The sequence below is a fragment of the Dipodomys merriami genome, unplaced genomic scaffold (assembly GCF_024711535.1).
Source record: "Dipodomys merriami isolate MVZ:Mamm:240054 unplaced genomic scaffold, mDipMer1.0.p SCAF_33, whole genome shotgun sequence".
Classification (NCBI taxonomy): domain Eukaryota; kingdom Metazoa; phylum Chordata; class Mammalia; order Rodentia; family Heteromyidae; genus Dipodomys; species Dipodomys merriami.
The window spans coordinates 3,852,254-3,996,007 of record NW_027204826.1 but is presented as its reverse complement, the minus strand read 5'-3'; the positions used below and the strand labels follow the sequence as shown (position 1 = coordinate 3,996,007).

Here is a 143,754-nt window from a genome sequence, read left to right as displayed (position 1 = left end):
AAGAGGACTGTGATGGAGACTGTGACAGGGGCTGTGATGGAGACTGATGGGCTGTGATTGGGCTGTGACAGGGACTGTGGAAAGTGACGAGTCTGGGACGGAGGCTGTGATGGGGACTGTGATGGGCTGTGACAGGGGCTGTGACAGGGGCTGTGACAGGGGCTGTGACAGGGGCTGTGAAGAGGACTGTCATGGGACTGTGACAGGGGCTGTGACAGGGGCTGTGACAGGGGCTGTGACAGGGGCTGTGACAGAGGCTGTCATGGGACTGTGACAGAGGCTGTGACAGGGGCTGTGACAGGGACTGTGACAGGGGCTGTGACAGAGGCTGTCATGGGACTGTGACAGGGGCTGTGACAGGGACTGTGACAGGGGCTGTGACAGAGGCTGTCATGGGACTGTGACAGGGGCTGTGACAGGGGCTGTGACAGGGGCTAGGGCTGTGATGGGGCTGTGACAGGGGCTGTGACAGGGGCTGTGACAGGGGCTGTGACAGGGGCTGGGGCTGTGATGGGGCTGGGAGGGCAACTGTATCAGAAGCTGTGTTGGAGACTGTGACAGACACTGTCACAGGAACTGTGGTGAGATGTGACAGAGTCTAGGACAGGGGTTGGGACCGAGGCGTGACAGATAGTGACAGAAGCTGTGTTGGAGACTGTGTCAGACACTGTGACAGGGGCTGTGACAGGGGCTGTCATGAGACTGTGACAGGGGCTGTGACAGGGGCTGTCATGGGACTGTGACAGGGGCTGGGGCTGTGATGGGGCTGTGAGGGCGACTGTATCAGAAGCTGTGTTGGAGACTGTGTCAGACACTGTGACAGGGGCTGTGGAAAGTGGCGAGGCTGGGACGGAGGCTGTGATGGGGGCTGTGACCGGGGCTGTGGTGGAAGGTGAGAGGCTGAGCCGGGGCTGAGACAGAGGCTGCGCGGGGCTTGGGCGGGAATGAGACAGAAGTGTGACTAAATTGGGAACGACAGTCAGAGTTGGGACAACAGCTCCTGGCGCGCAGGCCCACACACCCACGCTGACGGAGCAGTTGGCGGTGGCAGCAGCAACAGCACGCGCAGCCCAGCCATTTGTGGAACTCCGGGGGCCGCAGCCACGCAGGAAGACGGCAGCAGGGACCTTGAGGCTGCTCCTCCAGACGTGGATTCCTGGATGTGCTGACAGGTCCTCACTGCTGGGCTTGGAGCCCCAGGGGCCGTGTTTGAAGCCTTGACCCCAGCCTGGGGCACTGTTGGGAGGCCGCAGAAGCAGGAAGGGGAGGTCTGCTGGGGAAGTGGGCACTGGGAGCCTGCCCACGATGGGGCATCTGGAACTGGTTTCTGTCTTTTTTTCTTCCCTGGCTGCCATGATGATGAGCAGCCTCCTCCCACTGGGCTCCCCATCTTTCCACCAAGATGGACCGTGATAGGGTATGATAGATTGTGAGCTATGATGGATCATGATGGACCACGATGACTGTGATGGACCACGATGACTGTGATGGACTGTGATGGACAACAATGACTGTAATGGACCATGATGATCATGATGGACCACGATGACTGTGATGGACCACGATGACTGTGGTGGACCACAATGACTGTGATGGACCACGATGGACTGTAATGGACAACGATGGACTGTAATGGAGGACAATGACTGTGATGGACCACGATGGACTGTAATGGACCACGATGACTGTGATGGACAATAATGACTGTGATGGACCCTGATGGACTGTGGTGGACCATGATGACTGTGATGGACCACGATGGACTGTGATGGATAACGATGGACTGTGATGGACCACAATGACTGTAATGGACCATGATGGACTGTAATGGACAACGATGGCCTGTGATGGACCACGATGACTGTGATGGACCATGATGACTGTGATGGACCCTGACGGACTGTGGTGGGCCATGATGACTGTGATGGACCATGATGGACTATGATGGCCCTCGATGACTGTGATGGACCACGATGACTGTGATGGATAACGATGGACTGTGATGGACCACGATGACTGTAATGGACCACGATGACTGTGATGGACAACGATGGCCTGTGATGGAGGACAATGACTGTGATGGACCACGATGACTGTGATGACCACAATAGACTGTGACGGACCATGATGACTGTGATGGACCATGATGACTGTGATGGACCATGATGATCATGATGGACCACGATGACTGTGATGGACCATGATGACTGTGATGGACCCTGATGGACTGCGATGGACCATGATGACTGTGATGGACCATGATGGACTGTGATGGACCACGATGAATATGCTGGAGGACAATGACTGTGATGGACCATGATGGATTGTGATGGACCACGATGACTGTGATGGACCACGATGACTGTGATGACCACAATAGACTGTGACTGTGGTGGACCATGATGACTGTGATGGACCATGATGACTGTGATGGACCACGATGACTGTGATGGCCCACGATGACTGTGATGGCCCTCGATGACTGTGATGGACCATGATGACTGTGATGGACCACGATGACTGTGATGGACCCTGATGGACTGTGATGGACCATGATGACTGTGATGGACCATGATGAACCACAGTGGACTTTGAAGGGCCTCAATGGTCTTTGATGGACTGTGTGGACCATGATGGACCACAATGACTGTGATGGACCATGATGACTGTGATGGACCACGATGGACTGTGATGGACCATGATGATTGTGATGGATTTTGATGGACCTCAGCAGCCTTTGATGGACTCTGTGGACCCTGAGGGACCACTATGGATTGTAATGGACCAGAAGGGATCATGCTGGACTGTGATGGACTATGATAGACTGTGGCAGACCATGGTGGACACTGATAGACCCCAGTGACCTTGATGGACTGTGATGGCTTGTGACAGACCACGTCACCACTGGCCCACACGTGGACAGAGACCATGTGTGGATGAAACTATGAGCCCAAACGAGCCTTCCTCCTTTTTCCTTTTCCCTCCTGGAATTTGAACTCAGATCCTCCTGCTTGCTAGGATGGGGAGCTACTAATTGAACCACTCCCCCAGCCCATCTCTTTTTTTATCTAGGTAGAGTCTCATTTTATGCCCAAGCCAGCCTGGATTGTGATCCTTCTCCGTCACAGACTGTCAGGATTCCAACCACAGCCTCTGTCACGATGTCACCTCCTATCACACTCTATCGTGTCACAAGCCCTGTCAAAACTCTCCACAGTTCTTTTTGTCACAGCTTGTCACACGTCTCATACCAGCCTCTGTTACAGTCCTGATCATGTTCCTGTCATAGTCTCTGTCACCTGTCACAGCCTGTCACTGTCTCTGTCAAAGCCGCTTTCCCAGCCTCTCCGGCTTCCCCCTGCCTTCTCTTCCAGCCCCCATGCTCCCAGTGTTCACTCAGTCCCCTCCCTCCCCTTGCTCCAGGGCTGTGGTGGGGACTATGGGAAGGCTCTCGGTGAGAAATGGCATCACTGAACACTTGCACAAACACTAGACTGGCATCCCATCGCCTAGCCCCTGGTCCAGAATAAGCACAGCCCCTGGTAGCCCACCCTGGGAAGCTCAGGGCTTCGCTGTTGGTTGTAGTCAAGGCTTTCTGAGAGGGTCCCAGCAGAACTCTGTGGGAAAGAAGAAACACCTGCTCCCATGAGGGCCAGGTAACACAGAATGCCTGTCCTCCCTCGATGCCCTTCCCGCCCTTCCCAGCTCCTTCGTGCTGGACTTTTTCCTATTGGATTAGAGTTGCACTGGCTAATAAATATCTGTCCTCACCACCTTAACCAGAACCCACCCAGGTGCATCTTTGTCTTCCATCTGTCCATCCACTCCTCCTGCCCCCAGTACACCCCCTTCCCCAGCTTAGATCCTGGGGTCTGCCTTAATTTGTCCATGCCCTCTTCTCTCTGGCTTTGTGAACCTGTGCTTGTCTCCTCTGTCAACCTAGACAGCTCGGGCCTCCCCCCTCCCTCCCTCCCTCCCTCCCTCCCTCCCTCCCTCCCTCCCTCCCTCCCCCCTCTCTCTCCCTTTCCCCCTCCCCTCCCCCCTTTCTTTCCCATTTTCTTTCTCTTTTTCCTTTTGTCTTTTTTTCTCTTTTTTCCTTTTTTTCTTTTTGTGCGTCATGGGGCTTAAACTTTGGGTCTAGGCGCTGTCCCTCAGCTCTTCAGCTCAAGGCTAGAGCTCTACCACTTGAGCCACAGCGCCACTTCTGGTTTTCTGGTGGTTTATTGGAGATAAGAGTTTCATGGACTTTCCTGCCCTGGCTGGCTTTGAACTTCGATCCTCAGATCTTACCCTCCTGAGTAGCTAGGATGACAGGTCTGAGCCACCAGTGCCCGGCTTGTCTTTTTTTTTTTTTCCATACTGGGGTTTGAACCCCCAACCTCGTGTTTGCAGGGTAGGTGCTCTCCAATCTCACCACATCCATGGCTCCTTCTACCTTCGTTATTTTTCAAATAGGACCTTCCAGTTTAGGCTCAGTCGACCAGCACCACAGCCCAGCCCTGTGCATGCCTCCTCCACCCTGGGATTCCAGACATGGGCCAGAACAGAAATTCAAGAAACCACGTCGGGTTTATTGAGGTGGGATAGTGCTAGCTTTCTGCCTCGCTGTTCTCAAACCAAGACCCTTGGGGTAAGCCATCGAGTGCATTTCTCCCTTGAACCCCGCTTCCCTGGCTCCTGGGAACATCATCTTTTGTTTTCTTTCTACATCTGTGGCCAGTCCTTGCTTCCTGACCTGCCTTGTCCCTCTCTACTGGCTTGTCCACATGTGGATCTGGTCCTTGACTGGACGATGCCTCCTCTTCCTCCTCCTCCTCCTCCTCCTCCTCCTCCTCCTCCTCCTCCTCCTCCTCCTCCTCCTCCTCCTCCTCTGTCTCCTCCTCCTCTTTCTCCTCCTCCTCTTTCTCCTCTTCCTCCTTCTCCTCCTCTTCTCTTCCCCTTCCTCCTCTTCTTCCCTCTCCCTCTTTCTCCTCTTCCTTTTTTTTTTTTTTTTTGTCAGTTGTGGGGCCTTAACTCAGGGCCTGGGCGCTGTCCCTCAGCTCTTCAGCTTAAGGCTAACGCTCTACCAGTTGAGCCACAGCACCACTTCTGGCCTTTTCTGCTTATGTGGTGCTGAGGAATCAAACCCAGGGTCTCATGCATGCAAGGCAAGCGCTCTACCACTGAGCCACCTTCCCAGCCCCTCCTCTTCCTTCTTATCCCTCGCCTTCTTTTCTTCCCCCTCCTCACCTTCCTCCTCCCCCTTTCTCTTCTTCCTCCTCCTCCTCTTCCTCTTCTTTTTTCCTCTCCCTTTCTCCAATTCCTCCTGCTCTTCCTTCTCCTCTTTTCCCTTTCCCCTTTCTTCTTCATCTGTATCCTCCTTTCCTTCTTGCTCCTCTTCCTCTTCTTCCCCATTTCTTTCTCCTTCCTTCTTCTCTTCCTCTTCCTCCTTTGTTTCACAGCCACTTAGCCGAGCACCTCACACCGCTCAAGTTCAAACACCACCTCTCCTCCTCCCCAGGAAAACCACCATTCACCCAGTGACTCAAGCCGGAAGCAGGCAGCAGTCCTGGCCCCGCCCACAGCGTCACCGCAGAAGCCCTGCACTGCCTTCTCCAGTGCTCCCACCCCTGCCACACCCCAGGACAACTCCAGATGGCTTCCTGCAAGGGCCTCCCAGCTGGCCTCCCTGCCTCCGGCCTCCCTGCCTCCGGCCCCGCCCCTCAGCCACCGGTCCATCCACCCAGCTGCTGGAGTGGGTTTTCAAACTGTCAATCTGGCCCTATCTGCTTCAGATTCTTCAATGAACTCACGAGCCTTCGGATAGCGCCGAATGCTCCTATACACAAGCTGCTTAGGGCATGAATGCCACTACGTCTGCTAACTTCTCTCCAGCTTGCGCCTCCCTTCCCCGGGCACAGGGAGCCTGCACTTGTCTGTTTCTCTGCTCCTCCTGATGCTGCCAGTGTCAGCCTTAGCCAAGCTGGAAAGATGCAGATGTTACTTGCTGGGATTTATGGTCACAACTCTGTGTGTGTGTGTGTGTGTGTGTGTGTGTGTGTGTGTGTGTGTGTGTGTGTGTGTGTGTGTGTGTTATTAGGGTTTGAACTCAGGGCCTTCTGTAGAGCTGGGGCTCAAGGGGTAGAGCACCAGCCTTGAGTGAAAATGTTCAGAAATAAATATAAATTTAAAGCTGGGGGTTGAGGACTCACGCCTGTCATCCCAGCTACTCAAGAGGCTGAGATCTGAGGATGGTGGTTCAAAGCCAGCCTAGGCAGGAATGCCTGTGAGACTCTTTATCTCCAATGAACCCCCCGGAAAACTAGAAGTAGAGCTGTGGCTCAACGTGGTAGAGTGCTAGGCTTGAGCGTAAAAGCTCAGGGACAGCACCCAGGCCCTGAGTTCAAGCCCCACCACCCACCAAAAACATAAATAAAGTCAGTCTTATTTATAACCCAGTTTGATAAAACAGAGTCATAAATAGAATGAAATGCAGGCATCTGAAATAATGTTGGAAGAAAATATGTCCTGCCACGTGAAAACAGCCAGGGACGTAATATTTGAAAAACTAGTATAAGCAGAGTAACCAGATTTTTGCCATGATTGTGTCCTAGCTCTCTATATGGACAGATTTAAGGCCACATAATATATACCAATTTGCCAGGCGCCAGTGGCTCACACCTGTTATCCTAGCTACTCAGGAGGCTGAGATCTGATGATCGTGGTTCAAAGCCAGCCTGGGCAGGAAAGTCCATGAGACTCTTACCTCCAGTTACCCACCAGAAAGCTGGAAGTGGCGCTGTGGTTCAAGCGGTAGAGCACTCATCTTGAGCTAAAGAACTCAGGAACAGCACCCAGGCCCAGAGTTCAAGTCCTACAACTGACCAATTTAGCAATCGTTAACTCTGAGTGAATGAATTGTGGGTGATTTCTTCTTGTTATTTACCTTTATTTGCCATGCTTTCTCCAAGGTGCTTGCATTTGCTCTTAGGAAGCTCATGTACAAGGTTTCATTTGTTTGCTTGTTTTAAGGATTGCCCAGTTATAAGGGGACCCCAGGTGAGAAAGAATTTCTCTTACAGCCAGTGCCTGAAGTTGAGGGTCCTGACTCCAGCTGTACTGGGCAGGTACAGCTCACAGCTGCACCAACCAAAGGAGAAGCCAACAGGATAACTGGAGCAACACATCCACCCTGGCACGGCTCAGCGGTCACCCCAGACCCACCTAGAAGGAGCTGCCTGCAATTCCCAGCCCAAGCTCTGTAGGCCACCCTCTAGCTGGCCTGTTGGGTCCAGAGAACATTAGTGAAACATTGCTCCTTCCTGACTCCTGCACACTGCTGACCTGAGCTCTCCCATGACCACAAAGCAGAGGTGAGTGAGCAGACCCAGGCCTACCGGCGGTTCAGAGAAGGAGGGCACTGGGAGCCATGGATGCGAGGCTGATGATGGCCAGGGCGGTCTCCCAGGCTCCCATTGTGCGGCTGCTGGATTCGTGCTTCTGCTGCCGGGGGTGCTGAGTTTGTGGCTCTGGTTATCAGGGTGCTGCTGGGTTTTGCAATGCTGCACATGAGCCTGGGGAGAGCAAGGAGAGTGAAGGCCCCACCAGAGACCCTGGGGAGGGGGTGCAGGCGGGAAGGGTGGGGGGGGAGAGCCCAGCTCTTAAGGAAGGCGGGCATCCTTGCTGAGTCCTGTTGTCAAGGAGCCCAGCCCGATGCTCAACTCCCTCACCCAGGCAGCCTGCTAGTGCATCTGTCACAAGGCAGGGAGACAGACTCAGAGACCACCTTTGGGATGTTACAGAGCCCAGAGAAGCAGAGTTGGTGTTCCTTCTAACCGTGTGTCAGGAAGTACTCCACTGGGCCACAGAGGGGAAGCTGAAACCACAGTTCAGACGCCAGGTTCAAACTCTACATCCCTCCACTCACCTCCATGGGCCAAATAAAGACCTGGTGTAGCCTGGCGGTGGTGGCTCACACCTGTCATCCTAGCTACTCAGGAGGTTGAGATCTGAGGATCGAGGTTCAAAGCCAGCCCAGGCAGGAAAGTCCATGAGACTCCAATCTCCAATAAACCCCCAGTGGCGCGGTGGCTCAAGCGGTAGAGTGCTCACCTTGAGCTGAAGAGCGCAGGGACAGCACCCAGGCCCAGAGTTCAAGCCCCATGGTTGACAAAGAGAGAGAGAGAGAGAGAGAGAGAGAGAGAGAGAGAGAGAGAGAGAGAGAGAGAGAGAGACCTGGTGCAGGGCAGAGAAAGGAAATTTATTCCCTGGCAGCCATGGGAAGATAGCACGTAAGTACATCTTCAGTCATCCTGAGGGTTCAGACATGAGCTATAAGTTTTCTTTGTTGTTGTCATTGTTGTTGTTGTTGTTTATAGATTTTAATTTATTATTTTTTAATCTTTTTGAGTCTGTCCTGGGGGCTTGAACTAAGGGCCTGGGCACTGTCCCTGAGCTGCTTTTGCTCCAGGCTAGTGCTCTACCATTTGAGCCACAGCACCACTTCCTGTTTTGTTTTGGTTGTTTTTTTTTTTTTTGGTAATTTATTGGAGATAAAGAGTCTAAGGGATGATCCTGCCCAGGCTGGTTTAGAACCACAATCCTCTCGAGTAGCTAGGATGACAGGCATGAGCCACTGGCATCCAGCCAGCACAAGTTTTTATAGATAGACAACTGGTGGCAGGGGAAAGAGGTATGTATAATGATTAAACAGTCCTGGGTCAAAGTGTGGCCATGTTTGGGCCATATTTCAGTCCTTGTATGGGGAGAGTTATTATTACTGTCATGGTTGCCTAGCAGGCTGTTAGTTCTCAGGAGACTCCGTTGTTCCTTAGGGGGTAGTTTGGGATCTCATGAAGATTTTATTCATCAGTGATGAGTCCCATCCTTTTCCCTGTTCCAAGGTGCTTGCGAAGTGACAGCAGCGAGAACCGGTTAGAGCAGAATCACATACAAAACAGAGGCAGAGCCGGGCGCCAGTGGCTCACACCTGTCATCTTAGCCACTCAGGAGGCTAAGATCTGCGGATCATGGGTTCAAAGCCAGCTGGGGCAGGAAAGTCCATGAGACTCTCAATCGCCAAGGAACCACCAAAAAGCTGAGCCCCAATTCCATCATCAAACCATTAATTAATTAATTAAGAATGGAGGCAAAGGGGCCAGACTGGTCTCCGGCTCTGTAGTTCATTCCTGAACCCAAGTAAAGCGATCAGTGCTTTGGGGTCAAAGCAGCTTCTCAGCACCCCTTCCAATACCCTAGGAGACTCCCCTGGCCGGGCTCTTTGCAGATCCCTGAGCTTTTGATCCCTGAATCTGAGGTTACCACCTGTCTCCCTCCCGCCCTCTCCCATGGGAATCCAGCCAGTCTGCTGGCTAGAGGTTCCTAGGCTCAGCACAGCAGGGGCCTCCTTCTCCTGGAAGCAGCACTTTAGCTACCCAGTGGGAGGGATGAAGCCAGTCAGGTGTGGGAGGACCCACGTGGGGCCCACAGGAAGATTCGAGTCAGCCTCGGTGCCTACCTTCATCTCTCTGAGCGTCTCCCCCAACCCCCAAGACAGCAAGGGAAGCGGGGACTTAGCTCTGACTCATGACAGGCATTCCATAAATACTTGTCGGGTGGACAGGGAGCAAGCGAGTGCATTTGTTAATTAGCTAATTTTGTGGGCACAGAGGGCCTTACATGGCTGCTTGGGGGAGACAGGCTTTTTTTTTTTTAGGCTTGGGGACATATAGATTAAAAATACCCACACGGCCTACCATGGGTAGAAAACAAAGGTTACATTGCCACGGTTTTGGATTGTGAGTCAAAACTTTTATATATTAATCATGATACTTTACAAAGCCTGCTGTTGGTATTAGAGCTTGAATTCTCAAGTCCACTCAAGTCCAGATTTCAAGATAGGAAAGGAAGATCCAGAAAGAGAAAGGGATGCTCAAAGCCACGCTGGGGAATTAAAGCAAATTCTTAGCCCTGCCAAGCCCTGCAACCACCACCACCACCACCACCACCCTCCCCACCCCCCCATCACTACTCCACAGGGCCTCTTGGGACCTTCTTCCCAGAGGGACAGGACATAATCGATGCCCTTTAAAAATAAATATCGGGGGGCTGGGAAGGTGGCTCAGTGGTAGAGCGCTTGCCTTGCAAGCCTGAGGCCCTGGGTTCGATTCCTCAGCACCATATAAGCAAAAAGAAAAAAGCCGGAAGTGGTGCTGTGGCTCAAGTGGTAGAGCGCTAGCCTTGAGCTGAAGAGCTGAGGGACAGCGCCCAGGCCCAGAGTTCAGGCCCCACAACCGGACCCAAAAAAATAAATAAATAAATAAATAAATATCGGTGGCCCGATGGAGTGACTCACACCTGTAATCCTAGCTCCTTGGGAGGCTGAGATGGGGAGGCTTGTGGTTTGAGATGAACCTGGAGAAAAAGTTAGCAAGACCTCATTTCAACCAATAAAAGCTAGACTGGTGGTACACCTATATTCTCAGCTTACCTGGGAAATTTGAATAGGAGGATTGCAATCCAAGCTGGCTCTGTCAGAAAGGCCAGTCCTCATAACAAAAAGAAAAGGGGCTGGAAGCCAGTGCCGGTGCTCACGCCTGCAATCCTAGCTACTCGGGAGGCTGAGATCTGAGGATCGAGATTCAAAGCTAGCCCAGGCAGGAAAGTCCATAAGACTCTTATCTCCAGTGAACCACCAGAAAACTAGAAGTGGTGCTGTGGCTCAAGTGGTAGAGCTGAGGGACAGCGTCCAGGCCCAGAGTTAAAGCCCCATGACCAGCAAAATAAAAAAAACGGGGGGAGGGGGACTGGAGCTGGACACTGGTGGCTCACGCCTGTAATCCTAGCTACTCAGGAGGATGACATCTGAGAATTGAGGTTCTCAAGCCAGCTTGGGCAGGAAGGTCCATGAGACTGATCTCCAATTAACTACTACTACTACTACTAATAATAAGCCAGAAGTAGAGCGGTAGCTCAAGTGGTAGAGTGCTAGTCTTGAGTACAAAAGCTCAGGGACAGCAGGTGTGGCTTGGAAACAGCATACAAAAAGAAAAAAGAGAAAAGTGGCTGGGGGCAGAGCTCAGCTGGTAGAGTGCCTACCTAGCAAGCACAAGGTCCTCAGAGGGAGAGGCAATACCACAGAACTGCTTGCCTGCCTGCCTGCTTGCGTGCTGAATGAATGAATGAATGAATGAACCTTCTAAATGTGGCAAATCCACTACACACCAGCTAGGCGCTGGTGATGTATCGCGAAGTAGGTGTTATCTTGACAGCAAAGGAGACAGACAACCAATCCATCGGGCAGTTCTCATAAGGACCACCCGCCTAGCATTAAGGACCATCTCTGCGCAGCCTTGGGGTGAAGGGTCAGGAGGGAGAGAGCTTGCATGGGTGGCAGTCTTCCAGGCCCTTTGGCCCCATCCCCAGCACTCCAGACTAATCGGCCTCCTACTTGTGTGTGAGTGCCAGACACCAGGCTCTCCCGATAACAGAGACACTCGGAGGGCGAGGGGAGAGATAGGCAGGGCAGGCTGTTCAGCTGGAGGGGGCCCCGTGGAGGGATGAGGCGCCAGATGGATGCCCTGGGGAGCAAGGGCCTGTTGGAGGGGAGAGAGAATGCTGGGAAGATCTGGGCTCCGGGACCTCCCCTCCCCACTTTAGACAGACAGCCATTCTGGAGTGTGTGTGTGTGTGTGTGTGTGTGTGTGTGTGTGTGTGTGTGTGTGTGTGTGTGTGTGTGTGTGTGTGTGTGTGTGTGTGTGTGTGTGTGTGTGTGTGTGTGTGTGTGTGTGTGTGTACTGAGACTTGAACTCAGGGCCTTGTATTATCCTTTCTGTTTTTCCACTCAAAAGCTGGCACTCTACCACTTGAGCCACGGTTTTCTACATCTGGCTTTTTTGGAGGTTCATTGGAGATAAGCATCTCACAGACTTTTGTGCCTAGGCTGGCTTTGAACCTCGATCCTCAGGTCTCAGCCTCCTGAGTTGCTAGGATGACAGATACTTCAGTCTTGGTTTTGCAGCCAACGCTGATCCAGGGAGATTCTGTCTTCCTGTTCTCCAATATTCTCTCTCTGTCTCTGTCTCTGTCTCTGTCTCTGTCTCTGTCTCTGTCTCTCTCTCTCTCTCTCTGCTGACTCCCCCTCGCTGACTACCCACCTTCACCCTTCACCGGTCCACCCCGAGTCACTTCTTCCTTCATTCTGCCTGGAACAGTTTCTGAAACTTTTAGCCTTTTCTGCAGCAGTGTGGGGAAAGGCAGAATCGAGAGAGAATCATCACGATCCTCCTGCTTCTCCCCTGCCTCATCCTAGCACCAGCAAGTCTGGCTAAGGTACTTCTGTTAGGCCGGAGCCTTGCAGGAAGTGGAGGTAGGAGAGGTCCTGGTCAGTCAGATGGAGAAGGCAGAAAGATGTTTCCATCGCCTCCCTTAGCTGGACAAACTGTATAAAATCATCAGCAGAGACACAGCCACATCTCTAGGATTTTATCATTCCTGTGTCTCGGCCTGGAGCAAGCCCTGAGCACATTTTCTACTTCTTGACAAGGCGTTTTTTTAACTGGACTACTAGGGTTCCATGCATGGCTTGGTTTGTGTGTGTGTGTGTGTGTGTGTGTGTGTGTGTGTGTGTGTGTGTGTGTGTGTGTGTGTGTGTATCTCTGATGCCCCTAAAATTGTGTGCAAAACACCCCATGTTTGAGCTGGCCACTGGTAGCTCACGCCTGTAATCCTAAACTACCCAGATGGCTGGGAGGACACAAAGATCATGGTTCGAAGCCACCACAGGCAGCGAAGTCCATGAGACTCTTGTCTCCAATTAATCACCGAAAAGCCAGAAGTGGAGATGTGACTCAAGTGGTGAGGGTGCCAGCCTTGAGTGAATAAAGCTAAGGGACAGCATCCAGGCTCTGAATTGAAGCCCCAGTACCAGTACACACACACACACACACACACACACACACATAATCTCATATCTGCACGTGTGTCCTTATTTCTGGAAGGCCTATGGGGTCCCACTGGATTCCCAAAGGCAACAATGAACCAAAGAGAAGTGCAGATCCCCAGATCCGAGACTTCGGAGGGAGAAACACGTCCTGTCCCCTTCCCAGGAGGCTCCCTCCTCTCTTGTGGGTTTCTTCCACTCCTGTGCCTCTCTGCAGACTGCCTGTCCCCAGAGTCGGCTGGGGCACGCGCCTCTCTGCTCACCTGGACACCGCATCAGGCCTCTATCGACTGTCCTATTTAGGAGCTGCCCAGCTGACTGCAGGAACCAGATCTGCATTTTTCCCCCCTCCAGAGGTGTCCAAGCTTTGAGGAAGGGGGTGGCTGAAGGACCTTGGACTCTCTGGACTCTTTGGAGCATGCGTTCTGGAGTCAAAGAGATGTATGCTTTAACCCTCATCGGTGCCACCTTCATGAAGTCATAAGCTTTCTTAAGACTCTGTTTCCTCATCTAGAGAGTGGGGGTGGGGAAGGCTCCCCTCCCCTCCAGGGCCTGCAGGGAGGCCCAGCAGGTGATGGTTACAAAACACCAGGCACTTGATAAATGGTAGCTGTAATCTAGAACAACCAGATCCCGAAATTTCCTCTGCTGAGTCGCTGGCAGGAGGCTGTCCAGCTCTTCCTTGAGGCGGTCCAGCCCCCATTTGGACAGCTCCGACTGTGAGGAAGTTCTTAACATCACTTAGAGTCCCGTTGAGTGGAAGTGACAGAAATTCAACTCACCGACTCACCAAAGAAGGGGATTTATTGGCCAAAGAAATTGGAAAAGACAGAAATAGAGGTGACCTTAAAGGCTCCAGAGATCCAGGTCATGTTGTTAGGACTTTTCTTTCTTTCTCTCCAACTCTTGGCTCTGTTTGTGAAACAAGGGCAAGGCCACCAACAACTCCCAACTTATATCAACTCCTAATAGTTGTCTAGGGACCTGGAAAAGAAAGCTGTTTTCCTTGCAGCCACACATACATTGTCAGGGAATGTGATTGGCCAGGCATGGGGCACGTGCCCATCCCTGAGCCAATCACTGTGGACAGGTCTGTGGGTGGGCAATTATGATTGGCTAGATCATGTCACATGATCTAAGAGTAAGAAGAGATTGTAGGCTCTGAGTGGCAGCCATATTGGAGCTGTATGGAGTATGCCAGGGGAGATTCTGGTCAGGGTAGAATGCTGTTTATAGATGTCTAGGCAAACACACCCAGTGATTGTTCACATTTCTTCTTTCTTACATTGGATCCAAATCTCGGTGCTTCTGATATCTTCAGGCCTAGAGTTTTCTACTTGCTGATACAGGCCAAGGCTGTTCACCCAACTGAGTCAACCCCAAAGGAATAGGAAGTCATTATGACCTCCCCATCTTCTTTTCTGTGAGCTACCTTCTTCTAGTTCCCGCATCTCTCTAAGTAAAATGGGTTTCCAAACCTTCTCTTTTCTCTACTGTGTAGAAGGCAGAAATGTGGTTGGAAGTTGAAATCTGTCCAGGACTTGAATGCTGATCTGGTCTTTAGCTGCTGGGGAAGCTGACTGGGAAGGAGGGGCAAGGAAGAAGTGGGTGGCAGGAAGGAGGGGGAGAAAGGATAAAGAGGAGGAAGGAAGGAAGACGAGGAGGAAGAGGAGGAGGAGGGGAGGTGGTGGAAGATGGATGGAAGGCAAAGATAGAAAGACAGCTTTGTGTCTGGGAAACATAATTAGAGCTATGAAAGGTCCTTGGACCATCTCTGCAGAAAGAGTTCATAGTCAGGAGTGATTTCCCCCCTGAATGGCCAGAGCAAATGTGTTAGTCTATTTGGGCTACTATAACAAATTACCTTAGACTGGGTGGTTTATAAACAACAGAAGTTTAGGAGGCTGGGAAACCCAAGATCTGGCAGCTGCGCAGTCAGGTTCTGGTGGGAGCCCTCTTTCAAGATTGTAGCTGCGTCCACAGGAGGCAGAAGGTGCAGATGCACTCTCTCGGGCCTCTTTGATCAAGGCCCGTACCCAGTCATACCTACTCATCAACCAGGGCCCCACCACCTTAATTCAAAGGACCAAGGGAAATAGTGGGAGAACACAGGCTTGGGCCTTTGCCAGTTTGCTCTAGTCTGAGAACTAAAGCCTGATAGGTTGCATGCAGGCAACCCAAGATCAGAGCTCGAAGTGCCTGGGGAATGTGTGCCCAGGTGGGGAACAGCCAGTGTAGGGAGACAGAGGCAGGACATGGCCCTGGGGGAAGGCTGAGCCCTGTGTGAACAGACTTCAGGTTTTGTTGTTGCTGTGTTGGTCCCAGGACTTGAACTCAGGGTCTGGGCTCTGTCTTTTAGTATTTTTTTTTCTTTTTTTTTTTTGCTCAAGGCTAGGATTCTACCATTCGAGTCACAGCTCCACCTCTGGCTTTTTGCTTATTAGACATAAGAGCCTCATGGGCCAGGCACCGGTGGCTCACACGCCTGTCATTCTAGCTACTCAGGAGGCTGAGATCTGAAGATCATGGTTCAAAGCCAGCCTGGGCAGGAAAGTCGGTGAGACTCTGATCTCCAATAAACCACTAGAAAACCAGAAGTGCCATTGTGGCTCAAGCGGTAGAGCACTGGCCTTGAGCTGAAGAGCGCAGGGACAGTGCCCAGACCCAGAGTTCAAACCCCATGATCAACAATAACAACAACAAAAAAGTCTCACGGGTCTTTCCTGCCTGGGTTGGCTTTGAATTGAGATCCTCAGATCTCAGCCTCTGAATAGCTAGGATGACAGACGTGAGCCATGGGTCCCAGGCCATGTGGTTCTGAATAGATGAGTTCCCTGCCCCCTCCCCCCTTCCAGGACTATAGACGTGACACTCCCTGCTGGGAAAGTTCATTCTAAGCCAGAAGGAAACGGGCTCCCCAGAGGGGGTGTGAAGGAGATGGCAGTGCACCGTTTTCTTTGCCACTCTCACTCCCTCCCACCCGACGCCCAGTTCCCCAGTACAACTATTCGGCCCCATTCAATGCCACAATGACTCATTTCACAGGAGGCAGATGGAGATGCATCCTTAGCTGTGTTCACAGGGTGGACGCAGCTGGACCAGCTGCGGGATCTCAGGACCCAGCTCTCTCCATCCTAAAATTGGCCTCCTCTGGGATCCTCTTGCAGGCCTGAGGAACCGCCCCCCCTCCATCCCCCAGGGAGCAGCTTTGCAGCCTGGCTGCTCAGCCCAGCCCGCCCCACTGAGCAGGAAAGCTGTCTAGAAGAGAGAGACCGAATTCAGAGGCATCTGCTGGGAGACAAGAGTACTGCTGACCAAGACCCAAAGATGGGTCTCCTGCAGGTTCCTCTCCACCCCCACTCTCCATCTCCCCCACCCCCTCTCTCCTTTCTTCCTTCCCCAATCCAATCCTTGTTGACTCCAAAGGCCTCTGCCTCTCTAGGAAAGCCCAGCAATTTTCATAGTGATTCCCAGAGCGTCGGGAGGAAAGATGTCCTTCCTGGATCTCCTGGCATCTGAGTAAATAACAAATCTCCGAGCTTGCCAACGCTCCATCCAACCTCCCTGGCTCCTGTTTGGGGTACTGGGAGCCAGCCTGGCTCCAAGGATTGGCTTCAGCCCAGGCGCTTGCAAGCCCTGAGCTGAGGCCAGCAGTTCTGGGCCTCAGACACCCCATGTGGCTCTCAGGCTCCTGCCCCCCCTCACCCCCGATTGGCTTTCTCCCCCTGACCCCCCCCAAGTTGTCTGGAACATGCTGATTGTGTCATCCTCCCCCCAAGGGAGGTGGAAATGGATGAAGGATGGACGGGTCAGGTACAGGATTGTGTTTGTACGTGTTTCCATACAAAAGGAGCCAGGTTGGGCGGTGAGGGCCCAGGCTGGCTTTTTTAGAGGAGCTGGGGACGGTTACTATTAATATATCCTGCCCTAAAGAAGGGTTGAATGGTCACCTATGGGCCTCGGGAACATCTGAACAACTCCTCCTCCTCCTCCTCCTCCTTCTTCTTCTTTGGGTCTGGTCGTGGGGCCTGAACTCTGGGCCTGGGTGCTGTCCCTCAGCTCTTTAGCTCAAGGCTAGTGCTCTACCACTTGAGCCACAGCGCCACTTCCGGCTTTTTCTGCTTATGTGTTGCTGAGGAATCGAACCCAGGGCCTCATGCATGCAAGGCAAGCGCTCTACCACTGAGCCACCTTCCCAGCCCTGAACCATTCTTCTCAGAAACCTTTTTTTGGTATTGTGATTGTCAAGGGGAGGACAGAGGGGTTACAGTTACATGAGTCAGGTAACGAGTAGACTTCTTTTTGGACAAAGTCACCCTTCCCTCTCATGCGTGCTCTCTCAGTTTTTCCCTCCTGCCCCATCCACAAGTTTCATTATCACTTTCCACATTGTATCTAGTGAGTACCATTTGTTCCCCCTCTGTCTCTGTGCCCCCCCTCCCAATGACAGATAAACAAATGAACAAAAGAAAAGAAAAAACAACAAAGAAAAACACCTCATTTCTGTTTCCTGGAGTTCATGGCCACATTTTTTTTTAAGTTTTTGCTGGTCCTGGGACTTGAACTCAGGGCCCCGGTGCTGTCCCTGAGCTGTTTCTGCTCAAGGTTAGTGCTCTACCACTTGAGCCTTAGCACCAATTCTGCCTTTTTCTGAATAATTTATCCAAAATGGGAGTCTATGGACTTTCCTGCCTGGCTGGCTTCAAACCATGGTCCTCAGATCTCATTCTCTTGATTATCTACTGAGGTTGGATCATAGGTGCTCAGGACTTTGAACAGATGGCCTGCAGGCTACTGGACTTCATCTTGGCCAGTCCCAGGAATCTGCTCAGGGGGACTTTAAGAACTTAGGCTGAGTTTGGGCGAAGATTGCACCCCTCTGGCTTGTGTCTGCTCCTTTGGCTGTAGAAGACCCTGGGTTCTGCCCCACAAGGAGAGGTGGCAAGCCCCACTGGAAAAGATGAGTCTCCTCTGAGTCCCTTCCACAGGAGAGGGTGTGGACAGCTTGGGGCAAAAACTTATCTGAAGCTGGGCACCAGTAGCTCATGCCTATAATCCCAACTGTTCAGGAGGCCAAGATCTGAGAGGATTGTGGTTCAAAGCTAGCCCAGGCAGGAAAGTCCACGAGACTCGTATCTTCAATTAACTACCAAAAAGCCAGAAGGGGAGGTGTGGCTCAAGTGGAAGAGCTCCAGTCTAGAGTAGAAAAAGCTCAGGGACAGCACCTAGGCCCCAGTACTGGCACAATAAAAAAGGGGGTGAGGAGAGATGGGATGTAGCTCAGTGGCAAAGCGCTTGCTTAGCAAGTGCAACGTCCTGGGTTCGATCCCCAGTACCAAGAAAGAAAAAGACAAAAAAAAATACAGTTAAAAAAGGGGGTGAGAAGGAAGGGGAGAAAAAGAAACTGTCCTCCTGCTCGCTGTGCCAGGACAGTGCCCCTTGGAAGCCTGAGCCAGCCCTGGGCACCTCGCTCCTCCCATACCATTCTGCCAGATGTGAAAGCGCCTCTTCCAAAATGCCCCCCTCCCCGCCCCCAGAATTGGACCCTCAGGCCATTGACATTTAAAGCAACGTTCTCGACCTTTTCAGTAGCTCCATAAAAATCACAAAATAGAACTCTAAATATTACTGCAGACTCGTCTTAGCCAGACCCTGGCACAGACTCATCTTTGCACACTAACTAGAGAATGAGAGAAAAGAACAAGATTGCTAGAAAAAAAAAGAAGAGCCGGGCGCCAGTGGCTCACGCCTGTCATCCTAGCTACTCAAGAGGTTGAGATCTGAGGATCGAAGTTCAAAGCCAGCCTGGGCAGGAACATCCATGAGACTCTTATCTCCAATGAACCACCAGAAAACTGGAAGTGGGGTTGTGGCTCAAGTGGTAGAGCGCTTGCCTTGAGCTGAAGAGCTGAGGGACAGCGCCCGGAGCCCAGAGTTCAAGCCCCATGACCAACAACAACAAAAAAAAAAAAAAAAAAGGAGGAGGACTCTTCTCAAACATCTCCCTTTGGGGAATTTTGTAACAGATTGATAATTTTTTTGGGGGGGGCGTTGGTTGTGGGGCCTGAACTCTGGGCCTGGGCGCTGTCCCTCAGCTCTTCAGCTCAAGGCGAGCGCTCTACCACTTGAGCCACAGCGCCACTTCCTAGACTGATAATTATCTGCACCTTGGCAATCCTTCTCGACTCCCCCTCCGCCCATCACCTCCACCCTGGCCAGCATAATCTCCATTCCCCTCGGCCAAAACTTGCTTTCACTATGTGGTTACACACATGGTGGTTGCGAGCTCTTGAAGGGGGCATGTGTTTTAGGTAATGGCAGGAGACCCTCTTCCCTTCATTCTCCCCATCCCCCACCCATAGGGGACCAGAGAGAATAGATAGAGAAGGAAGGAATGGCGGCTCTGGAGGGAGACACAAGAGGGCACAGAACTTGGGGACAGGTGGTACTGTGGATTGAACCAGAGACTTTGTGCCAGATCTGAGCATCACAGCTGCAAGACAGCCCAGACAGAAAAGTCCATGAGACTCCTAGCTCCAAAAAACTACCCAGAAAAAGCTAGAAGTGGCGCTGTGGCTCAAGTGGTAGAGTGGTGGCCTTGAGCAAAAGAAGCTCAGGGACAGTGCCCAGGCCCTGAGTTCAAGCCCCAAGACTGGCAAGGGAAAAAAAAAACATGGTTTATTAATTTTCTTAGGTATAATAGTGGCAGTATGGTAATTTTGAAAAGCCATCAGCTAATACTGAAGTATTTATGGATGAGATGGAATGATGTCTGGGATTTGCTTTATAATACTGCAGCCAAAAGAAAATTAAAAGCATCTGGGAGATTTATGAGATTAGATTGGCAAGTATTAATATTCATGATCGCCAAAGCTAAGTGGTGAAGGCGTTCAAGTTCATTTTTACTTTTCTCTCTACCTTTTATATATTGGAAGTGTTTTATAATACAAAGTGAAAAGTAATCAAATGAGCCAGGTGCAGTGGCTCACATCTGTAATCCCAGCTACTCGGGAGGCTGAGATCTGGAAACAGCTATTCAAAGCCAGCCTGGGCAAAAAAGTCCATTAGACACTCATCTCCAAATTAACCACCAAAAAGCCACATGTGGAACTATAGTTCAAGTGGTAGATTCCCAGCCTTGAGAAAAAGAAATCTCAGGGACAGGGCTCAGGCCCTGAGGTCAAGCCCTAGTGCTTGCGCGTGCACGCACGCGCGCACACACACACACACACACACACACACACACACACACACACACACACACACACACACACACACACACACAGAGGCATTCTACCTTCCCAGTACTTGAGAACTGTTGAATGAGACCCACACACAAATCAATTCACACAGGCTCGGTAGCAAAGCTGTATGGTACCTTTCTAGGTGCTGGTTAGCAAGATGCTAGGTGAATGGAGGCCTTCACACACGCAGAGAGACCATGGTTTCCCCAACCAGGCCTAGAATGAGAGAGCATCCCCTCCTCCTTCCCTTTGCCTGGGGCCTAGCTGTGCACCCTGGCTGAAGGGTGACAAAGACACACCAAGTCCCAGGGCTCCCCCTCCCCCACCGGCTGTTGCCCCCTCCCCCATCTGCCTTGCTTGCACTTCAGAGACAGAGGCCCATCTGGGCATGCGCTCTGCTTTCCATCTCCCCCACAGCCATCCACTTGCCTGGCAGAATCTATTCTTGCAAAACCATGGGTGATTGGAAAGTTGCGGGTTAGCCCCCTTCCCCCCTTGTCTCCAGCAGAGCCATGGGAAAGCAGGGATCCCCTCTGTTCCCCACTCCATGTCCAGATGCAGACGCTTTTCGACTCTTTTCTCCATGTTATTTTTGTTTTGTTTTGAACTCTGGGCCTGGGTTCTGTGCCTCAGCTCTTTAGCTCAAGGCAAGCACTCTACTACTGAGCCACAGTGCTATTCCTGGCTTTTTCTGCTTATGTGGTGCTGAAGAATCAAACCCAGGACCCCATGCATGCAAAGCAAGCACTCTACCACTGAGCCACCTTCCCAGCCCCTCTCCATGCTATTTTTAAATATATATATCTTTTTTTTGGGGGGGGGTCAGTCATGGGGCTTGAACTCTGGGCTTGGGTACTGTCCCTCAGCTCTTCAGCTCAAGGCTAGCGCTCTACTACTTGAGCCACAGCACCACTTCCAGTTTTCAGGTGGTTAATTGGAGATAAGAGTCTCACCGACTTTCCTGCCTGGGCTGGCTTTGAACCGCAATCCTCAGATCTCAGCCTCCTGAGTAGCTAGGATCACAGATGTGAGCCACCAGTGCCCAGGCAAAAAACAGTATCTTTAAGTAGTTGTACAAAGGGGTTTCAATTCAACTAATTACTGTAAATAATATAATGTATCATTCTCCCCCCATCTTTCCCAACCCCACCCTGCCCCTAAGTTATATGGTTCCATTTTACATCCTGATTTGGTTGTTTTTGCTGGCCCTAGACTTGAACTCAACATCCGGGTACTGTCCCCAGAGCTCAAGGATAGTGCTCTACCACTTAGAGCCACAGCTCCACTTCTGGCTTTTGGTGGTTAACCAGAGATAAGAGTCTCACAGGCTTTCCTACCTGGGCTAGATTTGAACCTTGATCCTTAGATCTCAGCCTCCTGAGTAACTGGGATGACAGACGTGAGCCACCAGCGCCCACCCAGACAAGTGTTCTTTCCACAATACTTTATATTTCTCAGTTCCCAGACCTTAAATAACATAGTAGAGAGGAGAGTTTTCCAGATGGTCTGTACATCATCTCTAGGACGTAGGAGTGAGTGTCCGCCTATCCCCAGAAGCCCAACCTCACTTGATGACCCGAGGTGGTGTGAGGCTGGGACTGGAGTCTCGATCCTGGCCTCCAGTGTCCTCTCAGGGGGCAGCTTATTTCCCTGTTCTGCCTCAGTGGTCCCTCAATAGTCCCCTAGTCTTATAAGTCTGATGAGCTTGGCCTCTGTGAGTCAAGGGGGTCAGAGCTATACAGCCTTGCACACAGGTGGTATATTTCCTACAATCTGCCTCAAGCAATACGGACTGTAACTTACTGGCCACACCCGTAGGGGGCGATGGGTGGGGTAAGATCAGGATGGCTAACACTGAATTTAGGACCTGCTCCTTACCCAGGGCCATCCAAGATCAACACAGGGCCTTTCCCTGTTGCCTGGGGAAAGCTTCTTGAGAGAAGTCATACCAGAACTGAGTCTTTTTTTCTTTTTAATGTTTTTTTTTTAATTGTGAAAATACTGTATAGAGGGGTTCTAATCACATGAGCAAGGTAATGAGTACATTTCTTATCAAGCATTGTTACCTCCTCCTTTGTTTTTCCCCTACCATCCCTTCCCTCCCATCTCCACAACTACATTCCCCACACCCCAGGCCCCCACCCCCCCCACCCTGCCTAAATTGTAAAGTTTGTTTTTTTGATATAGCATCTTGTACATCTCATTGTTGCAATGGGTCCATCTGTATCCGTATTTAAACATTTTTCCCTCCCCCTCCCCAAATTATACCAACATCAAATACAGTGAAAATAGGGGTTATACCGTGGGAGAGGGACATACAAAGCAACAAAAAATCATGTGGTACCTTATAAGTATGTTAGAAACAGTAACAAGAAAGAAAAAAACACTTGTGTCATTATCTTGGGGATCATTTCGCTTAACATCATCTGACCTTTTCTGCTTGTTTCAGATATATACTAGTTATTGAAAATAAGGGAAACCATGGGACCTATGTTTCTTTGGGCCTGGCTTCACTTAATATAATTTTTTCCAAGTCTTTCCATTTCCTAACAAATGGGGCAATGTCATTCTTTCTGATGGAGGCATAGAATTCCATTGTGTATATATACCACATTTTCTTGATCCATTCATTTACTGAGGGGTATCTGGGTTGGTTCCATATCTTAGCTATGGTAAATAATGCTGCAATAAACATAGTTGTGCTGGTAGCTTTAGTATGGTCTTGTTTGTGATCATTCAGGTAAATGCCCAAAAGTGGGATTGCTGGGTCATAGGGGAGCTCTCTGTGGAGTCTTTTGAGGAACCTCCATACTATTTTCCAAAGTGGTTGAACAAGTTTACACTCCCACCAACAATGCAGTAGGGTTCCCTTCTGTCCACATCCCCTCCAGCATCTGTTGTTATTAGTGTTCTTGCAATCCAAAAATACCAAATTTCAAACTCTACAACAAAGCCATAGTAATCAAAACAGCTTGGTACTGGCACAAGAAGAGACCTCAGAACCAATGAATAGAATCCAAAATCCAGAAATGAACCCACAGACCTATAGCCATCTAATCTTTGATAAAGGAGCTAAAAAAAATAGAATGGAAAAAAGACAGCCTCTTCAGTAAATGGTGCTGGCAAAATTGGTTAATCACTTGTAGAAAACTAAAGCTAGATCCTTATATATCACCCTGCACCAGAATCAACTCCAAATGGATCAAAGACCTCGGAGTCAAAGCAGACACTCTGAAAACATTACAGGATGGAATAGGAGACACCCTAGGTCTCCTTGGCGCAGGCCGAAATTTTCTTAATAGAGACCCAGAAGTACAACACATCAAAGAAAGGTTGGACAAATGGGATTGCATGAAATTGCAGAGCTTCTGCATGGCAAAGGACATAGCTAGCAAGATCAATAGAAAGCCCATGGATTGGGAGAAGATCTTCACTAGCCATACAACGGACAAGGGTCTCATATCTAAAATATACCTGGAACTCAAAAAATTAAATCCCCCAACAACAAATCTTCAAAGAAACAACTGCCCAATAAATAAGTGAGCTAAAGACTTACAGAGAAACTTCTCTGAAGAGGAAAGAAGGATGGCCAATAGACACATGAAGAAATGCTCAACCTCCCTAGCCATAAAAGAAATGCAAATCAACACAACATTGAGATACCACCTCACCCCAGTTAGAATGGCTCTAATCCAGAACTGAGTCTTGAGTGACAGACTGGCAAGGGGGAAAAGAACACAGCATAGCCCATTGTGACCGGAAATGATGTGATGAGTGAGCGACACCAGGCCAGTCCCCGTGTGACCTCACTGAGCTGTCACATGGGAGGGTCTCAGGGTAGGGTTGGATCGGGGCGTCTCTGCCCTTCCTGATAGCATCTGGTCCATTGTCCTAAAGCCAGGTGAAGCCTTGGGACTGGGGTGGTCTCCCGTGGCCCATCCGAGGCCTCTGGGAGGCAGAGGCTGTACCTCCCTGGCGGGGCTCGGGCAGAAGCTGGGCTCAGCGGCTTTACAGACCATTCGCCCCTCTGTCAGCACTGTTGTTCTCAGACCATCTGGATTTCAGGTGATACTTCTCCCCAAAGTCCTACTTTGCAAAAAGTTTTTTTTAACTACAGGCAGAACCATTTTGCTTTCCCTGTCCCCGTCTCCAGGCCCTGACCCCTTGTGCAGTCATTTCCCCTGCCCCCACCCACATTTTCAGCAACCACCATAATGAATGTGCAGTCTAATGTGTTTTCCTGGCACTGTGATTATGCTCCAGGTACTGCAGAGCTTTTTACAGTGATTACTGGGAAGAGGCTTGGCGCGTCGGCTGTGTGTGCAGAGTGAGCTGTACCCTGGCCCTTGGATGCCTCGATATTTAAAAAAAGAACCCAAAACCTCTCCGACTGTGTCTGCCTTCATTTGCATTCCAAATTTCCAGGTTAGAGGGCCTCTGCATTGATTGAATAATGGGTTAATGGAATCCTCGCCCTAATTAAATCCAGATTGTCTCTTCGTGAAAGTGCATGCTTGACAGCCTCTAGCTGGACCGTGCTAACTGCATTCTGGGAGTGCCATGGGGCCACCTCGGAGAGGGAACTGTCCTGTCTGGGGGGGGCAGGGGTCCTGGGGAGGCCAGGCGGTTCCACAGATGGCTACACCAGATTCGTGGGAGCGGCCTGCAGCGGCCTGCTCTGTCTTGCCCGCCATTGAGTATGAGTGAATGAGCCGTAGTGTGTTGTCAGACTGATCAACCTAGTTGGGTAGTGTGGATGGGGTTTTGAGAGTTGGAAGGGGGGCAGGGGAGTCGTGTGTATGTGCAATTTGAACTCAGGGCCTGAGAAATGTCTCTGAGCTTCTTTTGCTCAAGGCTAGGGCTCTAACCGCTTGAGCCACAGCTCCACTTCTGGCCTTTTTTTTTTTTTTGGTAGTTAATTAGGAGGTAGAGTCTCATGGACTTTCCTGCCCAGGCTGGCTTTGAACTGCGATCCTCAGATCTCAGCCTCCTGAGTAGCTACAATGATAGGAGTGAGCCACCAGCGCCCAGTTTGGATATAGTTTTAATCCTGTAATTCCAAAGATGGACAAGGATAAATTGAACCTAGAGTTTAAGAAGGCTCTGGACAGCGAGAAGCTGGCTTGAGTGGACCCCATATCTCTCTAATTGTACCCCCACAATATTATAACATGGGGAGTATGGTCTCAACCAACTGCCTTGCTGTCAGCCACAAAGTAAAAAGAACACTTTGAGGATTGGAGGGGTGGCTCAATGATAGAGCACTTTCCTAGCAACACGAAGCCTGGAGTTCGAACCCAAGAACCCCCTCACACCTCTTTCAATCATATTTTTTTTCTTTTTTTTGCATATGCAGTACTGAGGAATCGAACCCAGGGCCTCAGGCATGCAAGGCAAGCACTCTACCACTGAGCCACCTTCCCAGCCCCCTCAATCATATATTTTATTGGACAAAGAGATTCACAGCAAATAAAGACCCACAGCTTAAAGAGAGAGAACCGTTTTTCTCTAACCCATATTTTGTCTTATCTGTGGTGTCTGCTCTTTTGAAATGCTCTCCTAATGCAAATGCTAATCCAAAAATCCTGCTCCATACAGCCATTCCTCTCTACAATGAGTTCTAACTTTTAAGACGTTTTAAAAACTCTTAAGGATTTAAATATTAATCCTTGAGCGCAGAGAAAGGCTCTGTGTTACATTACTATAACAGAACACTTGAAACTAGGTAATATATTTTTGTCCTCTTTCCCCTCCTCCCTTTCCCCCTCCCTTCCTTCCTTTCTCCCTTTCATTCTTTCTTTCCTTTTTCTCTCTTTCTTTCTTTCCCTCTGAGACCAGGTAATTTTTTTTTGGTCGGTCATGGGGCTTGAACTCTGGGCCTGGACACTATCCCTGAGCTTTTATGCTCAAGGCTAGTGCTCTACCACTTAAAGCCACAGCTCCACTTCTGGTTTTTGTTTTTGGTGGTTCATTAGAAATAAGTCTCATAGACGTTCCTGCCTAGGCTGGCTTTGAACCATGATCCTCCTATCTCAGCCTCCTGAGTAGCTAGGATTACAGGCATCATAGTAAATAATTTATAAAGAAAAATGTACAATTCTGGAGGGCCAGTAATCCAAGGGTGATGCCCCCATTTGGTGAGAAGCACTTCATCAGTAGAGAGTATCTTAGAATACTGAGGTGATTCAGACCAGGTGATTCAGATGGCCCAGGGTCATGAGGAATAACAAACTGGCTTTGACAGTTAATCCATCTACCCACAGATTAACCCTGGCATGTAGACAAAACCTCATGGCCTAACTGCCTTTCAAAGCCTCGATCCAAACACCAGCAACAGATGACTTCAGGGATTACAGTCCATTACATGAATTCTGTTAGACCCATTCCAACCAGAACATGATGAGAAAAGAACTCTGGGTGTGTCGACTATAAACACTTACAACATAAAACGTAACAAACATGTCTAGCCATAACAAAGTTGCTGGGTGTGAGTAGCTCATACCTGTAATCCTAGATCTTCTACAGGCACTACTGGAACTACTCTGAGGATTATGGTTCAAAGCCTGCCTGGGCAGGAAATGCTGTGAAACTCTTTATCTCCAGTTCACTTGAGCTATGGCTCAAGAAGTAGAGTACCAGCCTTGAGAAAGAAAAAAAAAAGAGCCAAACAAGAGCACAAGGCCTTGAGCTTTGAGACCTAGTACCAGCATTAAAAAAAAAAAAACCCAAACTATTTTTAAAAACACATACTTAAGCTTATGAGAAAGAAAAATTAATCTTCCATTTTCTACCAGGGGAATTAAAATCAAAGCCACATGAAATTCCACTTCAAACCCAGAAGGATGAATATGAATATATATATATAACCCAAAATATCAAGTGATTAATTTTACATCATCGAGGGTAATACAGCCTCAAACAACCACGGTGGAAAAGTCTGGCACATCCCCAAAAAGTTCAACAGAATTATCTTATGACCCAGTAATTCCACATAAGAGAACCATGTGTGCAAACAAAAACTTGTCTCTGAATGCCCAGGACGGTACTGTGTATCATAGCTAAGTCACTCTTATAGGTCCATTACTAATTGACTGATGGCATCAAGTACTTAAGCTCTCTAGGTTTCGTTGGGTCCATTTCCAAATGCACCAATTCCACCCCATGAGGGAACATACCAATTCCACCGTGAGGCAGACTCTACCAACTCCACGTACCCTGGGAGGTTGCTCTGCCTCTTAGGCTTGTGGCTCAGGGGATGTGTCAGGACCCATCTTCCGGTCAGATCCAGGCCCACAGATCATCTGACAATACCCAGTGATCCTGCACCCTGTCTCTACCCAAGATGACAGGCTGTGACCTGCTACCTGTCTCCGTGCTGCAGAACGCACAGCCTTTCTCCAGGACTAATACTTTGTGCTGACGTTCTGCTGACAGAACTTGGCAAGGAGGCTGCACAGCGACCGGTCTTTCTGGTCCCATTTATGTGACTGCAGGGTCAGCAGCCTGCCCGGACCTTCTGGAGAGTTTGCTCGAGCTCTAGACTCAACTCAAAACCTTGCCAGGTGCTGGTGGCTCAAGCCTGTAATCCTAGCTAGTCAGGAGGCTGAGATCTGAGGATCAAGGCAGCTAGCCCAGGGTTGGGAAATCTCTGTGATTCTTATCTCCAATTAACCAACAACAACAACAACAAAAACAGAAATAGAGTTGTGGCTAAAGTGGTAGAGTGCTAGACTTGAGCAAAAAGCTAAAGGATGGTGCTCAGGCCCTGATTTCATGCCTCAGTACCGGGGCACATGTATGTGTGCACATGGTCACACACACACACATACACACACACACACACATGCACATGCACACATGCATGCATGCACTTATTCACAAAAGCTGGTAATGGTGGTGTACTACTCAGGTTGCAGAAACAGGATATTAATTTCAGAACAGCTTGGGCAAATGTACAAGAACTTATGTGCAAAAAAATAAATAAATAACGATAATTAAAAGTAAAAAGGAGCTAGGCGGTGCCGATGGCTCATGCCTGTAATCCTAGTACTCAGGAGGCTGAGATCTGAGGATTGCGGTTCAAAGCCAGCCTGAACAGGAAAGTCCATGAGACTCTTATCTCCAATAAACCACCAGAAAACTGGAAGTTGGCGCTGTGGCTCAAGTGGTAGAGCGCTAGCCTTGAGCTGAAGAGCTGAGAGACAGCGCCCATGCCCAGAGTTCAAGTCCCACGACTGACAAAAAAGTAAAAGGACCAGGAGCATGGCTCAAGTGCTAGATCCCTTTGCCTAGCATGGGTGTGACCCTGAGTCCCAATCCCAGTTCTGCAAGATAAATAAAACAGTAAAAACTCAGACAACCAAGGGCCTTGCAAACACCCTTCTAGAATGACCAGATCTCTGATCTGTGGAGTTAGGAAGTGGCCACTGGCGTCTCCATCATTTCACCCCCATCTTGGGTTTGAACCATCCACTCATCCACACTGCCCCTGTCTCTATAAATATCACAGGCTGACAGCCACAGGGCTGGCGATGGCTCTTTCTGAGCTGGAATTTCTGACAGCTCAACTTCCACAAGCTGTTCATGAGTTACTTCAAGGGACATTTGGCTGTCAATCATGCACCCCAAGGTGGACGCAGGGGGTTTACCTTGTGCCCCAGGATCATGAGCAGGGAGAGGATAATATTTACTTCTTGGAAATCAGCTCACTGGTTTCTGACCCATAAAAGGAAGCTGAGGAAAGGGATATGATTCTAAACAAGGAGAGGAAACTTCTTACCAAGAATCCGGTCTCATTAAGCTAGCTTGCCGTATCCTTACAAAAACCCTGGCATACCCTGGGGTGCTGGTAGCTCATGCCTGTAATACCAACTACTCAGGAGGCTGAGATCTGAGGAGATCTCGGGTCAAAGCCAACCCAGGCAGGAAAGTCTATGAGACTCTCTTATCTCTAATTAACCACCACCTCCTCCCCCCACCACCACCAAAAAATTGCTGGAAGTGGAGCTGTGGCTTTTGAGCAAAAAGCTAAGGGACAACACCCAAGCCCTGAGTTCAAGCCCCAGTACCAGAAAAAAAAAAATGCAGCACAGAGAAGCAAAATAATGTGCCCGAGTTTGTATAAATAAAAAGATTGAAGCCGGGCGCTGGTGGCTCACGCCTGTAATCCTAGCTACTCAGGAGGCTGAGATCTGAGGATCGCGGTTCAAAGCCAGCCCGGGCAGGAGAAACCGTGAGACTCCTATCTCCAATAAACCACCAGAAAACCGGAAGTGGCGCTGTAGCTCAAGTGGTAGAGCGCTCGCCTTGAGCTGAAGAGCTGAGGGACAGCGCCCAGGCCCAGAGTTCAAGCCCCACGACCGACAAAAAAAATAAAAATAACATAAAATAAAAAGATTGAACTCAGCCTGGCTGAAAATCCAGAAGATTCCCATTTCCAATTAACCAGAATAAAAGCAGGGCTGGAGGCATGGCTTAAGTGATAGAGCATCAGCTGAGCTAGCAAGCCAAGCAGGCAGGAGACCACAAACTCGAATCCTAGTTCCAGGGCTAGGCTCAAACACTGATCCTCCAGACCTCAGCCTCCTGAGTAGCTAGGATGATAGCTGTAAGTCATCCAACACATGGCTGAGTTTTAATTTTTTGGGGGGGGCAGTACTGGGGCTTGAACTCAGGGCCCTGTGCCTACGAGGTAGACACTGTGCCATCTGAACTCAGGTCTGAACCTGGGGCCTGGGGCTGCTAGGCAGGTGCTCTGTGTCAGCACTCACTTGTATTTGTGAAATACTTCAAACCGTTCCTGACACATAACAGGCATGCCTAAATGTTACCTCTTGTGACCTTCCTGATCACCCTGCCCTCCTTTCCCACGCAGAGTGTGTGTAAATACAAGTGTAAGGCTTGTAATCCTAGCTACTCAGGAGTCTGAGATGTGAGGATTTCAGTTCAAAGGCTGCCTGGATAGTAAAGTCTGTGAGACTCTTACCTTGAAGTAATCATCAAAAAGCCAGCAGTAAAGCTGTGACTCAGTGGTGGAGAAACAGGTGAGTGAGAAGACTAAGGGACAGCCCCTAGGCCCTGAGTTCAGTACTGGGGGGCGCGGGGATACACACACCACAAAGGTGCTGTCCAGGGTTCAAAAGGATTTCAAACACTCCAACAAGATCTCTACTTCTCTCTGAATCCTGGCTTCAGCATCCTTCTACTGTAACTAGCTGGCCCAATTTGCATTCTGTAAGTCCAGCCAGTCAGATTGGCTGAATCCAGTTCCCACTGCCTTCTCATTGGTTGAAGCCTTTTCTTTTCTTTTTCTTCTTTTTGACAGTCATGGGGCCCGAACCCTGGGTCTGGGCGCTGTCCCCCAGCTCTTCAGCTCAAGGCTAGTGCTCTACCACTTAAGCCAGTGCCACTTCTGGCTTTTTCTGCTTATGTGGTGCTGAGGAATGGAACCCAGGGCCTCATGAATGCAAAGCAAGCATTCTGTCACTGAGCCACCTTTCCAGCCCCTGGTTGAAGCCTTTTCTAACTAGCTACCTGATAGGACATTGTCAATGAGAATGTCTCTGATCCAATCAGCAGCTACAGATTCAAGAAGACTGTTTTGTGGGTAAGGCAGTTGTCCCTGAAAAGAGGGTGGTGACCATGTTTGTATAATATCTTTAAAATAATATCTTGCATAATATCTTAAAAAAAATTTTTTTGTCAGTCATGGGACTTGAACTCAGGGCCTGGGCAATGTCCCTGAGCTTTTTTTTTGTAGGTCACGGGGCTTGAACTCTGGGCCTGGGTGTTGTCCCTGAGTTCTTTAGCTCAAGGCAAACACTCTACCATTTGAGCCACAGCACCACTTCTGGTTTTCTTAGTGGTTTATTGGAGATAAGAGTCTCATGGACTTTCCTGCCCGGGCTGGCTTTGAACCGCAATCCTCAGATCTCAGCCTCCTGAGTAACTAGGATTACAGGCGTGAGCCACCGGCGCCCGGCCTTTCCTGAGCTTTTTTTACTTGAGGCTAGTGCTGTACCAGGGCTCTACTTCCATTTTTTTGGTGGTAAACTAGAGGTAAAAGTCTCATAGACTTTCTTGCCTGTGCTGGCTTTGAACCTTGATCCTCAGATCTCAGCTTCTTGTGTAGCTAGGATTAAAGGCATGAGTTACCAACACCCAGTTTAGGATAATATCATACAGCCGCCACCTACAAAGGACTCCTTCCAACTTTTTTTTTTTTTTTTTTTTTTTGGTCGGCTGTGGGGCTTGAACTCTGGGCTTGGGCGCTGTCCCTCAGCTCTTCAGCTCAAGGCGAGTGCTCTACCACTTGAGCTACAGCGCCACTTCCGGTTTTCTGGTTGGAGATAGGAGTCTCACGGTCTCTCCTGCCCAGGCTGGCTTTGAACCGCGCTCCTCAGATCTCAGCCTCCTGAGTAGCTAGGATTACAGGCATGAGCCACCAGCACCCAGCTCCTTCCAACTTTTATGCCTTGTAGGTTTATTTACCTGGTGAGTCTCAACTTAAGAATGACTTCTTAGCCGGGATCTGGTGGCTCACGCCTGTAATCCTAGCTACTCAGGAGGCTGAGATCTGAGGATCTCGGTGCAAAGCCAGCCCGGGCAGGAGAGACTGTGAGACTCCTATCTCCAATAAACCACCAGAAAACTGGAAGTGGTGCTGTAGCTCAAGTGGTAGAGCGCTCGCCTTGAGCTGAAGAGCTGAGGGACAGCGCCCAGGCCCAGAGTTCAGACCCCACAACCGACCAAAAAAAAAAAAAAATAGAATGACTTCTTCCTTAGTCTCTCTCCCCCGATTTGAATCAGACACACCTAGATACCCAGGACTGGCTGTAACTTGCCTTGAAGGATTTGTGACATTTCTGCCATCCTCCACTCACTCCAGCTGGAATCACCCCTGGTCTAGCCAGCTCACCTACCACTTTCTCCCTTGCTTCAAGAGCCCCTTGGGTACTGGCATCTCCAGGAACAGCAACCGCACCATCTTGATTTCCTCAGCCAGGTGTTAACTCCTCCGGCTGTGTGGAGTCTGACAAGTGAGCCTTATCTGATTTCCTCGAATTTATCACTTGGACTGAAGTTTCCTTTCCTCGCACATCTGTCTCTGCCTTAGATGGCGTTTGTGGAGGGGCAGAAGGTCTCCATTCGGAACCCAGGATAGGCCTGGAATGGTATCTACACTCCGTACTTGTTTGTCAGATGAATGAATGAATGAAGTGTGAAGAGCTATTCCAAGAAAACCCCTAAACCCTGTAACTTAAGTCTTTGAAATGTAATTTTCTTGTCACGGACCTCCTTTCCCCATTGTGTTTGGTCCGACTGAAGCTATTAATCTCGTTCTATTGTTTCTGCAGTTTTCCTGAGCATCTTCCAACTGACTAATAAAAGTGAGGGAATCCAAAAATACTTGATAGGGCACCGCCTGGAGACAGCCGAGACTTGCTGTAAACTTTCCCAAGTGGTTTTTACATGACTGTGTTGCCCAAATAAAGTCTTAGTATTCACTTGGATGAAATGCAACATTCCTCTACCATCCCTGGCCATTTTTTTTTTTAATGATTTTTCTCTCCTTTTCTGGCTTTTGCATTCCTAGGTCTGAAAAATGAACACTATGCAACATGCCAAGGTATCTCTGTAGAAATCCCCCCCTCTATTAGTACTGGGGCTCAACTTCATCTGTCTCATTCAACTTTTTTTGTTGTTGTTGTTCAAGCCTGGCACTCTACCATTTGAGGCACACCTCCACTTCTGGTTTTCTTGCTGATTTACTGGAGACGAGTCTCTTGGATTTGTATGCCTACCACCTCTCCTGGCTCTGAGCACTGATTCTCAGATCTCAGCCTCCTGAGTAGTAGCTAGGATGACAGGCATGTCCACCAGTACACAGCCAAGGAGCATTTTTAACGGAAAAGAAAAACAACCCAACAGACCTTACTTCTCCATGCTTGTTAGCTTAATAACAGCCCTTCCTCACCTTGGACATGAAATTCCAGACCTAACTACAAAACCAAAATGAAAGACTATGAGGAAGGAAAATAATATCATGTTAAACTTTCACAGAAAAAATAAACATTTCTGGCTGGGGGCTAATGGGTCACACCTGTCATCCTAGCTACTCAGGAGGCTGAGATCTGAGGATCATAGTTCAAAGCCAGCCAGGGCAGGAAAGTCGATGAGACTCTTATCTCCAATTAACCACCAGAAAACTGAAAGTGGAGCTGTGGCTCAAAGTGGTAGAGCACTAGCCATGAGCAAAAAAGCTTAGGGACAGCGCCCAGGCCCTGTGCCAGGCCCTGAGCTTAAGACCCATGACCATCACCACCACCACCACCACTAACAACAACAACAACAAAGGATTTCTGAAATACTGCAGGACACTATAAAGAATCACACTAAAGCATCACCACCAGTAGACTGTCATTCAGATTTGTATCTCCATTACCTTGCTGATCCTCTGGTCCAACAGATCCTTGCTGAATAAATGAACTAATTATTTAAACTGACATGACCACTTTAGGAAAAAAAAATCTCATTCTTCCTCTCCATTTATCATTAGAATGATGCCTTGGGAAAAGGTTTTCGTTGGGTAACATCTTGTGATGCTCTCAGAGCTAAAGCTTTAAAACACATTTTATGATGAAGTAGTTGTACAGAGGTTACATTTCTTTTTTGTCGGTTGTGGGGCCTGAACTCTGAGCCTTGGTGCTGTCCCTCAGCTCTTCAGCTCAAGGCTAGCGCTCTACCACTTGAGCTGCAGGGCCATTTCCGGCATTTTCTGCTTATGTGGTGCTGAGGAATCGAACCCAGGGCTTCATGCATGCAAGGCAAGCGCTCTACCACTGAGCCACCTTCCCAGGCCCCCTGACTTACATTTCTGTAAGTCAGGTTGTGAGCACCATGCATCTTGACCAATGTCACCCGTTCCATGGTTCTCCACAGAGACCTAGAGCTTTTGGTGAGAGAAAATAGTACACATGTTCCTGACAATTTCCCCAAGGTTCCCTTCTGAAACAGACCTCCTAGCCCATGTGGTCCTGACCTCGGGCTGTGGGAAGTGCAGTTACTGTGGCTTCTGGCTGAATCTTGCAAGCTCCCCCAACCACTGAGCTTGGAGCCCCTTTGCTGACTCACTCTCCAGCTGGAAGCCTTTGTCTTTCATGCATCCTCCAAGGTGTAAATTGCAAATCTTACAGCTTCACTCTCCAGAGCAGGTTAAATGACTTCTCCAGGGCCAGGCAGCCAATGATAAAATACATGATGTATCAAATTGGAATAGTGTGTGTGTGTGTGTGTGTGTGTGTGTGTGTGTGTGTGTGTGTGTGCATGGTGTGTGTGTGTGTGTGTGTGTGTGTGTGTGTGCATGCTCCTCTGTGCATGCTCCCTATTTGGCTGCACATTTGTGAGCATCAGGGTCCCCGGAAACACCACAACTACCAGATTTAGTTTTTGAGAGAGAAAAATTTCCCCTTAAGTTGGGCACCAGTGGCTCATGCTTGTAAACCTAGCTATTCAGGAGTTGAGATCTGAGGATCACAGTTTGAAGCCAGCTGGGGCAGACAAATCCAAAAGACTCTTATCTGCCAATTAACCGGCAAAAAGCCAGAAACCAGCAGCTCAAGTGTTGGAGTGCCAGCCTCGAGAGGGAAAAGCTCAGCAAGAGCATGAGGCCCTTAGTTCAAGCCCTAAGGGCACCAAAACAAAACAAAATTTCTAGCTGGACGCCGGTGGCTCACGCCTGTAATCCTAGCTACTCAGGAGACTGAGATCTGAGGATCATGGTTCAAAGCCAGACTGGGCAGAAAAGTCCATGAGACTTTGGTCTCCAATAAACCACTAGAAAACCGGAAGTGGCTTTATGGCTCAAGAGGTAGAGCACTCACCTTGAGCTGAAGAGCGCAGGGACAGCACCCAGGCCCAGAGTTCAAGCCCCACGACTGACAAAAAAAAAATTCTTTTTTAGTGAATACAAGGATGAAAAGGGGATTATTAACCCTTCTCCCATGAAATCCCTTTGCACATTCTAAGAGATGATGGCGACTATTATTATTATTATTATTGTGTCAGTTCTGGGGATTGAACTCAGGGCCTGGCACTGTCCCTGAGCTTGTTTTTGCACAAGGCTAACACTCTATCACTTGAGCCACAGCTTTATTTCCAGCTTTGTTTGAATAGTTTTTTGGAGATAAGAGTCTCACAGACTTTCCTGCCTAGGCTGGCTTCAAACCATGATCCTCAGATCTTAGCCTCTTGAGTAGCTGGGATTACAGGCGTGAACAACAGTCCTTTTTCTTCAGGTTAACATTTACAGCTCTTTCACTGGAGACTCATGATCATAATCCTACAAGCTGAGCCTCCAACCCCATACTTATAATCCTACCTATTTGGGAAGTTGAGAAGATTTGAGATTTGAAGCCAATCCTGGACAGAAAAGCACTGGAGACCCCTCTCAACCCATGGCTGGGCACAGTGGTATACGCTGCATGGGAGGCTGAGATTTGGAAGATTGTGATACCAGTCAAGCCTAGGCAGAAAAGTCTTTGAGATTCTGTCTCCACTGAGGAAGGCTGGATGCCAAAGTGTAGGCCTATGCTCCCAGTAACCCATGAGGAACCTAAAGTAGGCAGATCAAGACTCTGTCCTAAAAATAATCATGGAATCAAGGCTGGAGCTGGGGCTCACACCTTTAATCCTATTTACTCAGGAGGCTGAGACATACAGGAACACAGTTTGAAGTCAGTGAGACTCCATCTCCAGTTAATCAGCAAAAAGCTGGACTGGAGGTGTGGCTTACATGGTAGAGCACCAGCTGTGAGCAAAAGTCAAACAAACAAAAAGCCAAGTAAGAAAAGCTCTGAGGTCAGGCCCTGGTGCCAGCATATATACAAGAAAGTCTGGAGGCCTGCGTGTACACTATCACACTAATCTAGCAAGATCCAGGTTATGGCCAAGAACTCTGTAATAGTCCATCCAGTGCAGAAGGGAGTTCATAGTCTTTCTGTGGAATTGACTCTAGTTCCAATTTCTGATTCTAGATCAGTTTTGTAACAATGTCCCCCCAAATCTGCCAGCTAGCAAACATGTCCCCTAGCTTGTGACTCTTCCATGCATTGGATAAATGAGAGAAGTCAGTGTTAATCTCTCCTTCCACTGTGCTTCTGAACAGCTTCTAGGACATAGACACGTTGGGCCTGTCTGTGTCTCCCTACAGTCCCGAGCGATCTGCAAGAGAGCAGCAGACTTTGCAATTCCAGGAACAGAGTGGAAAGGAGAAACAATTGATGGCTTTCTGGCTGTGTGCGGCCTGCCCCACACGCCTGCCATGATGGGGCCAGCTCTTCTGTCTTCTCTGCTGAAACTGGGCTTTTCTGGAAAGCTCACCGCCACCCATTGGTGTCGATGACAGTGGGCTAATCTTAGGGAGATGAGGGATCGTGACTTGGCAGGTTTTTGGAAGGGATCTGCACATGCGCCAAGCTGCCAGCCCATAATTGCAAGTGTCTTATCACGAGATGCAACCCACATGCATGAGGCCGTAAACAGCGGGTTTTCAGAAAAGGTCAGGTTAAGGACGCACAGGGTTCCACTGCGCAGGTGCCTCGGGGGTTCCGATCCACTGTGTTTCCACGCTCCCGGAGAAGCTCTAACCGCAGACTGACCACAAATCATCCACGGGGTGCGGCTGTGAGGAGGGGCACTAAGGAGAAGCGAGGAATGGAGAGTGTTTGGCATCCAGGGTGTGATTGGGAAGAGGGATTGGTTCTAGCATTCTTTCCCTCAATTGACCTGTCTCAGTGCCCTGGTGTTGCCAAAGATGACCTGATCATTGGTCTGGATTTTCCAGAAAAGAAATTCCTTAAAACATGAAAAACGGACTTCTTTCCAAACATGCTATATTCTGCGGCTTAAGGAAAATCGCTGCACCTTAGACCACCCTGGTAAAATGATTGGAGTCTTCTTCCCTCCCCTGAACCTCAAAACCCGTACTGCTCCCTTCTCCACTCCTTTATTTTTGCCCCCCTTCTGTGATAGTGTTTGCCTGAAAAGCTGGCTCTCTTCTCCAGGTTTATTTCCATTATGATTGAGATGGAAGTTCCCTTGTGCCCAATACATTTCCATTTGGAAAATTAAATGAACCTCAATCCATATCTCATGGCCCAAAGACAATTAAATGCAAGAAGGATCTTATGTCTAGATGGAAAAGTCAGAACCATGGAGTTTCTAAAAGAAATCTCTAGAGGAATATGGGTATAACTTTACAGTAGTCAATGCTAGCAGGATACAAAACCACTAAAAAAAAAAAAAAAAGAATAAAAGAAAAGAAAAGAAACACCTAGAAAACTAACAAGGGTTTATCTATTTTTGTTTAATGTTTGCTCTTTGAAAAACATTACAAAAAATTAAGCCAGGCACTGGTGGCTCACTCCTGTAATCCTAGCAAGTCAGGAGACTAGGATCTGAGGATCCTGGTTCAAACCCAGCCTGAGCAAGAACTTCTGTGAGATTCTTATGTCCAATTAACTAGCAAAAAGCCAGAAGTGGAGGTGTGGCTCAAATGGTAAAGCACCAGCCCTGAACAGCAAAAGCTAAAGAACAGCACCCAGGCCCTAAGTTCAAGCCCCAGTACGGGTCCAAAGAAAAATAAAGTACAGTTGCACTTTAATTAATGCAACAGCTTTGTCTTTAAAACAAAACATATTGGCTGTCAACAATACAGAGTAACTTACTCTGCCTTCTTCCCCCTCCTAGAGTTTAAGCCTCAGGAGAGAAAAAGCTTGGTCTGTTCTTGCATCATGCTGGGTACCCTTGAACATTCAAGTCACATTAGCTAATATTGTGACTTCATCCCCGCCTCCGTGCACTGAGCTGTGGTTTTTATCATCTTCGCCTCTGCAGACGTGATCTCCTCTTGGCAGCCCCCGGAGGCCCCAGAAGCTGGAGCACAGGTGCACCGTCTAGGAAGCAAGCTTGGGGGTGGGAGCCCAGCAGGGCCCTGGTGTCCTTGGGCACTGGCTGCATCCCGCCGCCAGGCGAGCACCATCTGCTCCTGTGAAGGGTGTCTGGCAGCTGCAGCCCGGGGCCTGGAAGGTGAGATCCTCCGAGACCCAATGTCAGTCTCCGGCTCTAGAATGAGCACTCAAAAAATCGTGTTAACTCTGCAAGCAGAAAGTCCCAACGTGCCTGCCATGGTGGGTGGTCACACCAACCCAGTGTTTCCCCACAGATGTTCTTACTTCATTCTGTCTGTGACCTTGTAAGGTGGCTATTTAATAACTTTACAGAGAGGTTGTACGAGTTCCCCAAGGTCACACAGCTGGCAGGGTATAAATGTGAGACTTAAACCAAGTTTTCAGCTATTGACTACTATTCTAAGTGTAGTACTGTTGTGTCATTTGAGGATCTTTCCAAAGCGATTCTTGAACTTTGACCCTTTCGGTAAACATGACTAGACCAATAAAAAGTTAGGTAACAATGCCAGACACTGGTGGCTCATGACTGAAATCCTAGCTATTCAAAAGGCTGAGATCTGAGGATGGTGGTTCAATGCCAGCCGGGACAGGAAAGTCTGTGTGACTCTTATCTCCAATTAATCAGCAAAAAGTCCAAGATGGAGCTGTGGTGCAGGTGGCAGAGTGTCAGCCTTGAGTGATAAAGCTCAGAGACAGCGCCCAGGTCCTGAGTTCAAGCCCCAAAACCAACACACACACACACAGAGTAACAAATTCTTGCCTTAAATGTAATTTATCCCCTCTGCTCTTGAGAAATTGACCATCCCAGACCTTCTCTGGGGGAATGTCACTATAAGATACCCTCATTTTAGTCACCGCAGGAAAACTGAGCAGTCATGGTGTACTACTTTTCCCTCACTCAGCTTAAAAGACTCATCTTAGAAAACATCTTCACATTCTGGTTAGTTCTGTGATCATCCTAGATCAATGTCCCCTCCACAAGGAACTCCACTTTTCTCCATCTTGGAAAACATTCTCATCCTTCATAGGTGTGTGTGTGTGTGTGTGTGTGTGTGTGTGTGTGTGTGTGTGTGTGTGTGTGTGTGTGTGTGTGTGTGTGTGTGTGTGTGTGTGTGTGTGTGTGTGTGTGTGTGTGTGTGTGTGTGTGTGTGTGTGTGTGTGTGTGTGTGTGTGTGTGTGTATGCTGGTCCTGGGGCTTGAACTCAGGGCCTGGGTGCTGTCCTTGAGCTATTATGCTCACGGCTAGCTCTACCATGCTCGTGATTTTTTAGTGGTTCATTGGAGATAAGAATCTCATGGACGCTGGGCACTGGTGGCTCACGCCTGTAATCCTAGCTACTCAGGAGGCTGAGATCTGAGGATCGCAGTTCAAAGCCAGCCGGGGCAGGAGAGACCGTGAGACTCCTATCTCCAATAAACCACCAGAAAACCGGAAGTGGCGCTGTAGCTCAAGTGGTAGAGCGCTCGCCTTGAGCTGAAGAGCTGAGGGACAGCGCCCAGGCCCAGAGTTCAAGCCCCACGACCGACAAAAAAAAAAAAAAAAAAGAATCTCATGGACTTTTCCTGCCCAACTGGCTTTGAACTTTGAAAAATGATCCTCAGAGCCGGGCGCTGGTGGCTCACGCCTGTAATCCTAGCTACTCAGGAGGCTGAGATCTGAGGATCGCGGTTCAAAGCCAGCCCGGGCAGGAGAGACCGTGAGACTCCTATCTCCAATAAACCACCAGAAAACCGGAAGTGGCGCTGTAGCTCAAGTGGTAGAGCGCTCGCCTTGAGCTGAAGAGCTGAGGGACAGCGCTCAGGCCCAGAGTTCAAGCCCCACGACTGACAAAAAAAAAAAAAAAAAAAAAAAAAAGAAAAATGATCCTCAGATTTCAGCCTCGTAAGTAGCTAGGATGACAGGCGTGAGCCACCAGTGGTGGGCTTGTTTTATTCTTTAACCTCACCTGAACTCTCCCAGCACATGGCAGTCACTGAGATACTATGGTTGTATTTGTGTCTTGCTTTGTCTTCTTTATTAAATCTTAGGTCCCAGAGGTTAGATGATTGAAGCCAGTGCCAGACTGGCATAATTGTTTACCCACAGTGGATATTCCCTGCTCTGTAAAGAGAACAAGTGACCACTTTTCTCCACCACTCTTCATGTACTTCATTCTCTTTGGTCTGTGTAGTTGGAAAATTATTTGCATTTTGATTATCTCACATGTGTCTGGTTAACACAGTGGCCCAGATTTGACACCGACTGTATAAATACCTAAATTTTCTTTGCAAATAGAACGGACACACCTGGGGGGGGGGGGAGGAAGACACACTGGGAGCCTGTGGGGGATCAACACTTTTACAGGGCCATTCTCTGACCCTAGACAAAATCAGGACTGGACGTGGGATCTTATGGGACCCTGTCTAGTCCACGCCACTGATTTGTGTCTTTAATTCCCAAGGATGTGGGGAGGATCCACGGAAGGACGGATGTGGGAGTGCTTCGGAGCGTTGCATCGTGGCACCTGAGTTGGATGGACACCCACTTTCCGTGGCCAGCAAGTCCAGGCGCCCCAGCCTTGGTGGCTGGAAGCCTGCAGCTGGATGGGGCCCAGCTCTCATGGCTGGCTGTCTACCCACCTGCTCCCCACACAGGGTGCAAACGCTGAAAATCCCTCCAGGGATACAGGATGGCGTCAGGAAGTACCACACCGCGCAGCCAGTTCCAGAAACTTCTCCAAGTCCAAGCCCCTCTTCATAGGCGAGAGGAGGCCTGCTCATGGCGGAAGTGACTGATGGCGCCCAAGGTCCGGAGAAGCCCGCTCAAGCAGTCCCAGACCTCCCATTGGCTTCTGCAGCCGGGAGGGTGGGCCTTTAAGGTCACCTCGCTTCCTGATTGGCTTGCTGCCCGGCGGGGGGGGGGCTTTCTCCACCGGAAGCGCATGCTCGGGAGGCTGCACATGGCGGCAGGTGCGGGAAAAGTGGCCGACTTGGGACTTCTGGGAGAAGTGGCGCAGTGGCCTCTGCAGCGGTATGGCCGCTTCATGCTCTCAGGGGCCCGAGAGTCGTCCGAGCCTGGGCCCCAAGCTGCCACGGCTCCTTCTCCTACTTGGAAGGTGAGGCCTGAGGGCAGCAATGGCGTCGGGCGCTCCTCAGGGAGGGAGGAGGAGGTGAGGTACAGGGTAGGGAGTGGGAGGAGGGAGGAGGGGAGCAGGGAGGAGGGGAGGGGAGGTGGGGGGGAGGTGGTGGAGGGAGGGGGGAGGCATGGTGGGGTGAGGGAGGGGTGGGAGTGGGGTGAGGGGAGTTGAGGGGTGAGGTAAGGTGGGGTGAGGGGAGGTAGAAGTAGGGGTGAGGGGAGGTGGGAGGAGGAGCCACATTTGGTCTTAGGCCTCCTGGGCACACATGGAAACATTTCCTCCAGCCAACAGGTATCTGTTGAGCGTCATGTGTGTGCAACTTCCCGTGGACTCCTAAATTCATCCTTAGCGCTCTCTTTAGGGATCTTAGTGGCAAGCAAGAAATAACAGGACTCTTATTCTAGTTTTTCATGAGGCTGAAATCAGAGTGTGGTTCAAACCAACCGAAATTCAAAGTCCATGAGACTCTTACTTGAAGTTAGAAGTTGAGTGGGGTGGCTTAAGAGGTAGAGCGCCAGCCTTGAGCAGAAAAGCTCAGGGCCCAGTTCCAGTATTCAAAAGAGAGAGAGAGAGAGAGAGAGAGAGAGAGAGAGAGAGAGAGAGAGAGAGAGGGTCCCACTTGTCCCTGAGCTCTTTTTGCTCAAGGCTAGTGATCTACCACTTTGAGTCACAGCTCCACTTCCAGTTTTCTGGTGGTTTATTGGAGATAAGAGCCTCACAGACTTTCCTGCCCAGGCTGACTTTGAACAGTTATCCTCAGATCTCAGCCTCCTGAGTAGCTAGGATGACAGGCATGAGCCACAAGCGTGCCAGTTTTCATAGGATATATTACTTTGCAGTAACATATCAATCACCTCACACAGTGCCGTAACGAAAATGGCATATGGTGTGTGTTAAATTGTACATGTATACACATATACACATATATGTTTATGTGTTTGGGGGCAGCTGTGCATAGTGGAAGAAAACAAGGAAAGAGATTAAATACTGCAAGTGGAAGACACAATGCATGCAAAGACTATGCACCTGGGAAAACCTAAGTGGAGAAGGGTGAAGGAGAGAAGAGTGGTGATGAAAAAGGAATATTTTAGAACCAAAGGAAGGTTGGTGAGGTGGGGCTGTCTTGGGACGTAGGCAGGTGTCTTGCGTTATTCTGAAAATCAACAAGAAGCCACTGGAGGATTTTTTTAAACCAGGGGCATTTTAATCCTGGAAAGCTCACTCTGTTGAGTGTCGTGGAACTGAGCAGTAGTGGGAAGGATGAGTAGATTCTTAGGTCACTTAGTGTAGGACAGAGATGGTGCTATGGGATGAAGGGAAAATGGGATATGTATTTTGGAGGCCCAAGATGGCGGCCATGGTCATTGATTGGACATGAGAATAGGATCAGCTGGTAGTTGCTTGGGGAGTGGGAAACATTGGAGAAGGGGAAGATCACAAACACATTGGCTTGGGATATAGTGGCTTTAAGACATTTCTGAAGCGTCCCGCGGAGACACTGAGTGGACGGTTGGGCATACTGTTTTTGGACTCGGAAGGCAGATCTGGGCTGGAGGTGTGAGTCAGCAGCTTGAAGGTGACATCTCTAGTCATGGGGTTAGATGAGATTCCAGCACAAGCCCCAAGGTAGTCCAAGGTCTGCAGGGCAGGTAGAGGGGCTGGAATCCCAAGAAGATTGGCAGGGGACAGAGATGGGAAGTTCCCAGCGGATGAAGGAAGGTGTTGGATGTTGCAGCAGGAAGATCTTTCACGGTCTTTGCCAAGAGGTGTTTCCCTCAAGCCAGACAGGTGTGTACTGAAGAATGAGGGATAGAAAAGGAAAATGAAGCAAAGCACTAAGAGGCGGGCTTGTGAATGGGAGTAAAGGTAGGGCATCATGAATTATTTGCCACATTCCAGAAGACTAAAGGGCACTCTAAAGCTTGAAATCAGAGTGTGTGTGTGTGTGTGTGTGTGCATGCGCGCCAGTCCTAGGGCTTGAACTCGGGGTCTGGGCTCTGTCCCTGAGCTTCTTTTTGCTCAAGGCTAGGACTTTCCATTTGTGGCTTTTTCTGAGTCATTTCTTGAAGACAAGAGTCTCACAGCCGAGCACCGGTGGCTCACGCCTGTCATCCTAGCTACTCAAGAGGCTGAGATTTGAGGATCATGGTTCAAAGCCAGCCCGGGCAGGAAGCTCCGTGAAACTTTTATCTCCAATAAACCATCAGAAAACCGGAAGTGGTGCGGAAGCTCAAGTGATAGAGTCTCACAGACTTTACTGCCCCTGTTGGCTTCCAACTGCAATCCTCAGATCTCAGAGTACTGAGTAGCATAAGGCACCAGCACCTGGCTTGTAGGCCCATTTTTAAAAGTACTAAACACTAGTTGTGCACTCTAAGGAACTGTATATCGTGAAAAGTGACTCAGACTGAAACTACAACATGGGAAAGAGTTAAGTTCAAGAGTGATGGATCTGCTGGGCGCCGGGGCTCACGCCTGTAATCCTAGCTCCTCAGGAGGCTGAGATCTGAGGATCACAGTTCAAAGCCAGCCCAGGCAGGAAGGTCTGTGAGACTCTTTTCTCCAATAAACCACCAGAAAACTGGAAGTGGTGCTATGGCTTAAGGACTAGAAAGCTAGCCTTGAGGTGAAGAGCTGAGGGACAGCGCCCAGTCCAGAGTTCAAGCCCCACAGTGGTCCAAAAAAAAAAAAAAAAAGTGATGGATCTGTAACTGGGGCTTGGGAAAAGCTAGAGCTGTTTGAATGCTGGCAGATCTTACTTTAGAGATGGATCCAGAAGATTCCTTAATAACTTCTCTACATCCTCTTCTAGCCCTTTCTCCTAAGGCGTCTGTGTCGGATACATTGGCGCAGACACAGTGCGGTCCCTCATACATGACAGAGGCATATGGATACCTGGCCATTTGGTAGAAGTCAGTTTTTATGACAGTCCCCCATTCCCTTTGCAGAGCTCTTTATAATTGCTTATAAGAAGCAGCACTGTATTCTACAGTTCTCAAATGCTTGGCATAGATCCATGGCCGTGGCGACCAGAGATGAAGTTGGCTTTTGCAGAGCTTTTGAAACAGAACATTTGTACCTTTCTCTGAACCTGTGCTGAGCCATCCTGCCTGCTGTGATCTGTTACAGCCTAGAAATAAGATTTGTTCTATTTTATGGGCACAGTGACTATTGTGCAGTAATATTAATAATAAAAGATGAGCCATCTGAAGAACGATACCCTCTTTAAGTCTTAGGTGAATTTCTTATTTTAAAAATATGTGATACCTGCAGTTTAAAAAATCTGTTAGGGTAAAGTAAGCACACATAAAAAAAATTATGGTGAAGGATAGAGTCATTCTGGTGGCTTCTTTTCCCCCTGAGCAATTTGCAAAATCAACTTTGGATAAGCCTATTTTGAATTTTTTTTTCCTCTGAAATTGTGGAATCTGTTCTCTTGGTTCTGTGTTGTATAACTTGTTTAGTTCTAAAAAAAGGTTTTTATTTGTTTGGTTTTTTTTTTGCCAGACCTGGGGCTTGAACTCAGGGCCTGGGCACTGTTCCTGGGCTTCTTTTGCTCAAGGCTAGCACTCTATCACTTGAGCCAGAGCGCCACTTCCTGCTTTTTCTGTGTATGTGGTGCTGAGGACTTGAACCCAGGGCTTCACGAATGCTAGAGCAAGCACTCTACCACTAAGCCACACTCCCAGCCCAAAGAAAATTTTTATCACAGTGGCCATGTGGGAAGACAGAAATATCAACCGGAAAGGAAAAAATGAGATTCCTTACACTTGAAGTCCTAGTTGAAAGATAAGATTGTCTGAGACATAAAGATTATTGTATAGAATATGTGTGTGCTGACTGATTTACTGTTCTGAATTGTTAACTGTCTGGAGAAAATTTGCCGAGAATTAAAAAAAAAAACAAAACATTTCTTTAAGTAGTTGTATAAAGGAGGTTCAGTTGAACCACAATTTGGACGTAAATTTCTTTGTAACCATCCAAGAAAAAAATCTCTCTCTCTCTCTCTCTCTCTCTCTCTCTCTCTCTCTCTCTCTCTCTCTCTCTCTCTCTCTCTCTCTCTCTCTCTCCCCCCCCCCAGGTGCTGGTGGCTCACGCCTGTAATCCTAGCTACTCAGGAGATCTAGAAATCATGGTTCAAAGCCAGTCCAGGTTATCTCCACCATGAACCACCAAAAATTCAGAAGTGGAGCTTTATTCCAGTGGTTGAGTGCTAGCCTTGAGCAAAAAAAGCTCAGGGACAGCGCCCACAACCTGAGTTCAAACCCCAGGAATGGCACCAAAAAAAGAAAAGAAAAAGAAAGTGAAAGAAAACCAAAAAAAAAAAACCCACAAAAATTTCACAGCTGCTTCTGCTGGTCTACGCATACTTAAAATGCATAGGAATCACGTGGGATTTTTGTTAAAGTGCAAATTCTGGCTCAGAATAGACGCAGCATGGGAGTGTGTGCAGTCCTAACAACCTCCAGCTGATGCCCAGGCTGTTGGCTGGACCACTTGGAGTGACAGGTTTAAGAAACTGAGTCAGGTGGGCATCCGTGCAGTGGAATTCATAATGTGAGTTTTTGGAGTTATAAATTAAGTTGATCAGCTGTGTAATGAATATTCAAGTATTTTATTAATAGGGTTAATATTTAAGCCATCTGCCATCATTGAAGGAAAATGAGCAAATGAAATACAAACTTGAACTTGATTTTTGTTCCTTACATCTGTTGGCCCAGCCTTGCTGAGAAGATTACCATAATAGCAGATCGGTCCATCTTATGTATTTTGGCTGAATATAATTTAGTTGGCTAATTTGAGAATAATTTTGAAAGGTGATGTTAATTGCAGGTTGCTTTTAAATTAAAGTTTTACCATATTTTTCAGGTTCCAAGTGTTTCACAGACATGCCCTAATTGCTTGATCCTGACAACTTTTTAGATTTTTTTTTTAACTTTCCAAGGGGAAAAAAATCATCCTCTAATTTTTATAGGAGGAACCTAAAATAATTGCCCTACTTAGAAATTAAAAAACAGAGTATGAAGCTTGACTTGCAATGAACTTTTAAATGTGGGTTCAACGCAAGCTGTTCTTCGGGTCCTTTTTTCCTTTTGTATCCTCAGTACCAGCCTACTGCCCAAGCACCATGGGCCTTTGAAAATATTTGAGTATGTCGTGTGGAAATGTGTTATTAGGAAAGGATAGCTATCGCTAATTAAATATATATGCTATATATTCACACACACACACATCTGCTGTTGCAGCCATGGGAAGAAAATAAACCCATTTCATGGAAAAGTCCACTGACACTCCAGAGTTTCCCTGGCTTTTCTCCAAACTTGGAGATAGGAAGGAAGAATTCAGACCTGGTTTTCTTTTTCTTTTTTGCCAGTCCTGGGGCTTGAACTCAGGGCCTGGGCACTGCCCCTGAGCTTCTTTTGCTCAAGGTTAACACTCTACCACTTGAGCCACAGTGCCACTTCTGGCCTTTTCTGTGTATGTGGTACTGAGGAATCGAACCCAGGGCTTCATGCATGCTAGGCAAGCACTCTACCACTGAGCCACATTCCCAGCCCAGACCTGGTTTTCTTGTCCCCAGAACTTGGGTGCTTCCTGTGGGCACCAGCATGCAGCCATTGCAAAGGAGAGATTTGGGGATGATCATTGAAAATGATAGAAACACAGTGTCTTTAAAGAGAAATCAAAGATTCTGTTAAAAACCCCAGGGAAACTATTTGTGAAAACAGTAAGAACTTTACACTCCTGATGGGTTTTGACAGAATCATTATTGTGAATTTTACCTCATTGAATACAGGGTATTTTTGGACTCCTGTAGGGATTCTTGAGGGCCTTCCCACCTCCACTGCCCCCCCTTCCCCCCGTCCCCCATATGTTATTTGCAAACAGATCCTTTCAAGTCTTGCTTTTAAACCGTGTCAGGTGAGACTAGAACAACATTTGGTCCAGGATTGATTTTTTTCCCCCTACTTTTGAGGCAAAAATCTTCAGAGAACTCCACCTAATACCCCATAAATTAAAAGATTTTCCAACTCTAGCTGATTCCCCGTCCCGTGTGAGCTCTTTGGATTGCTTCCTTAAATCCTCTCAGGAGGTTTTGCCCAGCCTACCTGCCCCCAGCTCTGACGAGGGCTCAGCAATCGTCTGCATTCCCTGTCCACATAGCCCTCTCCTCTTGTGTTCTGCCCTGCCTGCCTTTGTCACGTCAGCCTGGAAACTGCAGGAAGTAAGTAACCCGGGCAGTGGTAGGACTTGCCTGCGCCCTTTCCTGTCCTTACTCGGGATTTGTGTTGTGCCTCCTGATGCGATGTCTTGAAAACTGTAATCCTCTAGCGGGTTTAGTTCTTCCGTTGTTTCAGGCAGGAGAGTGACTCTGATCCTGCCGCTCTGTTCCACCACTGTTACTAAATAGCTCCTGGGTCTCAGGAGCTGGAGGTGTGAGCTTGCACATCGACTTGGTGTTTGGTTTGGGTTTGGGTTTTGAGACAGGCTGGCCTCAACTTCACCATCCTCCTGCCTCAGCCTCCCAAGGGCTGGGATTACAGGACTACCCTATACCTGCCCTCACTTCTTTTTTCTTTCCTGCCAGGCTCAGGGCTTCAAGCTTGCCCGCTCTCAACTTGCTCGCTTGGCTGGCACTATCCCTTGAGCCAGGCCTCTAGCACAGCTTTGTTTTTGCTGGTTATTTTGGAGGTAGACTCTCTGTCCACATTGTCTTGGAGCTGTCCTCCTCTAGATTTCAGGCTCCTACAGTAAAGTAAGCAAGGATTACAAGGGGAGCCACTGGCACCAGGCTCGGCCTCACCGTCTTAAAATAGGGTTGTGTATGTCCATGTTTCTCTTTATGACAGGTCTGTTCTGAGAAATGCATCACGACACAACTTTTTTAGTTACGCAGACGTTAAGTGTATATATTTGTACAAACTAAGAAAGGCTGCCCTGTCACTGGGCGGTGCATTGGTGACTAAAACGTGTTTCCTCAGCCAGGACTGTGTTAGTGGAGCCAGGTTCCCAGGCCACGGTTGAGCAAACAGTGCTTCATGCTTCCCAGGCCAGACCCAAAGCATCGGTCCCTGGAGAGGCTCTCGCGAGACATCCCCGGGTCTGAAGGAAGGAGAGCGGGGATAGCTGACACGGTGTGTCCTTACACTGTGGCACAGTTTATATTTCCATGGACCTCTTCCCCCAACCCAGACACATGGCCAAGGCTGGGCTAGGTTAAGTGGCCCACCACAGGTTGACACGGGAAGCAGGGAATGAGTTCCAAACCCTGGTCATCTTCAAGCCAGGCGACCTCCAGCTGTGCCCAGTAGGTGAATCTTCAACCGTTATTTCACAGCACTGATACTGGGGCTTGAAGTCAGGGCCTCTGGTTAATGGGAGGTAAGAGTCTCCTAGATTTGCACCTGTGGGGCTGGCTTTGTACCATAATCCTCAGATCTCAGCCTCCTGAGTAGCTAGGATTCCACTGGCTTTCAATCATATCTTTTACGTGGTAGTGACATCTACCAAATGCTCAGATGTCACATACGTGTCGTGTGAGGGGCTGGCCAGGGGTGTGGGCAGGGCTGACCCCGGCCATGGTAGAAGCTTCAGGAGCAGGGCCTGGCATCTGTGGCCCAGTGCTGCAGCAGTGGCTTCTGTGACAGCCGGGGTCCCGTGGTGGTGAGGATGGGTTGGCGTGTAAGCATGAGTTGTCACGGGACGGTCCACGCCCAGATGCAGTATTTTGCTTGGGGCCATGTGGAGCCAGATTGCATGGTGTATGCACTGCAGACTACGCAGGCATTTGAGGGAAAGCCTTCTACGTGACCTTACAACACTTCCATTCCTCTGACAAAAATCGTCACTTGTTCCAAATACCAATTTATAAAGACCCGTTTCTGCCCGGGTGCCATCTCTGCGCTCTGTTCTGTGGAGCACATAGCTTGTCTGCATAACTCGATTTAAGGTGGAATGTATCTGGATAAACTGTGAAGATTTTTTTCCCCAGCTGTAGTGCTTTAAGGAGATTAAGGAAGTCACAGTTTTAAAACGAGCCCATGATAGAATTCATTCATCCTCCCCCCACCCCCATGTGCCAGGCGACGGTGCCAGGCTGTGGAGATGGCCAGGGGCTCCGCTGGGACAGGGCGCCGCATCAGCTCTGACAATGCTAGGGTGTGAGCGTTGCTCAGTCCCGGGAGAGGCCAGCAGGAGGCGCTGCTGCGTAGTCTCGGTGGCTTTGTAGGGTTTATTAGTCTGGGAAATCTTGGGTGATGCTGGGGATTGAACACAGGGCTTTGGGCTTGCTAGGTAGGTGCTCTACCACTTGAGTCACACCACCAACTCTTCTTTCATTTATGCCCGAGCCAGCCCGGACTTGGGTTCTCTTATTTATGCTTCCCACACAGTTGGGATGGCAGGACACAGCCCTATGTTCAGCCTTTGGTTGGTTGAGATGGGGTCTTGAGAACGTTCTGCCTGGGCTGGCCTCCCAGTCTCAGTCTCCTTTTGCTTTTAGTTGGTTTTTGAGATGGGGTCCTGAGCTCACTTTGCCCTGCCTGGGCTGGCCTTGAATCAGGGTCCTCCTGCCTCTGCTTCCCCAGCAGCTGAGATCACAGGCACGTACTTTCACACCTAGGCTCAGACTTTTGAGATAGGATCTCACTAATTTGCCTGAGCAGGCCTCAAATTGTGATCCTCCTGTCTCTGCCTCCCAATTAGCTGAGACTGCAGGAGCTGTAATGGTAGGGGCTGAGATTGCAGGGGTATGGCACCATACCCAGACCAGTCTGAGAAACCTGCAAGGAGAAGCATCCTCAGAGGTGCCTGGATTGATCATTTCAAAGACAAAGAACTTGCTCCTCGGGGGCATGAAAGATGTTTTGCATACAGCGTATTCCGTGTTAACTCCAAGAGCTAGGTTTGAAGACCTGGGTGCTCTTGGGGTCAGTGTTTTTTTGTAGGGCCTTGTGGGAAAGAAGGAATCACACCTCATGCTTTGGTACAAGAGGTCTGTTTTTGTAGATTTTAAAGGGAAAAGAAATTCCCATGTGTGTCTTTGCTCTTAGGAGCGGGGAAGGTCTGTGGCTTTTCACTCTTAGATTGTTTTTATTATTGCTCCTAGCACTCTGCATTTCTGTGGGAAAAGCCAAAAGGCACTGAAAGTTCAGCTGGCTGGATCTCTGTACCGCAGGTTCATGTGATTTTTGTTGTTCCGTCTGCTGTTTTGTTGTGAATTGATGGTTGAATAAATAGAGGTTGATCAAATTCAGTTGTATTTCCCTGAGAGGAGATTACTCTGGGTGGTTTGGTTCCCTATTGGGTATAATCTATTTTTCCCTTTTTGATGTCACAATGCCTACAGGCATTAACTGGGAGTTGCAGAAGGCTGATAGTGTACTTTTATCATTTTTCTTATCCCAGTACCCAACTACTTATGTAAAGATGGGCTCCCTGCATCCACTCTAGTTACCACGTGGTGGGATTGGTGTAGGGGCCGTAGACTAAATGCTTCTCTCCATTTACCACTTCTACAAAATCACTTTACCTGATGGGCACTGGTGGCTGAGATCTGGAGGGTCAAGGTTTGAAGTCAGCCTCGGAAGAACAGTTCTCAAGATCTTATTTCCAAGATAACCAGCAAAAAGTCAGGCTGGAGGCATTGCTCAGGTGGTAGAGTACCAGCCAGCAAACTTGAGGCCCTGAGAGCTGGGAGTTCACACCGCCCCACAAAAGTTCTCTAGAATCTTCAAGAATTGAAGTCGGACAACGTGGATGGATGGATGGATGGATGGATGGGTGGGTGGATGGATGGATGGATGGATGGATGGATGGATGGTGCCAGTCCTGGAGCTTGAACTCAGGGCCTGAGTTCTGTCTCTGAGCTTTTTGGTGGTTAATACGAGATGAGTCTCATGGGCTTCCCTGCCTAGGCTGGCTTCCAACTATGATCTTCACATCTTGGCCTTCTGAGTTGCTAGGATTACAGGCATGAGCCATGAGAGCCTGGCCTGTTTCTGTTTTTAACTGGAAGCCTTCAAGATCATTGGGAAGATCAAGTTCATTGGGAACTCTCTGCTAGGGCTGACCCCATCCTCACATTCCCTGCCCATAGATGGTCCCGAGGTTCAGCGGAGGGCCGGGAGTTAAAGGGACTGGACCGCACCCCCGGCAGGCTACCTTGTGTCTGGAATTCACGATGCCTCGTTGTTGACTTTTCCTCCACCCTGATTATGGCTGGAACCTGACCCCTTTCCATCTTTCTGTGGCTATGGGGTGTTTTCTGTTATTTGCTGAACCAGAGCCTTTCTTTGCCCCACTCTAGCAGGTCTATAACATTTGTTCTCCTGTATCTGCATCTTTGCCACAGGTCTTCTATTGCATTTCTTCTCGGCAGTCTTGTTCTGCAGTTCTAAATATCTCTGCTTGATCTCTCCAACCGTTCATTTGGGGCTCAGCTGTGGTCATATAGTTTTTAAACTAACTGTTGGATTTTTACATTCACAAAGCACACTTTTGGCTCTGAGGCCCTCCTTCAGGGTTATTACAAATAATCATTATTTTGGTTCAGACTATTGATCGCCTTCAACAGTTTTGTTCCTCTAAACCCAGGCTGGGTGGGTTGGTTCTTTTTTTTTTTAAGTGTATATTGTACAAAACAATGGGTTTCATTATTATGTTTTCATACATGCATCCTTCATCACAGTAGCCTGGTGAGTGTGCGTTTGAGTTCTTCTAACTCCTGGCCCTCTTCACCATTGAGCCTTGGTGTCATCCACAGACACTGAATGAGACGGGATCAGCCCTCGGGATTCCCGACGCACCTGATCTTCCTCAGTACACCTTTCAAGGTGTTCAAATTGTGTCCGGTCTGGGAACGTTGATATTATTAAGAGCTTCACTTTTGATTTGTAATAAAGTTTACAACTTAATTTTTTTAAAGTCCAATGAACTATACCTGTTAAAGATCTTAAATTTTTTGAAGTTATACTTGGAAGCGCTGGTGGCTCATACCTGTAATCCTAGCTAATAATCAAGGATTAGCCTTGTGCAAAAGCAGCTCAGGGACAGTGCCCAGGCCTGAGTTCAAGCCCAAGGACGAGTACACACACACACACACACACACACACACACACACACACACACACACACACACACACACACACGGGAGCGGGTGGCTCACGCCTATAATCCTACCTACTCAGGAGGCTGAGATCTGAGGATTGCAGTTCAAAGCCAGCCTGGGCAGAAAAACGTCCCCATGAGCTATCTCCAGTTATCCATTCAAAAAACTGGAAGTGGAGCTGTGGTTCAATTGGTTGAGCACTAGCCTTGAGCACACAGAGGCTCGGGGACAATACGCAAGCCCTGAGTTCAAGCTCAAGTTATATATGTCATTCCAGCCCTGTGAGTGGTCAGCCCACCAGGTCCTCCTCCCCTTTGTTCAAAGACTATATTTAGGACTTGGACCAACAAATGTGTGCATGTCATTGCTGACATGCGTGGTAAGTAGCAGTGGCTGGTTATTGGCGGGTCTCCCTGGAGACAGGACGGCCCTGTGGCTGCTGGGGTGCCCCGCCCACCGCGGCCCCGCCCACCGCCCTGGGCCACGCCTCTGCAGCCCACCTTCGCCCTGGAAGGCAGGGGTGGGGGGTCCAGCGATGGAATGGAACGCCCGGAGTAACCCTTGGCAGCCAGCGGTTGCCCAGCAAACATTTTTCTTTCCCAGCTTATTTGTAAGAGGGTCCGCGTGTCACTGGCGCTTTGTTAACGTGAGCTGCCTCCATGCCCCGCGCATGGTCTCTCTGTTTTTCACCCTTGCGTTGTGGTTATCACCAGTTTGCATCGGTGGAACTGGGGAGAGTTAGCGTCTGGTTCGCCACTGCTGCTGTCATGGGGTACGTCCACCGTGGCGGCTTCACGCACTTAGCTTGCAGGTCTGGGCATCACACTGGTCTGAAGGGGGGGGGGGACGCTAACCTTTATGTACGGGTGGGGCTGCGTTCCTTCTGTAGGCTCTGGGGAGAATCTCCGTCCTGCAGCGGCGTCTGCAGCCAGTAGGCTGCCCACATTGCTGTCCTGACTTCCTCCTCCTCTTATAAGGACCTTGGGATTTTCTGAGCCCACTTAGCTGATCTAGGACAGACTCGTCTCCAGATCCCTGAGCACATCTGCAGAGGCCGTTTGCCATGGAAGAGCATCCATGTGCTCCAGCTGTTGGCTGTGGACATCTCTGGAGGATGCTGTTCTGCCTGCTGACACCTTGATCATCCCAGAACCTCTCTGCTGGTCCCTAGATCCTCTCACATCTCAATGTGCCAATCTGCCATTATATGTATCCCGAAGTTGCTCCTGTTTTTGATGTACTCCAAATTTTGATGTTTCAGAAATTAAGTTCCAGGTTTTTTACTAGTCTATGTAAATGTAATTGCTTTTCCCTTATCAATCTTGCTTATGCAAGCTTCTTAAAATTAATGTATTAGTTCTAGTAAAAATCAGTTAGATTTTTCCACATAATCATAATGTCTGATTAGAGACAGCTTTGCTTCTCCCTTTGCAGTCTTGAGTGCTTTTTATCTCTGGTCTGATTGCAGTGGTTAAGAACCCCAGTAACAACACTGAATAGAAGGGGCAAGAGTGGACACCTTGTTTTTCTTCTGTACGGAGGGAGAAAGCTTTCACTGTGTGAGGTCACGTTAACCGTGGCCGCCTCCATAGAAGCGCCACAGCTCTTCTGCAGTCAGGAATGAAGGCTGGATTTTGCCAGGTGCTTGTTCTAGTTTTTCATAAGTTAAGATGGTACTTTGTGTATGTGTATGCGCATGTGCACGCTCGTATGCATGTTATTGGCTTGAACTCAGAGCCTGGGCACTGTCCCTTAGCTTTTCCCTCAAGGCTGGTGCTCCACACTTGAGCCACACTTCCACCTCTGGTTCTTTGGTAGTTAATTGTAGATAAGAGCTCTTTTCATGGACTTTTCTGCCAGTTTTGAACCACAGTCCTCAGACTTCAGCCTCCTGAGTAGCTAGGATTATGGGCAGACGTGAGCAACTAGCACCGAGATTGCTTCCACTGTTTCTCAAATAGGGTTTCACTTTTTGCCTGGGCCCACCTAGACCACAATCCTCCAATGTAGGCTCGGATGACAGAAGCGCTACCACATCCAGTTATTAGTTGAGACCCCTGGGGGCTTGTGAACTTTATTTTTAACCAGGATAACCTCAAACTGAGATCCTCAGGTTCTCAGCCTCCTGACTAGCGAGGATTACAGATATGCACCACCATGCCTGGCTTCTCTTGTTTGTGAATCTTGTTTCAAAATGTTAGACTTATGCTTTTTGAAAGCCTAGCTGATAGCTCCTATGTGTGTAAGAGGAGACACTTCTCTGTAAGGCAGTGATTACAGGTTCAATAGGAAAGATCAAGATAGAAAGACTAACAAGCACTTGGTTAGTAGGATTGTATTTTCACTAGTACAGAGATGTACTGGTTTGGCTTGCTGTTGTTTTGTTGTTTTGTTTTTAAACCTATTCCTCTCTCCTCCAAGGTTTTTGATTCCAATGAAGAATCTGGGTGCCTCGTTCTCACCATCGTCATATCCGGTCACTTCTTCATTTCCCAAGGAGAGACTCTACTGGTATGTACTTTGATATGCAGGGTTTGCGTGGGTCCTGGGCTTGAACTCAGGGCCTTATGTTCTCACTTGTCTTTTCTGTTCAAGGCTGACGCTCTACCATTTGAGCTATACCTCCACTTTCAGCTTTTTGCTGGTTAATTGGGGATTAGAGTTTCCTGCCCCAGCTGGCTCTGAACTACAGTCCTCAGATCTCAGCCTCTTGAGTAGCTAGGGTTACAGGGATGAGCCACTGGGGCCTGGCTGCTTTTCTTCTTTTTGAATAAGGTCTCATTTTTTTTTTTTTTTGCCCAGACTGGTGTGGACTGTGATCTTTCCATGTCTTCTTCCTGTGTAGCTGGGATGGCAAGCATGTGCCACCATGCCCAGCTTGTTATTTGGAGTCTTGCAAACTTTTACCTGGGCTGGCTTTGAACTTTGATCCTTCCAATCTCCAGTCTCTGAGTAGCTATTAGAGGCATGAGCCATCACATCCAGTGTGATTTTTTTAAAATATATTTTTAGTGTCTTGATAAATAGACCGAGTTTAAATTTTTGAAGTCTATTTTTTCTCTTCTACTTCATACTTTTTGACTGCTGTTTAATAAACTGATGCCTGCTCCAAGATTGCAGAGATAATTTTGTTTCCCTCTCAAAGTTTTATGCAGTTGTAGCATCTATATTTAGACATATGATCTTACTATTTATTGTTTTTATTATTTTGCATAGAATCCTTTCTTCCCTCAATTAAAAGAATCCAGTATTCATAATCATCATATTTAGGGAATGTGATCATAGGTCTTGGGGGATTTGCTTCTTCCGTGTTGTGGGGCAGTTGGGAGCATAGGACTGGGATTGAACTTGGCCTTGGCCTTGATGAGCAGCCTCTCCACCACCTTAAGCTGTGCTCCAAGCCCCTTGGCTTTAGTTTGTTCTTCAGACGAGGTCTGGTGCTTCTGTTTGCATTGTTCTCTGACTTGTGATCTTCCAACCTCTACCTCCCAAGTAGCTGGGATTATAGGCATCTACCACCATACCTGGCTGACATCATTTATTTTAAATATATGGTGAAAGTTAAAGGATTTGGGTTTTCTTTTTTGGCATGTGGGCATTAATTGATCCAGCCCCTTTAGTTGGACGGTTTTCCTCGTTGTATTGATTACCCTGGCTCGTCTATTGCAAGCTCACTGGCTAAGTCTCTGTTGTTTTGTTTTGTTTTGTTTTTGTTTTTGTTTTTTTTGGGGTCCGGTCGTGGGGCCTGAACTCTGGGCCTGGGCGCTGTCCTTCAGCTCTTCAGCTCAAGGCTAGCGCTCTACCACTTGAGCCATAGCGCCACTTCCGGCTTTTTCTTTGTGCTTATGTGGTGCTGAGGAATCGAACCCAGGGCCTCAGGTATGCAAGGCAAGCGCTCTACCACTGAGCCACCTTCCCAGCCCTCTGTTGTTTTTTTTCTGCACTCATTTCTAGCCTCCCTTGAATAGCACTGTCTGGATTATGTTTGCTTGGTTGTAAATTTTGAAATCCATAGCGTAAATTCTGGACTGTTCCCGCCCAGAGTTGTTAGGGCTCTTCCAGGCTGTTTGTGTTTCCACGTAAATGTCAGGATGACAGCTGTTTGTTGTTGAGATCGGGCTGCTCTGAAGTTGTCATCAATTTGGGGCCTAGGCTGCCTGCTGTAGTGTCTTCCATGCTGTGAGCGTTTTACACGCTTTTTCTCTCCCTCCCCTCCACCCCCAGCAAGTCTTGCATGTCCTTAGCTAAATCTGTCCACAGATACTTTTTTTTTTTTTGCTGTTGTAAGGAATTCTGAAATTTGAATATCTAATAGATTCCTCTAATGTGTAGACCCGTGAGGTCAGTATTTTAGAGGTCACTCGGATCTTGTGATCTCACTAAGCTCGTTTCTGTTGCTTGAATGTCAACTCCTTAAGGTTTCTCTGCATAGATGGCCCCTTATCCGTGAGGGAAGTTGACGCTCCTTCCTTCCCAGCTGTGCCAGCGGAGCCCGCCCCCTCCCTCCAGAGCCTCTGGCTGAGACATCCTCTATCTGATGCCTAGCAATGCCCACAGGGGGCATCCCGGCTCGGTCCAGGCTTGGGGAGGAAGCACTCAGTCAGCACCGTTAAGTAAATGCTCGCAGAGATGACGTCTTTGTGGATAGGACGAGATCGAGGAAGTTGCTTCTATTGCTAGGCGTGCGTTCTCCTCTCCCTTTGAGACTGCTTTCAGATGAAAATGGTATGTACTGTAAATGTGTGTATGTGAATGTATGTGCTGTGCATGATGTGTGTGTGTGCACGGTATTCCGGTCACTGGGTGTGTCCTTGAGGGGGTAGTGGGTCACGGGCCTCCTCTTGTCCTCGCACTCTGCTTCCTGACCATAAGAGGCATGGCTTCCTCCTCCAGCACCCGCCCCACCTCGTGTCCTCCCCCCGAGCAGGCCAGGCGCATGCGCAGGGGGAGCCGCACCTCTGGGAGCCAAGTGAGCCTTTCTCTCCCTGAGCTGATGGCGGCCGCACAGCGTGGCCCTTGGCCTGGGCTGGGGACCGAGCAGATACTTGGCCCGTTTTAAACCGGGTCGGGTCGGTGTTGGCTATTGAATGTGAGTTCCTCATTCATTTCACATATTATTAACCTCCTGTCACACTTACGGTTTGCAAATATTTCCTTCCATTGTATGCGCTGTCTTTTCATTTTGTTGATTGTTTCCTTTGCTACGGTTCACTGAGTTTTTAATCAGGACCAGTTCAATTTTTGTTGAATGCTTTTCTGTCTCCAGAGGTTCTTTTTTCTTTTTTAGTTCTGTTTAGTCCTGTTAAAATAAAAATTTTAAATATTCAGTAAGGTTGATTCGGGAAGAATCAACCTTTGTTGTAAAAGTATGAAGTTTAAAAGTAAAAAGACTTTTAAAAGTAGGCGCATGTGTGAGTGTGATAAAAAATACAAATACATGTTTAAAAGATATTTTTCTGCCTACAGCACTTTGTCAGTTTGTATAATTTTTTTTTTTTTTTTTTTTTGGTCCATGGGGCTTGAACTCTGGGCCTGGGCGCTGTCCCTGAGCTCTTCAGCTCAAGGCGAGAGCTCTACCACTTGAGCCACAGCACCACTTCCAGAGTCTCATGGACTTTCCTGCTCGGGCTGGCTTTGAACCATGATCCTCAGATCTCAGCCTCCTGAGTAGCTAGGATGACAGATGTGAGCCACGGGTGCCCAGCTTGTATAATTTCTTCAGAGTATTTTCTGAAATCCATAAAACTCACATCTAGAAGAGCAAGCAATGGCTTCTATGACTTGTCAACGGCAACTTTACGTTGCTATCACAGTCACATGCCCTCTCTCCTCAAGTGCCCTGGGATGGAGTGTATCTTGAGAGTTTTCTAAGAAAAGGTGGGGAGAGGGCCGCTCGCTCACTGTTCAGAGTTTTAGCCCGTTCAGTGTCTGTATGGAATCCAGTTGTTGGCATGGATTAAAATGTGCTAAATTCATTCTGAGTTTTTATGGCGGCTACACCCCCTCTTCACCCCCAGAGTCACTTCTCTCAGGGAAATGGATGGCTAGGACCCAATAAGAGCTCTGTGGGTATCCCGCAGGCCAGGGGGGCTGCAGGCTCTCTGTGTGCTCCTGAGCAGCGTGTGAACTTCATCAGCTCCGCAGGGCTCAGCCTCACCGCGTTCCTGCGCCGTCAGTGCAGGCGGCCTGCGCGGGGCTTACCAGCACCCGCTTCCATGCATTCGTCTGTTGAGTCTCTGCCTATACCTGGGGATACACTGTGGGGAGGCGCAGTGCAGATGCCCCCCGGCCTGCTGTGTCCTTCGTGTCCAGCCCCTGCTCCAGAGTGGCCATGGCTGACATCACGGCCCACCTCCACTCTGTGTGGACATGGCTCCGCTGGCTCTCCTCTTCCACTCTTGGCAGTCTGAATATCCCCCTCCCCCCCACCAATTTGGGGCTTTTTATCTTTTTTTCTAATTGTAGTAAACACATAGAATTGACTATCTTAATCTAAGTTTTGTGACGCAGTCCTGGGGTTTGGACTTAGAGCCTGGGTACTGCCCCTGAGTTGGTTTTTTTGTTTTTGCTCAAGGCTTGAATCACAGCTCCACTTCGGAAGTGTTGGTGGGGAACTGGAGATGAGTCTCACCGACTCTCCTGCCTGAGCTGGCGTTGAATTGTGATCCTCACATGCAGCCTCCTGAGGAGCCAGGATTACAGGCATGAGCACCAGTGCCCGGCCAGCGTTTGTCTTTTGGAGATGGGTTCACTTCACTAAAACGCATCCAGGTTGTGTCCTGTGGGGCTAAGTAACAGTCTATTGTATTTATTTATTTATTTATTTTTATTTTTTTATTTTTTTTGTCGGTCGTGGGGCTTGAACTCTGAGCCTGGGCGCTGTCCCTCAGCTCTTCAGCTCAAGGCTAGCGCTCTACTACTTGAGCTACAGCGCCACTTCCGGTTTTCTGGTGGTTTATTGGAGATAGGAGTCTCACGGTCTCTCCTGCCCGGGCTGGCTTTGAACCTCGATCCTCAGATCTCAGCCTCCTGAGTAGCTAGGATTACAGGCGTGAGCCACCAGTGCCCGGCTGTATTTATATACTATATGTTGTTTGCTCCTGTCAATGGACTGAACATCAGTATATGGGTATCTCTGGAAGTCTGCTGTTTTGGGTCTCTGCCCATAAGTAGAAAGGCTGGATCATATGGTAATTGTATTTTCAATATTTTTTGAGGCACTTCCATATTGTTTTACCCACCATTGTACATTCCTTCGAACAACGTACCAGATTCCAGTCTCCACACATGCTTTCCAGTGCTTGCTCTTTTCCGTCCCCTCTGGGAGAGGGGCTCGTGGCTCAGTGGCGTGTGTGGCGGCTGTGGCAGGGTGCAGCAATTGTGAGGCTTTGATCCCCAGCGCCGCAGCTCCTCCCCTCCCCTCCCCTCCCGCGGTGGACGCAGGATGGGTCCATGTGGCTTTGGTGTGCAGTTTCTACCTGCCATGAGCTGAATGGTGTGAACGCTCCCCCTCGCTGCAGCTCCCCTGTGTGCATGGCCACACAGTGATCCCTGCCACTGCTGAAGCTACATGCGGCCGAGCACCGTGCGCCCTTGCTGCTCTGGCGCGCCGTTCATTCTGCGCGTATCCCAGGCCGCCGGGACCGCTCTGAGCGCTCACGTTCTGTCCCCGCAGCCGTCCTGACTGCATCTCCAGCGCTGTCAAGATGCCCGGATGGGGGCAGTTCCCACACCCCGCCACTCCCGCCGCTCCCGTGGGCTTCAGTGGGTTCTCACCCAGCAGCACTGTCTTCACCTAAGTACAGTTCTGCCTGACACCCGGAGGTCAGGCGCAGGCCCGGCGCATCCTGGGAAGGATGGACGGGCTCCCGGGATGGTTTGGCTTTAGATGCCTTTGTTTTCACACCCCGTGCAAATATTCTTCCAGAAGAACTGTCTGTGTGTTTACCGAAGTGTTACATCCCTATGCATGTGAGCCTTGTAACTGTCACAAACTAACGTTCATCTGGTCCTTAAAATGTCCAATCCACTCGCAACTGTGTGGGGTGGGAGAGGGGGGGACCTCTGACTTGGCCTGTGTTCACTTTTCTTGCTCAGCACTCTACCGCTTGAGCCACACCTCCAGCCTGGCTTTTTGCTGGTTAACTGGGGATGGAGTCTCATGGACTTTTCCGCCTGGGCTGGCTTTGAACTGCAGGTCTCATCTTTCTAGTATTACAAGCGCGAGCCACCACCATCTGGCAGCATAAACTTCTTTTTGGTCAGTCATGGGGCTTCAGCTGAGGGCCTGCCTCTGAGCTTTTGTGCTCGGCTGGAGCTCTACAACTTGAACCAAAGTCTGCTTCCAGCTTTTGGCTGGTTAATTGGAGTCTTACTGTCTTTCCTTCCTGGGTTGGCTTCAAACCGCACTCCTCAGTTCTCAGCCTCCTTAGTAGCTAGGATTACAAACGTGAGCCACCAGCGCCCAGCTTCATTTCGCTTCCTAGAGTAACGGCCAGTCCTCCACTCAGGACCACATTCTTGGTGTTTCCTTCTTGGTGCTTTCTGTCTTGTCACGTTAGCCATTTTGATAGATGTGCAGTGACACGTGTTTGTGGTTCTCATTCGTATTTTATCAACTGCTGATGAGCACACTGTGGCTTGAATATGGTTCGGGTTCTCCAGAACTCACATTGGAACGAATACAGCCCGGAAGTGGCAGTGCTGAGAGGCAGGGCCTCATTTGGGGCCCGGGCGGGGCCTGGTGGGGGGATTAACGTGCGTTGCTACAGGAGAGGTTCTCTAGTTCTTGCGCGTGTCGGCCATTCTTGCTTGTCTGCACACCAGGTTTCTGGTTTCTGTCATGAGTTAACCAGCAGAGTCCCCAACAAAAGCCGCGAGAGCCAGTGTCACGCTCACAGACTTCCCTGCCTTGAGTCCTGGGCCAAAGCAGCCCTCGGCTCTAAGTCACCGTCTTAGCATCTGTTGTGTTCAGACAATATACAGGGAGGACCAAGGCCCTTGCAGCGAGTACTCAGCTCAGCACCTGCTCTCCTGAGCAGCCTGTGAAAACCGACTCATTTTCACCACGCTTTCATGTAGCTTTTACTGCAATTAGGATTTTTTTTTCCTCCCTCTCTTCCTGTTTTTCTTCATTCTTCTACATCATCATCCTTTTTCTACTTAGGAACCGTTGACAGCCAGGTCAGCCAGAAAGGGGGATGAATGACTACAGCATACAACTGGCTGGCGGAAAGAGGTGTCCTTCCCATTTATGCTGAGATTTAGACCTTAGATTTACTTATACTTCCTTGAGCGGCAGGACTGGGTTTGAACTCGGGGTCTTGCACTTGTTAGACAGATGCCGTGAGGCAGCCACACTTGCCATTCTTGCACTGATCAGGGCCTTGATTCCTGTAAGCCTGGACTGTAATCCACCCATTTGGGGCTTCCGTTCTTAATGGGATGCCAGGCATGTGCCACCACAGCCAGCTTCTTCCCACTGCAATGGAATCTCACATTGCAGTGGAACTGCTATCCTCCCAATCTCGGTGTCTTGCATGTATGCGCATGCGCGCGGCTGGGATGGTAGGCGTTCGCCACTGTGCCTTGGTATTGAGGAGGAGCCTCACGTGTGTGCCTGAGCGGGCTGTTTTCCTGATGTCAGCCTCCTGAGAAACCAGGAATCCAGGTAGCTGCTGTTGGGTGGTAGGGTGCAGATGTGTCAGTGTTCTGGGTTGGTAGTAGGACAGTGGGTTCTTCAAGAGGGAGCCTCGTATTTTTCTGTAACCCACCAGTTCCCTCTCTCTGGCCACATTTCTTCGTGGTGGTGTTGCCTGAATTTCCCCTGTTCTCTGCCACCTCCTGCTCAGGGAGTCGGCCACTCATTGACGCCTGGCATCTTCCTCCGAGCAGCTCTGGCCTCCGAACCAGGTCTCACCCAAGTCCTCAGCTCATCGTGGGCCTGGCATTCCTGCCTACTTGTCTACTTGTGCTAGTGTTCTCTTCTGGTCTCTGTCTCAGCATTTTAGCTTGGCTCGATGAAGCCTGGGTTCAAACTGTGTTCTTATCTGGGAATCTAAAACATTTAGATTCGGGCTGGGAAGGTGGCTCAGTGGTAGAGTGCTTGCCTTGCATGCATGAGGACCTGGGTTCGATTCCCCAGCACCACATAAGCAAAAAGAAAAAAAGCCAGAAGTGGTGCTGTGGCTCAAGTGGTAGAGCGCTAGCGTTGAGCTGAAGAGCTGAGGGACAGCGCCCAGGCCCAGAGTTCAGGCCCCACGACCGGACACAAAACAAAACAAACAAAAAACATTTAGATTCCTTTTTTTTTTTTCTATTCCCCCTCCCCTTTTTAACTAAAATCCTCGATTCAAAAAGCACACCTTTGCTCATGGTGAAGTAACCGAGTTCAGTTCTGGGGGCATTTCAAGTCTTCATGGTATCTCTATGAGGTGGTGTCTGCTATCAGTGGGCTGACATTTCTAAATATAAATCAAGAACATTTCTGTGGATGTAAATAATTCACTCAGCTCTCTAACTGGGCAGCTGAATGGTGATCTTTGACCGGAGCCTTCCTACCCTGGGATTCTGTGGGGAAGGAGGTCTGTGTCGTTTCCTGACACGGTAATGGCTCTGATAGGAACTCCGCTTATCAGCCTGCTTTGCTTTTAAAACTATAATTATGCATTTGTTCCATTGCATTTCCATTGTGACCTCTCTGTAATTTCTTGACCTTCTTTCATTAGGACTATCTCTTAGCAGTACTTTTTTTTTTTTTTTTTAAAGAGGCTTCTGTTGTGTATTTAGTAAGAAATGTCTTAGGCATGTGAGCCAGCAGTAGTGACCATTTTCACTTTTCCTTTCTGTCCTCCCTAAGGTGAGTCATGACTTTGGATAATACCCCAGTACTCAAGAAGACAGTAATTTAGACACTTAAAAACCTAAGTGCCTTTTTACCCCACTTTTTTTTTTTTTTCATTTCCTAGCATCGTAGCCTAGCAGATTTGGCAGATTTTGTAGATGGGGTCTTTATTTTTAGCTATCCCATTGTGTTTCCTACAGTGTGATTTGGAAGGGAAAATGCCATTGAAACCGAGTCCTCCACGTGGTCCCTGTCCACAGAAGGGACAGCTTAGTGCTCACTGAGCTCTGCTGAATCATGGATGTCAAATGTCGTATATACCAGTCCTCAAAACATTGTTTGGGGGGCTGGGAAGGTGGCTCAGTGGTAGAGCGCTTGCCTTGCATGCATGAGGCCCTGGGTTCGATTCCTCAGCACCACATAAGCAGAAAAAGCTGGAAGTGGTGCTGTGGCTCAAGTGGTAGAGCGCTAGCCTTGAGCTGAAGAGCTGAGGGGCAGCGCCCAGGCCCAGAGTTCAGGCCCCACAACCAGCAAAACAACAAAAAAACAAAAAGTATTGTTTGGTATCCATCATTTAAAAGCTTCTTATTACTTTTACTATAATGAAGTAACTCTTGGAGATATATATATATATATATATATATATATATATATATATATATATATATATATAATCAGATGGCATGAGGTTACTTACTTCATGGTATTCTGCCAGAATTCGGGATTCTTTCTCTTGTGAAGAGGTATAGCAGCTTAGCACTGGTGACTCATACCTGTCATCCTAGCTACTCATGGGGCTGAGATCTGAGGTTTGCTGTTTGAAGCCAGCCCTGGCAGAAAAAGCCCATGAGACTCTTATCTCCAATAAATACTCGAAAAAGCTCAAGCAGTAGAGCACTAGCCTTGAGCAAAAGTAGTTCAAACCCCAGGGCTGGGAGACGAAAAAAAAAATACTCAGAACAGTGCTCAGGCCTTGAATTCAAGCCCTAGGACCAGCACAACAACAAAAAAGTTATAGAACATAAGGTCTTTTTGAGAATGTGTATTTGGAGTAAGATTCCTTCCTTCCTCCCTCCACCCCCAGAGTATCTAGGTTCAATTAGTTATGTTTTTTTTTAATAGGAAATCTTTATTATTATTATTATTGGAGAAAAGCTGTCATTTGTAAAAAAAATTACTATTATTGAAGGGGAAATGACCAAATTTCACTATTATTGTTTGCACTCTATGCTCCAAGCTTTCAGGTAATGAATACTGGTCCTTCGGTAGGGTTTACTGAGGAAGCACAGTTTAGATACTGGAATCAAGGGAAGTATAGTTCCAAGTGACATGATTCAGATGAGCAGCAGGATTGTCAACTTTTTTTTTGGGGGGGGGGGAAGGGGGACCAGTCCTGGGGCTTGAACTCAGGGCCTGGGCACTATCCCTGAGCTGCTTTTGCTCAAGGCTAGCACTTTACCACTAAGCCACCTTCCCAGCCCAGATTGTAACCTTTTGTGATGAACACCTCAGGCTGCAAAAATAGTATTCAGAATTTCCACTTACCATTCCCCCAGCATGAATGGCATCTAGCATGTGGTAGGAGTCTAAACCAGGAGGTGACACTGGCACCAAACCCTGCCCTGGAACATGTGTGTCTCTAGAGCGAGCTCCCAAACTGTGCTCAGGTGTTAAGCAAATGGATTATTAATGCATGGCAACTGTGGCTGGTTGGCTTCCCCAGCCTTTGTATTTGATGGCCTTGACGTCATCGAGCAGCACTGGCCAGAGGCATTCAGCCCTTCTCAGCCCAGCGGCTAGGAGCCTTGTAAAGTGGCACTTGGTTAAGGCCTGGCTACTACCCTCCTCCATGCGTGATCGCTCCTTCTCCCCTTGTAAGCAACAAGCACCTATGAGGATGACAGCCTGTTTCTCCCTTCTCCATTTCCACTGCTGTTCCTGCCTGCCCTGGCTCCTGCTCTAGAGTTTGCCTAGTGAAGGCTTTTCTATTCCTGTCATTCCTCCTATATGTTTAGTAAGCGTTCTGCCGGCTTTCCACCTGCACAGACGTCGTGCGTCACTGTGGACTCCTGTTTCTTCATTGGGCATCCTCCACCTCTGTTACTTGCTCCTTGGCCCCCGCCTTCAGCACTGTGTTGTCAACGATCCACAGTCTCGGCCCCAAGCAACCACCTCGCTTGGTGCCTGGGGAATGGCACGTGCTCACCTGTATGTGGACGATAACAGTTCAAGTGGCTGTGCAGTCATTCGGTTGCTTGATCGCCTCTGGCAGGCGGAGCAGTCTCTTCTGGAAAGACTTGAGAGTGCATTCTTTAACCGTCTGGCTTCCTTTTCCCCTCTGGCTTCTGGAGGCTGGAGGTGACGAGGACCAGGTGTGTGGAGGCCAGAGCCAGAGGGACACCCAAAGGCCACACAAACAGCGGTGCACGCTCCCACGTTTGCCATGTGCACACGTTTTCTGAACCCCCTAGAAGATTACCCAGTCACTCATCTACTTCTTTTCCTATTAAGTTTTGAAACCTTGGTTTCATATAAACCAAATAGATGACTACCTTAAACATGGCTTCTAAAAGCATTCACTGACTTCCTTCTGCACCTTGAGCAGTTTGGTTCTGGAGACACACAGAACCCTCACACTGGGCTTCATCCTCCAGCCACGGGTGACCCGGTGCCCGGCCTTGACCTGGCTTTTCCTATCAACACAGGACCACTGGCTCCTCCATCCCGTGTGCTATACATTTACAGGATCGATTGAGCACAGACGGGTGATTTTAAGTTGGCTCCTCCCCGTCCTCACTCCCCTCTCCCCCCTGCCACTATCTTTGGGGGATAAAGGTTTTATTTCTTCCACAATAACTGGGCAAAAATAGTAGACTCAGCCGCTAAGTAGGTCAGCCTGCCTGCGCACCGAGGGGCGGCAGGTGCTAATGAGGGTTCCTGACTTCAGCATGGCGAGGGGAGCAGTAGAAATAGCAGTGTCTGCACTCAGATCCCGGGAACCAATAAGAGTTCCTGCCTTGGTCTAACGTAGGTAACTGAGGAAGTAGCTTTCACACCATCGGGGGGGGGGGGGGGGGGGAGGTCTTACATGATTTTTAATGAAGATGGCCAAATAAAGCACAGGACCTGCCGGGAGGAGCGCAGAGTGCGGCTGATGGTTCAGTTACTGGATGGAGGCTGCCAGAGGCTCGCTCACTTGAATGCATGGGAAAACCAGTGGACGAACCAAAGCTATTAAGAGGGTCACTGGTTTCAATGACTGAGGATCCCCCAAAAGGGGTCTGAGACAGAACAAGGAGAGACAGGCTCAGGGCGCGAGCTTAGCCCTGTTCTGTTTGCAGCTCTGTCTTTTTCTTGTTTTTCACTGGCGTGGCCACGGGCCCCGTGTCCTCACGCTGCACTCCCGTGGTGGGGAGACCGCTTTGATTCCTTCCATGAGGGACACGTGCTGTGGAAAGCCGTGTGCAACTCCCGTGGAGCCGGGGGCTGTGTTAACTAGCAGAAGTCACTATTTCCTCATCAGCACGCACCTGACCACGGGATAACTCCATCTTTCACGCTGATTGGCAAAGGGCAGCCGGGTAGTTCTCAGTCATCAAGTATCTGTGGCAGTGGAGTCAGCCACAGGCCCCGCAGCGCCCCCTTCTCTCTTGCCGGGCTCTGGGGCGCTGCCTGCGGCCACCTCCTCTCCCATCCCAGCAGTCACTGTAAAATATGAATCTGCCCATTGGTCCGTGTGTCCGTGCATCCCACGGGGTGAGCCTTTCGACCCACCGCCCCCCTGGGTGCCCCAGGGGCAAAGAAATGTATTGTATGTGCATAATGTGCAATTGTGTGGCATCGCCCAGGGCAAGGTGTGTTTCGCACAAATATTGTCACGTTCCTGCGGTTGATGTGGGGGTGGTGAGGTCAAGGCCACGGAAAGATCCAAAATGCTGGGGTGCATTTACTTATCCTTCGGGTCCCTGTTGTCTTGTGGAAGAGAGCCAGAATCCACTGTCTTGCAAGCGGGCTGACTTGTGATTTCTTCCTGTGGGCCGAGGCCCGGCGTGGCCAGGGCTGTGTGGAGAGCACTGGCGGCCCCCGTGGGTGGAACAGCATTGTCCTGTCGATTTCTCCGGATTTAAGAGCCTCCGCTTGTGCCCTTGGTGGGGCAGGCGTCATTTCAGGGCCTACGTGTGGCGCCTCACCCTCTGCCACCTTGTCATTCAGGGGTCACCAGTGCCGTGTGCAGGCAGCAGCGAGGTGAAGGGGGACTTTCCCTAGTCACATCTTTTCTCACAGGACGTGAAGGTTTTGCTTAAGCAGATTCTACTGTCAAGCCTGTGTGCTGATAGCCGTGCAACCCTCGCCCGTTCCGAGCCTCCTTCCTGCCCCGGCCCCACCTTGACTGTGGAAGCTGTCCTAACGCACGCATGCGCTGTGAAGCAGCTGGCTCTCAGGCCCGGGATGGGGTGAGGCCAGCCTGGCTGTGCATAGTACTCCCTTCCCCCACTGACAGTGGACAGTACCCCCCACCCCCCCACTCCCCCCGCCCCCCGGCCCAGCTCGCTTGTTCTCTTTGTAGATATTTTTGTCTTGATTGATGGTCTCAGAAATGAAAACTATGTCTTAGAAGCGAAAAGTTTTCCTTTTCTGCATTCAGTCTTTTGTCCGGTCTATTTTCTTTTCTTTTCTTTCTTAATGGTCCTGGGGCTTGAACTCTGGGCAGCGCACTGTCAGCTTTATAGCGCTCAGGCACTAGCTCTGCCACTCAAGCCACAGCTCCACTTCCAGCTTTTTGTGGTTAACTAGGGATTAAACCTTGCAGACTTTTATGCCCAGTCTGGCTTTGAACCTTGGTCCTCAGAAATCAGCCTCCTGAGAAGCGAGGATGATAAGCACGGGCCACGGCCCCACCCGTCTGTTTTCCTAATTCTGGATATGAGAACTGGGAACAAGGCTCCGAGGCCCGGCTGTGTCCTGGCTTCCGCTTCTGCTGCGGCTTCCTGTCATCTAAGCCGTACTCAAATAGCAGGTGCTGGCATTATACTTACCTCAGCCAGGATGCTGTGTGCTTATATTTACTACTAAACTCCCAAGTTTACGACGATGCCTGCCGTGCCGACACACATGGTGGAAGCCACTAGAAGCAAGAATGTGGCCAGAAGGGATGGGATCTTTTTAGAATCACATCTGGTCATCTGCGGTGTCCTTGCCACCGATGGGAACCCGGCGGGTTCCACACAATGCGGTTTCACACATCCTGTTTTGTGCCTCAGACCCCAGGGACTAGTCACGCTCGCAAGCTCTGCGAACACCAAGAGCAACACAGGTAAATATCTTGTGTTGGCTCCATTGAATTCTCACTAGTGTGTGTGTGTGTGTGCATGCTGCTCTCAGTATTTGAGCATAGGGCCCACCCTGTAGGGCTCTACCCCTTGAACCATGCCTTCAGCTCCATCTTTCTGCTGATTAACTGGAGATGATGAGAGTCTGTTGTACTTCCCTGCCCAGGCTGGCTTTGAACTGTGCTCCTCCAGATCTCCACTTCCCTAGTACAGCTAGGATTACAGACATGAACTCAAGGCTTCACATTTTTTAGGCAGGTGCTCTCCCACTTGAACCATGCTTTCAGCACAGGAAAGATTTTTAAACCACATGGAAAAGAGCACTGACTGCATAAAAAAATGGAAAACTTGGGTATATCAAGTAAAATTCATAGCCAAATTAAAAATTAACCCTTATCCATCCCCTCCCCCACGGTATAACCCGTTTTCACTGTATAACCCGTTTTCACTGTATTTGATGTTGGTATAATTTGGGGAGGGGAAGGGAAAAAGCAAAATGTTTAAATAGGGATACAGGTTGACCCATTGGGACAATGAGATGTACAAGACACTATGTCAAAAAACAAACTTTACAATGGGGGGGGGAGGGAAGGTAGGTGTAGGGTATAGTTGTGGGAGGTGGGAGGGAAGGGATGGTAGGGGAAAAACAAAGGAGGAGGCAACAATGCTTGTTAAGAAATGTACTCATTACCTCGCTCATGTAACTGTAACCCCTCTGTACAGAATTCTCACAAAAAAAACCTTAAGAAATGAACACCTTTCCAATTTTTGTGTGCGTGTACACGCGCATGCATGCACTGATCCTGGGGCTCAACTCGGCCTGGGTGCTGTCACTGACTTTTTGTGCTCAAGGCTAGAGCTCTACCACTTGAGCCACAGCTCCACTTCGGGCTTTTTTTGGCATTAATTGGAGATACAAGTCTCACAGACTTTCCAGCCAAGCTGGCTTTGAACTGCTATCTTCACATCTCAGCCTCCTGAGTAACTAGGATTATAGGTATGAGCCACTCTGGCATCTAGCCCAAATCAAATTTCAAAACCTTATAGTAAGAACAATTAAGTTAAAATTTCTGCTCAGAGACAATTCTCTAAACTAAGCTTAAAAAAGAAAATCGGGGCTTTGGGCTGGGAATGTGGCTCAGTGGTAGAGCGCTTGCCTTGTATGCATGAGGCCCTGGGTTCGATTCTTCAGCACCACATAAGCAGAAAAAGCCAGAAGTGGCGCTATGGCTCGAGTGGTGAGCACTAGCCTTGAGCTGAAGAGGTGAGGGACAGCGCCCAGGCCCAGAGTTCAGGCCCCGTGACTGGCCAAAACAAAACAAAACAAAAAACTGGGGCTGGGAAGGTGGCTCAGTGGAAGAATGCTTGCCTTGCATGCATGAGGCCCTGGGTTCGATTCCTCAGCACCACATAAGAAAAAAGAAAAAAAAACAGAAGTGGCAGTGGTTCAAGTGGTAGAGCGCTAGCCTTGAGCTGAAGAGCTGAGGGACAGCGCCCAGGCCCAGAGTTCAGTCCCCACGACCGGACCCCTCCCCCCCCAAAAAGAAAGAAAACCGATGACAATATTAAGGCAAAGAGTTCATTTCCTATGTATAAAAATGACTAAAGGGCTGGGAATGTGGCTCAGTAGACAGCTTGCCTGGCATGCACATAAACAGAAAAGGCCAGAGATGGAACTCTGGCTTAAGTGGTAGAGCACTAGCCTTGAGCATAGAGAGACTCAAGGGCAGAGCCCAGGCCCTGAGTTCAAGCCCCAGGACTGACCAAAAAAAAAAAAAAAAGACTAAACTGAAGTAATAATTATAACCCAGCTAAAGAATGGCCACAGGCTATAGAGACTGTCAAAATGATTAAATGTTATACATGTATCTGTATATACACATACATACATATACAAACATACATGTACACACACACACACACACACACACACACACACACACACACACGGAATCTAGAGGTTTCCTAAGAATTTTATTTCAGTGACTGTCCCCAGAGAGGGGAACTGAGTAGAGGACAAGGATGAAAAGAGGAATTAACTCTTGAAAGCAAAGTATTTTGTCACCTTTGGTGTTTATAGACATGTGTGTGTGTGTGTGTGTGTGTGTGTGTGTGTGTGTGTGTGTGTGTGTGTGTGTGTGTGTGTATAGTAAGTGTATATGTAGCGTATACACACTGGCAAGGGCTGCCCTGTGCTGGGACGCGATCCACGGATGAGGCTCGAGGCTTGCCATTGAACTGGCTGCACCTCTTCTGTCCTCCTTGCTTCCGCTGCTAATTTGTCTAATTCCTTCATTTCAGGAAGGATTTTCACTCATTGGCAGCAAGAACTGGCTGAAGATTGTGAGGCGCATGGACTGTCTGTTGTTTGGAACGACAACAAAGGCAAGATGAAGCTAGCGCTGGGCTCAGGCTGACAAGGGGGAGGGGACAGGACAGGGCGAGGCCTCCAGCCCCAGCACGCCTTCACTGGAAGAGTGTTCAATCTCAGGGGTCATCAGAGAAATGGTATTTTGAATTTGGGGGTACAGCCTGAGCGGTAGATGCTTTCTTTAGCCAGTGTCAAGCCCTGGGCTTTATCTCCAGTACGGAAGAACACAAAGAGCTCTGTTCGCTTAGTGTGTCTGTGTGTTGGGGGGAGGGGGGGGGGAATGCTCTCTCCCAGCCAGGAATTTGCATGGGCTCCAGCAAGCGGATTCTAGGTATGGACCCTCAGACTTGGGGGCTGATAGGAAAAAAACCAACTGGATAGAACCTAGATGTTGGTTAGTAGGGGTCAGTTAAATAAGTAGCAAGCTGCATTTCTATTTTCATATACTAACTGTAAAAAAAATTAGGCTACAGAGCAGAAGTGTCGTTTTAAGTATACACAAGGTACGTAACCTATATTACATGTAAGACCTCTAAAATATTTGCACATGTCCCCTGATGTCTTTGTTTACATTTGAAATGGCCTTTTCCCGTTTGTTCAGGGTGGGAGGAGGTAATAATGAGTCAGGTTTATTCTAGAGAGGATCAAACGAAGTAAAACGCAAAAAGCGCCTGTCCTCCTTCATGCCTCACCTTTGCTAGCCTGGCGGACAGAAGGGTGGCCCCAAATCTGTAGCTCTATTCAGGTGGCTTTTCTGTAAATCCACTCATGTAGTCCAGGAGTATGAGATAGAGAAGACACCGGAGTCATGGTGGTCAAGTGTGGACAACCTAGGTCTGCTTGCCTCAGTCATGGGCCTGAACTCTGGGCCTGGGCGCTGTCCCTCAGCTCTTCAGCTCACGGCGAGCACTCTACCACTTGAGCCACAGCACCACTTTCAGCTTTTTCTGCTTATGTGGTACTGAGGAATCAAACCCAGGGCCTTGTGCATACAAGGCAAGTGCTCTACCACTGAGCCACCTTCCCAGCCCCTCAGTGTAGTGAAGGAAGGCTTTCCTACAACTGTTGAGTTGCATCTGGCTCCCGTGTCTGATAGCAGGTGCACCCCACTCTGCTCCCCCGTGAGGATGGAGATGCAATCCTGACCTGCCATGCCAGGCTGGTGAGCACCTGGGCTTCCCCACTTCTGCTGTGTAACTCAGGTCTCCACAGGAAAAGCCTTCCCAAAGGGGAAAGAAAGGGAAACCCTCGCCTTTTCTGGCCCTGCACCATGACAGCACCCTCCCCGCCAAGGGCACGCTTACCAGGAGGCCCTGGAGGAAGTGGCACTGTGGCTCAAGCGGTAGAGCGCTCACCATGAGCTGAAGAGCGCAAGGACAGCGCCCAGGCCCAGAGTTCACGCCCCACAACCAACCAACCAAAAAATAAAAGTATAGAAGGCCCTGGAGGTGGCGCGCCATCAGGATGACCTCTGACCTGTCACCTGTCCCACAGGACAAGAGCCGCATGTTCAGGGTGCAGTTCGCTGGAGAAACCAAGGAGGCGGCCCTGGAGCTGTGCCGCGCCTGCGTGCGGAGCCTGGCCCAATACATCACCGTGGAGGCGCCCGACGGCAGCCCGGAGCCTCGGCCCAGCCCCAGGCCCCAGTGGGCAGGTGGAAGCCGGGAGAAGGACGGTGCAAAGCCTCCGTGGCACAGGGTGAGCACACTTCTCTGAAGTGGAGGCTGGTGGTCGGGGGCAGGGAGGGAGGCCTGGGCTCCTGGCACTCAGTCACTTTCGTGTCTCTCCCAGATGCTGTAGCCAGGGACTCTTCTGACCTGTCACTTGTTCTGAACAGACGTGCAGACACCTAACTTAGAGCCATTTGGTCCTGGCCTATTTCTTGGCAGCTGTGTGAGCTCCTGTAGGCCACAGGGAGCCGCAGGCCACAGCGGCCGGCCCCTGACCATGGCCTGCACGACGGCACCGCGGTGGTGTTGTCCCGTCTGCCTGACCTCAATGGGCAAACTGCATCCGGGCCAACTGGCGGGGACCAGTCAGGAGGGGACGGAGGACAGCAGCCCCAGTGTGGCAGGCGGTGGCCTCCTTCATTTTCTAGTTCCTGTGTTCTTTAGTCTGAACACCGTTGCCTTCTTCGAGGCTGGGATGAGTCCATGTCTATTTCAAGTGCTTGAGTCACTTCCTGGCTCCTGCTTTTTAACTTTTTGTTCAGCCTTGTAATCTTGTTAATTGCAACCTAACCACCAGGTGTTTCTCTGTCTGAGAGAGGCGGGGAGTAGGGATGTTTGTGGACGCTTTCCTATGTAGCCAAGGGCTACAGAACCTCCCCCCCCCCCAGCCTCAGGAGCTGCGGTGACACATGCGTGTGTGACACAGATCTACTCAGCTAAGGAGCACTGGTTCCTCCCGCCCAGCCCCTCCCCACTGACTCGCTACCTCCAGACAGGACGAGCGCGCGTCCACCTCTGGTTCCTGGCTATCGGGTGGGTGGGCCGAGGCAGCCGGAACACAGCCAGGGGCTGCAGGGTAGAGGCGCAGCGTCCTCGCAGCGCCTGACCATGTGGTCTCATTACAGCCCTGCCCGGACCTGGAGCGGGTGCGCACCATAGCTGCCACAAGCATGGCCGAGGAGAGGGTGTCGGTGCCACAGCTCGCTCAGGTACAGTCTGTTTCTGGTGGGGGGTTAGGAAAGCGTGCTCTGAAAATGGTACGACAGTAAGAACCCGTAGTTACTAGAGAAGATGGAGATCAATTTCAGAAATGCAATTTGGGAGCTGTTGCAAAACAAATAGCGGTATGGGTTCTCCATTGGCCTGTGGCTGTGGGACCCGGAGGGACGGACACAGCCCACCGGCGGTGACCCCCCTCCCCCGCATCCTGAGCACCAGGTGCTGGCCACACATTGTGAGAGCTCAACAGTATTAAGGATTTTTTTTTTTTTTTTTTGGTCAGTCGTGGGGCTTGAACTCTGGGCCTGGGCACCATCCCTCAGCTCTTCAGCTCAAGGCGAGCGCTCTACCACTTGAGCCACAGCACTACTTCCAGTTTTCTGGTGGTTTATTGGAGATAAGTGTCTCACAGACTTTCCTGCCTGGGCTGGCTTTGAACTATGACCCTCAGATCTCAGCCTTCTGAGTAACTAGGATGACAGGCAAGAGCCACCAGCACCCAGCTAAGGATGATTTTTATGAGCATGTGGTACAAAAATAAAGATCCTCAAATGGGCAGTCACAGAATGAAGAAGTCAAGAGGTCAGAAGACTTGACTTGGGCTGGAGGCGGAGTGCAGGTCAGGGGTGACCACCCCAACACTAAAGCCGGGTGGGGGTCTTTACCACAGCAGTCAGTGCTATGTTGGCATAGGGAGAGTTTGAGTCCCAAAGAACTCCTCTGCTCATGTCTGCGGTGGTGTGCCAGCCCAGCCAGTTTGCACAGCACACATGAGCCGTGTCCCAGGAGCAGCAGCGTGGGGCTTGGCACCCTTTGCACCCACCTTTCCACATCCTGGCAAGTTGGCATAAACCCTGTCCCAGAAAATGCACACCGCACGTTTTCTTTGAAATAAGGTGAGGTTTTGCCTCTGTCATGAACGCATACAGAGGAGTGGCAGCACCATACTAACTCCCCTTTCCTTCTACTTTAGGCAGAGCCTGAAACGCTCCGGCAAGGTTAGACAGTGCTGTTTCTCCATGTGGGGGGGAGGGGGGAGGGGGAGAACACAGACCCACATCAAGTCCACATGCAGCAGCAGGGCCTGCGTGACAGCACTGTGCACCCTGCCCACCATGCCTCCCTCTTATTGGAACTCTCCCATGGCTAAATGTTTGCAGTGCGCCCCGTTTCATAAGAACTGGATGGCAGATAAGCCAGGGAAGGGGAACGGTGTCAGCAGTGTCCCTGCACGTGTCACAGGTCTCCCAGTGACAGGTGACAAGGCTGCGCCCGTGCAAAGGTACACATCCACAACCCAGCACAGCATCCCATGCCCGGGCACTGACTCAGCGGAATGAAAAGTTAACCAGGGGGTTGGCACACGGCCCGCACCACAGCCGCAGCCAGACCTTGGCGCCACACTGTGGACTGCGCTACAGAAATATTTTCCTGTGTCCAAAGTGCATGTCACCTGCGCAGCTCTGGAACATGGCTTTCAGCTGCCTAGCACGCTGGTGAGAGGCCTCCACCGCCACCCACCCTTACGACACTTCACTGCCAAGAACTAGCCAAGTCTGAAGCGCAATTTCTATGGGCCATGTTGCCGTCACCACCAAAGGAGGAACTACAGGAAGGCATCTGCCCCATCTTGCGATGGTTGCATGATAAGTTTGTAACCATTCTTTTCCCCTTCAGTGCTAGGGATCAATCCAAGGCCTTGTGCATGCTAGATATGCACCCTAAGCCCCACTGTTCTTCCACCCTGGGCTTCCTGTGCCCACACAGCACAGGTACAGTGGGAAAGATGAGCACCCACAGCATGCTATGAGGGACCAAGGTTATTTCACTTTCTTGTGTACTCAGAAAACGGAGAGCCTGCACCAAGCACATCAAAACTCAATCACCAGCGCTGGGGATGTGGCTTAGTGGTAGAGTGTTTGCCTAGCATGCATGAAACCCTGGGTTCGATTCCTCAGTAAAACACACACACACACACACACACACACACACACACACACACACACACACACACACACACACACACACACACACACACAACTAGAATGGGTGCTGTGGTTCAAATGGAAAAGTGCTAACTTTGAGCAAAAGCAGCTCAAGGACAGTGCCCACAGGACTGGCAAAAAAAAAAAAAGGAAATGGGAGAGCCAAAAATGAGGAAAGGAGTAACAAGTTTGACAAGAAATATACTTATTATCTTACTTATGTAACTCTTCTGTACATCACCTTGACAATTAAAAAAGCCGGGAGTGTTGGTGCACTGGACTATAGAATGAGACCCTATCCTGAAAATGGAAAGTGTAAATAGAAAATAGACATACACTGTAAGGCTAAGCTACTGTCTTTTATTTTGGCAGACTCTCCTGGCGTCGGAGGAACTGCTGCTGAGCTGTGAGCCATCGCCATGGTGTGCGGAGGAATTAGGCCCCTTTCTACGCCTGTGCCTCTTGGACCACAACTTTCCTGCCTTTGTGCAAGAAGTGGAAAAAGAGCTCCAAAAGCTGATGGGGCTGAGAAATTAATGTTCCATGTGTGATTAAAGAGTACCCCAGAGACCTTTTATCAATGATTTATTGTTAAAAACGTGAATCCACTTTTTGTACATCATTGCACTTCAACAGTTACACAAGTGCATGCATCTACAATTATATACCGGACCTGACCGGGTTATAAAACCTGCCATCAACCACTTAATCAGTGTGAAAAATACAGTGCCAAACCAAAGAGTCTAACTAGAGTTGCATAGAATCTCACCATGCTGTAACATTTCAAAGTCATTGAAAACAGAAGGTAAATTATAAAAGTTTGCCTTGAATGTACAAGAAGGTTCAACACAGTCAGTGCAAAAGGATTTAAGAATTTACATTTAACAGGAGAAAAAATAGTCACTTAAAAAGCAATCTTCTACATTTATACTGCAACTCGTTCTATCCAGCAAGTGGACTGCTCCAGCTTCTGAAAGTTGTAGGTTAAGCCCTTAGAATGAGAGACTTCAGTTTATATATATGACTCCTCTCTATGGACCAGAACCACAGTTTCCCATCGAACATGACCAGAATGAGATCAGCAGCTTAAATATGAAACAAGCATTTATTTTTGGATTTCTCCCACCCCCAAAAGTATAAATATATATTTATATATATATCTATTTGTATACTGTATATATCTGTAGGTTTTGCTGTACTTTACAAAAATTTACCACTAGATGGCAGCAGTGCGTTTTTTAGAGCTTTGCCTTAAGTAAAAAATGGCGCATGCATGAACTGATCCCCAGAGGACCTTTTCACTTCTATTTAAATATTTGAACAAAGGGGGGATGGGGGGGGGGGAAGCAACATTCACAGCACATCAAGCCCAAAATAGTTTACACCTTCTACACTGAAGCGTTGTTTAAAATGTACCTGGCTAGGTCACCCTTACAGGAGAGGCTATGTAAGGCATGCTTTAGACGGTCGTCGTGCTGCTCACTTGAAAGGGGAGACACCAGAGGTCCAAGCAGACAGTTGAGCAGGTCAGGTTGCCACCAGTGTCAGGAACCTAAAGATCTACAGGGAGATAAGCGTGTGGAGGTTAAAAGGGAACATTTCCCGGCACTCAGTGCTCTTCTCTACCAAGGGCCACTCAAACGGCATGCTCAGGGATGTGGCGTGAAACTCTGATCTCCATGTGCTTAGCAGAGAGCCGGTGCTCTGGTTGCCGTCCTGTCCTTGTTCTGCCCTCAGAGGTAGACAATGCAGCACTGAGACTAAGGTACTAGAAGTAAGGTGCTTATTATGAAACATCATGATAGACTGGAAAATGGCAGGCACTTGGCTTCTTTCTCAGTACTGGCTGCTCTGAAGTGAGCTACAAGGACTTCCTACAACACCAACCACTGGCAGTTTGTTACAAGGTCAACAGCACAATTCGTTTGCAAATCTCTAAAGGAGGCCATACTTACATTATAAGCAGTACTTAATTTGTGTTTCTCTGGCGCAAGTTTTTATCTTTGTGATTGTTGGTAGAGTTGGTTTTCCTTTGAAGGAAAAAATTGCACTGTATGAGTTAAGACGACATTTGAAATGTAACATGGAATATAAGGGTTGTTAAACTAGCCACATCGGAACACATGGAAATACAGGGGCTCTTTCACTTCTGCCATCCCTGGTGTCCTAGGAGACTTGAACACACGGTCCTGTGTGTAACAGTATTCCATAGGGAAGATCTCTCCATGTCTTCAACTAATGGATCCTCTTTGACTCCCAAGGCAGACCACATACAGGCAACTTTCCCTTTGATTTGTGGACTGTACAATTCAATCACTGTGAATGGGAGAATCACTCTGCCAATTACTTCTCAATCACCCACTGGCAGTGCTGTGCCCTCTGGCATTTATTGATAGGTACTGGGTTTGCCTCCTACCTCTAGGAGACTCTGCCAATCTGTGATAAGATTCCACACTTGCAGCTCCATCTCTCATTATTGGAGCTAGTTTGTCCATGCTACAGTCCAAATTTATCAATAAAGCCATGGCATCAACTCAAACACAGACAGTGCAGAACTTTTAACTCTTTTTTTTTTTTTTCCCCTCGGTCATGGGGCCTGAACTCTGGGCCTGGGCTCTTCAGCTCAAGACAAGCGCTATACCACTTGAGCCACAGCGCCACTTTGGGTTTTCTAGTGGTTTATTGGAGAGAAGAGTCTCTTGGATTTTCCTGCCCAGGCTGGCTTTAAACCGTGATCCTCAGATCTCAGCCTCCTGAGTAGCTAGGATTACAGGCATGAGCCACCAGTGCCCAGCTAACTTGTAACCACTTTTAGCGTAACATTCCACTTGTGTGCAGACTGGCCTGGGATCAAATGGTCTTCGGTCAGGTCAAGACACACCCCCTCCCTCCCATTTAAGCTGCAAACACAACAGAATTCAACTGATACTTACATTGGCCCAGCTGGTTCATCATCTACATGGGTTTCATTTTTTTTAATCCATGAGAAGAGAACAAAGGAGAAAATTATTAGAGTGCATAAGGATAAACAACAGAGCAAACTCTAAGTGGCAGACATGGCTGTCAGCACTGACTAAGTAAAGGCCATTCCATCTGGAGGTGCAACAGCCCATGGAGTCACTTCGAAAGTCAAGTCTTAATGACAGGGATGTAGTTTCGATGGTTTTAGTTAACACTTTGAATGCTTGTCATGAAAAACTGCAACTGTAGCGGACAGATAGGCTGCAATGCCAGTCGACTCATCTTGTCCCCAAGTTCCAGTGGTTCACTCTTAAGTAGATGAGAAGACAAACCAACATTTCAGTTGTAAAATCCTGCTGTTAGTTTTCTCGTGGGGAGTGCCTGCAGTTTTGGCTCGGTCCTGCCATGTAACTGGACGTGTGCCTGCGCACGCTTAGCCACGCATCCTCACTTCCCCAAGGGCAACTTTTCTTGCTGTTTTGTCATCTCTCAATCTTTAGGAGATGTTTTTAAGTCTGGAGATAGCTCAACATAACACTAAGTCAGCCAGGGCTAGGTCAGGCCAGCAACCAGCTACGCACAGCAGAAGATGTTCTGTGCCACAGAACAGCGGGTGGGGAGCTGAACAGTAATGTCGTTCTAGAAAAAGACTTCGCGTACAAAGATGGGCTGGCTTACTCTGTGCCCTGGCCCAAACCACTCAAAGCCAGGAGACAGCTTCTGGTTCTGTTTGTTTTATTTTTAAATCAAAACGATTGTATTATCTGAGTTTAGAAGCCTTCTTAAATTGATACTTTATCATTAAAAAGTTTTCTTTCCTGCTTTAACACTAAGGGCAACTTAGTTCCCTGTTAGCAGACACATGAACATAGTGTCATCTTTTTTTAAAAAAAAGAAAGAAAGAAAGAAAATGGAAATAGAAGACCCACAGAAGGGCGGGAACAAGTGCACGTTCTTAGTTTGTCAAGTAGACAGGACAGTCTGATTTCACTGATGGCCTAGAGAAAACCTCGAGCAGGATTCCACAAGGGGCTTGGTGCACATGAAGAAGCCATTATGGAGGCTGCAGGCTCGCAGCATCTGCAGGAGCACACGCTGGGAGGAATGTCTGCGGGAGGGAGACATTGCTCCACCTGTTCCTTCCAGGCAACGAGAGGCAAAGCCACTGCCAGCACACACAGTGACTGGAGCAAAAGGATTTCAAAAAAACAAAACAACAAAAAAAACAAAAACAACTAACCACGTAACCACGTATCGATGACTCATCAGCCAACAGTAGGCTAGCCACACCAGTGTCCACAGGAGTCCACTACCAACAATACACGCTCGGAACAGGAATGGAGAACAACAGACTTGGACTCGAGGACACCCAGGAGAGCCACAGAGACGGCACACGAGCCCTCGCATGGCTCAGACCTTCGCACCCCAACTAGGCCCTCAGCTACTGGCTAGGAGCTGAGAATCAGCACCTTGAGGATTTGGAGAAGACACAGGAGCAAGCAGTATTTTTAGTGCTCTGGCTGTGCACCCCAAAATACAAAATTCCAACACAAGATGGCCAAATCAAGAGTACCAGCAAGTCTACTCCCAACTTGCCAACGAGGGGAGGGAAGAGCACAGAGCGGCTGGTGCCAGTCCTGGAGCCTGACTGTCTGCACAGCCCAGGCACCTTGGGCCACAGGCCATTTTTCTTTGGGAGGGCTGGTCCTCTGGTGTCTTGTCAGAAACATCGCTTGGCAACCTAATAAGCTGGTTACATGCACAAGACTACACACCGCATGGCATGTTCTAGCCATGCCTAGTGGGAGCAGCAGGATTCACACCAGGGCTGGAACCCCAGGGGCCTCCTCCTCTCTCCCCAAATCCACCTTCACACTCAGAGAACCACCACCCACCTCCACCCGCCCCCCACCTGCGCTGTCCACAGCACTATTCCTCGCAGCGCAGACACACGCATGACGTGGCCCCTACTAGGGAAGTCAGGAGAGGGGGAAAGAACAGAACTACAGAAAAGAGGGACAAAAATCAAAGTAAATGCAGATTAAACAGCAAACTGAAATCCAAATTAGTCGTGAAAGTGAATGAAGTAAACTTGAAGTTGTGTTAACATTATGAACTGCATTGTAGACTGAAGCGGATTAAACGAACTCCAAAAGCATGCATTTTGCTCACTTACCACCAAGTTTTAAGGGTGTGATTGCAATTGAAGGGGGAAAAAAAAGAAGTCACAGTAACCGACAAACATCAGCACATCCCAAACCCTCAGGCCCTCAACAGTGAGTGTGCTCTCCACTTGGGGGCTGCACACAGCCACTGGCTAGATGAGAGGAAGAGGGCTGGGGGATGGAAATAAGATGCTTCTGGAATCTTCTGAGGAGTATGACATTCCTGGAGGAGCTGGTGTGCACACCACCCAGTTACCTGCATGTCTGGTTCCCCGCTGAGCGTGGGGCAGCTCTCCTCCCACCCTCTTTCCACCCTCCACACCCACTTTGTGAGACCCATAAATAATAGATTGTTTTAGAGTCAAAAGAACTGGCTCAGGTCAAATTCCTTTGTCACTGCCTTTATATTGCTCAGAAAAAGTTTGCTTCTGCGGAGATTAACTTAAATCTCCTTCCCCCAGTTTCCTAAGCAATGGGATTACAGGCCTGGACCATCACACCCAATTCGAGTTTTAGGTTTTGCCTGATCTAAGCAGCATAGCAAACTTCATCTCCTACATTTTGCACTTTTTCCTTAAGGGAAGAGAGAGAGAGAGAGAGAGAGAGAGAGAGGAGAGAGAGAGAGAGAGAGGAGAGAGAGAGAGAGAGAGAGAGAGAGAGAGAGAGAGAGAGAGAGAGAGAGAGAGAGAGAGAGAGAGAGAGAGAGAGAGAGAGTGTGTGTGTGTGTGTGTGTGTGTGTGTGTGTGTGTGTGTGTGTGTGTGTGTGTGTGTGTGTGTGTGTGTGTGTGTGTGTGTGTGTGTGTGTGTGTGTGTGTGTGTGTGTGTGTGTGTGTGTGCCAGCATGACCTGAATTCAGGGCCTAGACACCATCCCTTAACAAAATTTTTTTTGCTCTAGACTGGTACTCTATCACCTGAGCCACATCTCCACTTCCAGATTTTTGGTAGTAATTGGAAGTAAGAATCTCAGGCTTTCTTGCCTAGGCTGGCTTGGAACCATGATCCTCAAATCTCAGCCTGGGATTTCAGGCGTGAGCCATTGGCACGTAGACATCTTTTTCAAATGTCACATTTCTTTTGCAACAGTCCTATCCTCCTAGAAAGCTTTGTAGGGCACCAAATGCTTTAACCAACTCGGAGGTTGGGGAATGTGACCAGTGCACCAGATGCACTGCTCTGAAGGGACATGCTCGGAAGATGTCCTTCACCAATGACTTACTTTGTAAGAACTGACTGGAAAATAGGGAATCCATGAGGCCAGCACCTCTCCAATCAGTTGTAACATCTGTGAGGTTGTTAAAATGTCCAGTACAACGAATAGCCAGAGACTGAGCAGGTTTGCCCCAACTCCGGGGAAGAGGAACATGCTCACTGTGCTCTGCGTGCTCGGGCTATGTCCAAGCTGAGTAGGGAAAGACTTGACGGGAACATGCTCAAAGCAAAAAAGGCAAAAAAAAACAATGTTCTTATTTTGCTCCTGAATCACTGCAGGTAAAATGGGCGTGTACAAGGCAACTCATTTCATCTGGTCCCCTCCTCAAGAAGATCCAGAAGGAATGTAGGAGACGAGATGGCCTTTGTAAACTGGCCTGGGCACTGCTGGAGATAAATGGATGAGGATGGCCATTCTTAAAGCAGCTAAGCTTTTAAATCTAAAACAATACCTGCTTTTCTAGTATAACATATTCAAGCTAAATTCTGTGTAAGTTCACATTTGTATGGCTTGTACTTTGTTTGGTACCTGGTTCTCAAGCTTTTCTAGTAAAAGGAAAAGCTACCAAGAACTCAGACTGCACAAAATAGGAACACTAAGAGATCAAATTAAAACAAAGTTCAGTGCTGGTAACAAAGTACCTATTTAGCATGGGGAAAAAAAGCAAGTCAGGCCTACAAAAATATTTTCCATTTTCACAAAAGAATAAATGAACACGGAGCCAGAAGATGGTTGCAGGCAAAACATTTTACCTCCAACACTCCAAGTTTGTATCAGACAGAATAGACCTCTCCAGTCATCCTCCTAAAATGTAACACGTATTTTAAAATATAAGCATGTATCTGCATGTAAATTTGAGAAGCAAAGAGGTTGTGCACACAGCATCAATGAGCGGAGAAAAGGCCACAGCTCAGGGAAAGTTCACTGGAGATGAAAAACTACTAACTTCAAAAAAAAAAAAAATGCTTCCAGAAGAAAAAAGGGAGCAGAAACAGGAGGCTTTTGAGAAGAGGTAGACGAAGCAGGGGATTATGGGATGGAAGTGCTGGAGGGTGAAGAAATGAAGAGCGGAGCTTGAACAAACGGGCGGTTAAGGAAGGAGTGGAGAGAAGGCAGGCACCGGCCACCGCTCCAACCACCCACCACTTCAGCTCAGTTCAACGAGAAACAAGACCGGTGGCAAAGAGGTTTTACTCTGCACTTACCCTGCAGACACCTTACTTTGTGTAGCATTCATTCACTGTCTAGAATAGTTTAGCCTAAGCGCTTACTGTCCCTCCAGGACACTCTTCAGAAGACTGACTGGCCACAGACATCTCTCACCTGAGTTCAATAATCAAGGAACGCTGAGAAGAGACATCTTCAGTTACACACCAGCACTGACTATTTCTCAAGTCTAACCTGAGGGGCGTCATGTTTGCTAGAACAGTTACCTCGACAATAAAGCAGCCTGTTTTCCTCTCTTCCCTCTTGGAGGTGAGAAGGGTCAGCACTGGGGCTTGAACTCATTGCCTTGCTCTTGACCTACCACCTGAGTTATGTTTCAGATAGCATCTTTGCCAGGCTGGCCTCATCTCTGCCTCAATAACAGCTCTGAGTGACTTCTTGTCAAGAGGACTGGATCGCAGACACAGTCAGCCATGGTGCCGTCACCATGTGAGCTGCAGCCAGATTCATTTTTAAAACCAGCCCTTGAGGCCCATCTCTGCCTTTCTTGGTCTGACTTTTTGCTTTTCCACCTTTGTAAAGGGCAGACTGAGGAATAGGGTATCTGGCAAAGCGTCTGGAGTTAACTCAAAGCAAGTGTTCTACCACTTGACCCACAATTCCACTTCTAGTTTTCTGCTGGTTAGAAATAGTCTGTTGTACTTTACTGCTTGGGATGGCTTTGAACATGCTCCTCTGATCTCAGCCTTTTGAATAGCTGACATTACAGGTGTGAGCCACTAGTGGTGCCCCACAAAGCTAGAATTCCGAGGTAATGAAGAGGGCCTTTTTAGGAATAAGGCATCTTTATTCCCAAAGAATGAAAGTTGAAAATTTATGAAAAGACAGACAACTTCCTTTATACTCCAGTCTAAATGTCTGCCTTGGTAGTCTTCACATATAGCAGGCAAGAAAAAGATCTGGAGGAAAAAACAGCACTGGGGATACATGAAAACCCCAACAAAGGACTCTCATGGTATAAGCTGGGGGCTTCCCCTACTGTGAGCAAGGAGATGAAGGCCTCTCTGCTTCCAGGGGTGCCCAGGCCATCCGTGCATCCACCCTGTGGAAGGCCCGGAGGGCTTCCCTCCAGAGGTGCCTTCGTACTCACTCGGCAACACACTTCCCTCTTGGTGTGGGAGAGGGGTTTGGGCTGCTGAGAAGGAAGCAGGCCTGTGCTGCAGGCAGAGGTCACACCCGTTCCACTTGGTGAGGCACAGCAGAGTCTGCACTGCACACCAGGGCTTGAACTGTACAGGCCCAGGACAGCCGGTTACCACAAGTAGCCCTCAACCACCCCAGGTGGGTTTGCTCCAAGCTTGGGGCGCATCCTTCTAGTCTAGCCAGTGATAGGGAAGTGGAGCTTTCTTCTGATGAGGTGACAGGTGGGAGGAGAGGGAGCTAGTTAGGAATCTGAAGTAGTGACGGTACAAGTTTCCATGGTAATGTCCCACTAGTCATAAGCACAGGGTTAAGACATCAAAATCTATGCCCCCAAAATTTTCTGATTCCAGGCAACCATGTCCCATAGTGTAAGGCTTCAGCTCTTGCTCTGGTGTTAATAGTTCACCATGGTTCTGCTGCCATGGGAGTGGAGGGGTTAGTACTTAGCTAATGTCTTAAACTGAGAGGTGAACAAACCGCCTTCCACCATGTTTGTTTATGAAGGACAAAAAAGCCCAACCAAGGAACCAACCCATGGACTCAAAGGCCGGCTTGACTGGTGGCTTCCAGAGACAGACTGCCTGGGCTGGGCAGTCACCTATAGGGGCTACACCAGGCAACCATGTGATTAACCAATTAGATACCTTAAATCTGCCTGAAAGGACAGGTGGCCTGCGATGTTGGGGTGGCTTCTAGGCTTGACTTGGATTCTCCTCAAGCTCAATGTGCCTGATGATCTGTATTGAAGGAGGACAGAGCTGAACACAGAAACTGACAGCTACCCATTTGCCACTTGGCTTAAACAAGAGGGTCTGGGGTTTGGAAAACCAAGGTTCGAGCTAATTAAAACTCCCAGTGACTATTCCAAGAAATCTTAAAGATAGAGGATTAAGAATTAGTATTAAAAAATGTCCTTTCCTTATGGGACTGAATCCCAAATCCTTCCTCAGCTCTCCCCCCAGGGAGCAGAGTCATTGGGACCAAGACTGGTCTGCAGGGTGCCCTTACCGTCAGGAACCTCATCCGGCCTCTTCCTCTTCTCATACACAATGATGATCACCACAAGGATGATAATTTCAGCCAGAATTCCCAGAAAAGGCCAGAGTGGGGCCAGGTGGCTCCGTACCCTGAGGATGGTGACAACTGAGGTCGTGCCAATGGAGTTGGTGGCATTACAATGATACTCGCCAGGGTCCTCAGAGATCTGGAGATTAATAATATTCAACTCTGTGTAATTTTCTTTGTTGATGATAAAGACACGTCCAGAGGTATTATGAACGTCCTGTAAGGAGAGTAAGAACACACAAACATCAGAGTAGGTCACCGAGTGCCCAAGGGAACAGTGACCTGTCCTCCTTTCTAGGACACTGGCCAGAATTGGGCCATGCCTTTCCTTCAATACTAACCACCACGAAGAAGCTTCTGATAGGTACAAGCCTCCCCTGCCCATGGTCCTCTAGACTTCAGTTTCCACAGTGAGGAAGGTCTACTGCCTGTGGACCCCTAAAGCCTGACAATCTGATGAACACTACTCAAACAGCAGGTAGGAGACTAACAGGAGGAGGTCACAAGTACAAAGGCCTCTACAAGATGGGGAAACCTCAAGACTACCTGGTCCTCTGAGCCAGGACATTTACCTCACACTTGGTGAGTGCTGGTGAGCCTGCTTAGAAAATTCAAGCATTCACTCTTAGAGCGGGGGAAATTCATAACTGTCTTTCATTGCAGAACCACAGAGCTAAAAGTTATTCAAGCAATCAACAATTATCTGCTAGTATTCACCTAGCATTTCATGTCCTACCAAAGGAAGGTGAGATGGGCAGAGAAGTAGGATACAAAATGCACAAGGCATTTGGCCTCACAAGCGAAGTGACAACCCAAGGCATGACTATGTATGGTTAAGAGCCAGTGGCGGTGCATATGGAGTGCTCTGGGGACATATGGTGAGTGGCCAGTGCAGGGAAGTCAACAGAACTTCAGGTAAGAGCTGACAGCTATGGTGGTAGAGGTAGCTGGAGGGACAGGACTGCAGCAATGCAGGCAGGGACTCTGCGTGCATGCAAAGCATGTATGAGATAGCACAATATGGGTGAAACCAAGAGGACTGTGCTGCTCTCATTTCAGGGGCCATGGAAGGGGAAAACATGAGCCACGTGCCGAGAGCAATACCCACACCACAGAGGAAAAAAGGGTAAGATTATCTTCAAAAATCTTCTGGTCAAAGTAGATAATCATATCTACAGTTCAGTGTGGTACAGAGCTGATTTATGAGGTTCCAGGATTCCTCTTTTAGGGGATGGAAATATTACTGGGTAATTTCACTCTGCTTTGGCAAATACCTGGTCTGGATCCTTCTTCCCGAAAACTGAAGGTGTGTTATGTGAGAAAAACTGTCTTTTAAAAGCTATGCACTTAGATAAAACATTCCTGCTTTGTCCCTTTTTAAGAAAAAGAGGAACATGTTTGGGACAAGGACCCTTTGAAATGTAAGATTTTTGTCTTAAACTGGTTTCTTTCCAAGTAGAATCAAGACACACCTGAAACTGTTAAATAGCCGAGGGTGTGAATGTGTGTATATTGATGTGTGTATGTGTACATATGTATGTGTTCATATTTTATTATTTTTATAATACACTTTTGTTTTTTGGCTTTTTTTTTTTGGTGGGTTGTGGGCCCCTAAGCTCTTTTGCACAAGGTTAGACTTTTAACACTTGAACCACACCTCCACTTCTGACTTTTTAATCTCACTGGAGATAAAAGGCTCACAGACTTTCCTGCCTGGGCTGGCTTTGGACTGTGATCCTCATTAGTTAGGATGACAGAAGTGAGCTACCAGTACCTGGCTTGTGTGAGTATATTTGAGACCACTTGTGTACAGGTAATGTTATTTCAAAAGTCACCTTACACCAATACATTTTACCTTATTCAAATTAGCCAACCACAAGCAGATTATCAATCTGAGTAGAGGAATGGGGCCTGCTGCATTGGCATTAGGGATAAATAGCAGGATGGCCTGCTCTCTGTGTGCTTGCTTTCCACGTTTTTGGCTGCCGGTGCACCCTTCTGCAGAAGTAAATTTTGCCCTGCTGAGACAATTCTTTATTTTTGTCTCTATGGTCTGTGACTCCAGTGGTTCTTGAAGAGCATATTTGTAACACTTATCTTTCAAGGACTTGCCCTAAAATCCCCACTCACCCGGATCCCCCAAGAATGAGCTTCTGAAATCTGGCCATCATTGTTGATTTGGGGGTTGTTATTAACACCTGACACTTTTATTCTCAAGAGCCACAGAGTAAGAATAAAGGATGTGAAAATTTAACAACTGGATATGTGTGACCCTTGGTTTTGCAACGAATTTACTTGTTACTTTGTACACCTTCCTTTTCCAAAGAAGTTGCGTTAGATGATCTGCAGTGTCCTTTCTGATCCTGTGGACTGATAACCAAAGAGGATGAATGCCAAGAGTAATGCCTGTGCAAGGCCTAGGTAGAAAGACACTGACAGACCCTCTCTGACAAATAAGGAATCTGCAGCAGAGAGAAAGAGTCAAAGGCACAACCTAAAACACCATCAAGAAACAGCCCACTGGCTGAAAAAGATGCTCTGTCAGTATTTTCCTATAATATTGTCAGACTGTAAGTGCTTAAGGCTGCTGCTGGGTCTGCTAAGGTTGCTCCAATTCTTTATCAGTATTTTCTGAATAAACTTATAATTGCCCCAGGCCTTTTGTCTCCTCCCTCCCCCTCCCTCTCCTCCAGCTCCAAAAAGGCACTGGCATGCAAAAGAATATTAGCTAAGATTCTAAGATTAGGCTTAGTTCTTTCTGTTTCCACTCTCTTACCAGACAAGACAGCTTTACCAAAGGGTACATGCTAAACAGACTGTCCCTATCCCTAGAGTCATGGGGTAAACCATTCATCACTGTACAAAGAATGACCCAAGTGATGCCAATATCCAAGGGTATGGTTGTGGCAACTGATCTAGATGTCTCAGCTTCCCTGGGAGAAAGTCTAGCAACCACCGAGAGTAGGGCTGCCACCTACTCACCATAAGAATGCCATTTTCCATCTTGCGCCATATCCACTCTGGGTGGGGGTAGCCAACTGACTTGCAATACATCATGGCATCCTGCCCTTCATTCTTGTTCTCACTCCGTTTATGGCCAGTGATGTCAGGAGCAGCTGTAAAAATGTTCAAACAGTTTGTTACCTTGAGAGCCTACTCTGAACAGGATACAAAGGCCCCACCTACTGTGGCTTTGATGAAGAGCAGTTCAGGTCAGCATAGACTAATGGACCAACTTATTCCCCAGTCCCACTGCCAAAGCAAAGACCAAAGTCGTTAGTAATTCATCTATGAGGGTCTACTAAAATGAGTGGTTCTCCAACCTACTGGAAAAAGATACCAGTTCAACTGCCCTAATGAATGCCTTCCTTACAGAACATGCAAACAGAACCTGCTCTTTCTTAAAACACCTGTAACAACGATCACAGAGCATGTCACACCTTCCCTCAAGGAAATGGGAAATGAAGTCCTATTATACAGTACGTGAAACCAATGCATGCTTGGAGAGGCTACTCCACTATTTGAAAACCAAAGCTGTGCAGAAAAGAGCGTTCACAAGAGGAAAGAAAGGAATGAACAGGAATTCATCCAGTATTGCAAATCTTTTATTACCAGTTTAAGACTCTGACTTGAGCCCAGTGCGGTAAACTTGCAATTCCAGCAATGAGGTATAGTCAAGGAGGATCTAGAGTTCAGACCCTGCATTGGGTTCCACTTGACTGGTGAGCAACAATCTTAGTGAACCCGATGATCTTGGGGTATTTCTGCAATGGTCCTGGGGTATTCCTGCACTTGCTAGGGGTTCATGATCTCCCTACTTTTAGGGATAACTTAAGAATAAACAAACAGCACTACATCAATTTCAAGGATCCAAGAAGCCTGATATGGAGCTAATTTTCTCTGACTTTAACTGGGTTTTTTTGGTACATTTTTTATTGTTAAAATACTGTACAGAGGGGTTACAGTTACACGAGCATTTCCTAGTGAGCATTGTTGCCTCCTCCTTTGTTGACTTTAACTTTCTTGTTAACTTTTTTTTTCCACAAACATCTGACCAGTTTACATAACTTAAAAGCAATAAAACTCAAAGAAGGCCAGATTGATAGCCAAGGCAGGAAAGAGCATAGACAGGCTTTGCTTAATCCAAATTCCAGTTTTGCTGGCTCTTTAAAATTCTGTTTTAGTTCTGCTACCTTTACCAAGCAGAGATAACTGCAGTTCCTGCTGACCTCTCAATTCCGAAACAGACCATGTGAATGTTGAGCATCTGTTCTGAGATGCTAGGATCCTCTAGAATTATATTACATCATAAGCGGACCCATGTACCTTTGACTGGCTTGCCTATTTGGAGCTAAAAAGGTACACAATGTGCTTCCTAGGCACAAACAGGTCTTTTACTCAGCTTCAAGAGGCAGGTGGACAAGATTAAGACTCCACACCGTCCTTATCTAAAACCAGTTCCTGCCAAATTGAGAATCACTCTGTGTGAGATGTTTGTTAGACTGGATGTTATAAACAAAAAGTCTCTTTTTCCAGGCAAAATTCTTACCAAGGGCCAGGCTGTTTCCATCTTGTTCTCATCATAGCAAACTATGGTGGGAACATACAGATAATGTCTCTTCTCAGGCTACTGGTCACCTTTCTTCACATTTTCTTCAGTGAAAAACACTACAAGGAGTAAGCTCCATAGCTATGCCCCAACCAAAACACCATCTCAGGGAGACAGAGCAAGGAAAGCTAGCATGTGTCTCTGGTTGTGTCTCAGTCACTGGACAAATACTTGATAACCTCCTACAGGCTAGATGTCAGGAGGGTTGGAAATGCCTTTCTGATAAGGCACATTTTCCAGCAAATAAAGTAGCCAGTCATTCCCGAGTGAGGAAGAACGCTGCAGGAAGACAAGGTCCTGAGGGAGATATAAGCTGGGTAGGTAGAAACAAGCACCACAAGAACTGGAATGGCACACCGGAAAACAAGGAAATGCCAAGAGAAAATAGCCAGGGTCTGGGACCCAAGACTGCAGAGGATTTTGGAGCCACTTGAGTGATCAGAACAGAAAAGAGGCGGGTCACTAAGGGCAGGGTTGTGGGAGTGGAGAAGTGACAAGATAATGAATTGATGAAGCTATAGCACACTTCCTCTAATGGGAGTATCACTTTAGCCAGTGGGTCACCAAAGGGTCTGGTGTTTGTGTCCTGCTAGGTAGGACAGCACAGCCACAGCAAGGGAGGTACATGGGTGCTCAGCACACATAGCAGGTATTTGTTAGGTAGGTCCCAGCCAGGGTGGTGGCTTTTAAATCATCCATAATTTGTTGGATATGTTGCCTTTAAAAAGGAAAAACCTAATTCCCCACTGATTGGGATCTGGATTTACAAGTTCACAAAAGGCCCCCCTCTGACAGACACCCTCCATGAAGAAGCCCTGTGGCAACCCTCAGGCCACAGAAGCCTCGCAGTGCACAGCACCTCCCTGGAAGCGCCTCTGTCAGGCGTGCAGCTGTCTGTCAACTTGACAGAGCTCATTAAAAAAAAAAAAAAAAAACCCTTAGGCCAAGGCATCCTAACTCCAACCCATGACAAGTTTGTGTTCCTTTTTGCAGGGCTGAAGTTGAACTCAGGGCTTCATGTTTATTAAGCAGGCACTCTACTACTTGAGCCTCAACTCTAGCCCTGTGAGCTCAGTTATTTCTGAGGTTGGGGTTTTTGTTTTTTTGGGGGGTGGGTCAAGGGGCTTGAACTCTGGGCCTGGGTGCTGGCTTCAGCTCTTCAGCTCAAGGCTAGATAGAGCTCTACCACTTGAGCCACAGCTCCACTTCCAGCCTTTTTTGTTTATGTGGTGCTGAGGAATTGAACCCAGGACCTCATGCATGCGAGGCAAGCACTCTACCACTGAGCCACCTTCCCAGCCCCTCAGGTGGAATCTTTTAGCCCAGGGGCAGAACTCACACCACAATCCTCCTACCTACTGAAAACTGTATGGCAAACTGTTCAAACGTTCTTACCAAGACCTGATTTAGGACTGACTTACCTATCATTTATTTCCCCGTGTAGTAAAATAAAGATCAGACAGAACACGTTGAATTTCAAACTCAAAGATATCTGGGTTGTTTATCAACTTAAGTTGCTTAACCAACTTAAAGGTGGTCATTTTGTAAAACAGAAACCGCACTTTAATTATATCACGGTCCTGTGAGGGTTAAATGGCATCTGTGGCTCATCAGCCCAAGGTTAAAAGCTCAGGATGATCTAAAATAATCGTTCAGACTGAACCACCAGACAAAGAAGCTCCAGCACTGTTAGTTCCAGAAAACTAAAGAGATGCTAGTTGTGTGCTCCCCTATCTGCTGACAGAAACAAAACTTTGGCTGCAGTTCTAATAAGTCTTCCTGAGTTAGAGTAATAGCCTTCATTTGGTGTTTCAATTTTTTTTTAATTGGTTATAGGGCTTGAACTCTGAGCCTGGGTGCTGCTCCTTAGCTATTTGACTCAAGACAAGTGTTCTATTACTTGAGCCACAGTACCACTTCCAGTTTTCTGGTGGTTTATTGGAGATCAGAGTTGACTTTGAACTGCAATCCTCAGATCTCAGTCTCCTGAGTAGCTAGGATTACAGCATGAGCCACCAGCACCCTAGTGTTTCAATTTATACAGGCTTGTCACTTAATAATGGACTACCTAACTGGGTATTGTTTGTTTGAAAGGTCTGGAGTCTGCCCAAGCCTTCATATGGTGAAGGAGACAGTGGAAAAAGTCCTTGCTTCACTTCTCAGCAAATATCTATATCATGCAATAGGTACTACTGTCCTCAAAATCCCTTTCTTATTGGTGCATACTTATGATCCCAGCACTCAGGAGCCACAGGTAGAGGATGGCAAGCTCCAAGCCAGCCTAGGACCTATCAAAACTGTCTTTATAAAAGTAAATAAGAAAATTTCACTTTTTTGGAAAGCAATTACTGGCTAAAGTGAAAACACATGGTCACCACAGCGCAATTCCAAAATATGGACCCTCCTAATTCCTTTATACATCTCAGGGTAATCTGGTAGTTCTGACATTTCCTGTCCAGTCCCTCCTCCCTCCTTGGCTAGGCTAAGTCCTTCAGTCTCCACAGAGCTGAGCACAAACATCTACTGAAATATTCTGCAAGGTAGGAAAAGCTGCATTGGGAAGAAAACGTTTGAAGGGTAGGTGTTAGGTGTGTGTGTGTTCATATACAAGCACACATAGATATATGCTCTCAATTTCATTGCCCTAAGTGATGAATCAGTTAAATTTTTTTCTTTAGTTTATAGAAATTTATAGAAGTTCTAAATAGCTATTGGTTCACACCTACCATCATAGCTACTCAGAAGGCTGAGATCTGAGGATCACAGTTCAAAGACAGCCCAGGTAGGAAAGTCCATGAGACTATCTCCAATAAACTATTCAGAAAAAGCTAGAAGTGGTGTTGTGGCTCAAGTCATAGAGTACTAGCCTTGAGCAAAAGCAGCTCACAGTATCCAGGCCCTGAGTTCAAACCCCAAGACCAGAAAAAAAAAAAGAAGTTATAAACAAAATTTCAGAAACTCCTTTCAGTGAAGACATCACCAACAGACCCTAAATTCCCCAATCACTTCTCACTTGTTCTCTTTCTAATTTTCTAATTAGAAATACTTTTCTAATCACTGCTACTCTATATTAACTCTAATCCCACCCTGGAGGCACTGAAGGAATGAAGAGCTGGCGTGACAATGGTTCAGGAATTAACACACCCCCTACTCTAAACACAAGGCAATTTTTCCACTCCACCACAACTGGAGGCTAGCTTAGTATATGATCTTGGGCCTATGCATAGCTTTTTAAACTTTTAACACACATAGGAAATGTCACTGTGGCTCAAGTGGTAGAGCACTCACCTTGAATTGAAGAGCTGAGGGACAGCGCCCAGGCTCAGAGTGCAAGCCTCACGGCCAACACACACACACACACACACGCACGCACGCACGCACGCACGCACGCACGCACGCACGCACGCACACACGCACGCACGGACGTGCCAAGTGGTCAGTCTTTACCAGACTTAATTCTCCAACTGAAAGACCAAGATACACAGTAGTAAAAGACCAGAATTCTTTATGAATTTTCTTGAGAGACTAATGCAAATAAATCTGCTCAATGTAAACCATGGAATTATGCTTTAAGGTATCCTGAAACATCTACCTCTTTTAAAGAGCCCACATCTTCCTTTTGGCTGTGGCACAGTAAAAACGTAGCAGTAGTCAGCAATTTCAACATGAACCATTTTTCTGAAAACACTCCTGCCCACAGCCTCATCTCTGCCTCTTCCTAACAATGCCTTTGGGGCTGCACGTACTCCTGCCCCGGACTCCTCAAGGAATCAAGCCAGTGAAAAGCCCATTACTGTTTCCACTCTTGACGTTCTGCTTAGAAATCACTTACTCCAACTCTGAGGAGTATAGTTAGTGGGAACTTGTGATTTTAATTATATAAAAGGTCTGAGGAGGGCCACTAGCTAGACATATCCCCTGTACCCCCATTCATCTTGACCTGCTGCACCCGAACTTTGTGACAAGCACTCAGCCAGGAGTACTGCAGGGCATCATTCTGCAGTGACAGCCACATACAGCTCAACTCACCTGGGCATAGTGAATACCCTTCATCCTTAAGCTAACCTCCTGGACCTTAAAGAGGCCATGGGAAAACTAAATTTGGAAGCCAGAGGCACTGCCCTCCCAACTTAGGAAACTTCACCACATACTACTTTCCTTTCATCCAACATAAATAACAAACTTAACTCCGCTAAGCCTTTCCTGAATTTACATTTCCCAGCCTCAAATGTTTGGAGGATGTCCTAACACCTGTTACACAGGTGCTCTTCCCCAATCTACTGTTCCAGCTTCCAGAGATAACCATATGGACAAGTTTGTGTCCTTCCCAAACAAAATGAGAAACACTAAAAAATAAAAATACACTTACCTCTGCAGTATGACTCAAATTGTAGCCCTGACATTCCTGGTCATTTTACCACAGTAGGAAAAACACTGTCCGGCTCTAGGCTGCTTCTGCCACAGTCACTATGGACACAGAGCTGGTGTTTTTGCACTTTGCAGGGTCTCACCTGCTTCCCATGAATAACATGGAAAAACTACTTTTGTTATTTTATTTTCCCTTCCTGAAGTTCCCAGCACAGCCCTGTCTCACACACCCATTGACTGGCTTTCTAATAAATTCCTAATAGATTCCTGACAGTTTATTTTCACCTTTCCTGTTATAATTTTCCACTTCCTTCTAGCCACTCAAAATATATGTAGAGCTGGCACCAGTGGCTCATGCCTGTGATCCTAGCTACTCAGGAACCTAAGATCTGAGGCTTGAGGTTCAAAGCCAGAGTGGGCAGAGAAAGTCCTGTGAGACTCTTATCTCCAATTAACCACTCAAAAACAGAAAGTGGAGCTGTGCCTCAAAGTGGCAGAGCACTAGCCTTGAGCAAAAAAGCTCAGGGACACACCCACGCCCTGAATTCAAGGCCCAAGCCCCACGACCAACCAAGAAAGAAAAGATGTATGTAACAGTATCTGAAAGGCATAACACTGGGCCATGTAAGATGCTGACATTTAATCCTACTGTACTAATCTATCAAACCTCTGAGGTAAGAGGTATTGACATTTTCATTTTGCAAATACAAAATAGAAGAATAGGGGTTAGTAACTCACCAAAGTCATATGATGAGTAAATGACAGGATCTGATTTAAACTCAGGCATCAGGACTCCTGATTCAGGGGTTCTAACTATAATATTACATTGCTTCTCAAAGAGCATCAACAGCCAGGTGCCAGTGGTTCATGCCTGTAATCCTTCCTAGCTATTGAACAGGCTGAGATCTCAGTATCATTGTTCAAAGCCAGCCCAGACAGCAAAGTCCAGAGACTTTGAACCACCAAAGAGCTAGAAGTGTAGCTGTGGCTCATGTGAAAAGTGGCAGCATTGAGTAAAAATCTAAGGGACAGGTGCTCAGGCCCTAAGTTCAAGCCCCAGGACTGGCACCACCACCCACCAAAAAAAGTGTGAAGATCAGGAGTTCAAAACAAGGTAGGGTCTCAGAAGGAGTGACAGGCTAACCAGAGGCAGCTTCTGCTAGGTTGTACCTTTCACTTCAATGGTGGCATTTGCTTTAGGAGCGCTGACAAAATGATATACACAGTGGTATTCGCCTGAATCCTCCGCTCTTGGCTTGTTGATCCTGCAAAGATGAGAAGAAAAGCAAAGTAAGATAAGTAGGAACAGTCAAAATATACAACCAAAAGGAAATCAAAGAAGTAACCAGGAGCCATGCTTTCCAAATCCTGTTCCTTATTATACCTCGCCTCTTCCTAACTAAAAGCACAAAACTGTATATCCCAAAACATGAATGCCACACATACTCCAGACTGGGTGCTAGAGATACAGAGGTAGAACAGTACATGGTCCCTAACCTATTTACTGCAACTTACTGTAAGGAGAATGAAAAAAAAGGAAGGCCACATGATGTACTATAGTTTTAAATGGGTGAATAGTTGAATTATAGTTCAAATACTGAGGAAGCCATCACTAAAAACTTGCTCACCTGGTGATTCCAGTCAGATAAACAAGGGGGCAATGTCTGTCTGTGATAATATAAAAGCCTTTTATGGGCTTCCCTAAAAAGACTATTATTTCAGTTTATTTTTCCAGTTAATTAAGCCTACTAAATAACAGGACTAGCCATAGTTGTGTGTTTTCTTAAGTGCGGGAGGTAGAGGAATAACTACATTTATCAACTGAGTATTAGCCACAGAGATGCAGCTTTAAAAAAAAAAAAAATCCGTTATCATAAAGCCAGAGGCCTGAATGATCTGGTCTCTGACTACCTCCCCAGTTAGATCTCATGACATTTTCTAGCTCTGCCATGTGCCTTGCAGTTTTCAACGAGCCAAATGTGTTCCTATCTCAGTCTTCACATAAAGTGTTCCTTCATACAGGGGTACAGAACCCTTTTTCTGCTAAGGGCCACTAGGTATTTATAACATGATTCACGGGCCATATAAAATATCAATACAGGCCAGGAACTGGTGGTTCATACCTGCAACCCTAGCTACTCAATCAAGGCTGACATCTGAGGGTTCAAAGCCAGCTCAGGCAGTAAAGTTCATGAGACTCTAATCTCCGATTAAGGACACCCAAAAGCCAAAAGTAGAGCTGTGACTCAAGAACATCAACCTTGAGCAAAAAAACCTCAGGAACATCACTTAGTTCACCTCAGGCTGAATGTCTCCAATTCCTGCTTCACAGCGATGTCTTTCTCATCATTTTCAGCCCACCTAACTCCTTTCATTGGGTATGGGCTTACATCTCACTTCCACCCTCCAATCTAAATTTCTTCCTCTATTATATCCTCTCTCATATTAGCCTGTAATTGCTTAATATCTGACTTCCCAACAGACCAAGTTATATGTAGGTACATATGAACCTAAACACTGGTGCAAAATTCTCCACCTGAATTACAGCAGGGGAATAGACAAACAGTAAATGAACACTACTTCAATGAACAGCTGTGCTCAGACCAAGCTAAGTTGAGTGCAATGCTGTAAGAGGACTGTATGAACACACTAGCACACCCCTCAGCCTCACAGGAGATCCCAGACCTTCCGGCCCAAGGGCTACTACGCACACCCAACTCATACAGGATGCCTGCTGGGTCAACTACAGAAGCAGAACCAACAGCCTCCAGAAATAACTATTTATATACAGGACTGGCCTCATGTTCTTGGTGGTTAAAATATGATTCTTGGTGATAAGATTAAGTTTCTCCTGCAGTTTTTATCTTGACTAATAAAATCTCCTAATCTCATTACTGTCTCAATACAATTATCTATTTTACTGATATTCCTAAAAAGGAGTTTATGCTAAGACCAGATGAGGAGAGGCCCAGCCCCTCTCCAAGGCTGACAGCTTGTGTTCTGAGCAAAATACTCTAATAGGAACAGTTGTCTTCTCAACTCAACACAAATAGTCCATCTTCAACCTATACTACTGTGTACTCCAGAGTTTGAGGAAGGGTCAGGAGCTTTATCTTCAGAGTTTAAGCTGATGCCAGGTTCCTTTGGAAATACTTGAGAAGCAGACTCTCAAGCTTGAGGACAAGCCTTACAGGCTCAACTGTCTTCATATTATTCCTGTGCACTAAAAATCTGGAAGGAGACCAAGCAGTTATTTCTTTCAAAGGATGTGGAATCCCTTTTAAAAAAAAATGTAGTGATGTTGAGCATAACTGGGGAGTTTCAAGTAAGCTGAAGTGAAAAAAAGAACAATGACTACATGTCTATTACTCTCAAAGAACAGAAAAATGCCTTTCATTCACCAAGACTCTGATCAAACCTTGCCAAACTATGCAGACTTACACAACTGAGGCAATACTTCCTTTTATTTTTATTTCTTCTTTTGGCAGTACTGGAGACTAAATCAGGGCCTCATGCAATCTAGGTAATTTTCTGCCACAAAACTAGCTCTCTGGCCCTGTGTTTTCAATTGTCATCGGAAGAAAGCACAGCGGAGAGTGGTACAGTGCAGCTACTGCACAGAATACCTTAGTTACTCAACTTCAGCTATCAGTAAAGTAGCCTAGCCACAGGCTACGTTCAGAAGGCTGTGGGGGCATTTTCCATTTGTTTCAATTCTTTCCAAAACTCAGTCTCTAGAAAGCTGGAAGATCCTGAACTTAGATCTGAAATGCACTAGACACAGTTTTAAAGAGTTAATTCTTTCAGTCTCAACTTCCTTACCAAAAAAAAGTTCTGCAAACCCATGTGGATCCATTAGCCAGAGAGTAATAAGATTTTGCCTGCAAAAAGCCCTCTACTGTTGGTATACCTCTCTTGACTCACTCCAATGCTGTTTCCTTACAATGCCTCAACCAGCTGAGAACAGACTATTCTAAAAAATGAGGTGCCACGTCTCCAGATATTTCAGAAAACAACAAATCTGCCAGGCCCCAGTAGCTCATGTTGAAATCCTACCTACTCAGGAAGCTGAGATCTGAGGATCTTGGTTGGTAGCCAACCTGGGCCACCAGTTTATCTCCAATAAACTACTCAGAAAAAAGTGAGAAGTAGAGCTGTGGCTCAAGTAGCACAGTGTCAGCTTTGAGCCAAAGAAGCTCAGGGGCAGTGGCCTAAGCACTGATGAGGTTCAAGTGCCAGGACTAGCCAAAAAAAAAAAAGCACCAGCCAGGCACTGGTGGCTCACACCTGTAATCCTAGCTACTCAGGAGGCTGAGATCTAAGGATCACAGTTCAAAGCCAGCCCACGAAGGAAAGTCCGTGAGACTCTTATCTCCAATTAACTACCAGAAAACCAGAAGTGGTGCTGTGGCTCAAGTGGTAGAGTGCTTGCCTTGAGCTGAAGAGCTCAGGGACAGTAGTACTCAGGCCCAGAGTTCAAGCCCAACAACTGACAAAAAAAAAAAAAAAGCACATAATCTTTTAGTGCCAGGTAATTCAACTATCTTTGGGGGGGGGGGGCGTTGGTTGTGGGGCCTGAACTCTGGGTCTGGGCACTGTCCCTCAACTATTCAGCTCAAAGCTAGCGCTCTACCACTTGAGCCACTTCTGGTCTTTTCTGCTTATGTGGTACTGAGGAATCCAACCCAGGGCCTCATGTATGCAAGGCAAGCACTCTATCACTGAGCCACCTTCTCAACCTTCTCAATTATCTTTTTTTTTTTAAAGGTGGGAGAGACAAAGTACTGGGACTTGAGCACAAGAGATTCAGGCTTGTTCACAGGTCGGTGCTCTACCACTTGAGCCATCCCTCCAGTCCATTCAAAGGTTATTTGTATGCCATCATCTTCACCTCAGATCAAAGAGTCTTATATCCATAGGTCCTGTGGTTGTGGTAATCTTCTGGAAAGATCACTCAGGGAGACGTCTGCTCAAAGCCAACTTCAATCGCTGAATTAAGGGACTTTAATAATGCAATTGCCCTATGTAGCAGAACCACTCCTTGCTCACTCCTCATATTTTACTCTGATCATAATGAGGGGTAATCGACGACTCTCAACCCTGGCTGGTCATTGGAATCATTTGGGAATCTCTTATGGATCTCTGGGCATTGCCTCAGCTATACTGAATTAAACTACCCAAGAGAGGACCAAATATACTTCACAGTTTAGTAAACAGTTTGGTTCACTGAAATAGAAGAGTTCACATTTTTCTTATGCATTTTTCTGATTAGTAAACAGTTTGGTTTACTGAAATAGAAGAGTTCACATTTTTCTGATGCATTTTTCTTATGTATCAGTCTCAGATTCATCTTTCCAGCACATATTTGTAAATTCCTACTAAGGGTTCTTGAAATTCTTTATAAGAAAAGTCCTTACAGAACCAAGAAAAAGCACAGTATCATAGAGGTCACAGTGTAGTAGATAATTCAGTTCATTTTATTAAAAAGCAGTTCAGGGGCTGGGAAGGTGGCTCAGTGGTAGAGCGCTTGCCTTGCATGCCTGAGGCCCTGGGTTTGATTCCTCAGCACCACATAAGCAAAAAGAAAAGAGCCGGAAGTGGCGCTGTGGCTCAAGTAGAGTGCTAGCCTTGAGCTGAAGAGCTGAGGGACAGTGCCCATGCCCAGAGTTCAGGCCCCACGACCGGACCCAAAAAAAAAAAAAAAAAAAAGGAGTTCAGTGCATCTTTCAAATGACATCCTCAGATTTCTCATTTCAACACATACATATAAGCTCCTAATGTGTACAGACTGTATCAGCACCTTGACCACATTCCTCCCCACATCCCTAGGAGCTGTCAGCCCCTCTCACCTGTATTCCATGTTGCTGGCATTCTTCCGGGTAGTCGTCAGCTCTACCCCATTCTTGGTCCAGTAGCTATAGGTAAGGGTGTGAGAGCTAGAGGTGAGGTTACACTGCAGGGTGATGGGAAAGTTGCTGTCTCGAATGGTGACCTCTTCACTGGTGACAATCCTGGGCTCTGTAAGGAGAGTGCACAATGACAGGGGCCAGAGCTTCCCACGTCTGCAGCCCTGGCCTCAGAGTTGGGGAGGGAGGGAGGGGGAGACTGGAAGAAGAGGGAGGGAAGACAGGACCACATGAGGACTTTCACTTTACCACTTTGGAAGAAGTCAGGAAAGGAAAAACAATGATTATAAGCAAATGACCACTAGCGCAGACACAGCCTGAAGACCAGGTGGCCTAGACGTGAAAAAATGGGAGTATTACAGGTGCTTATACTGGTAACAATCCACTTACGATGAAAATACCACCATTTTATGATATTTATGATATAGAACCACAACCAATTCAGCTTCTATTAGAAAATCAGGCTCCATCTTGAAGTTCTGAAGACAAAGGTAATGTAACTTAACTAATAAACTCCCTATGGAATTACTGGGCCTTAGAACAATGGGTGTAGTTTGAGATGACATATCCATTAAATCTACAGCAATCAGCCAGGGCCATTATTCATGCAGAAGTAACAGATCCTAAAAGCAAACTTCCCATTGGAAGTCTCTTAAGTTTTCTGAATTTTAAAGAGAGAAAATTCTTTAGGAAATTTATTACAAATTATTTGTAGTAATTATTTGGGTTTATCCGAAATTTATTCCAAAACAATCTTTTCAGAAAATATATTCCACTTAAGGACAATATAATTATGGGATCTTAGAATGTTATAGTTGTGATACTCTTAAGACTTTATGGGATTTCTCTTTTTAAGAGAAAGATGAAACAATTTCTACAGGCTGTAATTTGTTGTTATTGTTGCTGTTGTTGGTCATGGGGCTTGAACTCAGTCACTGTTCCTGAGCTCCTTTACTCAAGGCTAGCCCTCTACCACTGTGAGCCACAGTGTCACTTCTTGTTTTCTGGTGGTTAATTGGAGATAAGAGTCTCACAGACTTTCCTGCCCGGGCTGGCTTTGAACCGCGATCCTCAGATCTCAGCCTCCTGAGTAGCTAGGATTACAAGCATGAGCCATTGGTGCCCAGCTGTAATGACTATTAATGGCAAAATCAAAGCTAGAAACACAGCTGACTAAATTCTCTATCCCCTTCCCCCAAATATACCCCAGCTTTCCACACTAAGCGAAGCAAGGTATATGCTTAACTTTCTGGTTCTATCCTAGGGTTGAATAAACCTAGAATCACAATTTTAACTACAAATAATATCCTCTATCAGTCAAATGTTATTAACACATGAAGTAGAAAATTTTAAATCACACTGTATCATCCCTAGATTTGTCTTTAAAGCACTTTGAAATCTTCAGTGCTAACGTTTCTTGTTACTGGTCTTTTGTTGTCATGGTAACTTTTTCCCCAGATTTAGATCCTTTACTTTCAATCAAGCATTTTCAGGCATCCACAGTAAGAGGCACCTGCCCCACCCACCCACCCCCGCCTCACAAACCATGGCTGACTTCCCATTTCCCTATACCTGGCTACTTCCTGTCTGCACTTCCAAGCAGTGCCCCCCTCCATCACTTATTGCTGAAGGGTAGAACTGCCTCCCTGTCTTGTTTGTTGTTCAAGTGGAGGAAGCGGATGGAGAAGTCATGAGACACATGAAAATGTGAAGCTTTAAGGACCTCATAACCAATGTACTATTTCTAACTATAAAGTTAGTATCTGCATAGAAATGTATAGTAAAGGAAATCCTTACGCTTCCTCAATTACCAAACTGGCTCTAACTCATTTCCAGTTCTGGCAAAATGGTAATGGCCATCATCCATTCAGCACTGGTCCTTACTGGTAACATCAAACAGGGTCTCATGTACAGATAATGAAGGCATAGCAGCCACTAAGACAAAAGCAGATGCACGTGAACATGTTAGCGCAGTGGTGTCCCATGGTTTCAAGACACACTGGACAGAAGCCAAGTCCTTGGGCCTTAAGAAGTAGAGCAGAACAGCTGCAGCCCTGCAATGGAAGGCGCACACACACCATCAGCAGAAAGCATCACAATTCCAAGAAAAATCAAAACCAAGCAAAAAACATGAGAAAGATAGAACCAGTACTTCACAGAAGAGATTGAAAAAATATCAAGGCAACATTAAAGCCCAAAAACGCTTTTAGGTTTTCGCTGAATTTTTATTATCCAATTTCATGTTCTGTCCTCTTGGGACTCTCCTTCTGGTTCTTCCTCTCAGATTACATACACTGAGGAAGGGTGAACTCTGAGAGTGAGGCCAAGCGTTTCCAGATGTTTAAACACAAGGAGGCCAAAGTAAATGCTCCTCTTACCTGTGGCAGTGCAAATGACCATTGTAGCTCAGAGGGAGATTAAGAAGTTGAAGGAAGCAACCTGGAAGACTTTCTGCCAAGAACTCTTGGAAGGCAAAAAAGAAAGCACTTTTTCCCTTAACTGGTAAAGATCCAGGAAAGAGTCAACTGGGAGAAGTGGACAGTTTAAAACAGACTTAACTATGACTGCACCACAGGAGGGCTCTAGGGCGGGGCATTACCTCAGACATGGAAGTCAGTGTTGGACTGTGTTCCTAGGCCTCGGTGCCACATCAGTATACTGCACCGGGATGATGGTGGGCTTTTATTTCTATGGCTGAGTGCTGCCTAGTCAAAGTCCAAGAGAGATGAACATTCAGGAGAAGCTCACACATGGTTACCTGCTACCCACTATTTAGAAGCACTGGGTAGGAAACCCTCACCCCGGCCACCACCGTAGAGGATATGATGTTGGCCAGAGAAACACCAAAAGAGCTGGGCACATTTCTCTGCCTGCTTTACATTATTCAAAGAGCTTTAGGATAAGCATTGCCAAGAAGTCATTCTTAAGAGACTTCAACCTCCCCATCAGAAGCAATATATTTGGGGATACCTGAAATCCTAAAACAATACGACCTACAACAGTTGAATTCAGGGTGTTTAAAAAAAAAAAAGCAGCAGCAATATCCTGGCTGACTTGTGTTAGTTGACTGAGAGGGTGGATGGGGAGACTAGCTAGGATTTTATTCACTATATGCAAATACTCCTAACTTGTTTCTAATTAAACTGGGGGAAGGGATGTTATACTCTCAGAATCAATGGAAGCTAACCCTGTCTTTGTTAAAGATAAAGCCATTTTTTCCTAAACCCCAAATGTGGCCTTTCTAGATGAATCAGCTGTTGGAAAGAAAACTATCAAATGCCCAGTCCAGTCCATGCCAATAAACTTCTGAAGACCTCTGTGGCCATTTGGGTATTTCTGCTTTTATAAGGAAAGGTGCAAGGGGCAGGAGAAGGAGGCGTGCAAGGGGAAAATTTGTTAAAAAAAAAAAAAAAGAAAAGAAAAGAAAAAGAAAGAAAAGGAAAAATTGCTGGGTTAATGTTCCCCATTTTCACAGACAAGTTTTCTTTTCCTCTGTACAGAAGCAGGTTCTCTGGCTCAGCAGCACCCACTGCGGCAGCCACTCCTGTCCCTCCCTGAGCGCCCTCTTCCCCTCCCCCCAAGTTTTCTGTGTGGCTACAAAATACACTATTTTGCTATTTTCCATACAAGTATGTAGATTCAGGGCCTACGTATGACCTACTGTGTTACTACCAAATCCAACTTAAAAAAAAATAGTACTTTACTATTTTTATTCTCCCTTCAAACTAGTCAGTTCCTCAAGTTAGAATGGCTAGATGTCTTTCACTGATCCTTAGGTAACTGGAAAAAGCCAGGCTATCCTTCCATTAAACAGAGATTACCCCCTTAATCACAGCCAACTCTAATGAAGCCTGGAAGTCTTCCTGGCCAGGAGCTTTGGTTCTGTAATAGCTTCTTCCTCCTCCTTACTGTACAAGTGCTCTGCCACTTTCCACAAAGAGAAGTGGTCATCAAAGCTGCTCCATTCAGGCGTCTCACGTGTACCTGCTAAAATACATGAGGAGGAAGATTCTGACACAATAGCTCAACTCAGAAGAATACAGGTGGGTGTTTAGTTTCCCCTCTTTTCAAAACACAAAGCAAAAGCCAGTGTGAAATGGCTTCAAAACTATTTCTGAGCTTGCCATCCTTTGGGACAAGGAGTCTGAGCCCAGTCAGTCGTCAACATCAAACTGCCTATGAACAGAAGTCAAGATCTAGAGGGACCTCACCTAGCTCCTAACAGCCACACAGAGGGTCTCAGGCTCTTAATGGCCACACAGAGGAAATCTGAGGCTCCTAACGGCTATACAGAGAACATTAAGCTGCCACTTGCTTCTAAGGGAGGAGACAGAATGGGTAGGCGCAGAGAGGAGTGACTGCAGCACTGAGCACTGTCGCCAGAGAAGCTCATGCCACTGCTAAGGAAAGAAAAGAGCCACTACAGAAACACCAAGCTTACATGCCACCCAGCAGTCAAAACACATCACCACACTGTACCCAGGGCAACATTCCCATCACAGAACAGGACACCAAGTCACAGGAAGGGAAGGGACCAGGCAGACACAAACTTAAAACCATAGAGGTGAAGGCAGCTGCTCAGAGAGCTCCAAACAGATGAACAGAAGAAATAAAAAGTAGTTAGATTGGGGAGATAAACAAAAATAGAAAGGCACCAGAGAAGAAATCAGCAAAAGAATAGCAGGAAACCCACTACACAATTCAAGAGGAGGAAGAAAATTTCCACACCCCTCACATCTGACTGCCTGGTTTTGTGTGAAATGAGCCTTCCCAGCGTTCCCTCCCCACTTCTCCTCAATGCAGATGATTTTGGACAGTCACGGATTTCCTCAAGTTCTCTGTTCCTGAGGAGAAAGACACAAAGAAGGGTTGGGGATAAGGGAGGCAGAGAAGAAAATAAAGTTGCCACAGATGTTTTCATACACTACAACCAGAAGGGTCGTGGGGTTTGAAAAAACAAGACAAAGGGTGGGGTGAGCGATCATACTGGGAAGAGGGAAAGGAAGCAGGGGAGGGGGTCATTGGGCCACCTCTAATGACTACAGTACTACTACTGTAGGGTGCTGGACTCACTCTGAAGGACGCTTATGGTGGCCTGGGCTCGAATCCATGTTATGGAGGGGTTTTGCCTCAAGTCATTCCTCTTGGGGTCGTTGCTGGCCCTGCACTCGTAAGTCCCAGAGTCCTCCAAGGTGAGCCGGGTCACTCTCAGCACACTCACGCCGTTTGACCCGTAGGCGGTGTTTACGGTGACACGGCGCTTCCGAGCACCGTCCCACAGCTGTCTGAAAGACTCTGCCCGGTTGACTTCTGCGTACCACCACTGGATCTCTGGTGTGGGGCTCCCGACCACGTCACAGTACAGCTCAAAGGCGTCCCCCGTGAGCTTAGTTTCTGACATGGGCGACTTGACAAACCCAGCTAGAGGGAGGGGGAGCAGGAATGCAGTGACAGGCCAACCAGAAAAAAAAAGAATCAACAGGTGTTAATAGTGATTTAAAGAAAAGAAAAGAAAAATAAGCAAATGAGTTGCAAAGAACAAAAAAGGATTCATTTCAAAACTATAGAGAGACAGTAATAGCAATTCATACAAGCTTTTAGAAGAAGAACCGCCCTGGAAGCTTATGAAGCAAAGGCAGGCCAATTACAAGCTGGGCAGCCCAGGTGCTGGCCAGGCAGAAGCAAGCCCACTGGAAAGCATTTGAGCAATGGGCCCAGCTGGTAGGAAGGAGAAAGCCTCGGGTCTTAGGGAAAGAGCCTCTTTCCTTAGAGCACAAACCGTTACCTTTCAAACTCAGCCAAGTGATGAAAGATAACCGGAAGTGGCAGTAGGGTTTATATGCCAAGTCAGGGTTTCTTTTGGATGGGTTAGCATGATGTTACAGATGCAGTGTCTTCTGTGAGCCTCAACAAGAAGTATTAACTAATGTACTTGTTCTCTTTGAATTCACATTCCAAATTTCAGCTAAACGGTAGCACGTTTCTCACATGCAGGATTCTACCCTGAATTCAGACTAGACTTTCCCCATCTCCTAGTCATTCCTGGATCTACAGCAAACACAGGGCCCAGGTGTCTGTGATTAAGTAGCCTCCAGCTGAACATAGACCCTCAGGCACAAAACAGGACAGTCTACAATTTACACACAGTGAGGATTACTCTCAGTGCCAGCTTAAGAGCTGAACCAGTAGTAAAAAAAACCCAACACTGCCAATGAGCAGAGCACTATGCCCTCCCGGTAGTTCCACACAACTAGAAAAATCTGAAAAACAGTCCTGAAAACCATCATGCTCCTGACAGGCTCTCTCTACATAAGTTAGTTGTCTGGCTTCTAGAATCTAGCTCAAAAGAATGAGAAATGTACAGATAAATTAAAACTAAATTCTAGGATTCAACCAACATTGTCAGATACTGCCCTAGAACTTTGAACTAACATTGTACCTTCTACTTTCATTAGACAAGGAGGTAATGGCAGAAAGAAAAATATAATCACCATCCAGACTTACTTTGAAAACTTAAGAGTAGGTCATAGGAAAAGAAATCACAGTGTAAGGATACTTTCTACACCCACTCACTTCACCCAAGTGAGGTTTAATATTTTTACCAATTCAGGCAATGTCCTACCATACAGGGCAAGAAGCTAAAGAGGGCATTCTGAGTGACTGGGTGACTTCCATTGGGAGGTATGGCTGGTGAGCAGCAGTATGAGCTCAGGATCTGCCAGTATTAGACCAAGAATACTCCAGAGGAGAAGAATAAAATGGAACTGTTTTCGTAGAGTCTTGAGGCCAAGGATGTATAACAAATTGGAGGTTAAGTGGAACTACTTCTGTTTATACCTACAGCAACACTTACATTTGGAGATTAACTGCACCTGAGCATTGATTTAGGAAAAAGTATATGAGGTACTATAACTCTAGAGGTCAAGACCCTCAAATTCATGCTCACCTTTCAGTTCCTGATTCTTTCAGAATCTGAAGAGTACAGACTAAATGTTCAGCCTTGTTCTAAACTACCTCTTCAGATCCAGAATTCATTCCCTGTAAGGAACTATTTTAACACAGGCCCCAAGCAACCAAACAAATGTCACTCTGACATACTGAAGTTTCAAGACTGCAGACCAGACCCACAGGTCTTGTGTGAAGACCTAAGCCATATTAAAAGTGGTATACCTCAGGAGCAATTTCTCAGTCTCACAAACTGCCACCTCTGCCTATCTTCAAAGACAATGCCAACAAATACCAAGGAAGAGTTTCATACATTTTACTATCAGTGCATCCTTTAGAGAAAACTGCATTATCAGTATATTCCTAGAATAAAAAATATTACTATTTTAATCATATTCTTGACCTTCAAGTGGAAATCACATATGAGCTTATTTTCACATTCTCTTGAACTTGGAGTTCAAGGGAATGTACTTTATTATGCGTGGACTAGTTTGTATTTCTACTTTCTCCTGAATTACACCTTCAAAGCAAGTTTAGACTTGTTGGACCATACTCACATGAATTTGCAAAAACACCCAGACGCAATCCCCAGTATAACCCCAAATATGAAAACCATGCAATTCAAAAGTAGCTGAGAGCTGGGCACCAATGGGTCATGCCTATAATCTTAGCTACTTAGGAGGCTGAAATCTGAGGATCCCGGTTCAAAGCCAGCCTGGGCAGGAAAGTCCGTGAGACTTTTATCTCTAATGAATCACCAGAAAACCCTAAGTGGTGCTTGTGGGGCTCAAATTTTTAGCACACTAACCTTGAGTGAAAAAGCTCAGGGACAGTGCCCAGGCACTAAATTCAAGCCCCACCCCACAACCTACAAAGAAAAAAAAAGGTAGCCAAGAAACCATCTCAATGTAATTTCCACCACAGAAAATCAAGCAAGTTACTCAGCTTGACCATGACACGCAGGCAACCTTCTCTCTGAGGAGGAAATGCTAATGAGTCAATTCAGTTTTCTATCTGTATTGAGGAAACTGGAACTGAATTGATAAATTACAAGATGCATGTGTAAACTTATTTGAAGATTTAAAAAATACCATAAAACGTTGACAATGGACAGACAGCTTTCTCTGAGTCCTCTTCAAAGGACATTATTATGACTACTTATTGGTAGACATTTTCTAGGAGTATGTTCAACATACTAAGCAATGTGCTTATAATAAGCACATATATACTATATATGTGCTCTCTAAAGATAGGTGCCATTATATAATATCCTCTTAAAGATGAGGGAACTTGAGGTCCAAAAATACTACCCAAAATCTAGATGTGTCCAAAGCTAAAGCATGGTATCTGCACTTTCCACAGTTGCAGTCAATATGTTTCCTAAGACTGGAAGAGCTTTTTTTTTTTTGGGGGGGGGGTCAGTCGTGGGGCTTGAACTCTGGGCCTGGGCGCTATCCCTCAGCTCTTCAGCTCTAGGCTAGGGCTCTACCTATTGAGCACAACACCACTTCCAGTTTTCTAGTGGTTAATTAAAGAGTCCCACAGACTTCTTGCCCGGGGTGGCTTTGAACTGTGATCCTCAGATCTCAGCCCCTTGAATAGCTAGGATTACAGGCATGAGCCAACGCCAGGCTGGAAGAGCTTTTGTTTTATCACTTTCTAAAGCAAATGGTAGGAGGAGCAAGGGTGAAGAGAAAACAGAGGGCTTTGAGGAGTGTCCCAGTTCTGACACACTGGGCTGTAAAGAGTAGCTGAGTTCTGACAACAATACTCTGCTCTTGAGAAGGCTGGCTGCAGAGGAAGGAAGGGAGGGAGGGAGGGAGGGAGGGAGGTGGGAGGGAGGGAGGGAAGGGAGGGAAGGGAAAGAGGGAGGGAGGAAGGAAAGGAAGGAAGTTCAAAGACATTAGATGTGTTTTCCTGGTGTTATAGTCAGAAGCCAAATTAATAAAAGGGTAGCACTTCAAAGTTTTATAGAGCTTGGTACAGTGCTCCCACATCTCACTTTACTTACAAAGTTCATAGAGGCAGATACAGACAAGGGTTTATGACTTGCCCAAGATCACCTAGGTTTCTGATTCTCAGCAACAGGACTATAATGTAAGTCTTTAGCTCTTAGTTTAGGTTTTTTTTCCCTCCAATAGATGTACTGTACTAAGGAATATCTTAAGAGGTGAATCCTTATCCATCCAAAAATCAGGGAAAGGAAAGAAGCTGGGGGGACTGGGGAGTGGCCTTCTTTAGACAGTTCTGTGAAATCACAGCCAGGAAAAGTTATTAGCAGCCATCTACTTCATTATCCATCCCACATTAGCTCCAATTCAGGAGAAAAACTAGCTCTCAGAAGCAGCAGGCAGTTGGTAGCTCAGAACTTGACTCACTTCATTATCAAGGGCTTTCAAACAGATCTGTGCTCTCAACACTGATACACCAAACTGCCTGCAGTTGGGAGGACAGCAAACCCATCTATCTCCAGGTCAAGGCTCACCTCATAGTTTCAAAAAGGCCTAAATTTTAAAATAACTCTCCCACCTTACCAAGCCCTCTTCCCAGTATCATCTCGATGTACTGCTTGAATATCTGGGCTCATATGTCAACAAGGCTTAAGTATGAATATTAATGAAATACAGGAGGGAGGACATGTGAAAGACCTGACCAATAATTTACATGGGACCTCATTTTATTCTGAAATTTAGCCTCTGACCTACTGCAGCCCTAAAGCCAGGAAATACTGCAGAAAGCTAAGTGCAAACAGTTCTTGGAAAACTGCAGATGGTGCTTGCCTAAGATAAGCCGAAGGTCGAATTGTCTGAGATTCCAGACAGCCCCACTTAGGAGTGGTGACCAATATCTAACCAGAAAGTCCTGCAGTTCTGCACATACTCCCTTGCACCACCCTTGTGACTTGAACCAATAATTTTAAAGCGCATCAACCCCTTGATCTGATCAATAACCCTTCTAGATTCCTTCCCGCCACTGGTCATGCAAATCATGTTTTAGAGATGTTTTATGATTTTCCCACAGTGTGTGTTGATTTGTCAAGGAATGATATGAGTGCAAAGCCCTAGCCTTCCCCAAAGAATGTATAAAACTGCTGCAAACCCTAGGCTTGGGGCCTCTCAGCATCACCAGTTGTTTGCTGTGTGCGCAGAGGACCAACCTAGCTCACAATAAATACCTCGCTGCTGATTACATCGATCATGGTCTCTGGTGGTCTTTTTGGGGTCCCGAACTCAACCAAGCCCTCTTCCCAGTATCAGCTCCATGCACTGCTTGAATATCTGGGCTCATATGTCAACAAGGCTTAAGCATGAATATTAATGAAATATGGGAGGAAGGACATGGAAGCTGGTGCTGGTGGGGGGGACGGCAAGCACAGCATTAAAAAGGAAGACAGCAAAATTAGTGAAAGTGATTGCTTTAACTGAAAATGGGGGGGGGGGGGCAGAGATGACAGCAGAACTAGCAGCTGGTGAAAAGGAGAGCTCTCCAGCAGGAAAAACTCGATGGGTATATATGGAGCAGAGTGAGAAGGGAACATGGAAAGAGCAAGTTGAGCCGAATCCCAAGAATAACTGCTTTTATGTGTGCCCTAAGGAAGAAAAAAAATAATAAACCTAGCCTAGTTCTATGCAGGAGTTCTCAATGGTCTCCAGGGTACCCATAGAATAGGTAACAAGACTTTTTCTCCACCATCTGCTGACTATGCCCCAGGCCAGGCTTTAAGTCTTGTCTACTTTCATCAGTTTAAGGAAAAAAAATGTTCCCTTCTTCCCTTCTATACCACTAATTTCCTGTGGGTGGCTCGTACTGATCTTTACTTCATGCCTCAGGAGAAAGAGGACAGCCAATCACACAAAAGCACCGCTTTCTCCTCCCTGAATGCCTCACTTAAACATGTGTGCAGCCGGGTGCTGGTGGCTCACGCCTGTCATCCTAGCTACTCAGGAGGCTGAGATCTGAGGATCGCGGTTCAAAGCCAGCCCGGGCAGGAGAGACTGTGAGACTCCTATCTCCAATAAATCACCAGAAAACCGGAAGTGGCGCTGTAGCTCAAGTGGTAGAGCGCTCGCCTTGAGTTGAAGAGCTGAGGGACAGCGCCCAGGCCCAGAGTTCAAGCCCCACGACTGACAAAAAAAAAAAAAAAAAAAAAAAAAAAAACGTGTGCATACGGGGCTGGGAAGGTGGCTCAGTGGTAGAGCGCTTGCTTTGCATGCCCGAGGCCCTGGGTTCGATTCCTCAGCACCACATAAGCAAAAAGAAAAAAGCCGGAAGTGGCACTGTGGCTCAGCCTTGAGCTGAAGAGCTGAGGGACAGCGCCCAGGCCCAGAGTTCAGGCCCCAGGACCGGATCCAAAAGAAAAAAAAAAAAAAAAAAACCATACATTCAAACCATCTACCTCAAAAAGAAAGACTGAGCAAGACCCACTAGTAGCTACACGTGGATGTATGGACTGTGTATTCTGAATCTGAATAATTGCTGTTAAGACTGGTGTTCATATACAGCCTGTCTATCTGCTATAAACAGAACATCTATCACTATTTCTTAAAGCCAAGGCAGGTCTCAAGTCCTTATGCTCTAGTTTCTTGTGTGCTACCCAGGATAAAACACAGGGCTAACACACACATAACCTCATTCTCTGAAGCAGGAAGAAGATATATATAGGTCTGATCTTAGGGACTAGCCTGATCCTCTAGCAATTACCAGACATTTTCCAAATTCAAACCTGCTCTTTCACAGCTACCTCAATTAGGCAGATAAGAAAAAAGTTTGGAAATTAACTTCTACCACAGCCCATTTTTCTGAAATCATGCCATCTGAAATAGATAAAGGTTTCTGAGCTGGGAGCCAGTGGCTCACGCCTATAATCCTAGCTACTCAGGAGGCTGAGATCTGAGGATCGCGGTTCAAAGCCAGCCGGGCAGGAGAGACCGTGAGACTCCTATCTCCAATAAACCACCAGAAAACCGGAAGTGGCACTGTAGCTCAAGTGGTAGAGCGCTCGCCTTGAGCTGAAGAGCTGAGGGACAGCGCCCAGGCCCAGAGTTCAAGCCCCACGACCGACAAAAAAAAAAAAAAAAAGCTAGCCCGGGCAGCAAAGTCCTTTTGAGACTCTTATCTCCAATAAAACCACTAGAAAACCAGAAGTGGTGCTGTGGCTCAAGAGTGCTTGCCTTGAGCTGAAGAGCTGTGGGATAGTGTCCAAGCCCAGAGTTCAACGAACCAAAAAGAAAAGGTTTCTGGTATATTAACTAGACTGCAGTTTTGAAGAAAAGGTAAGCCTATTTAATGATTAAAAGTGGTAAACTCTAAAATCAAATCTCCTGGGTTCATATGAGGCTGTCACAAATTTTTTTTCCCAAGTCCTAGCGCTTGAACTCAGGGTCTGGGCACTATCCCTGAGCCTTCCTCTTTGTACTCAAGGCAACCCTACCACTTGAGCCACAGTGCCACTTCCGGCTTTTTCTGAGTAGATTTTTGGAGGTAAGGTCTCATGAACTTTTCTGCCTGGGCTGGCTTCAAACTGCAATCCTCAGATCTCAGCCTCCTGAGCAGCTAGGATTACAGGCCTGAGCCACTAGTGCCTGGCCAGTGACTATTTGACCTTTGGCAAGTGACCTAACTTCTCTGATCTTCATCTTCCTTATCTGTAAAACAGGGCTAATAACAGTAGCTACCTTGTAGGTTACTATGAGGGTTACATAAAATGACATAGTTTAGCCGGGCGCTGGTGGCTCAAGCCTGTAATCCTAGCTACTCAGAAGGCTGAGATCTGAGGATCATGGTTCAAAGCCAGTCTGGGCAGGAAAGACCTTGAGACTGCTATCTCCAAAAAACCACTAGAAAACCGGAAGTGGCGCTGTGGCTCAAGTGGTAGAGCGCGTTCGCCTTGAGCTGAAGAGCTGAGGACAGTGCCCAGGTCCAGAGTTCAAGCCCCATGACCAACCAAAAAAAAAGACAGTTTAAACCAGGGTTTGGCATATCAGCAGAGCAGGTTACTTTCTGTTATGTCTCCACAGGAAAAATGCTAAACAGGGTTATTTGCAACAGATTTCAGCACTGCTCCCCAACAGGCTAAACTGAACTTTATGTCCAAAATGAACTAGAATCCTAAAATCCAACTCCTTCAAAGAACAAGAAATCAACCTTATCCTTTCAACTAAAATGGGAACCAAAAGAGAAATGTTAGTTGCAAAAAGCAATGAAAAAGAAGGTGCCAGTGGGTCATACCTATAATCCTAACTACTCAGGAGGTTGAGATCTGAGGATCACGGGTCAAGGCCAGCCCAAATAGGAAAACCTGTGAGACTCTTATTCTCCAATTAACCACTCAAAAACCAGAAGTGGAGCTGTATCTCAAAATGGCAGAGCACTAGTCTCTAGCAAAAGAGCTCCAGAGACAGTGCCCAGGCTCTGAGTTCAAGCCCCACCAAACAACACACACACACACACACACACACACACACACACACACTCACGCACGCACACACACACACACATGCACGCAAGCAATGAAAAATAAGGGCATTCTTCATTCCTTCCTATTGTTAGTACACACATATATACACATGCACTCCCTCAAAGACTTTGCAAATGTTTTAGAGTTACAAGCAATTGAGTCTGAAATGTTGTTACTGTGGAAATCCCAGTAAGAATGAAAAGAGGCAATATAAACTCTCCTTAAAAAGAATAGAAAGATGGCTGGGAAGTTGGCTCAGTGGTAGAGCGCTTGCCTTGCATGCCTGAGGCCCTGGGTTTGATTCCTTAGCACCATATAAGAAAAAAGAAAAAAAAAGCCGGAAGTGGCGCTGTGGCTCAAGTGGTAGAGTGCTAGCCTTAAGGTGAAGAGCTGAGGAACAGCACTCAGGCCAAGAGTTCAGGCCCCACAACCGGACCAAAAAAAAAAAAAAACAGAAAGACACTTGGTTAGGCCAAGCTGCAAATTCTTAAGTTTTAGACAAAATGATAGCTACAGGATTTTGCTTCAAGTTACAATAATTTCATTCTAAAAAAAAAAAAAGAGGTGCTTTTTGAGTCAGTATTTCCAAACTTTTTTTTTTTTGGCCGGTCATGGGGCCTGAACTCTGGGTCTGGGTGCTGTCCCTCAGCTCTTCAGCTCAAGGCTAGCGCTCTACCACTGGAGCCACAGCGCCACTTCTGGCTTTTTCTGTGTATGTGGTGCTGAGGAATCGAACCCAGGGCCTCATGCTTGCAAGGTATGCACTCTACCGCTGAGCTACCTTCCCAGCCCAGTATTTCCAAACTTAAGTTTCTTGCCTTTGAGCAGTTTCTTCAAATGTGAATGATACTGTGAAAATTGTGTAACATATACATGTTCATAGTCATACATACATATTACACACACATACATGTAAGGAAAGTTCACTAAACTGAACAGCTCTATGCAGGAAAAATGAGCTAAGCATATATAAATAAGACCAATCAATCTTCAGAAAGATTCAGCTTTGTTGTCAATTACCACTGACAAGCTAAGTGAGATAATCTTCCTAGACCCATGGGTCTAAAAAGTTAATGACAAAAAAAAGACATAAATTACTGAGGGAGAGCTCTGGTCTCTCATTTTAGAAAAATACAAGCATACAATTTAGGAGTGTTCATAAAATCCAGACCTTAAGATCTGATACCCTGGATCCAGAGTGTACCGCTGCTGCGTGAGTAGACACATAAGGACCTCTATAAAACTGAGGGCTCACCTTATAGGTAAATGAGTCAAGATTTATAGCATTTGGATTGAACTCTTCCTTTTCTTCAACCTCAGTTTCCTCATCTGAAAAAATGGGAACAACAATTCCTATCTTAACATTAAGATGAAGTTCACATCAATGGATACAAAAATAACCTTGTAACCTCTGAAGGCTACAATGTGATAACATAAAATGGCAAATTCATGAAAGCATTCTACTACTTTGCAACCTGAAGAATAAACTAATCCTGGGTATTTAGTTGAAATAGTTCAAAAGCAGCTGGAAAAAAATGGGAGACAGGGCTCGGAGACATATGGGTTGGGACGGGGTGGAGGGGGGAAATTAGACTTCTAAAAGGAAATTATGTAGTTTACAACTGTAAATCCTAGCTGCTCAATAGGCTGACATCAGAGGATCCCTATCCAAAGTTAGTCCAGGCAGAAAAGTCCATGAAATTCTTACCTCCAGTGAACCTGAAAAAAGCCAGAAATGGAGCTATGGCTCAAGTGGTAAAGCAGTACTGACAATCACACATCAGCACACACACACAGAAAACCACTGAGCTAAGAACTGCAACATATTTCAAATATAAAGTGACATTAAATAAGATAAAATTACTAGCAATTAAAAATATTTATAATAAATTCTGGCACACAAAAAAAACTAAAGGTCTTATAAACAAGTTTTCCACCCAAATGCCACTGGAAATTAAGATCACAGAACTATATTGGCATTTTCCACCTAATGAAGGTTTTCCCTGCTTGGAATGAGAGAGACTCCCTCAGAAGGCCACTTTCAATACCATGATTCCTTTCAGCAACAGCCAGTAACCACATGCATTCTAGTACCTCCATAGATTTACATAAATGAGAATAGTTCACTCTAATTACTATATCCAAAGATTGGAAATACAAAAATGTATTGTTTATGTATGTATAGTATCACAGCATAGTTACTGTTACTAAAAGCAAAAGCATCACCATAGGTAAATGGTATGTCTACACAGAACAAGCTTTCAAAGTATACACAACCAAGTGTTAATAAGGCTTATACCTAGGAAGTGTCAATCAGAGGGTGAAGGAACAAGTTCAGTAACTTTTCCCTTACAAAAAGTGCAACAGTTTCATGTCAAAATTTTGGCTAAGTTGGGAGCCAGTGGTTCACACCTAATAATCCTTGCTACTGAGGAGGCTGAGATATGAGGATCATGGTTCAAAGCCAGCCTAGGCAGAAAAGATCCATGAGATTCTGATCTCCAATGAACCAACAAGAAGCCAGAAGTAGAGCTGTAGCTTAAGTGGTAGAGTACTAGCCTTGAGCACAAAAACTCAAGGACAGCACCCAAGCCCTGAATTCAAACACTAGGACTGGCGTGCATGCATGTGTGTGTATACACACACAAAAATTGGCTAACCACCACCCAGTGCAAAAAGGGTTTATCCTTCTGTCTGCTGATGACATATCTTCTGTATTTAGCTGCATCACTCTGAAAATTCAACACAGTGAAATCTTAATGACATCCTTATGTATCTAGTTACCTCAAGTTCACTGGTGCATTGAGAGTTTAGCACTTGCTACTATTCTTGAGCTCTTTCACCAGCAAGCAGATAGTATTACAGACTGGTAAGGTGATGCTCTACTGAGACACCACGAAGAACTCTTTCCATTCTGGTCTTAAAGAGATGCAGAAATATACACAATTGTTACTGAAATGCAGGTGCCAAAAACATTTACTTCTGGTAGTTACTGAGCAATGTTATTCCTACAGTAAGAACTCTACTCTACAAAGGGTTTTTCCTCTGCCTTTTCATCCTCCAGCTGTAAGGCAGGGCAATCCCAGCACCACCCACCCGGTAACATTTCAAAGTTAGTGGGTAGAGCTCACTACCTGCCCCAGGGGTGGACAAAAGTTGTAAAATACATCAGTTCACAGCAATCAACATTCACTTCCAGCCGCCTGCCCAAATTCTTTGTATCGTCCTCAGCTCCGCCATGATTAATCCCCTTTGTGACTAGGCCTGGAAGACTGGATAAGCCGTTTCTGAGAAATATGGACATTGTGACTCTGTGGATTAAAGGATTAAATAAATTTGCTAAAATATTCTCCACCATAAAAGACAATCACTAGCCAGGCACTGGCAGCTCATGACTATAATCCTAGCTACTCATGAGGCTGAGATACAGGGACTGTGGTTCAAAGCCAGCCTGGGCAGGAAAGTCTGGGAGACACTATTCTCCAATTAAACACCAGAAAACTGGAAACAGAGCTGTGGTTCAAAGTGGTAGAGGGCTAGTCTTGAGCAAAATGGACTCAGGGACAGCATGGAGTTCAAGCCCCACAACCAACAAAAAAGAAAAGAAAAAAAAAATCACTAAACAGATACTAGGACATGTAAAAATACCCAGAATTTACAATCTGCTAATGTTCCTGTTCAAATGTGCATAACAATCTAAACTATTAAATTACAAGTATAATACAATAAGCCACCCTTCTATTTTTGTTTTGTAGGTAGTGGGGCCTGAACTCTGGGCCTGGGCACTGTCCCTTAGCTCTTCAGCTCAAGGTGAGCACTCTTTTTTTTGGGGGGGGGTCCGGTTGTGGGGCCTGAACTCTGGGCCTGGGCACTGTCCCTCAGCTCTTCAGCTCAAGGCTAGCACTCTACCATTTGAGCCACAACGCCACTTCCGGCTTTTTTCTTATGTGGTGCTGAGGAATCGAACCCAGGGCCTCAGGCATGCAAGGCAAGCACTCTACCACTGAGCCAACTTCCCAGCTCCAAGGTGAGCACTCTTACCACTTGAGCCACAGTGCCATTTCTGGCTTTTTCTGCTTATGTGGTGCTGAGGAATCGAACCAGGACCTCATGCAGGCAAGGCAAGCACTTTACCACTGAGCCACCTTCCCAGCCCCCCCAGATAAAAGATTTTTAAATGCCAAATGTTTATCTACAAAAAACTGAAGATAATGGATAGTAGAAAATCAAGTAAGTATGGGAAACAATAAAATTAAAATAGGAAAAAAGTATAAAAATATATCACAAGTGATGGCCTAGGGCTCTTCACAAACAGTGATAGACAAACGAATTTTGGGATAGGAATAAAGCATGTACTAGTTGAATTGCTCTAATTAGAAAAGCAAAAATTCAAGAAGAAACAGCCCTTTATTCTGCTAAAGTTTTAAAGCAAGAATGTACAGCAAGACTACGTGTATGCCTCACCATTTATAGGAATCAACACGCAAATGTGGTCACAGGATAATGGAAAGAATATCATAAATCAGATTCTCCTAGTAAAAATCATGTTGCTAAATTTCTACTTGAGAGTCACTATAAAAGCACTTCTATAGCACATCTACTCAAGTCACTACAGAAACAATTCTATGGTACAATCTAATTTTGAAGATGCAGCACTAACAAAATCACCTGCTTCAAGTTTACATGAAAATTAAAGACAAAGCCAGGTATAACGTGGTACATCTATAATCCCAGCACTCAGAAGCCTAAGGCAAGGTCTGTGAATTCAAGGCCAGCCTGTACTATTCAGCAAGTTCAGACCAACCTGGGCTACACAATGACACCCTGTCTCCAAACAAACAAACAAGCACATCATTACTACCTGAAACATGCTAATATAGTAATAAGCGCCTCAAAGACTGAGGAACATGTGCTACCTGCATGTTCACCTAGTGTGTCCTACCTATCAGGCTCCGAATACAAGTGTTAACAAATACTCAAGTGGTAGGTATGATTGTGTGCCAGGTAATCAACAAAAGTAATCATATTGATGACTTCTTTGCTTCTGTTAAGAATCAAAAAGAACCAATACTCCCTTTATTTAATATTTCAAATTTCATAGCCATTCCACTATAGAACATATAGCTAGCTAGCTTTCACACAGTAAATTAACAAGCAAAAACAACTGAATACAAGTTGGCAGAGGGAACTTGCCAAGCACATACCTTTGTGAATACACACATGAGGAAAAAGAAGCTGAGAGAGGTTACGAGACCCACTGATCTCAGGCTCACATCTCCTAATAGAACCCTCTGGTGAAAAGGCTGCAAAAATGAGGGCACTAACCATTTTATTTGATCACCACAAGTTTGTACAGCCCACCACCCATTATTTTCCATCATAAACTGCATTCTCCAGTTTAGCAAACAGTCCTTTCGCCTTGCTCACTGCAGCTCTCCTTCCTTGCCTTTCAGTCCTCAAAAGAAGAATGGCTCTGACCAGTGGTGGTCCAGGGGACTGAGAGCTGCAGTCCTGGCTAGAGGGCAGGATGGAGATATTCCAAGTGGGGACCACCTGCCTTTTAGTGCTATTGAAATTATAGGTGGATTTTTGGTTACTACTATGATAAAGGTAGTACTGCTGGCCTTTAGTTGGCAGTCCCTAAGGATTCTCAATATGCCACAAAATAGGGAAGAGTCTTATACAATAATGATTTGTCCTTCCGCCTACACAACTTTCAAATGACAGTCAAGAGGAAAAACTTGTTCAGAGCCTAAAACCTGTTTTAAATACAACACAAAGTGCTCTTGCATAGTTTGTCATCACTCACTTTTCCAGGAATGCAATCCTGTTGTAAAGTGAAGCTAGCTTATTCTTTGTTACATTTGGAACATAACCACAAGCTGCTGACTTTTTCAGAAAACCACACCATTAACAACAGCTTTACCTGTATTATGAATCACCATTACAGCACAAACCAATCAGTCCCGGTAAGTTGCTGTCACATTCTTGGTGTTTCTACATATAGATACTAACAAGCTTGTTTCCATATCCTCAAGATGGCCCTGTCACTTATTAAATATTTTACAAGCTTTTTTCCCTTAATATTACATTGAGGGCATCACACACTTTTGGATTTTTTTTTCTTTTATAATGTCTAAGCAAGTTAAAAATAACCTATGAATTTCATTCCAAGATAGGATAGTAAAGGAGTTACCAACATCCCCCCCACAAAAAAAAAAAAAAAAAAAAAAAAGATGTTACTGGGCACAGCACAGAACGAAGATCTGAAGTAGATAGCCTGACATCACTTTGCTGCCCACCTAGACATAGGAAATGGGATAAAGGACGGAGTCCTTATTTAACCCGAGGTGAGAGCAGTAGGTATTCACTTCAAAGACAGATATTCTTAGGAACCTTCCTTAGGTCTATTCATAACTACCTTAAAAAAAATTTTAAATTACCATTTGTTAACACAGAGAGAGAGAGAGAGAGAGAGAGAGAGAGAGAGAGAGAGAGAGAGAGAGAGAAAAGAATCTGGCCTTCTCAACAAGACGTTATTTTCCCTTCACTTCTCAGTAGGACATTATTTTTCCTTTGGATTAACACTGTAGATGCCCCAGCCTTAAAACTAAAAACTACACAGTCACTTCACCACCTAAGATCACTAAGCACTTTTCCATATATTATCACAATCTCACAATAATTTTATTAATTAACTTATATTAATTTTAAAAAGAACTAAAAGTGTAGTTCTTCCTTAAGGAACAAGACTGGGCTGTACACCTTTACAAGTTCCCAGCCTCACATGAGACCTTTGTGACAGCGCTCTCATTTACATGTGATTTACGTTAAGAGGGAATGGAAAAAAAAAGAGGGAATGGATTTATCACTTCTGTGTCACTGCCTCCACCACAGTTTAAGCATCATGTTTAAATTATAATAGCTCACCCCTATAATCCTAACCACTCCTGAGGCTGAGATCTGAGGATCATGGTTCAAAAGCCAGCGTAGGCAGCAAAGTCTGTGCAACTCATCTCCAATTAACCACCAGAAAACTGCAAGTGAAGCTGTGGCTCAAACTAGCCTTCAGTGAAAAAGCTCAAGATCAGGGCCCAGGCCCCAAGTTCAAGCCCCATGACTGACAAAAAATAAAAATAAAAAAATGACTTCCTAGTTCCATGAAAACAAAGGTTTTGTTATTTTTATTTTGAGACAGTGTCTCTCTTCTGTAGCTCATGTCATCCTTGAATTCAAGATCCTCCTGCCTTGGATTACAAACAGTAGATAGATAGATCTCATATACTGAATTACTGACACATGCAGTGAAATATCACTGCTCAAAAAACCTATCCAAAAAAAAAGAAAAATAGAAAACCTCAAGAGACCATGACTTTGCTTAGTACAATTTTTTTTTCTTTTTTGTTTTGTCAGTTATAGGGCTTGAACTCTGGGCCTGGGCATTGTCCCTCAGCTCTTCAGCTCAAGGCTAACGCTCTACCACTTGAGCCACAGCTCCACTTCCAGTTTCTGAGTGGTTTATTGGAGATAAGAGATATTGGGACTTTCGTGCCCAGGCTTGCTTTGAACCGTGATACTCAGATCTCAGCCTCCTGAGTAGCTAGGATTGCAGGCTTGAACCACCGTTGCCGGACTCAATACTGAAATTTTAACTAAAAAAAATTACATTCCTACTCTGGAGACTGCGGTTCTCTTTCTGACTCTAAATCAAGTGGTTATATCTTTGCAAGTGAAAATTATTCTGAACCACTAGAAAGAATGATGGGGTTGCTCATATTTATTCACCCTTTCTTCTTCCTCTAAGCCTTTAGACAAATTCTGAAAAGAAGAAGCTTTGCACAATGGTCCCAGAAATATCCTTCATCATTACCCTCAGACAATACTACCCTAAATTTAAAACCAATTTAAGTAAACAAATGAGGAAACTGCTAAAAACAGCCTGAGGCTTCCAGTTTACCTCCTCCCGGAAAGAAGTTTTCAGAGAATTAGAAAATTACTCTGGGCCAGGCAACCGTAGCTCACACAGGTCATCCTAGCTACTCAGGAGGATCACAGTTCAAAGCCAGCCCAGGCAGGAAAGTCCATGAGACTCTTATTTCCAATAAACCACTCAGAAAACCGGAAGTGGCATAGTAGCTCAAGTGGTAGAGCATTAGCTAGCCTTGAGCTGAAGAGCTGAGGGACAGCGTTCAGGCCCAGAGTTCAAGCCCCATGACCTACCAAAGAAAGACAGAGAAAGGGGGGGAGGAGGGAAAAGAGAGAGGTGGGAGGGGCAGAGAGGGAGAGAAAATTATTCTGACAAACAGTAGGTGAATGCCAGGTGCTAGTGGGCTCATGCCTGTAACCCTAGCTACTTAGGAAGTTGAGGTCTGAGGATCAAGGTTCAAAGCAAGCCAGGCAGGAAAATCCATGAGAGACTTATCTTCAATTAACCAAAAAACTGGAAGTGGAGCTATGGCTCAAAGTGGAAGAGTACTAGCCTTCAGTAAAAAAGGTCAAGAACACTGCCCAGGTCCTGAGTTCAAAACCCCATGAATGACAAAAACAAACAAAAAACCCTAGGAGGGGGCTGGGAAGGTGGCTCAGTGGTAGAATGCTTGCCTTGCATGCATGAGGCCCTGGGTTCGATTCCTCAGCACCACAAAAGCAGGAAAAAAAAATCCGGAAGTGGCCCTGTGGCTCAAGTGGTAGAATGCTAGCCTTGAGCTGAAGAGCTGAGGGACAGTTCCCAGGCCCAGAGTTCAGGCCCCACGACTGGACGCCCCCCCCCAAAAAAAAAAAAACCTAGGAAGCTGAATTGAAGAAAAAGTGTATAACTATGCTAATAAACAAAATAAATTATTACTAGCATAAACCATACTTTCTCAACAGGAAGGTTGCTAATGGCACCATAGTTTTAAGCCTGGTTTCTAACAGCTACTTTAATAAATTCTAAAGTTCATCTATCATTTTTCTTGAATTTACAAATTGCAACTTTTAGAACTAGAAATAAACTAAATCTCAATCCTTTAAAACTTTTGGAAAGCCCATTTCATTATACATTCATTTCCATAGTCTTTTTCTGCCCAGCTTCTAAAGAAATACTGGATGTAACCAAAAGATCATCCTTTCTAGCCAGGAACTGGTGGCTTACACCTGTAATCCTGGCTACTAAAGAAGCTGAGATCTAAGGATTTCGGTTCAAAGCTAGCCTAGGCAGAAAGCCCAAGAGACTCTTATCTCCAATTAAGCACAGAAAAAGCCAGAAGTGGAGCTGTGGCTCAAGTGCTCCTTGAGCTAAAGGACCTCAGGGACAGGCCCAGAGTTCAAGCCCCAGTACTAACAAACTAAAACAAACCAACAATCACCCTTTCTGTTGTTTGAGGTCTCTCTCAACCATCTATTTCTTTGCCCTACTTACAGTAATGCAATGAGAAAGTACAATAACTGTTCTTCCACAAGTGTCTTTAAAACCAATCTTCCTAATACCAAACAGAGGCTTCTCTTCCCCGAGCTCTTGGCCTCTGCTCTCCGATGCAGCCCATCACCTTCAGAGACTGTTTAATTCCCTTACTTCATTTACAGTGCTACCTTGAAGGTATTAATAGATAATCATATCCCTAGTGCTCCCTTTTCCTGAGTTTAGCTCTTTCAAGGCTTTTCTCCTAAATATGAAGCTATCATCAATTCAGAATTTTCTACACCTTTTCCTCAATGTGATTAGAAAATATTCTTAATTATCCAAAGTTCAATCTGAAGAAAACAGTAACAATATTAAAATACCATAACTTTGTTATGTGATCACTATGTCTAAGGGTAATTCAATGACAGATCTCTGCAAGCAATCTGAAACCTCTTTATACTTGCTCTTTTCCAGGTAGCAGTTTCCTGGTTTGCATTAAGGCCATGTATTTCATCTCCCTTGGTGAAAGACTTGAGATACAGCATTAATGAATATAATTTCAGTGCTGGAACTGCTGTGCTACTTTCCCCCACCCCAGTAGCTGTAATGATCCCCAAACCTGTTAAACCTTGAATAATAAAAAAAAAGAAAAAAAATCCGAAATTAAACCTAGAAAAAAAAGAAAATCCGAAATTAAACCTAACAGTTCCTTACACCTATACATTGAAAATATTCCAAACAGCTGCCAACAAAGGAGGACTATGCTTCAAACAGTATCCAAAGTCGGGCACTGGTGGCTCAGACCTATAATCCTAGCTACTCAGGAGGCTGAGATATGAGGATCACGGTTCAAAGCCTGCGCTCGTCTAAAGCTGAAGGACAGCGCCCAGGCCCAGAGTTCAAGACCCATGACTGACCAAAAAAAAAAAAAAAAAAAAAAGGTATCCAAGCAAGCATTCATCTCCAAATAAACAGTAGTTCCCAGCCCTTAACTCAACCAGGAACACAAAAGAAATGAAGAACATAAACTAAGAGACAGGATCACTAAGCCGACTAAAAGAAAATTATGTTTTATGATATTCAAATTACTGTTTCTTTTTCCCAAAATTTAAAATATGAGGGGAGGGGCTGGGAAGGTAGCTCAGTGGTAGAGTGCTTGCCTAGCACGCATGAAGCCCTGGGTTCGATTCCTCAGTACCACATATACAGAAAAAGCCAGAAGCGGCGCTGTGGCTCAAGTGGTAGAGCACTAGCCTTGACCAAAAGCAGCTCAGGGACAGTGCAGTGCCCAGGCCCTGAATTCAAGCCCCCACGACTGGCAAAAAATAAAGTATGAGGGAAAAAATGCCCCATTTGCCAGGCCCTGAATTCAAGTCCCCAGGACTGGCAAAAAATAAAGTATGAGGGAAAAAATGTCCCATTTGCCAGACATGGTGGCCAACCAGGGATATATAATGAGACACTGTCTCAAAAATAAAAAAGTTTGGGGAAGTGGGGGGAGGATGGGATGGGAAGGGGAAACAAAGGAGGAGGCTACAATGCTTGATAAGAAATGTACTCATTATCTTGCCCATGTAAATTGTAACCCCTCTGTAATGTATTTTCACAATTTAAAAAAAAAAAAAAGATTTTTAGCCAGGCACTGGTGGTTCATCCTGTAATCCTAGCTACTCAGGAGACTGAGAGCTGAATATTACAGTTCGAAGCCAGCATGGGCAGGAAAATCTGTAATATTCTTTTTAACAGTTCAATTATATGTTTATTGTGGAGAATTTTACATGCAAGAACCCAAACTAGAGAGTTGGCATCTGGAGGGAGAGCCTTGATCCACCCTCCAGAACCAGCTCTGCCCACAGAAACACAAGACAGTGATGAGACACCAGACTTCTGGGACAAAGAGACAGAAACTCAACACATTCCTCTGTTCAATAGCCCCCAACAATCCTGAGAACCCTCACAAATGAAGTGCAAGCTCCTGCTACCCAGGAGAGCTTGGAGGTTTGGAACATGGCAGGAGCAGTTCTGACACAGGGGCTGACAGCTTACCCAGAAGGTGCTTGGCCAACTGGGAAGTCAGGCATGGTGGTGTTGGAGATGGGCACAGGGTGGAATGGGGAGCACCTTTAGGCGGAAACATATTCCTCTGGGAGTAGCTGTACCCTGTGGCTGCCCTCTGTGGTGGAAGAACCCAGCTCTCCCAACAAGAGATGGTGGAGAGGCCAGGGGGCTGACCCAGCAGCGCAAGCTGTGAGATTCTTATATCCAACGAACCACTAGAAAACCGAAGTCACACTGTGGCTCAAAGTGGTAGAGCACTAGCCTTGAGCGGAAAAAGATCAGGGACAGCAGTGTCCAGACCCTGAGTTCAAGCCTGATGAACAACAAAAACAAACGTTTAAAAGAAAATTTTAAGAAATCATATTTTTGGGCTGGGAAAGTGGCTCAGTGGTAGAGCGCTTGCCTTGTATGCCTGAGGCCCTGGGTTTGAGTCCTCAGCACCACATAAGCAAAAAGAAAAAAGCTGGAAGTGGTGCTGTGGCTCAAGTGGTAGAGCGCTAGCCTTGAGCTGAAGAGCTGAGGGACAGCGCCCAGGTCAAGTTCAGGCCCCACAACCGGACCCAAAAAACAAAAACAAAAACAAAACTAGAAATGATGCTATGGTTCAAAGTGGTAGAGGGCTAGCATTGAGTAAAAAACTCAGACAGAACCAGGCCCTTAGTTCAAGTCCTATGACCAACCAAAAAAAAAAAAAAAAGTTCAGGGATAGTGCCCAGGCCTTAATTAAGTTCAAGCTCCATGACTGACCATAAAAAGAAAAACTAGCCGGCGTCGGTGGCTTACGCCTGTAATCCTAGCTACCCAGGAGGCTCAGATCTGAGGATCAAGGTTCAAAGCCAGCCCGGACAGAAGTCTGTGAGACTCTTATCTCCAATAAGCCACTAGAAAACCGGAAGTGGTGCTATGGCTCAAGTGGTAGAGCATTCACCTTGTGCTGAAGAGCACAGGGGCAGCGCCCAAGCCCAGAGTTCAAGCCCCCTGACCAACAAAAAAGAAAAAAGAAGAAAAAAACTAAGAACTGAACCTAATAGATAACAAAGCAGTACAATGAGGCAGTTACATACTGTTTCTAAGGGTTATCAATCTAGGAAATTCCTTGGCTTAATTCAGGTAATATTTGTGTTGCCCTATTCATCTAAAATGGACAGGTTTAAAGGTCTTAAATACCGAAAGGACAGATTAAAAAGGTTTACATGAAGCCATATTTTCAGGGTTAGAGGCGTGGCTCAGGTGGTGGGGCACCTGTCAGTGAATATAAAGTATCAGATAACAACTGAGTCCCAATCCTGGATAGGGAAAATATAAACAAAACATACTTTCTCAAACACAACACAAAAATGCAGTTATGTGTTATTTCATTGTCTCTTCACTAGCCAACCACTTTTCAAAGGAAAAATCACATACATACACACTCACTACAACACACATCCTATGTGGCAGGAATTTTCATCTTGCTTTAAATCTATACTAACAATCTCCTATCAAGGTTAATATGAGATCACTGCATAACAGACACCATTCTTTGAAACAAAGTTGTACAAAGCAGATTCAGATGCACTTTAGGGATGGAATGGGAGAGAATGAGGGAACAGAGGAAATTGTACGAAAGGAAATCTATTTATTACCTGACTCATATAAATGTAACCCCTCTGTATATTACTTCTACAATAACAATAAATTTAAAAAAAAAAAACAGTGCCTTCTACCCTGAGCAACAGGAACCAATATACAAGGACACGTGCACCTCCATGTTTATTGCAGCACTGCAGATGCCCCACCACAGATGAATGGATCCAAAAATTGTGGTATCTATACACAATGGAATATTATGCAGCCATTAGAAATGACAAAATAATGGCATTTGCAGGGAAATGGATGGAGCTAGAAGGAATCATGAGTGAGGTAAGCCAAGAGCAAAGAGACAAACAGTACATGGTCTCCCTGATAAATGGATGCTAAATCCAAAATGTTAGGTGATACAACAAAATTAACAGGACAAAATTAACAGAAACAAAGAACTTCCACTCATCTGGTCAAACCACTACTAAATATCCCCATGCTGCTGAACACATGTATGGTGCATACGTGTACACCGTTATATGTTATAGACCATGATAGACAATTTGCTCCAGGAAAGTTAGAATGAACTTGTGACTTTAAATGAGCATCATTATTCCACAATACTGTGAAATTTGGGAAATTATGTAATCACTTAATCACAATTAAAAAAAAAACCCTCGGGGAAGGTATGGAGGGAAGGGATGGTAGGGGGAAAACAATGGAGGGGGTAACAATGCTCAATAGGAAGTGTACTCATTACCTTGCTCATGTAACTGTAACCCTCTGTATAGTATCTTTACAATAAAAAATAAAAAAATAAACAGTGCCTGCCTTAATTATCAATTTTTATTCCTTCCAAAAGTAAGTTTCTAAAAATCTTTTAGAACACCAAGTATTATCTTCTCTGGGTTCTTATTCACTGGAGGCAGTACCTAAGCTCTAAGGTCAACAGAGCTGGACAATTTTTGGACCTGAAAGGGAATTTAGACTACATCTAATGTATGGGGGGGGGGCGCCTTCAAACACTACCATCAGGAAGAAAATATTCACTGGCATAATGTATATATACAAATACACTCTTACACTGCTTTATTTTCACATGGCATGTTTATATGTAATTTAATGCAAATGGAGAATTATGCCTTCTTAATATATACTAGAAAAGGATCTTTTGTCATGACATCTGCCATATTTTATCTTTAATTACTTCTACAATGAATATTCATTTGTATATGATTAAATTACTGGTACATGGGGCTGGGAAGGTGGCTCAGTGGTAGAGCGCTTGCCTTGCATACATGAGGCCCTGGGTTCGATTCCTCAGCATCACATAAGCAAAAAAGAAAAAAAGCCGGAAGTGGTGCTGTGGTTCAAGTGGTAGAGCACTAGCCTTGAGCTGAAGAGCTGAGGGAGAGCGCCCTGGCCCAGAGTTCAGGCCCCACGACCGGACACCCCCCCAAAAAAAACAATAAATAAATAAATAAATAAACTACTGGTACAACAGTTTTAACCTTATCCAAATTTGGGACTAATTTTTTTATAGAACCTTGCATAATACATAGAGCCTCAACACATTTGGAGTCATTTCACATCATCTCCTTTATATCTCCGTGTCTAGAGTAAGTTTGAAGCAACACTTGCATGTAGCAGTAATAAAGGGAAGCAAAACTTTGATGACTTAAACTGATACATTTCTAGAAAATTCCATAAAACATACCATAGAGTTTCAGTAATTAACATTATTTGGTTATTAGACTAGTCCTGAAACATTCCATCTTTCTTTAGAGCTATACAAAGGAATACCATTTTGTTTTTTTTAAGATAAGAAACTTAACATATTTCCAAACTGATCATATTCTATTTTTTTAATTGGTTAAGATTTAGGGTTTTTTTAATTTGAAAAACAAAACAAAGGCTGGCAGATAACTGAACAATATTAGATATAGTTCCCCAAACTTGCTGTGAACGCTTTCAGATTTCCTTAGTAAACTTTATGTCTGTACAGATAAACAGATGTAAAGTTCTTGAGTAATAAAGTCAAAATAACCTCTAGTCAATTAGATTTGATTGAGAAATGGTTTGTATATCTACAAAAACAAAAAAAAAGTTAGATTTATTCTCTATTTGAGTTAACAGTTAAATTCCAATTAGGTTCAAATGTTGAGTCCCTCCCCCTAAATTGAATAAACTCATATTTAGACATCAGTATCACTAAAATAGTTTTAATTAGCTTACTTATATATATAAGGCTATAAAATAAGTTGATAGTCAATTTTACTGGAGGAGTTCCCTGTCTTCCCAAAGCTAATTTTTACTAAAATTATTAATACTAAAGACAAAAAAAAAACACAACGACTTCCCAAACACGTTTTAAAATGTCATGACCTACGGTTCCTAAAATTAAACCTCATATTGTCATCAGCTTTTATTTATGTGAAACAAAGTTTTGCTTAAACATGTGCACAGCAAGCTAGGCACTAATCAATGGTTCTTGCCTGTAATCCTAGCAACTCAGATCTAAGGATCACAGTTCGAAGCCAGCCCAGGCAGAAAAATCCATAAGACATTCTGATCTCCAGCTAACCACCAGAAAGCTGGAAGTGGCAGTATGGGTCAAAGTGTAGAGTGCTAGCTTTGAGCAAAAAAGCTCAGAGACAGAGAATTCAAGCCCCACAATCAACAGACGTGTACACACACACACACACACACACACACACACACACACACACACACACACACACACACACACACACACACACACACACACACACACACACAGTGCAGTCGAAGGCATACTGCATTTCCAAGAATTCAAGCCCCACAACCGACAGACAGACAGACTGACAGACAGACAGACAGACAGACAGACACACACACACACACACACACAAACACACACACGCGCGCGCGCGCGCGCTGCAGTAGAAGGCATACTGCATTTCCAAGAAGAGGTGGCTCTCATGTTGAGGGTGTCTTCAGAGCAATGTTCACTCCTCATTCTTGCATCCCACTGCAGCCTTCCTATCTTTACCTTTTTCTTACAACTTCATTCTCCAGGTTTGATCCTGTTCAGACTGGGTTCTCACTGCAAACTGTACACTGAATAGTTACGAATAGTTGTCACAAATTTCCCAAAACTTGTATAATTTTATTCAAATTTAAATGACCACCTCCTGTTTAGTCATCATTATCATTCATTTTTCTACATACATTATAATAAATACTAATTTCTTCTCTCTTTCCCAAATTGGTGTAAAAAAAAAAATCTTTGCATAGCTCCAGCTATGCTTAAGGTCTTACATGTGAAATATCTTACCTCCACCCTAATCACTAACCTTACTTTCAAACTACTTACCTCAAGCTAATTAAAAAAAAATTATTTTTTTTTTTGGGGTCCGGTCGTGGGGCCTGAACTCTGGGCCTGGGCGCTGTCCCTCAGCTCTTCAGCTCAAGGCTAGCGCTCTACCACTTGAGCCACAGTGCCACTTCCGGCTTTTTTCTTTTTGCTTATGTGGTGCTGAGGAATCAAACCCAGGGCCTCAGGCATGCAAGGCAAGCGCTCTACCACTGAGCCACCTTCCCAGCCCCAAGCTAATTAAATTTAAAAACACCCTAACTCATTGGAAACTTGTCATTTATTAAATCCTAATTACTTTTTACTTAAAAGATAAAATTGGGGCCTAGGGATGAGGTCAGTGGTAGAGTGCTTGCCTATCATGTGTGATCCCCAGTATCAAAAAAGAAAAAAAAAATTTAAAACTAAGACAAAGGCAGTAACATATTATCTTTACTTATTAATGTCTAGAAGTATGGTCCATGAAAAAAAAAGTCTCACATCAAAACCTATAAATACATGTTGAGGGAGGGTTATTAGGGAAAGGATATGAACCAAGGGGAGGTAAGCAAACAGTCATAATCAAAGCACATTATGAGAAAACTGAACTACATAGGGTAGCAATTGGAGGAGGAAAATGGGAGACAATGATAGGAGTAACCTGACATGGAACTGAAACCTCTTAATACAAAAACTTAGTAATAGATTTTAAAAATTGCATTAATGAGAAAAAAAATTTAACTCAAACATCTCATGAGAATCTGTACACTTCACATAAAATCAGACACATAATTTCTGGCAAATAAATTGTTGAATACATTTGTACTTAAGAATCTCTTTTTCTTTTGTTGTTATTCATAGGTTAAGCTCTGTGTTAGACAAGACACACTAAAAAAGTCTGTATCTCGGGCTGGGAAGGTGGCTCAGTAGTAGAGCGCTTGCCTTGCATGCCCGAGGCCCTGGGTTCGATTCCTCAGCACCACATAAGCAAAAAGAAAAAAGCCGGAAGTGGTGCTGTGGCTCAAGTGGTAGAGCGCTAGCCTTGAGCTGAAGAGCTGAGGGACAGCGCCCAGGCCCAGAGTTCAGGCCCCATGACCGGACCCAAAAAAAAAAAAAAAAAAAAAAAAAGTCTGTATCTCCATTTCTAGTAGATCTAGTAACCTTGTAAAACAAAGCAAAGAACAGGTCCTGATGTAGTAACATGGTTTTTCCTTCCAGATCTATGGCCAATTTCTCATGGTTGGGTGCTCCATTAGATCAACTGTGACATTTCAGTCTCTTGAGATACTAAGGCATATATCTCCCAAGGAAAGGCTCTATTACAAGGTCAACTATTTAACTGGCAAAATAGTATTTGAATTAATTTTGTTAAGACCCATTGCTTGACATTGGTGCCACAGCCATCATTACTGAGGTTTGCATCTGCTGTTTATTTTAGTTCACCCAAAGAGGTGACTCGCCATCACTAGTAAATTGCCAAACAACAGAAGAGATTCATGAATTAACTACTGCAAACATGGCATTGTTACAAAGCACAACATTCAGAACTACCTAGGTGTAACCCGAGTGAAATGATTCCTAAAATTTTAGCTTAATAAAGTTCATTTCTTAGTTTCTCACTGAAGTCTTAATTATCCAATCTGGTATTTTCAGCATCAATATATTACACTTTTTTTTATTTTTACACTTCATATTTATGTATTCAGCTAACATTTATGTGCCAGGTATTACACTGCATTTCTCTTATTCTCAACAATGTTGGTATTCTGTGGAAAAGTAATACCTGACCCATAGGAAGAAATACTACTTTGCTAGAAGAAAAAAGAGCTAATGCCATCGATTTTCCTAGAAACTCAAATGGAAGCATGAACTTCTTCCCCATAACTTGCAACAGAAAAGAACAGCTAGTCATTTTTCTAACAAGTACACAGCAAAAATCAATCAGCCTGTAGTCTTCAAATGGCCTGTTTAGTTTTATTCAAGATGACAGAAGCAATAAACAATGAAGTGTTCAAAATATACATGAAGAAATAATTAATACTGCTATCTTTTAAAGGATAATAATGGTGATGGTAATATTTACTGACACAAAACGCCAGTAGACATTTTAATCATTTATTCCACATACCATCCCTAGGGGACTGGCATAACCATAATCCCCATTTCAAAGGTGAAACAGGCTTGTCTTACTCAAGGTCACTCAGCTACACAAAGCTGTAACTCAAACCCAGTTCTGGGCTGGAATGTAGCTCACCAACAGTGAGTGCCTTTGCCTGAGTTCAATTCCTGATACTGCAAAACAAGAGCAAACCCAGTTCTATCACTGTTCGCTACTTTGTTTACACACAATTTCCGTTAAAAGGGTTCTTTGTTGTTGTTTTTGTCCAATATGGAGTTTGAACCTCAGGGCTTTGCACTTCCTAGGTATGCACTCTACCGCTTGAGCCACACCTCTCACCCAGCTTTGTTGATTATTTTGGAGATGCAGTCTCCAGACTTTTCTGCCCCAGCTAGCTTCAAACCATCATCCTCCAGAATCTGAGCTTTGTAACTGGGATAAGTAGCATAACCACTAGTGCCCAGCGAGTCTTAAAACTTTTAAATTTCCTAAGTTTCTTCCTTATAATAAATTACATTTTTGATGATACATATAGAAATCAACAAACAAGAATACCCATTAGAACAAAAGCCTTGACTCCTCTATAGTAATGGAATGGGTCATAGATTCATTTTGAAAGAGACAATGGGGTCATCCAGTACAAATTGTTTATTTCAGGAATAATTAAGACAGAGGTCTCTTTTGTTTGGGTTTGGTTTGGTTTTCCGAGTCGGGGTCTCATTATAGCTCAGGCTGCTTGGAGCTTGGAATTCTGCCTCCACCTCAGGTATGTATCAACAACCTGGAAAAGGCCTTTTGGGAACCATCTATACTCATTCTAACACATCCTCAATCCAGAAAAGGGTCTTTTTACTTTTTCAAGTATCACTTTAATATATAATCTAACATCTTAATAACATTTTTAACATTTCATCGCATGACCACTCTCTCTGAAGCACCAGTACAAAGTACTAGCACAAAGTAAAGACTCCATTACATGAATTCAGTACTGCAGGGCTGTACTAATTACAAACTACATTACAATATGACGTTATAGGAAATTATAAAGTGACATCCTTAACCATATAAACTCCAGCTCAAAAATAGCTCTAGCTTCCTTAAATTCATTTGGGTCAACTATGGGCTCAGTTTCACTTCACAGGTCACATCACGTGACTGGATTCAAGCTCATTTTAAGAGAAATGTACTATGCTGTATTTAGAACACATTATCACTAAGAGCCACCAGATGAGGCTTTGGAGGTCTATCCAAAAACCCTGCTTTAGTTGCTTAGAAACTACATTTCACCACTTTATAAGTTATGTCAGCAGAAATTACACATGTACGATCAAGAACCTATTATGCAAAATGAAACCATGCTATTTCCATAAATTGAATACCGGAAATCAGAATTATGCTTAACTCACATTGTTAACACTGAGTTAACCGCTAAGGCAAATCAGACTCTGTCTTCTACAACAGCTTCATACTTCGAAAAACAGAAAAAAAAATGCCACTATGCTTAACATACTCAATAAAATACTGACCCTTTGCAGTGATAAGGCTTGACTAGCACAATTTGTGCTACCAATTCTTACATCAAACTAGCAGTTTTTTTTCCATCCCGTGATATATTTTCACTGAAATCTTCAATACTTTAAGCCTCGTTTCTCTTTCGAATACAATTCCACTAGCTCTACCATTTATTTTTTAAAGTCATTTAAGTTTTAATTGTTCTTGTATAACAAGGAGGAGCACTGATTTGTAAAAATAATTCATAGTTCCTGCTCCAGTAATCATAATTTTTTATATGAAAAACTACCTCTAAAGCCGGAAGTGGAGCTATGACTCAAGTGATCTCCAGGCTAAGGGAGTGTAACCAAAAAATAAAAGTCTCTAAACCTGGTTGGTGGGACAGTACTAGGGCTTGAACTCAGAACCTGAGCATAGCCCCTTAGCTTTTTTTGCTCAAGGCTGTAACTCTACCACTTGAGCCACACAACTCCATTTCTGGTTTCTGGTGATTACCTACAGTTAAGAGTCGACTTCTGCCTGCACTGGCTTCGAGCCCAGATCCTCGGATCTCAGCCTCCCGAGTAGCTAGGATCACAGGGGCAAGCCAAGGGCTCCACACTTGAAAACTCTTAATCGTCTCTTCCTCCACAAGAGCAGAAACAGGTGCACAATCTCTGTAGTTTCACTTAAAGACCAACTCAGCAGCTGATGCTAACACATGCCTTCGATCAGAATCTGCTTCGTTTGGATCCCCCCCAAGCCTCTAATCCACCCTGCCCCCGCCCCCGTTCTCCATCTTCTTTCTCTGAAGAGCTTCAGTTCAAAACCCAGTTCTCCCATTTCCACTGCCCCTCGCTTCCATCACCGAAAGCATCTTTCCTATTCCTCGGAAATAACACCTTTTTCAGCGTTGAAACTTTTACGTCTCCAAAACCCACTCCCCCTCCGTCTAGCTTTGCTCCTTCCTTGCTCTCAACCCTCCACTGCGGTGACAGCTGTGTCCCTGCCTTCCCCAAAGCCCGACCCATGGCATCCAGTATTTTGGCCGCCACTCTCCCTCCTTTCCCAATAATCTATCTTCCACTCCGCACGCCGACATCCCACCCCCACCCTAGCTTCCTGCGTTTTACTCCCTTTCCCGTCTTCCCCCACGCCCAGGCCCCCTTACTTTGCTAATAACTCTTCCTTTTAGCTTTCTTCCCATCCTCGGCTCGTTCTCCTTTCCTTATTTAGAAACTCCTTTGCGCTCTACCTCAACTGCCACCCTGGAATGCCCGGGCACTGCGCCCCATCTTCGAGCAGCTCGCGGGGAGACACCGCGGCTTCCCCTTCCGCGTCCCCGACGGCAGTCGGCCCACTCACTCCCTTCCACCCCCACACCCTTACCCCGCGCCTCGGGAAACGGAGTACTCAGCTCCCCACCACGTTCTCTCGGGGCCGGGCCTGCCCTCCCCTCCCCTTCCTTCCCCTCCCCCCTCCAGGCTTCTCCCTTTCTCTTAAAGAATGTCACCAGGGTGACGAGCCCCGCGGAGAATCCCCGGTCGGCCTCAGCACCGGGGGGGGGGGGGGGGGGAGAGGAGGAAGAGCCCTCCTTCATCTCGGGTTCTCCGCGGCGCTGCACCCCCTCCTCATCGGCCCCAGCTGACTAACTACCCGACCTCCACCCCCCTCCTCCTCCTCCTCCGTCAACCTCCCCTAACCGACCCGCAACGACGCACCCCGCCGAGCCTTGGGTCACCGCACCCCGGGCTTCCCCGCAGGACGCCCCCGCCTCTCCCACCGGCGCCTCCGGGCCCCCGCATCCCCGGGCCCTGGCCTCGAGCCCGCCGGGCACCTACGCCCTGACAGGTTAGGCTCGGCCCCCGGGGCCGCCGAAGCCCCTCAGACCAGGCCCGAGCCCGCTCCCGGCCCCACTCGGGCCCGGCGCCCCTCAGCCCCCGGTGCCCCCTCAGCCCCGCCGGCCCTCGACCCCCCCCGGCCCGCCCCCGGCGCCCCGCAGCCCCGCGGGCCCGCCCCTGGCGCCCCGCTTACCGTTCTGAGCGGCGCCAGGCCCCGGCAGGACCGCGCCAGAGACCAGCAGCAGCGTGAGGGCCAAGGCGCGAGGGAGCGAAAGGCCCGACATCCTCCCCGGTGGAAGACGGAACGTCGTCTGGGCCGGAACCGGGGCCGCGGAAAGGGAGGGAGGGAGGGAGGGAGGAAGGGAGGGGGCGGGCGGGCGAGCGAGCTGGCGAGGGAGCGAGCTGGCGAGGGAGGGAGGGAGGCCGGGCGGGAGGCAGCCGCGGCTCCGTTCCGTCGTCCTTCCCCCGTCCTCCGCCTACCGCCGCAGCGCCCAAGCCTCGCGAGATTTCTGTCGCCGGCCGTGGGCGGCAGGCCGGTAACGGCTGGAAGTCTCGCGAGGAGAGGAGGCAGTCGGCTTGTAGCCCCCGCCCCTTAGGCTCGGAGGCCCCGCCCCCGCGGAGGCTGATTGGCTCCGCGCTAGATGGGTCACGTGCCGAGGGCGCTCTAGGCCACGTGACGAGGAAGGGGGCTGCACCTCCCTCCCCGCCCCCCTCCCTGGCTGGCCTGGGAGGCTCCGGGCGTCCGGCTTGTAGCCCTGGAGCGCCCATAAATAAGAGGCAGCCTCGGGGATCCGACGTGCTCCCTCCACCCACCCTGCCCCTCCTGTGCTCCCCCCCTCGGCTGCGGGCCGGGGTAGCTCTCCCGCCCCCAGACCCCCCTCTTTGTCCCCATAGGAAACCTGCTCTTTCCTCCTCCTGATCTGCCAAAGACCAGCACCCGTGTCTGTCCCCCAACCTCCCTCTCTTTATTTTATTTTTCCCCTTCCAGGCAAAGCGTGGCAGTTGCTGAGCCTTCCTGCTGGGACATCTGCTCGGGCGGCCTGAAATGCCCTCCTTTCCAGCCCCCGCCTTGCTTTCTTCCCCCTCCCCCCCCCGCACCCCCATTTCGGCCTTATTTTAGTTCTCAGGGCCTCAAGTTCAACCAGCCTAATTGCATGTCCGCAGCTACAGTTCTGCGAAAGGGACTCGGGCCTGTGTCTAACTTGTTACCTCCTCGGTGGTATTTGAATATAGCGTGCTGTGTGCCCAGCCCAGGATGAAAACCTACGGGAAAATAGTTGCAGCTCTTGCAGATTTCACAACCTAATCGACCGCGTAAGAGCAAGAAAAGGGGCGAATACCCCATAGATAAAAGAGCTGACAAGAGCCCTCAGGAGCTTGGGGGCACGTGGGGTGGGGGGTGGTCACACCTTCGTTGCCTGAAAGTTGGGGAAGAAAGATGAACTATTTATAATGGGACACTTTGTTCCACTCTGGGCATTGGTGGTTAGCATGCAAGGAGGCCTAGATCATTCTTGTGTCACAGTCCTGGGTGTTTCTGCCACACAAAGTGTTGAATCCAGAGAAAGTAGATCTCGGCTTCAACTACTATGTCCCGCTTTCAATAGACACTGAACAATGTTCCAGACAGTTTTCTAGCCATAGCCACAACAACTATGACATGTGATTAAAGATAAAAGATAGATATTCCTAAATCTCAGGTGTGTGTGACAAAACGATTGGTATGTGTCTCATCTGAATGGACAAGACAGCTTCAGGTCAGTCTGTGAAAGGACCAAGATTCTAAATTGATGTTAACTTTCCATTGGATGCAACCATTCTGCCGCATAACAAACATCCCGGTTGGATTCTTGCAACAAGAAAACCTTAAACAATGATGCCCATTTTGTGCCATAGGTATACAGACCCAGAGAGAACATGACCTGTCCAGGGTGCTTGCCTTCATTCATGCCAAACACTCTGTTCTGCCTGTTTCTAGGCTCATCTTAAAAGTACAACCTCCAAGCTGGCACTAGTGTATATACTGTCATCATAGCTACTCAGAAAGCTGAGATCTGAAGATCGTGGTTGAAAGCCAGTCCAGGCAGGAAAGTCTGTAAGACTCTTACATCCAATTAATCACCAAAAAAGAAGTGGATCTGTGGCTTGAGCAAAAAAAAAAAAGCTCAAGGACCCAGCACCTAGGCCCTAAGTCAGGACCAGCATACACACACACACACACACACACACACATACACACACACATATGATTGACAATCAGGGGAAAAAAAATCCCTACAAGATGTCTAAGCTCCAATACAATACCTCAGAAGAACCCTTGGAATCCTCAGAACTCAGCCTGAGACACACTTTGCTGGACTCCAGGGATGGTATAGTGGTGAGCTTTCCAGTAGTTTGTAGCGCACCCTGGTGGGAAGGTCTGAAATAAAGCCTGCCCAATTAAGTGACTTCAAGATGATTGATGAGGTATGGGTCCCACGACCCTGGGAAGGAGACTAATGAAAATAATACAGTAGTAATGTTCCCACAGTTGAACTTGAACTTCCAAATGGTTTTCCACTTTCCTACTGCACTCCCTTAAAGCTCTTGCTATTCTGGTATACATGCATATCTTGCTTGTCATCTTTCAGAGTTCTCAATGTAGTCTTTGCCCTGCCCCATACAACTCCTGGAGTCATCCTTGAACTCCATGTACCAAGTTCAGCATCCATGTTAGGTGACCAACTCAATATCCTGGTTGTCTCAATCCTTTAAACTTTTTTTTTTTGGGGGGGGGGGTACGGTCGTGGGGCCTGAACTCTGGGCCTGGGTGCTGTCCCTCAGCTCTTCAGCTCAAGGCTAGCACTCTACCACTTGAGCCACAGCGCCACTTCCAGCTTTTTTTCTTTTTGCTTATGTGGTGCTGAGGAATTGAACCCAGGGCCTCAGGCATGCAAGGCTAGCGCTCTACCACTGAGCCACCTTCCCAGCCCCCTCCTTTAAACTTTCTAAATTCCAATCACCTCTTCAACTCAACCAGGTTCTCCAAGGTTACACCCTACCATCATCCCTAAAAAGGGCTCGTATATGTAACCCCTCTGTACATCATCTTGACAGCAAAAAAAAGGGCTCGTATGTGTGGGTATGTCAGTACCAGAACTTGAACTCAGGGCCTTGGGTGCTGTCCTTCGCATTTTTGCTCTTGCGCCCTAGCTCCACTTCCAGCTCTGGGGTGGTTAATTCGAGATAAGAGTTGCACGGACTTCCTGTTCAGTCTAGCTTCAAACTGTGATCCTCAGATTCAGCCTCCTGAGCAGCTAGGATTACAGATGTGAACCACCAGCATATGGCTTCACCTGGGGAACTTTTTAAATTCTCAATCCCTTAGACATGATCAATGCAATCAGATTCTGGAAACTTGGAAACTTAGGAATCAGTAGATCATTAATTCCAGGTAATTCCAACATATTGCAAAAATTGAAAATAGGTGTGTGCATGGATTTCGGTTGTTTTAAATTTGACAACAGCACAATCATATGGAAGGCCCCTGAAAAGACATTTTGTGCCAAGCCCTGTCATCCTAGGAGGCTTGAGATCTGAGGATTGAGATTCAAACCCAGCGCAGGAGGGCAAGTCTGTGAAACTCTTATCTCCAATTAAACAGTGAAAAGCCAGAAATAGCAGTAGAGGACTAGCTTTGGGAGGAAAAACAACCTAAATGAGAACTTGAGGCCCTATGTTTAAGCCCCAGTACTGGGATCGAAGAATAAAAATAAGGGCTGGGAAGGTGGCTCAGTGGTAGAGCGCTTGCCTTGCATGCATGAGGCCCTGAGTTCGATTCCTCAGCACCACATAAGCAAAAAGAAAAAAAAGAAGAATAAAAATAAAAACAGTTGGTTACTGGTGGCTCATGTTTATAATCCTAGCTATCCAGAGGTTGAGATCTAAAGATCATAGCTCAAAGCAGGAAGGCCTGTGAGACTCCTATCTCCAATTAACCACCAAAGAAGCTGGAAGTGGAGCTGTGGCTCAAGTGGGTAGAGTGCTAGCCTTGAGCAAAAAATCCCAGGGACAGTACCCAGGCCCTGAGTTCAAGCCACAGGACCAGCCCCCCCCACACCCCCCACATTGCTAGACCCTACTTCCTGACTTTCTGACTCAGTAGATCCAGTGTGAGGCCTATATAGATTTCCAATAAGCTCCCCAGGGGGTATGGAAGCCCCCATTTAACATCATTCCTGGACTGGTAATGTGGCTTAGTGGTAGAGTACTTGTCTAGCATACATGAAGTCCTGGATTCGATTCCGTAGTACCACATAAACAGAAAAAAGACAATAGTAGGGCTCTGGTTTAAGTGGTACAACGCTAGCCTTAAGCTAGCCTCCAGGCCCTGAGTTCAAGCCCTAGGACTGGCAGAGAGAGAGAGAGAGAGAGAGAGAGAGAGAGAGAGAGAGAGAGAGAGAGAGAGAGAGAGAGAGAGAGAGAGAGAGAGAGAGATCTGTCCCAAGTTTAACCTCCAGAAAATTACATAGCCACGTTGAGTCCTTGCTGTGATCATGTTCACATGGTTAAAAGTCCATGGAGAAATAATTGTGCTAAAATCAGTCAAATTGACCCACATAGTATTTTTTAAGAGAATTAATAGGTTCTGACTCTAGAGGAGAGAGTGTGTGATACTAAGACTAACATTGGAATAGCCCAGATGCTGTCTAGGTGACTGATCCCCTTCCCAGAGTCTGGAGAGACTGGTGGTTTGTCAGGTTAATAGTGGACACAGTGGTCACAAGGTGACAGATGTCTGGGCAGTCTGCCTTTTCTCCTGAGAAGTGTTCTGCCTTACAACATGGTTCTAATCAGACTACACCATTCCTATGAACCCCTACCTCATTTCCCTGTTTTGTTTCAGGATGGTTAGCAGGTGCAAACCACGAAAACAAGAAGCCCTGGAAATTTTTCAGATTAAAATTTAGGAAAAGAGAATCTCTCCTTAAGACATAACCTAGGTTTGGGCTGGAAATGTGGCTTAGAGGTAGAGTGCTTGTCAAGCACGCAAGAAGCTCTGGGTTGAATTCCTCAGTACCACATAAACAGAAAAGGCCAGAAGTGGCACTGTGGCTCAAGTGATAAGAGTGCTAGCCTTGAGCAAAAGAAGCTCAGGGACAGTGCCCAGGCCCTGAGTTCAAGCCCCACGACTGGCAAAAACAAAAAAAAATATAGAACCTAGGTTCCAGTGACTAACATCTGTAATCCTCACTACTCAGAAGGATGAGATCAGGATTTGTGGCTCAAAGCCAGCCTGGGCAGGAAAGTCCATGAGACACTAATCTCCAATTAACCAGTTAAAATCAAAAACAAAACAACCCCAGAAGTAGACGTGTGGTTCATGTGCTAAAGTAAACAGCCTTAAGCAAAAAGGCTGAAGCTGAGGGACAGTACCCAGGTCTTGAGTTCAAGCCCCAGGACCAGCACACACACACACACACACACACACACACACACACACACACACACACACACACACACACACACACACACACACACACACACACACACACACACACACACACGAGGTCATTGCAATGCATGGTATGGTATGGATAGGAGGGGAGACCAGAACAGCTCACCTTTGTTCTTTAGAAGATAGAGCCAGGAGTGCTGATGTGGAGGTGATCAGGGAGAGGGGGGGGGAGGGGGAGAGAGAGGAAGGAGAGAGACAGAGACAGAGAGAGAGAGAGGGAGAGGGAGAGAGAGAGGGAGGGAGGCAGGCAGGGAGGCAGGAAGGCAGGGAGGGAGGTTTGGGCCTTGATATTTTGGGAGACTGGCTTGCCTGTCTGAAATGGAGATGCTTTGAGACAAATGGCACAGTTTTGTTTTGTCGGGGTGTGTGTGGAAGTTTTTATTGGAAATGTGATCAAATATAATCAGGTACCTGGATAGGCCACACTCAAAGGCAGCTTCCAAGATGGAGAATAAGATTGGAGATAGCATGTAAATACATGAAAACCATCAGGCTAAATGAGATGACTAAGTGTGTACTTGGAGTGGGCGGCGACTTTGAAAAAACAAGTTCTCCGTACTAGGTTGTGGGGTTCTCCAATATTAAGAGGCTGAGGAGAGATGAACCAACCTTTGGAAACTAGAAAGAGCCACCAATGAATGAGAGGAAAAGCAAGCGAGGGCAGGGCTCTAGAAGCAGAAAAATCTTTCTAGAAAGAATGACCATTTTCAGGGAGAGGGAAGGTTGGTTGATAAAGCCCCTGGAATAGATAGGAAAGGAAGCACAGGGGGCTCTGGGGAGCCAGAACCTATGGCAACGTTGATTGGAAGAACTTGGAATCTAAGTGTTAGTCCCTGATCCCTGGTGACGCTGCGTTTCTTAAGTTTTCCTGCTAAGGGAAACTCCTCTGCTAAGGGAAGACACTTCTTCTTGCTCTCTAGGTGAGAACCAGCCTCCAGAAGCTGCAAGGACCCTAATATCTCCAACCTACTGCCTGCATGCCACTCCCACAAGTTGTATCAGCAGTGAGGAATGAAGGAGGCTGTGAGGAAGAGCAGAGGAGAAGGAGCTAGAGTTCCTGCCAAACTCTCCCCCACACACACCCAGAGAGATTTAATAACTCTCAAGGATTATGACAGACATGACAGAGGGCAAGCAGAGTTAAGGTTGGAAACTGAACATTAAAGGAGCCAAGGAAATGTATACATCTGCCCAGTTTGGTGGGGACACCTTATAATAGACTCCCTGTGGAAAAAGAAACAGGGTGGTGTGAATATTTATGAAGGGTATGAAGTATAGAGGCTCGTGTGTAATAAAGCCAAGAAACTTTGTGTGTGTGTGTGTGTGTGTGTGTGTGTGTGTGTGTGTGTGTGTGTGTGTGTGTGTGTGTGCTGGTACTGGGATTTGAACTCAGGGCCTGGGCATGGTCCCTAAACGTTTTCACTGAATGCTGGCATTCTACCACTTGAACCACACCTCCACTTCTGGCTTTTTAGTGGTTAATGGAAGATAAGAATCTCACAGACTTTGCTGCCCAAGCAGACTTTGAACCACGATCCTCAGATCTCAGCCTTCTGAGTAGCTAGGATTTCAGGCATGAGCTACAGAGCCCAGCAACAGAGAAGCTTCTATTGTTGCTGAAATTCCCCCTAAGATGACAGAGGTCTGATGCATGTCTGTGAGGAGTCATGTTGCCAATGAAAGGCTGATTGTAAAGATTTCTTTAGAAGCTCTGTTGGCCATGAGCTCATCATGGGAAGCCAGGAAAGAGGATGTGCTATTGTGTTGAATGTCCCGCTCCCAGAAAGCAAATGCCAGATGTCATCATTAGCAACTGCTAACCTCAAAAATGGAAGAAGACAAGTACTAAGATCTGAGGACGGAGGTTCAAAGCCAGCCTGGGCAGGAAAGTCCATGAAACACTTATCTCTAATTCACCACCAAGGAAACAAGAAGTGGTGCTGTGGTTCAAGTAGAAGAGCACTAGCTTTGATACAACTAAAGGACAGTGTCCAGGCGCTAAGTTCAAACCAACAACAACAAAAAAAGGAAGATAACAGAGCTAGATGCTGGTGGCTTAGCCCTGTAATCCTAGCTACTTAGGAAGCTAAGATCTGAGGCTCTGGGTTTAGAGCCAGTACAGGAAGACAAAATCCAAGGGGCAGAAACAAGCTACAAGGGAAACTATGGGAGTTAGCAGGTTAAGAATACAGGTGGCAGGTTAAGAATACAGGTGGTATACCTATATGCGCACATCTGAGGGAAGCTAGGAGGAGGACACAGAATCAGAGGGAAAAGGGGAAACATACAACAGAGGGGCCCATCAGCTGCACTGGACATTGAGGAAAATGAACGAAGCAACTCAAAGGCAGTGATGGGAGGGAGGGAATGAGAGGGAACAGCTGACACTAAACAAAAGAAAAGAAATGTAAATATCACCTGATATGGAAGAAATAGTTGTATTGTCAAAGTTCACAGAATTCACAAACTTTATTTATTTATTTTGGGTCTGGTCGTGGGGCCTGAACTCTGGGCCTGGGCGCTGTCCCTCAGCTCTTCAGCTCAAGGCTAGCGCTCTACCCCTTGAGCCACAGCACCACTTCCGGCTTTTTTCTTTTTGCTTATGTGGTGCTGGGGAATCAAACCCAGGGCCTCATGCATGCAAGGCAAGCACTCTGCCACTGAGCCACCTTCCCAGCCCCATTCACAAACTTTATAAACCATGGTAATGACCATTTGCCTTGTGAAAGTTAAAATGTGTTTGTGACTTTCAGTATCACTGTTTCATAATTCTGTGAAATATGTGAAATTTATGTAATCACCCAATCTCAATAAAAATCATATTAAAAAAAGAATACAGGTGGCCTAAATCTATACTC

General features: G+C 46.8%; 2 protein-coding genes across 3 annotated transcripts; one reads left to right on the top strand and one right to left on the bottom strand.

Annotated features, from left to right (window-relative positions):
- Positions 1-41,071: 41,071 nt before the first annotated feature.
- On the top strand, positions 41,072-76,131 carry Rec114 (REC114 meiotic recombination protein). Its single transcript, XM_070043378.1, has 6 exons — positions 41,072-41,227; positions 54,780-54,869; positions 70,833-70,916; positions 72,397-72,600; positions 73,478-73,561; positions 75,929-76,131. The coding sequence occupies exons 1-6, from the start codon at positions 41,072-41,074 to the stop codon at positions 76,091-76,093; spliced, it is 783 nt and encodes a 260-aa protein (XP_069899479.1). The 3' UTR covers positions 76,094-76,131.
- Nptn (neuroplastin) lies at positions 76,125-135,851 on the bottom strand. 2 transcript variants are annotated; one of them, XM_070042922.1, is made up of 9 exons: positions 135,593-135,847; positions 105,286-105,633; positions 100,156-100,324; positions 95,477-95,571; positions 88,312-88,445; positions 85,273-85,546; positions 78,490-78,511; positions 77,512-77,586; positions 76,125-77,116 (listed from the first exon to the last, which is right to left on the bottom strand). In XM_070042922.1, exons 1-8 carry the CDS (start codon positions 135,681-135,683, stop codon positions 77,526-77,528), a joined length of 1,194 nt encoding a protein of 397 aa, XP_069899023.1. In that variant the 5' UTR covers positions 135,684-135,847; the 3' UTR covers positions 76,125-77,116; positions 77,512-77,525. The 2 variants fall into 2 exon arrangements, 1 of the variants encoding a protein (XP_069899023.1); XR_011376527.1 differs by lacking the exons at positions 76,125-77,116; positions 77,512-77,586 and adding an exon at positions 84,909-85,001 and having other exon boundaries at positions 78,497-78,511; positions 135,593-135,851.
- Between the last annotated feature and the right edge of the window lie 7,903 nt (positions 135,852-143,754).

Coding starts and splice junctions, on each gene's coding strand:
- Rec114 (XM_070043378.1), top strand. CDS start 41,072: ATGGCGGCAGGTGCGGGAAAAGTGGCCGACTTGGGACTTCTGGGAGAA. Junction 54,870..70,832: donor CCCAAGGAGAGACTCTACTG/GTATGTACTTTG, acceptor CCTTCATTTCAG/GAAGGATTTTCACTCATTGG. Junction 70,917..72,396: donor TGTTTGGAACGACAACAAAG/GCAAGATGAAGC, acceptor CCTGTCCCACAG/GACAAGAGCCGCATGTTCAG.
- Nptn (XM_070042922.1), bottom strand. CDS start 135,683: ATGTCGGGCCTTTCGCTCCCTCGCGCCTTGGCCCTCACGCTGCTGCTG. Junction 95,572..100,155: donor GCCAGCAACATGGAATACAG/GTGAGAGGGGCT, acceptor TCATCTTTGCAG/GATCAACAAGCCAAGAGCGG. Junction 85,547..88,311: donor TGGAAAATGGCATTCTTATG/GTGAGTAGGTGG, acceptor CTCTCCTTACAG/GACGTTCATAATACCTCTGG.